The 141,845-nt window shown below is 37.8% G+C and overlaps 13 protein-coding genes, 2 long non-coding RNA genes, 4 other non-coding genes and 2 pseudogenes across 26 annotated transcripts; 9 read left to right on the top strand and 12 right to left on the bottom strand.

Moving 5' to 3' along the window:
- Positions 1-8,536: 8,536 nt before the first annotated feature.
- LOC125584741 lies at positions 8,537-8,643 on the top strand. Its single transcript, XR_007321650.1, has one exon. It is a non-coding gene; the product is annotated as a small nucleolar RNA R71 (small nucleolar RNA).
- Positions 8,644-29,146: 20,503 nt separating this feature from the next.
- LOC106390425 (protein SCO1 homolog 2, mitochondrial-like) lies at positions 29,147-30,923 on the top strand. The gene is made up of 7 exons (XM_013830878.3): positions 29,147-29,393; positions 29,591-29,720; positions 29,822-29,897; positions 29,974-30,198; positions 30,276-30,365; positions 30,435-30,567; positions 30,648-30,923. The coding sequence occupies exons 1-7, from the start codon at positions 29,323-29,325 to the stop codon at positions 30,754-30,756; spliced, it is 834 nt and encodes a 277-aa protein (XP_013686332.2). The 5' UTR covers positions 29,147-29,322; the 3' UTR covers positions 30,757-30,923.
- A 1,560-nt stretch (positions 30,924-32,483) lies between these two features.
- Positions 32,484-42,661, top strand: LOC106393569 (annotated as a pseudogene).
- Positions 42,662-53,942: 11,281 nt separating this feature from the next.
- LOC106390428 (PLAT domain-containing protein 1) lies at positions 53,943-54,738 on the bottom strand. The gene is made up of 2 exons (XM_013830881.3): positions 54,612-54,738; positions 53,943-54,534 (listed from the first exon to the last, which is right to left on the bottom strand). Exons 1-2 carry the CDS (start codon positions 54,669-54,671, stop codon positions 54,058-54,060), a joined length of 537 nt encoding a protein of 178 aa, XP_013686335.1. The 5' UTR covers positions 54,672-54,738; the 3' UTR covers positions 53,943-54,057.
- Positions 54,739-55,590: 852 nt separating this feature from the next.
- LOC125584628 lies at positions 55,591-55,752 on the bottom strand. The gene has a single exon (XR_007321539.1). It is a non-coding gene; the product is annotated as a U1 spliceosomal RNA (small nuclear RNA).
- A 530-nt stretch (positions 55,753-56,282) lies between these two features.
- On the top strand, positions 56,283-56,732 carry LOC106390429 (uncharacterized protein At4g04775-like). The gene is made up of 2 exons (XM_048749833.1): positions 56,283-56,393; positions 56,481-56,732. The coding sequence occupies exons 1-2, from the start codon at positions 56,283-56,285 to the stop codon at positions 56,730-56,732; spliced, it is 363 nt and encodes a 120-aa protein (XP_048605790.1).
- A 366-nt stretch (positions 56,733-57,098) lies between these two features.
- LOC106393567 lies at positions 57,099-59,637 on the bottom strand. The gene is made up of 4 exons (XM_013834255.2): positions 59,441-59,637; positions 58,577-59,342; positions 57,236-58,468; positions 57,099-57,170 (listed from the first exon to the last, which is right to left on the bottom strand). The coding sequence occupies exons 1-4, from the start codon at positions 59,635-59,637 to the stop codon at positions 57,099-57,101; spliced, it is 2,268 nt and encodes a 755-aa protein (XP_013689709.2).
- A 3,046-nt stretch (positions 59,638-62,683) lies between these two features.
- On the top strand, positions 62,684-63,840 carry LOC106390424 (hybrid signal transduction protein dokA-like). Its single transcript, XM_013830876.3, has one exon. It carries the CDS (start codon positions 62,813-62,815, stop codon positions 63,689-63,691), a length of 879 nt encoding a protein of 292 aa, XP_013686330.2. The 5' UTR covers positions 62,684-62,812; the 3' UTR covers positions 63,692-63,840.
- Positions 63,841-65,933: 2,093 nt separating this feature from the next.
- LOC106361363 lies at positions 65,934-70,101 on the bottom strand. Of its 2 annotated transcripts, none has more exons than XM_048750347.1 (12): positions 69,945-70,101; positions 69,705-69,756; positions 68,952-69,632; positions 68,425-68,547; positions 68,174-68,326; positions 67,992-68,069; positions 67,661-67,753; positions 67,466-67,585; positions 67,022-67,099; positions 66,731-66,910; positions 66,539-66,640; positions 65,934-66,469 (listed from the first exon to the last, which is right to left on the bottom strand). In XM_048750347.1, exons 1-12 carry the CDS (start codon positions 69,953-69,955, stop codon positions 66,236-66,238), a joined length of 1,905 nt encoding a protein of 634 aa, XP_048606304.1. In that variant the 5' UTR covers positions 69,956-70,101; the 3' UTR covers positions 65,934-66,235. The 2 variants fall into 2 exon arrangements, with proteins under 2 accessions (XP_048606304.1, XP_048606303.1); XM_048750346.1 differs by having other exon boundaries at positions 68,952-69,638; positions 69,708-69,756; positions 69,945-70,021.
- An 81-nt stretch (positions 70,102-70,182) lies between these two features.
- On the top strand, positions 70,183-73,185 carry LOC106361360 (apoptotic chromatin condensation inducer in the nucleus). Its single transcript, XM_013801096.3, has 6 exons — positions 70,183-70,410; positions 70,559-70,618; positions 70,817-71,919; positions 72,007-72,201; positions 72,287-72,438; positions 72,516-73,185. Exons 3-6 carry the CDS (start codon positions 70,824-70,826, stop codon positions 72,915-72,917), a joined length of 1,845 nt encoding a protein of 614 aa, XP_013656550.2. The 5' UTR covers positions 70,183-70,410; positions 70,559-70,618; positions 70,817-70,823; the 3' UTR covers positions 72,918-73,185.
- On the bottom strand, positions 73,172-73,719 carry LOC106361362. The gene has a single exon (XM_013801097.3). The coding sequence runs from the start codon at positions 73,630-73,632 to the stop codon at positions 73,411-73,413; it is 222 nt and encodes a 73-aa protein (XP_013656551.2). The 5' UTR covers positions 73,633-73,719; the 3' UTR covers positions 73,172-73,410.
- A 2,607-nt stretch (positions 73,720-76,326) lies between these two features.
- Positions 76,327-76,400, bottom strand: TRNAV-CAC. The gene has a single exon. It is a non-coding gene; the product is annotated as a tRNA-Val (tRNA).
- Positions 76,401-90,250: 13,850 nt separating this feature from the next.
- On the bottom strand, positions 90,251-92,679 carry LOC106390423 (alanine--glyoxylate aminotransferase 2 homolog 1, mitochondrial-like). Its single transcript, XM_048750345.1, has 9 exons — positions 92,391-92,679; positions 92,043-92,273; positions 91,763-91,933; positions 91,502-91,646; positions 91,242-91,420; positions 90,933-91,158; positions 90,727-90,840; positions 90,569-90,655; positions 90,251-90,465 (listed from the first exon to the last, which is right to left on the bottom strand). Exons 1-9 carry the CDS (start codon positions 92,622-92,624, stop codon positions 90,422-90,424), a joined length of 1,431 nt encoding a protein of 476 aa, XP_048606302.1. The 5' UTR covers positions 92,625-92,679; the 3' UTR covers positions 90,251-90,421.
- A 14,295-nt stretch (positions 92,680-106,974) lies between these two features.
- LOC106393565 lies at positions 106,975-112,111 on the bottom strand (annotated as a pseudogene).
- Positions 112,112-114,226: 2,115 nt separating this feature from the next.
- On the bottom strand, positions 114,227-117,698 carry LOC125575470 (glutathione hydrolase 1-like). The gene is made up of 7 exons (XM_048750344.1): positions 117,548-117,698; positions 116,930-117,243; positions 115,525-116,046; positions 115,200-115,435; positions 114,863-115,127; positions 114,640-114,777; positions 114,227-114,553 (listed from the first exon to the last, which is right to left on the bottom strand). The coding sequence occupies exons 1-7, from the start codon at positions 117,585-117,587 to the stop codon at positions 114,320-114,322; spliced, it is 1,749 nt and encodes a 582-aa protein (XP_048606301.1). The 5' UTR covers positions 117,588-117,698; the 3' UTR covers positions 114,227-114,319.
- Positions 117,699-121,119: 3,421 nt separating this feature from the next.
- On the bottom strand, positions 121,120-121,191 carry TRNAW-CCA. The gene has a single exon. It is a non-coding gene; the product is annotated as a tRNA-Trp (tRNA).
- A 331-nt stretch (positions 121,192-121,522) lies between these two features.
- On the top strand, positions 121,523-122,471 carry LOC106390426 (protein MIZU-KUSSEI 1-like). The gene has a single exon (XM_013830879.3). The coding sequence runs from the start codon at positions 121,602-121,604 to the stop codon at positions 122,394-122,396; it is 795 nt and encodes a 264-aa protein (XP_013686333.2). The 5' UTR covers positions 121,523-121,601; the 3' UTR covers positions 122,397-122,471.
- An 80-nt stretch (positions 122,472-122,551) lies between these two features.
- On the bottom strand, positions 122,552-123,401 carry LOC111214214. The gene is made up of 2 exons (XR_002663717.2): positions 123,141-123,401; positions 122,552-122,893 (listed from the first exon to the last, which is right to left on the bottom strand). It is a non-coding gene; the product is annotated as an uncharacterized LOC111214214 (long non-coding RNA).
- A 1,064-nt stretch (positions 123,402-124,465) lies between these two features.
- On the bottom strand, positions 124,466-129,284 carry LOC106390433 (coatomer subunit alpha-2-like). 2 transcript variants are annotated; one of them, XM_048750337.1, is made up of 5 exons: positions 129,082-129,284; positions 128,702-128,946; positions 127,908-128,402; positions 124,791-127,781; positions 124,466-124,692 (listed from the first exon to the last, which is right to left on the bottom strand). In XM_048750337.1, exons 2-4 carry the CDS (start codon positions 128,907-128,909, stop codon positions 124,816-124,818), a joined length of 3,669 nt encoding a protein of 1,222 aa, XP_048606294.1. In that variant the 5' UTR covers positions 128,910-128,946; positions 129,082-129,284; the 3' UTR covers positions 124,466-124,692; positions 124,791-124,815. The 2 variants fall into 2 exon arrangements, with proteins under 2 accessions (XP_048606294.1, XP_048606295.1); XM_048750338.1 differs by having other exon boundaries at positions 128,702-128,948; positions 129,089-129,266.
- A 118-nt stretch (positions 129,285-129,402) lies between these two features.
- LOC106390438 (alkane hydroxylase MAH1-like) lies at positions 129,403-133,226 on the top strand. Of its 4 annotated transcripts, none has more exons than XM_048750343.1 (7): positions 129,403-129,561; positions 129,631-129,684; positions 129,970-130,012; positions 130,103-130,271; positions 130,517-130,590; positions 130,867-130,920; positions 130,997-133,226. In XM_048750343.1, the coding sequence occupies exon 7, from the start codon at positions 131,535-131,537 to the stop codon at positions 133,101-133,103; it is 1,569 nt and encodes a 522-aa protein (XP_048606300.1). In that variant the 5' UTR covers positions 129,403-129,561; positions 129,631-129,684; positions 129,970-130,012; positions 130,103-130,271; positions 130,517-130,590; positions 130,867-130,920; positions 130,997-131,534; the 3' UTR covers positions 133,104-133,226. The 4 variants fall into 4 exon arrangements, with proteins under 4 accessions (XP_048606300.1, XP_048606299.1, XP_048606298.1 ...); XM_048750342.1 differs by having other exon boundaries at positions 129,950-130,012; XM_048750341.1 differs by lacking the exon at positions 129,970-130,012.
- A 1,159-nt stretch (positions 133,227-134,385) lies between these two features.
- Positions 134,386-136,115, top strand: LOC106390436. Of its 3 annotated transcripts, none has more exons than XR_001278262.3 (5): positions 134,386-134,740; positions 134,946-135,005; positions 135,089-135,257; positions 135,346-135,791; positions 135,864-136,115. It is a non-coding gene; the product is annotated as an uncharacterized LOC106390436 (long non-coding RNA). The 3 variants fall into 3 exon arrangements; XR_001278263.3 differs by having other exon boundaries at positions 134,417-134,740; positions 134,841-135,005; XR_001278261.3 differs by having other exon boundaries at positions 134,418-134,740; positions 134,896-135,005.
- The last annotated feature ends 5,730 nt before the right edge of the window (positions 136,116-141,845 follow it).

Raw genomic sequence — 141,845 nt, 5'->3', positions numbered from 1 at the left:
CCTTTCCTACTTAACCCTTCACGATGTCTATCACAACTACTGAAGGAAATTCGAAAAGAAAAACCATCTCACCATACAATTTGACGTCTGGTGACAACCCTGGAGCAATAATATCTCAGCCACTTCTCAATGGTCTCAACTATGAAGAATGGGCTATTAATTTTTGAATGGCTTTGAGCAGTCGAAAGAAGTTTGGTTTCCTTGACGGAACCATTCCTAAACCTGCGGCTGGATCTCCTTATCTTGAAGACTGGACCGCCAATAACCATCTACTGGTTGGATGGATCAAACTTACCATTGAACCTAAGATCCGTTCAACAATATCTACCCGTGAGGTTGCGAAAGACTTGTGGGACATCATTCAGAAACGTTTCTCAATCAAAAGTGGAGCTCGACTGCAACAACTTCGAAATCAGCTGGCTACTTGCAAGCAACAAGGAACTAGCGTAGACGATTATTTTGGTCGATTGACCAAACTGTGGGATAGTATTGCAGAGTGCACCAACTCCAAAAGATGCAGCTGTAATAAATGTGAGTGTGATCTTAACACTGCCCGTGAAAAGGAACTCGAAGTCTTGAAGGTTCATGACTTTCTTTCTGGTCTTGATGATGCTGTTCATGGAGTGGTGCGTTCTCAGATATGTGCCATCTCCCCTCTTCCTGATCTCGATACAGTCTATCAAACTATAGTTCAGAACGAAACTATAAGATCAGGCGTGGTTAAAGATGCTGAAGTTATGAGTTTTGCGTCACAGATCTCTGCATCCTCACGCTCTCTTCCTCGTGATGATTCTCGTACCGGAGGATTCTCACAGAATCGTGACGCATCCCGCTTCATTCCTGGAAATCGAGATCCTTCCCGTGTTTGCACAGGTTGCGGACGCTGGTAATAGGTTTTTTGCCTATTGCAAATGTTGTAGTATAGTGGGGTGAATGTCGAACCAGTCCTAGTGATGTGAATCAGTGAGAATACAAGTCATTTCTTAAGCTAAGCAGATTCAATAGTGGTGAGTGTGTGACAAGTAGCAATAGCAAACAGAGCAATACAACAAGGTTTTAATCAATTTAGACAAGTGAATCCATGGGTATTGGGAATTGACTTCAAGTAACTAAGATCCAATCTAGGTGACAAGCTTTCAATCAAAGTAATCTCTTAAGTCTAAACACAATTTTAGACAAGTCCTATGTCTAGGTAAATGTCCATTTGCTTAGAAATCATTAAACATCAAATGTCTTTGGCTTAATTCAATCAAGCAATCTTTAAGTTCAAGTTTAATAACTATCTAGCAATTTTAACATCAAGTGTCCTTGGCTAATCTCACTAGAGCTTAGTTGAGTTGATTCAAACACTTCATCTAATCATGTCTGATGAGAAGTGTTTAGAAATCAGGTTTAGAGTGATCAAGACTAAACAAGCATTAAAAATACTCAACAAGCAAGTTCATACAAGGATCTAATACAATAACACCATAGATCTTCACTAAGTTACTCTAATCTCCCTAACCCATGAATTCTTAAGGAAACTACTCACTAATCTCCATGAAAACACTTAATCTCATAATAGATTGAAGCATATTCAAGTAGATACAACAGAGAATAAAGATAAACAAGGATTAAACAAGCAAATTCAAGAGAATAAGAAGAAAAGAAACTAAAGATTCAAGCTTTCTCTCTCAAGAGTTCTTGTGTTCTCCATAAAAAAGTAGATAGATCCCCCAATTATTGTCTGAAAAGTAGTTATATATATCTAAAACTCGAGCTGGGGTTGACCCATAAAAACAGATATTTTTCTCCGTAGTGACCATAAAAGGTCGCTACCAGAGGTCACTACGCCTGTAGCGACCTGACATGCCCGCTACGGGTGGCCGCTAGGACACTTAGACGATTTTTTTCGCATTCTTGAACTCATAGCGACCTCATTATGCCGCTACGGAAGACCGCTACAGAAAGCGCTTCAACTATAGTGGTCTCTCTAACCCGCTACACACTCCCGCTACGGTACTTAGGCGCCTCAGCTCTATCTTCTGTAGCGACCATCTTTTGCCGCTACGCCTGGCCGCTAGGAATGTCATATTGATATGTGTGTAGTATTTTGATCATAAATCCCTCAATACAGCTCCAAACGACTTGAAACCACCTCCATTGTAAAGCTAACTCAATTTCCAGTGTCTCCATAAATTTTGAGCTTCAGAAGAGATCTTTAAGGCCTTCATCCGTGTTCATCTTTCACTCTTTGGACTCAAAATCCCTCCAATGGTCTTCTAACTCATCCATGGTGCTCTCCAACACCTGATATGTACAAATGCAATGATATGCAACTTAAATTTGCCTAAATGATACTCTAGATGACCAAACCATGCAAGAATAAGAAGTTAAAAACATGTAAATTCACAAGATATCAACTCCCCCACACTAGTCCTTTACTTGTCCTCAAGTAAACTTTCAAGTCCTAAGAAGGAAAAAGTTTGAAAAAGGGAGCTCATAGCCAAAAGACACACATCCTAGCTCTTCTACAACATTCCAAATGATCATAGCAAACAATCATTGGTCATTCTTTTATCAGTCTAGCCTCTCAATGCCTATCAAACTCTTTTTATTTCTTTATACAAAGTGCAATGCTCATCAATCAACAAGTAACTTCAACCAATTCTCACATTCATTCACACACACACACACAAGGTGGATTCTCACAAATGGGCACATGATCTCAATCACTTGGCTTGGTAGATTAATGGTCTTTTATGAATGAAAAGAAAGGTTCAAATACAATCTTTTTAATGGTGGTAATCACTCAAGAACAAGGAGCATGATCATTATGCAAAATTTATCTAAGACTAGGAGCAATTCATGCATACATAGCTCATTCACATCATTCTACTCTTCTTCCTAAGTGATTACAAATTCTACCCATCTTTTATATTTCAAAACCCAAGTATATACACTTCACTCACATTTCTCACCAAGTGAACTCTCTCCCTTTTTTTTTTTTTTTTTTTATTTACATGATCAACCAACTAAGAACTTGACACTCTTTTTCTTTCCCCATTATGATTTTTCATTCATTTTTTTTTTTTACTTTGGGGAATTCTAATTGACACACTTAAGAGTTTTTCTTCTTTTATTTTCTTGGTTCCTATTGGTTTTCTTTTCTTATTGACACTCTTTGATCTTTTTCTCTTCTCTCAAACCCAAGATATAACAACTTAAAAACACACAAACTCACTCACCATCCTAGTTGCTAGTTCAAATGAGGATCTTATGCTAGCAATAGATGAGAACAAACATATGTCGCTCCCAATACTCTCAAGATTTTGCACATGACAGGCTATCAATAAGAGACCTCACTCAACAAATCAATATTGGTTTCAAAGAATGGCAAGGGTTTAAGGGTAGGGGAGTGCCATTCGGGTTAATCAAAGGATAATACATGGAATAAGATAACCCAAATGTGTATGAAATCCATGATCAAGTATGCAAGTGCCCATATGCAAGAGAGATTAAATTCATTATGCCCAAGTTCAGTTTGTAATTGGTTTCAAGAACAATGTCAATATCATATGAGCAACATGTTTGAAAAAGAGTTTTCAAGGCTCAAGAGATGCTTGTAGATATGTTCTTTTCATGGCAATTTCAATCATGGCTCCCTATGCATAATTCAAAACACATAACTCTTTTTAAGATTTTTTTTTTTTTTAGAAATCACAAGAAAATCCAAAATGAAATCATTAAAATCCACACAAATGCAAAGTGCTAGATATGTCAAATGCAAATCATCCAAATAAAAACAAGCAAAATGATCAGTTTTTATAGTACCTCCACCATACTCAAATCACACAGTCTCTTGTGTGACTTTGAATTTGGAGTGGTTTACATGATAGGTAAAATAAAAATTACTAGAGATGTGGAGAGATTTTAAACCGGATTAGAGTACTTACCTTGTGACTGTAGCGACATGAGCATGTCACTATGGATATGTCGCTACGGTCCTTAGCCAAATATTGCATTCTCCTCGTTTGGTCGTAGCAACATGAGGATGTCGCTATGCACGTCGCTAAGGTTGTCCGTAAAGGGTTATAGCGACATGTGTGGGTCGCTATGAGCATGTCTCCACAGCACTTGTGTTTCTTTCCTAGCCTCTTTTGAAACCTTTCCTTTTCCTGAGCACATTCCAAACTGAAATCACACACAATTCACACAAACAAACACACAAACAAGGATAGTTCACACAATTTATTAAAAGCATTCACACATATATACAAAGGATACTCTTGGGATTTCCTCCCAAGTGAGCTTGTTTTAAGTCTCTAGCTTGACTTTGCCTCCTTTAGGTTAGACTGTGGTTGGATCGGAAAGTGGAACTGAAGTTCCCAGGTCTTCCGATTTGGTTCCCAAGTAAAGCTTAGCCCTTTGTCCATTGATGGTGAACTCTCTTCCATCAGAACTCCACAAAACTATTGCTCCATAAGGTTTAACCTCTTTAACTTTGAAAGGACCAGACCACCTTGACTTGAGCTTGCCTGGAAACAACTTCAGTCTGGAGTTGTAGAGAAGAACTTGATCTCCTTCTTTAAAGTCTCTTTTCAGGATATGTTTGTCATGGAGAGCCTTTGTTTTCTCTTTGTAGATCTTTGAACTTTCAAAAGCTTCAAGTCTTATCTCATCAAGTTCGTTCAGCTGGATCAATCTCTTCTCCTTGGCACTCTTGATGTCAAAGTTCAGCAACTTGACTGCCCATAGTGCCTTGTACTCAAGCTCAACTGGTAGATGGCAAGACTTTCCATAGAGAAGGTTGAAAGGTGTAGTTCCCAAAGGTGTCTTGTAAGCTGTCCTATAAGCCCACAATGCATCATCAAGCTTGATGGACCAATCTTTCCTTGTAACCCCCACAATCTTCTCCAGAATGGACTTGATCTCCCTATTGGAAATCTCAACTTGACCACTTGTTTGGGGGTGGTAAGGAGTTGCAACCTTGTGCTTCACACCATTCTTCTTAAGGAGGTTTGCAAACAGTTTGTTGATGAAGTGAGACCCTCCATCACTGATCACAACTCTTGGAATCCCAAACCTTGGAAAGATTATGCTCTTGAACATTTTTAGAACCACCTTTGCTTCATTGGTTGGACTTGCAATTGCTTCAACCCACTTAGAGACATAATCTACAGCCACCAATATGTACTTGTTGCTATAAGATGAAGGAAAAGGCCCCATGAAGTCAATACCCCAGACATCAAACACTTCAACTTCTAGGATGGGGTTTTGAGGCATTTCATTCCTCTTGGTGATGTTTCCTCTTCTTTGACAAGAGTCACACCTTGAGACAAAGTCTTGGGTGTCTTTAAACATGTGAGGCCACCAAAATCCAGCTTGTAGCACCTTTGCAACTGTCTTAAATGTAGCAAAGTGGCCTCCATAGGATGATCCATGACAATGTGTAAGGATGCCATCAATTTCTTCTTCAGCCACTGCCCTTCTATAGAGTTGATCTCTACAAAGTATGTAGAGGTAAGGGTCATCCCAATAATATCTCTTCACATCCTTATAGAATTTCTTCTTGGCATAACCTTCAAGGTTCAATGGCTCTTTTCCACTAGCTAAGTAGTTGACTATATCAGCATACCAAGGACCCTTCTCATCAGCCGCCTTCACCTCTTCAAGTTTCTTTCCTGTCTCACAAACAGCTACCACTGCATGAATAGCCATCATTTGCTCTTCTGGAAGTCTGTCATCAATAGGGATTCCACACTCCACCTTCAACCTGGACAGGTGATCAGCTACTCCATTCTCAACTCCAGGCCTGTCCTTGATCTCAAGATCAAACTCTTGTAGCAGCAGAATCCACCTCAATAGTCTTGGTTTTGCATCTTTCTTGGCTAAGAGGTGTCTCAATGCAGCATGATCAGTGTAGACAGTCACCTTTGACCCAACCAAGTAGCTTCTGAACTTCTCAAATGCAAAGACAATGGCCAATAGCTCCTTCTCAGTTGTAGAGTATTTAGCTTGAGCTTCATCAAGGGTTCTACTTGCATAGTAGATCACATGTGACTTCTTGTCTCTCTTCTGGCCTAGGACTGCTCCTACAGCAAAGTCACTTGCATCACACATGATCTCAAAGGGGAGATCCCAATCTGGCGGTTGAACTATGGGTGCAGTGATGAGTGCATTCTTCAGGTTTTTGAAAGCTTCCATACATTCCCCATCGAAGTGAAATGCAGCTTCTTTGCATAACAGCCTGGTCAATGGTCTAGCTATCTTAGAGAAATCCATGATGAATCTTCTATAGAAACCGGCATGACCCAGAAAGCTCCTTATATCCTTCACTGTTCTTGGTGGAGCTAGACCAACCATGACATCTATCTTGGCTTTGTCCACTTCAATTCCTTTCTGAGAAACTTTGTGTCCAAGAACAATCCCTTCCTTGACCATGAAGTGACACTTCTCCCAATTGAGCACCAGGTTAGTGTCCTCACATCTCTGTAATACCCTTACACCATGTGGAAGAGGTTTAAGCTCCACTTTTGGTGCCTTGAGCTCACTCCAATCAGCTTCATGGTGGTTCTCTTGAATGTCTGCTGAGGCAGCATGTTGAGTCATTTGTGGCAACTCCATGAACTCATCTTTTGCATCCTCCTCAAGGTGAACATCTAGCCTTCTTACTAGCTCATCACTCTCTTTGTTTTCAATCATTTGGGTCTCTCTTTCAATGGTCAGGGCATGTTGAAGAGAGTCCTCAATCGTTAACTCCTCAAGGAAATCATCAGCCAAGGCATCCATCTCATCAATATAGAATATTTCTCCTTGAGTTGTGGGCTTCTTCATCATCTCCTTGATATCAAAATGGAGAATGTGATCTTTTCCAAGGTGGAGATCAATTGTGCCATCTCTCACATTCACCATTGCTCCAGCAGTTGCCAAGAAAGGTCTTCCAAAGATCAAAGGATCTCTAGGCTCTTCATCCATCTCAAGCACTACAAAGTCAGTAGGCACTTCACAATTTCCTATCTTGACAGGAAGATCTTCTAGGATGCCAATGGGGAGCTTGACAGATCGATCAGCTAGCACCAAAGAGATCTTGCACTTTTTATATTGTGTAAACCCAAGCTTCTTGGCAATGGATAGTGGCATGAGGCTGACACTTGCTCCCAAATCACATAGACATTTCTCAAATGTCAAAGGTCCAATGGCGCATGGCAGGGTGAAACTACCAGGGTCTTCTAGTTTCCTTGGGACAGTCAGTCTCTGAATAATGGCACTGCACTCATGAGTAAGAATCACCATCCCTTCCATCTCTTTCTTCTTTTGTTCTACAGCATCTTTCAAGAACTTGTTGTATTGTGGAACCAGCATAAATGCATCAATTATGGGCATTGTGAGCTGAACTTCACTCATTTGCTTGTCAAACAAGGCTTTGTACTTCTCTAGGAGTTGCTTCTTGAATCTTCCAGGAAAGGGAAGCTTCGGCTCATATGGAGGAGGAGTGAACAATTTCTCCTTTGTTGATGTAGCAGCCTCATTTTTGTTCTCAACTTTCTCCTCTCCCATCTTTCTCTTGCCCTTAGCTTCAACTATCTTCTCCAAGATTTCCTCATTAGTCTTCTCATCCACAATCACCACATCATCATCTACATTGATGACCACCTCCCCACCTTGTTTCTCATTATCCTTAATGAGAACTTTAGGAGGTAACTCTCTTCCACTCCTTAGGGTGATTGCCTTCATTGTCTCCTTTGGGTTTTGTTCAGGCTTTCCAGGTAGGGAACCTTGTTGGCGACTTGAGCTGGCTGTCATAGAGACAAACTGGTTCTCCAAGGCTTTGAACTTGTTGTTTAGATCATGGTAATTCCCATCAATCTTGTTGTGGAGATTTTTCAGCTCATACCCTAATTGTTTCTCACTTCTTGTTTGTCCCTCCAATAATTGTTTCAGCATAGCTTCAGTACTACTCTCTTGTGGAGGTTGTGTTGATGATCCAGTTTGGTCTTGTGCAGGTTGACTTGGTTTTGGTGAGAATCCAGGAGGGAAGTTCTGTTTGGGTTGGTAACCACCTTGGTTGTTGTTGTAAAATGGCTTAGGCTGATTGTTGTAGAATGGTCTTGGCTGGTAGTTGTTGAATGGCTTCTGTTGGTTGTTGTAAAAGGGTTTCTGCTGGTAGTTGTTCTGGTATTGATAGTCAGGCTCCTTCTTGTACCATGTACCCTGAGCATTGACATAGTACATATCTTCTTGGCATTCTACTCCATCAACTTCAGCAACCATATGTAACTCCTCTTTCTTGGTCTTTTCTGATAGTAGCATGTCAATCTTGTCTTGAAGTGCTTTCAGCTCTCTCTTTGTGGTCATATCTTCTCCTCCACCACCTCTGTCTCTTCTATCATATTCATCATTGTATACAGAGTCACTCTGTGCCATGTTCTCCAAGAGTTCTAAAGCATCTTCGACAGTCCTCCCCAAGAAGTTTCCATTGCTTGCTGTGTCGAGTTGGCTTTTGAATTTAGGCAAGACTCCTCTGTAGAAAGTGCTTAGCAAGCTCTCATTGTTGAATCCATGGTGGGGACATTGAGACAAGTAGCTTCTGAATCTCTCCCATGCCTCTGAAAATCCTTCAAGTCCTCTTTGTTGAAAACCAGAGATCTGATTTCTAAGGTTGGCAGTCCTTGTAGCAGAGAAGAACTTGTTGAGGAAGACCTTCTTGCATTCATCCCAAGTGGTGATAGTATCACTTGAGATGTTTTTCTCCCAAGTGTGAGCCTTGTCTCCCAAAGAGAAGGGAAACAATCTGAGCTTGAAAGCATCCTCTGAAACTCCATTTGTTTTTGACAAGCCACAGTACTTATCAAATCTGTCAAGGTGATCTAGTGGGTCTTCCAAGGCAAGTCCATGGTACTTGTTGTTTTCAATCATGTTGATGAGGCTGGACTTGATCTCGAAATTATTGTTGGCAACTGGGGGTGCCCTAATGCCCAACCTATTCCCATTTATGTTCGGTTGATCATATGTACCGATGGCTCTAGCTTGGCGTTGTGGTTGTCTAGGTCGAAGGTTGGCAGCTCCTTGACCATTGCCCTCTTCAGCATGAGGTTGTTCTGGAACTGGTTCCATCATAAATCCCAATCTGTGTAGGTGAGCCTGTTGCTCTTCTTCTCTTCTTCTCCTTGCGATCTGCCTTTCAAGTGCTTTAATGTCTTCAACTGGTGGAACTAGGTTTGTTGGGCCTCTGCTCCTCAAGTTCATGCACCTGAGATACAAATTGGCTAGGATAGAGTATCAGTAACTAGATATAATAAAAGTAAGACTTAGTCTCAAGGAAGGGCCAAATCTCAATGTCACAATCAGACTAGGATTGGCAACGGCGCCAATTTGGTAATAGGTTTTTTGCCTATTGCAAATGTTGTAGTATAGTGGGGTGAATGTCGAACCAGTCCTAGTGATGTGAATCAGTGAGAATACAAGTCATTTCTTAAGCTAAGCAGATTCAATAGTGGTGAGTGTGTGACAAGTAGCAATAGCAAACAGAGCAATACAACAAGGTTTTAATCAATTTAGACAAGTGAATCCATGGGTATTGGGAATTGACTTCAAGTAACTAAGATCCAATCTAGGTGACAAGCTTTCAATCAAAGTAATCTCTTAAGTCTAAACACAATTTTAGACAAGTCCTATGTCTAGGTAAATGTCCATTTGCTTAGAAATCATTAAACATCAAATGTCTTTGGCTTAATTCAATCAAGCAATCTTTAAGTTCAAGTTTAATAACTATCTAGCAATTTTAACATCAAGTGTCCTTGGCTAATCTCACTAGAGCTTAGTTGAGTTGATTCAAACACTTCATCTAATCATGTCTGATGAGAAGTGTTTAGAAATCAGGTTTAGAGTGATCAAGACTAAACAAGCATTAAAAATACTCAACAAGCAAGTTCATACAAGGATCTAATACAATAACACCATAGATCTTCACTAAGTTACTCTAATCTCCCTAACCCATGAATTCTTAAGGAAACTACTCACTAATCTCCATGAAAACACTTAATCTCATAATAGATTGAAGCATATTCAAGTAGATACAACAGAGAATAAAGATAAACAAGGATTAAACAAGCAAATTCAAGAGAATAAGAAGAAAAGAAACTAAAGATTCAAGCTTTCTCTCTCAAGAGTTCTTGTGTTCTCCATAAAAAAGTAGATAGATCCCCCAATTATTGTCTGAAAAGTAGTTATATATATCTAAAACTCGAGCTGGGGTTGACCCATAAAAACAGATATTTTTCTCCGTAGTGACCATAAAAGGTCGCTACCAGAGGTCACTACGCCTGTAGCGACCTGACATGCCCGCTACGGGTGGCCGCTAGGACACTTAGACGATTTTTTTCGCATTCTTGAACTCATAGCGACCTCATTATGCCGCTACGGAAGACCGCTACAGAAAGCGCTTCAACTATAGCGGTCTCTCTAACCCGCTACACACTCCCGCTACGGTACTTAGGCGCCTCAGCTCTATCTTCTGTAGCGACCATCTTTTGCCGCTACGCCTGGCCGCTAGGAATGTCATATTGATATGTGTGTAGTATTTTGATCATAAATCCCTCAATACAGCTCCAAACGACTTGAAACCACCTCCATTGTAAAGCTAACTCAATTTCCAGTGTCTCCATAAATTTTTAGCTTCAGAAGAGATCTTTAAGGCCTTCATCCGTGTTCATCTTTCACTCTTTGGACTCAAAATCCCTCCAATGGTCTTCTAACTCATCCATGGTGCTCTCCAACACCTGATATGTACAAATGCAATGATATGCAACCTAAATTTGCCTAAATGATACTCTAGATGACCAAACCATGCAAGAATAAGAAGTTAAAAACATGTAAATTCACAAGATATCAGACGCTCAGGACATGAAGTATCAGGCTGTTTCAAAATCATTGGCTATCCTGAGTGGTGGGAAGACAAACCACGTAAGAATAAAGCTCCGTCTAGACGTGGTCATGGATTCACACCAAAAGCAAACAATGCTCAAATCATTTCTGCAAATTCGGCCTCTACGAGCTCTGCTTTTCCTATTACTGATGTTGATCGACAAGGATTAGCTGGTGTCTCAGATGCTCAGTGGCGTACTATCCAAAAGATGTTTTCCTCTGCCAATATCAGTGATCGTTTGAGTGGTAAGAATGGCAGTGTTATGTGGATTTTAGACACTGGTGCTACTCACCATATGACAGGACAATCTGACTTACTTCAGGACATTCGTCCTATCTCTCCTGTCTTTGTCAAACAGCCTGTCGGTGAACTAGTTCCCTCATCACAGCGGGGAATTTTGTTTCTTACACCTTACTTATGTTTGAAAAATGTTTATCTTGTTCCTGGCTTGCATACTAATTTGATCACTTTTGGTCAGTTGGCCACTGATAATCATATTGTGGGAGAAATCACTGATCGTTTGTTGATAATACAAGACCGCACTACGAGGATGCTGATTGGAGTGGGTGATCGTGAGGGAGAGGGACTGTACCATTTTCACGAGATTGAGACTGTGACATCAAATCAGACTAATGTCGAACCTGCTGTTGATGAAGCTTCCGCTGACACTACTCTCTGGCATCGTCGTTTGGGCCATCCTTCTTCTCGTGTACTTGGGAAAGTTCCTGGCATCAGTGGTTTATCTAGTAGTAGTTTATCGCTTTTACATGACAGTTGTGATATTTGCTTCCGCGCAAAACAAACTAGACAATGTTTTCCAGATTCTTTGATTAATGCAAAAGAAGTTTTTGATTTGATTCATTGCGATTTATGAGGTCCGTATCATACACCAGCGTTCTGTGGATCTCGTTACTTCTTGAAAATTGTTGATGATTGTTCTAGAGCAGTCTGGTTGTATCTTCTTCCCGACAAGACGAATGTTGCTCAACATCTACGGAATTTTCTGTCTATGGTTACACGCCATTTTTCAAAGAAAGTCAAGACGATCCGTAGTGATAACGGTACGGAGTTCATGTGTATGTCTCGGTTCTTTCAAGAGCAAGGAATCATTCATGAAACTTCATGCGTACATACCCCACAACAGAATGGTCGAGTTGAGCGCAAACATCGCCATATCCTTAACGTTGCTCGAGCTTTGCGATTTCAAGGCAACTTACCAATTGAATTATGGGGAGAGTGTGTTCTTAATGCTGCGTATCTGATCAATAGGACACCATCCCATGTGCTTAAAGGGAAAACGCCATTTGAAGTGTTGCATAGCAAACCGCCATCTTTTAAACACTTGCGGGTGTTTGGTTGTCTCGCTTATGCTCATAATCTTGACCACAAAGGCGACAAATTTGAATCAAGGAGTCGACGTTGTGTCTTTGTAGGATATCTGTATGGAAAGAAAGGTTGGCGTTTGTATGATCTTGATAGACAAATATTTTTTACTTCTCGGGATGTTGTTTTCTGCGAAACAATATTCCCACTTTCTCAAAAACAACCAGAGAAACCTATCTTACAGCAGCCTGAGGAACCACCAGTTATAGTCTCCACTGAGGATTCTATTGAAGAATTTTCTGTCCCCTGCTGAGATCGATGGGGTTACTGTGAGTTCTTCAGCAGAATCAGAACCACCTAATTTTGGCGAGTCTGCTACAGTTCCTACAAGTGAAACTCAATCATCAGATACTGCTCCACTGGGGCGTGGACATCGTTCAAAAACTGCCTCTACTCGTCTTTGCGATTATGTCATTAGTACAGTCTCTCTCGAACTTCCCTCCGAATCATCTGCTCCTCAGTCTTCCTTAGGTATGTGTTATCCTTTATCTCATTATATTTCTGATGAAAGTTTTTCAGAAGGATATCGGTGTTATCTCGCTGCAATTACCTCAGCAGTTGAACCTAAATCCTTTAAAGAAGCAATGAAGTTTGAAGAATGGAAACAAGCTATGATAGTTGAGATCAATTCTCTCGAGGATAATCACACATGGGATTTACAGGAACTTCCTCCTAACAAAACTCTTATCGGGAGTCAATGGGTTTTTCGTGTGAAATTCAAAGCTGATGGTACAATAGAGCGATGCAAGGCTCGTGTTGTGGCTCTCGGGAATCATCAAAAGGAAGGTCTTGACTATAAAGACACATTTTCACCTGTTGCTAAGATGATCACGATTCGTCTTATTCTTGACATTGCTGCCAAGAGAAATTATGAAGTTCATCAAATGGACGTTCATAATGCTTTTCTTCATGGGGATCTAGAAGAAGAGCTGTACATGAAACCTCCACCAGGTTTTTCTCGACCAGGTGATAACTGTGTTTGTCATCTTCGAAAATCCATTTACGGGCTTAAACAATCACCGCGGTGTTGGTTCTCGAAACTCGCGGATGCTCTTATAAAATATGGCTTTAAGCAAACAAGATCGGATTATTCCTTGTTTGTCTTTCATCATGGCGGCATCTCTCTCCAAATTTTGGTCTATGTGGATGACCTAATCATATCGGGTAATTCTCCGTCTGCCGTTAAAGTCTTTAAGGAGTATCTCTCTACTTGCTTTCATATGAAGGATCTGGGCATTGCAAAATATTTTCTTGGATTGGAAATTGCTCGTAGCCCTTCTGGGATTTATCTTTGTCAGCGTAAATACGCACTTGATATTGTTACAGAAACTGGTCTGTTAGGATGCAAACCAGCCGGCTCTCCTATTGATCAGAATCACAAATTAGCTCTCACGGAAAGCCCACTTCTTGATGATCCATTGCCGTATAGCCGCTTAGTTGGCAGACTGGTCTACTTGGCTTCAACACGTCCGGATTTGGCTTATTCGATTCATGTCTTATCTCAGTTTATGCAAAAACCTTGTGAAGAACATTGGCATGCTGCGCTGAAGGTGGTGCGATTTTTAAAGGGTACAATTGGTCAATGAATTCTTTTGCGTTCTGATTCTCCTCTACATGTTACTGGATGGTGTGACGCTGATTGGGCAAGCTGTCCACTGTCTCGACGATCTCTTACTGGCTGGTTTGTTCAGTTTGGCGATTCTCCTATTTCCTGGAAAACAAAGAAGCAGAAGACTGTTTCGTGTTCTTCAGCTGAAGCTGAATATCGAGCTATGGCAGAAATATGTAAGGAGTTGCGGTGGATTAAATCCTTACTATACAAAATTGGAATTGATCACACTGCTCCGATGACTCTCCATTGTGACAACAAAGCTGCATTGCATATTAGTTCTAATCCAGTTTTTCATGAGCGTACGAAGCATATCGAGCTCGATTGTCATCGTGTTCGTGATTACATGTTGGATGGTACGGTCAAGGCGTCTTATATTCCTACAAAAGAACAACTAGCTGACATCCTGACAAAGGCGTTGGGTCGAAAGGAGTTTGATTCATTTCATCTCAAGTTGCACTACAAGAAAACAACGGTATTTTGACGGACATTCCGACGGAAAATGAAATCCTCGGAATATCCCGAGGAATTTCCGAGGAAATTCCGAGGAAACACAAAATATGGTTTCCTCGGAATATACCGACGGAATTCCGAGGAAATACTAATCCGTCGGAATATTCTTATCGAATACTGAGGAAAAACGTATTCCTCGGAAAAAACCAATGAATTCCGAGGATAGATTATAGCCGTTAGAGAGCCGTTGGGGGATTTTAAAAATTCCGAGGAAATAACGACGAACTAGCCGTTTCCGTCGGAATTCCGTCGGAATTTCCTCGGTCTGTCGGCAGGATTTCAACTATAAATACAAGCACCCCTCTTCCTCTTCATTCACTTCATATCTTCATCCTCCCTCTTACCCTTACACACGAATTTGATTCATAAAAAACATGTCTTCTTCAAATTATTTTCGTTCTTGGATCGATCGACCTCATTTGGATCCGAACACGAGATTGCTTACGGAAGAATACCAACGAGGTATAACCGAATTCATGGGGTTAGTTCACCGACAACCGGAAGCAAAAACAGGTATGTTAAGATGTCTTTGCTCTAATTGTAAAAATAGAAAGGTTATTAAAGAGTGGGATGTTTGGACTCATCTATATTTGAGTGGGTTTACACGAAGTTACAAAATTTGGTATCATCATGGGGAAACTGATTATGAACATGGTAGTACTAGCGAACCTCAGCCAGCGGTTAGATTAGAAGAACCAATTAGAACAGATGTAGATTATGGTGTAGGTAATGAGCAGATGGTAAATGATCATTTTAGAGGGGAAGATTTACCCAATGCACAAGCTAAGAGATTTTATGATATGTTGGATGCTGGAAAGCAACCATTGTACGAAGGTTGCAGAGATGGTCATTCAGCTTTATCATCTGCTACAAGATTGATGGGCATTAAAATAGATTATAATTTGGCTGAAGACTGTGTGGATGCGATTGCTGATTTTGTAAAAGGTATTCTACCCGAGGATAATGTAGCTCCTGGTTCATACTACGAGGTTCAGAAACTCTTAGCTGGTATTGGTTTATCGTATCAGGTAATAGATGTATGCAGCGACAACAGCATGATTTATTGGAGGGCGGATGAACAGCGGGTTACATGCAAATTTTGTGGAAAGCCTCGTTATAAAGATACGAGTGGAAGAGTTCCAGTGCCATATAAAAGGATGTGGTATTTGCCTTTAACGGAAAGGTTGCAGAGGTTGTATCTGTCTGAACGCACAGCGCAACCAATGAGATGGCATACGGAGCACTCAACAGATGGTGAGATCAGACATCCTTCAGATGCAAAAGCGTGGAAGCATTTCCAATCAAAGTATCCCGACTTTGCGTATGAGAGAAGAAATATCCACCTTGGATTATGTACTGATGGTTTCAGTCCGTTTGGCAAGAGTGGAAGACAGTATTCTCTATGGCCCGTCATTCTTACACCATACAACCTACCCCCAAACTTGTGCTTGCGACGAGAGTTTTTGTTTCTCTCAATTCTCGTTCCCGGACCAGAGCATCCTAAGAGATCACTTGATGTGTTTCTTCAGCCACTAATATATGAGTTACAACAACTATGGGCTCCAGGTGCTGAAACATACGATGTTTCGTGTAAAGAAAACTTTCAAATGCGGGCAGTACTAATGTGGACAATAAGTGATTTTCCAGCATATGGTATGTTGTCTGGATGGACAACGCATGGAAGGCTATCATGTCCATATTGTCAAGATAACACTGATGCTTTCCAACTAAAACACGGAAGGAAAACGTGTTGGTTTGACTGTCACAGGAGATTCCTACCACCTGATCATCCATATCGTAGGAGTAGGAATTTGTTTACGAAGAACAAGAGGGTGTTTGACAGTCCACCTCCGGAAATTTGTGGGAAAGATTTGAAGATACAACTAAGAGATTTTGGTGCAGAAAGGACGCCAGACGTCGGTGGACATGAGCGATTTCCGGTAGATGCTGTTGGAGAACTACATAACTGGCACACAAAAAAGTATTTTCTGGGATCTGCCATACTGGGAGGATCATCTGCTAAGGCATAATTTAGATGTCATGCATATTGAGAAGAACTTTTTTGACAATCTCATGAACACGATCCTTAATGTTCAAGGTCAAACAAAGGATAATTTGAAGTCAAAACTAGATTTAGTCGATATATGTGCTCGTTCAGAACTTCATGTTGATGAGAATGGAAGGGCTCCTTTTCCCATATACCGACTTGATGCAGAGGGAAAAGATGCGTTCTTTGATTGAATTTCAAACGATGTGGAATTTCCAGACGGTTACGCATCAAATTTGCGTAACTGTATCGACCGAAAGGAAGGAAAGTTTACTGGCTTGAAAAGACACGATTGCCATGTAATGATGCAGCGCCTCCTTCCGTTCGCCTTCAAGGAACTATTAGCACGAAATGTTCATGAAGCAATTGCAGGGATAAGTGGTTTCTTCCGCGATTTATGCACGAGATCAGTGACTCTTGAAGGTATTGAAAATTTGAAGACTAACATAGCCGTGATTCAGTGCAACCTTGAGAAGATATTTCCTCCCTCATTTTTTGATGTTATGGAGCATCTTGTTATTCACCTGGCAAGAGAATTGGAACTTGGTGGTCCTGTGCAGTATAGATGGATGTATCTATTTGAGCGGTATATGTTCCATTTGAAGAAGATTGTGAAAATTTTAAGTAGGGTGGAAGGTTCTATAGTCGCACAGATGATCAATCAAGAAACTTCAAACTTTGCCGAGTACTACTTTCCAACAGAAGTTCAGACCAAAAACAGAAGACCTGCTCGGCATGATGATAGAGGCGACCGGGCAACATATCATGTTACGGTTCCAGACATTTTCACAGACGTTGGACGAATTAGCGGAAAACTAAAGGACCGTCGACTTACTGAGCAGGAGCGCAGTCATTTGCAAACATATTTGCTCACCAACTGCGAAGACGTTCTTCAATATGAGAGGTAAATAAATTAGCTTACAAATTTTTATTTTAACAAGTTGAAATTTAAATCTTAATTAATTACATTATTGTCATCATATACATGATTTTCATGGCAGAAAAGCGGTTCGAGTATAGATACGCCACAGAGGACGAACTAGAAGAAATGAAGCAGAGATAATTTACTGAATGGATGTTTACTTATGTGAGTGCTTTAAACAAATTAAAATATATTTTATCACATATTTATTGATATAACATATATATATGTGCTATTAATAGGTGTCTGCTGGTTTGGCCAGAGGTGAAACATTTGACGATTGGATACGTAAGATGGTCGTTGGACCAAACTTTGTTGTGAAGTCATATCCAAGATTTTGTACTCGAGGATATGCATTCACAACTCAGAAGAGGAGACGTTCGAGTACGACTTATGATGCTGGCGCTTGTTCTGCATCAGGAGATGATGTATACTACGGACACATACATGAGATTTTGGAAATCAAGTATTTGGGCATGGTTGGATTGCGCTGTATTGTTTTCTATTGTGATTGGCACGACAACACTCCAGATCGAGGTGTGAGAACAGATGCATTTGGTGTTACATCAGTAAATTCGAGGCGAAAGCTGCAATATTATGATCCTTTCATTCTTGCTTCTCAGGCCGATCTGGTAATTAAATGTTAATTATTCAGAATGATTCATCATCATGTGTATTAATTTATAATTTTACTAATAATTTTCTAAATGTTACAGGTTTGTTATATCAAGTACCCCCGGGTAAGGAACAGAGATGATCCATGGGTTACTGTTACAAGACTCAACCCGAGAGGCCGAGTTCAGGGAAGTTCTGAGCTGGAAGACCCACTACAACCAAACACATCTGACAACTTAAGTGCAGCAGAAGATTTAGCTGGAGTTGGCCTTGTAGTCGATTTAACCGACTTCGGAGAGGAAGTCGTCGTTCCCGTAGAGGATGAACCAGTGATTGGAGAGTTTCACCAAGATCCAGATTCAGATTCATCTGGTGATGACGACTCGGAAGCAGACTACCATTGATTTTTTTTTTTTTTTTTTAATAAATACCGAGGAAATTCCGAGGAAAACTTGATATACTCGATCGATCGATCACATTATTTTTTTTTTTTTAAGAAATACCGAGGAATTTGTTTTTCCTTAGAATTTCCTCGGAATATTCCGAGGCTTTTCCGAGGAAACAAGATTTTTAAATCCAAAACAACGTTTTTCGGTTTGAATAACACTTATATAACCCTTATTAAGTGTCTTAGACTTATTATGTAGTCAAAAATTTGTTTCTTACCCTATAATAAACACTTTTCCGATTGTATGAACGAAATCCCCACAACATAAGAAAAACACTTATACACTTTAATGAACGGTAAAGGGAATACTTACAATTCGTTTTGAAATTTTGTTATTTCATGGTTTATGCTCATCTATACAAAGAATCATCAATGGTATGCATTACAATTATATAAGAAATGAAATACGGCAAAAAAAATTGATGTTTTGAAACCCCAAACACTAGTTCCTCGGTATTTCCTCGGAATATTCCGACGGAATTCCGAGGAAGATAAGGGTTTCCTCGGAATTCCCTCGGAATATTCCGAGGAAATTCCGAAGAAATAGAGGTTTTAAATCGAAAACAACGTTTTTCGGTTTGAATAACACTTATATAACCCTTATTAAGTGTCTTAGACTTATTATGTAGTCAAAAATTTGTTTCTTACCCTATAATAAACACTTTTCCGATTGTATGAACGAAATCCCCACAACATAAGAGAAACACTTATACATTTTAATGAACGGTAAAGGGAATACTTACAAATCGTTTTGAAATTTGTTATTTCATGGTTTATGCTCATCTATACAAAGAATCCTCAATGGTATGCATTACAATTGTATAAGAAATGAAATACGGCAAAAAAAATTGATGTTTTGAAACCCCAAACACTAGTTCCTCGGTATTTGCTCGGAATATTCCGACGGAATTCCGACGGATATTTTACTATCCGTCGGAATTTCCTCGGAATATTTTCATTTAACTGGGCAAATATTTCGCGAAAATTGAAATTAGAATTCCGACGGAATTCCGACGGATAGTATCCGTCGGACCCTAGGTTTTATAACCACGAGCCTCTTCTTCTTCCCCATTTCTCTCTTCTTCCTCTGCGCGACTCCTCCGGCGATTTCCCACTGAAATCCGGCGATCTCCCCCTTCTCTTACACAAATCATGTAAGGACCCTATCCCTCTCTCTTAGGTTCTATTTGTTAGGTTTTTGTGTAGTTTTGATAGATTTTTGTTAGGGTGATTGGTTAGGATTGTGATTTGGTTGTATAATAGGTTTAGAATTGTGATTTGGTTGAATAATTTGTTTTGTTGAATAGATTTAGAATTTTTTAATAATTTTTTTTATTTTTTTTGTATTTTACAAAACGATTTTTTTATATAAATTCTATTTTTTGGATTTTACAAAATGTTTTTTGTATATAAATTCGATTTTTTCTCATTTTTCATTTTAAATGAGACTTGCCAAGGCTTTGGCTTCCCCACGCAAAAGGACTGTAGGTATAACTGGAACTCGCCATGGGGAACCTGGTAAGCAGATGGAGAATAAGGGCCCCTCAATCCCGAAGCTGGTACCTCCTAAACCATAATTTTATGGATCAGAGTATAAGAAAGAGATGGAGAGAGCAGGGGTTGGCTCGTGGTGGTAGTGGTATTGGTTTTTTATTAAGTTCTATGAGTATTATCATAGTCAGTATAAGGGTTATGGGTTTTATTATTATCATGGTTTCTCATATGTTTATGATTGTCAGTTCAGTTTTAAGTTTGAATACCTATTGGAATAAAAGTCGGTTATGTTGGGTCTCGGTTTTATGGTTTCTGGTTTCATGGTATGAAGTATTCTCATTTGCTGGTTTCGTTTATTATCGAGTGTATGGATCACAGGAGAATAAAGGCTTACAATATGAGGTTACTTGTATGGAACTAGGTTTGATTGTCACTAAGACATTATGGCTTCTTCAAGTAGCATCATATGATAATTTGCTGGATTTCATTGGGTTTTGTCTTTGGTACAGGAACAGTACGTTCGTACTATGGATGGGAGTTAGGAAGCGAGTTGGTTATCTGCAGAAAGCGGGTCTGCGGACAATGTTTGGGTCTTCCTTTGGCACAAATTTGTTGGTTTTTGGAATGGTTCATTGGTTTGGATACCGGGATGACGATTTCAGAATCATTTTCTGGATGCGTTTACTCTGTTGGGTCTCATTAAACCCAACACAGAGAGTCCTTACCATGCAGAAAACGGGTTTATGCCGAGAATGTAGATTGAGGTTGATGGTTTTAAATACGGTTATGAGACGTTTGACTTTGTCTTATGAGCTGGGGCTGTGGAACAAGGTACATAAAGTGGGACAGTTATACGTCCAGAGCGGAATATATGGAGTCCATTTGATAGGAAAAACCTTTTCGATGGCTTTCACAATATTAACTTTTGCTTGTGTACTGGAATATATGTATTCGAGCTATAATAGGATTGGGCGCTGGGGTTACAACGGTTCTAATAATGGATATATGGGATTTATAAAAGCTGAAAATTATCTTTTAGTATGGCAAATACATGAATTTGTTCATGACACAGTTTGGAAAATTGGTATGGAATTATTGTATGACAAGGTTCTACATAAGGATAAGGTTTGGGTTGAGAATTTTGGGCCTCATTATTCCCATCAATTTGGCTTTTCGAAGCATATAAAATTCATTTTTTAATGAGAGTACTAAGTTGGAATTGTAAAGGAATGGGTAGCAAATGGACAATAAGTTATTTACGGGAAATAAGACATAAGCATAAACCTGATTTTCTTTTTTTATCAGAAACGAAACAAGAGAAAGAGTTTGTTCAGAATTTTCAGGCCCATTTGGGTTTCGATAATTTGTTCACAGTGGATCCAACCGGAATAAGTGGTGGATTAGCACTTTATTATAACAATGAGTATCAAGTTAAAGTGCTATATTCTAGTAACCGGATGATAGATGTGGAAACAGAGGTCATGGGGAAAACGGCTTATATCACTTTTGTGTATGGAGATCCAAATCAACAAATGAGGGACCATGTATGGGAGCGCTTAACTAGATATGGAATTTCACGATCTGAACCATGGTTCGTTATTGGAGATCTAAATGAGATCACAGGAAACCATGAAAAAGATGGAGGAGCTTTAAGAAATGCGGATTCTTTTATTCCTTTTAATAATATGATCAGAAATAGTGGGTTACTGGAATTTCCGGCGAGGGGTAATAAAATGTCATGGCAAGGGAGAAGAGGAAAAGGGAAAGGGGCAGTGATGGTTCGGTGTCGGCTGGATCGTGCTTTGGCAAATGAAGAATGGCATACTTTATTTCCATGCTCTTATACAGAATATTTAAAAATGGTGGCATCGGATCATCGACCAGTGGTAGCTTATTTAGAAGATAAAATTACTAGAAGAAAAGGGCAATTTCGATTTGATAAGAGATGGGTTGGAAGAGATGGTTTCATGGAATCAATATCAATGGGATGGTCGGATTCTAGGGAAGATAGAACTGAGGGTACAGGGAAGAGTTTTGTGGCAAAAATTAGTAATTGTCGTCATGAAATTGCTAAATGGCGGAAAAACAATCCACCTTATGGAAAAGAAAAAATAAATGAATTACAGCAAGCTCTGGAGGATGTACAGACAGATAACACAAGGACTCAAGAAGATATAATGGAAGTGTCTAGGAAATTACAAGAGGCTTATAGGGATGAAGAAGAGTACTGGCATCAGAAAAGTAGGAATATGTGGCACTCATCTGGAGATCTTAACACAAAATTCTATCATGCTTTGACAAAACAGCGACGGATACGTAACAGGATTGTTGGGTTACATGATGCAGATGGGAATTGGATTACCGAGGAAAATGGGGTAGAAAGGGTGGCTGTTAGTTATTTTGAGGATTTATTTACCTCTTCTTCACCATCGGAGTTTGATGATTTTCTGATGGAAATTCCTTTGACTATCACCCCTCAAATAAATCAACGATTGTTGAGAATAGCTACGAAGGAGGAGGTTAAGGAGGCTCTTTTTATGATGCACCCAGAAAAGGCACCTGGACCGGACGGTATGACAGCATTATTTTTCCAACACTCCTGGCACATTATTAAAGCAGATTTGGTTGAGCTGGTGAACGATTTTTTGGTTTCCGGAGAAATGGATGCTAGATTAAATATTACTAATATATGTATGATTCCAAAAACTGAGAGACCTACAAGGATGACGGAATTGAGACCAATAAGTCTTTGTAATGTGGGATACAAGATTATTTCAAAGGTATTATGCCAGAGATTGAAATTATATCTCCCCAGGCTCATCTCAGAAACTCAATCGGCATTTGTAGCTGGACGGTTGATTTCGGATAATATTCTTATAGCGCAGGAAATGTTTCATGGGCTGCGAACTAATAAAGCATGCAAAGGAAAGTATATGGCAATAAAAACAGATATGAGTAAGGCATATGAAAGAGTGGAATGGGATTTTATTAAGGCTTTACATCGAAAGATGGGTTTTGATTCTCACTGGATCAAGTTAATGATGGAATGTATAACCCCAGTTCAATATCGGGTTCTACTAAATGGACAACCGCGCGGTCTCATTGTTCCACATAGAGGATTACGTCAGGGGGATCCTCTGTCTCCCTACTTATTTATTCTTTGCACAGAGGCTTTGATCGCAAATATACGAAAGGCAGAGGCAGAGAAACAGTTAACGGGAATGAAGGTGGCAAGAGCATGTCCATCAATATCTCATTTGCTTTTTCCGGATGACAGTCTTTTCTTTTGTAAAGCTCAAAAAGAAGAATGTCGAATTTTAATGGAATATGAACATGTATCTGGTCAGCTTATAAATTTCGCTAAGTCATCAATTCAATTTGGACATGAGATTGAGGAAATGACCAGACAGGAATTACGGGATATTCTGGGGATTCCAAATTTAGGCGGAATGGGTTCTTATCTGGGGCTGCCTGAAAACTTGGGGGGATCTAAGATACAAGTTTTCAGCTTTTTACAGGAGAGATTAAATTGTAGAGTTACAGGATGGGCTTTTCGGTTTTTCACAAAAGGAGGAAAAGAGGTGATTATTAAATCAGTGGTCACAGCTCTACCTAATCATGTGATGTCATGTTATCGACTACCTAAGGCAACTGCAAAGAAGTTGACGAGTGCGGTAGCACAATTCTGGTGGAGTCCAGGGGGAAGTACTAGGGGTTTGCATTGGAAATCGTGGGACAAAGTATGTCTTGATAAGGAAAAAGGGGGTTTGGGGTTTAAAGACATCACTGATTTTAATACAGCGATGCTTGGCAAACAGCTTTGGCGTCTCATAGAGAAACCAAACTCGTTATTTGCCAGAGTTTTTAAAGGTCGGTACTACAGGAATGCTTCACCCCTGGAACCGATTCGCTCATATTCTCCATCCTATGGATGGCGGAGTATTGTCTCTGCTAGATCTCTGGTAAGCAAAGGACTAATCAAAAGGGTGGGAACAGGCTCTTCTATATTTGTATGGAATGATCCATGGCTCCCAACCACTCGCCCGAGACCAGCTAATAAAAATCAACATAATTTATATCCGGACCTCACAGTGGAGTCACTCATTAACTCCACTTCGCGTACTTGGAATTCTCAGGCAATTCGGGCATTGGTGGAACCACAGGATGCAAAACTTATAGAAAGTCTACCACTGAGTAGAACTCAGAGGATAGATCGGGATGGATGGCATTTTACCAAAAATGGAAAATATACAGTTAAATCAGGATATCAGGTGGAGAGGATTTACCCAGATAGGGCACGACCACCCTCTATGCTTGGGCCCACGGTTAATGTCTTAAAGGCTTATTGCTGGAAAATAAAATGTCCACCAAAGTTAAAACATTTCCTCTGGCAGCTCGTGTCAGGAAGTATAGCAGTTAGGAAAAATTTACAAGGGAGAGGGATTAAAGGAGATATCTGTTGTGCCAGGTGTGGAGCCGATGAGGAATCGATAAATCATGTTTTTTTTGAATGTCCTCCAGTGCTTCAGGTTTGGGCTCTTTCGAAGATACCGTCGAACCTAGATGTTTTTCCAACAAAGTCGCTTTTCACAAATATAGATCATCTATTTTGGAGAGTTTTACCACAAATGGAGGATCATCAGTTTGCCTGGATTTTATGGTACATTTGGAAAGGACGTAATAACAAAGTGTTTAGTAATTTGGATATTGACCCTATGGATACACTCAAGTTGGCAGAAACAGAATCTAAATTATGGGCGGAGGCCCAGGTTTTAAACGAGCAGAGAACAGAACCACGACCTATGGTTACGTCTTTGCCGAGAATTCCGGGTAGATGGTGTTTTATAGATGGTTCTTGGAAAGATAAGGATATCTTTTCAGGGCAAGGATGGCTTAGTACACTAGTGGGTTTTAATGGTTTATTGGGGGCGAGGAATGTTCGGGCTAGTCTCTCTCCTCTTCATGCGGAGATGGAAGCGCTACTCTGGGCAATGGAATGTATGAGGAACCTACGTTAATTTCAGGTCACATTTGCAACGGATTGTTCTCAATTGGTGAAGATGGTTTCCGAACCAGAAGAATGGCCGGCTTTTGCAGATTATTTAGACGATTACAAGATCCTGAAGGAGAGTTTCACAAGATCAGACATCATCCATGTTCCACGAACGCTAAACACTATGGCGGATAGTCTAGCCCGTAAAGCTAGGATGCAGCTGTCGTATGTTGTTCATATGGATGTAGATCACCCAGTTTGGTTTACAGAATCAATATGAGTCTGTAAAAGTCGATGACAAAAAAAAAAAAAAAATATTCGATTTTTTAGATTTTACAAAACATTTTTAATATCTATAAAACATTTTTTGTGATTAAAAACTATTATTTGGGATTTAAAAAAAAATATATATATATATATATATTATTAAAACTATTTTTTGTAATTATTAAACTATTTTTTATTTATTAAAACTATTTTTTGTTTATTAGAACTATTTTTATATATTTATTAATATTTTTAATATCTATAAAACTTTTTTGTGATTAAAAACTGTTATTTGGGATTTTTTTTTAAAAAAACAAAAAAATATATATATATATATATATTATATAAATTTCTATATTTATTAAACATTTTTAATATTATTAAAACTATTTTTTGTAATTATTAAACTATTTTTTATTTATTAAAACTATTTTTTGTTTATTAGAACTATTTTTATATATTTATTAAAAAATTTTAATATCTATAAAACTTTTTTTGTGATTAAAAACTATTATTTGGGATTTTTTTTTTTTAAATATATATATATATATATATATTTATTATATAAATTTATATATTTATTAAACATTTTTAATATTATTAAAACTATTTTTTGTAATTATTAAACTATTTTTTATTTATTAAAACTATTTTTTATTTATTAGAACTATTTTTATATATTTATTAAACATTTTTAATATCTATAAAACTTTTTTTGTGATTAAAAACTATTATTTGGGATTTTTATTTTAAAAAAAAATATATATATATATATATTATATAAATTTCTATATTTATTAAACATTTTTAATTTTATTAAAACTATTTTTTGTAATTATTAAACTATTTTTTATTTATTAAAACTATTTTTTGTTTATTAGAACTATTTTTATATATTTATTAAACATTTTTAATATCTATAAATCTTTTTTTGTGATTAAAAACTATTATTTGGGATTTTTTTTTTTAAAAAAATTAATTTATATATTTCTATATTTATTATATATTTTTTTTTTAATATACAGGTCTCATTATGATCAGACCCGGCCTCGACAGCGTCGTGGTCGTGGTGGTACGGGGAGCCAGTCTCGGGATTCCAGCCATTTTCAGGATTCCCCTTCGTCCCACAGCTCCTACCATACATCTCCCTCTGCTGCAGCCGCTCCTGCTCCTCTCGCTCCCGCTGCTGCATCCGCTCCTGCTCCTCAGGGTCCTCCGGGAGTGATGAGTGTTGCGGAGTTGGTTCAACAGCCCGGTCGTGACCATCTTCCCTATCTCACTCCGTATCCACATGGACGGGGTCAAACATGGTAATTAAACATTTTTTTTCTTTAAATTTGAATTCATTATTAACCGTTTGTTCTTTTTATTAGGTTCAACCGATCCGGGAACGGGATCAGCGCATGGATCAACCGTATGATGTACTCGGCCCTCGACAGGGGACATCCGACTTTCACTCACTTCCCTACCGACAAGCAGCATCTATGGTTTCGTCAGTTTGCGGTAAGTATTCTAATTTTTTACTTATATTTTTAATCTTTAATATAAATTTTCTACTAATTGTGTTTTTTTTTCAGCAATAGTTCAACTGGAATTCCGATGAGACGCTCTTTATCTATCACCACTTCGTCCATAAAGTTATGGACAACTATGGGAAGCAGATCCACGAGTGGAAGAAGAAATGGGAAATCAATAAGGTTCGATTTAATTTATTAAACAATTTTTTAATTTATTAAACTATTTTTTAATTTATTAAACTATTTTCTTTTTTTTATTATTAAAAGGTCCCAAAGTCGATGAACGACACGGTCTGGAAGGAGTTGTGTGCGCATTGGGATAAGGAAGAGACGAAAGAAACTTCTTCCACCAACTCCACCAACCGCAGGAGCGACCGTAAAGGGAAGGACATCTACAAGCATAACTTGGGTGCTCAATCTATTGCCACTCTGGGAGATCGCATGGTAAGTTCAACCGTTTTTTTTTCAATTATTTGAGTTTCAGAATTTTAATTTATTGTGCATTTCTTCTAATTTCTAATGTTTCTTTAATTTATGTTTTTTTTCAAGGCGGAAGAAAATGATGGCGAGCCGGTTGATGATCTCGCCCTAATGAAGAGGGCATATACCAACAAGAAGACCGGCGAGATTGATGACGGTCTTGTGAGGGACGTGGTCGACCTGGTCCAAACTCAGGTGGTAGACGAAGTGTCTCAGCTTCAAACCGAGGATGACGCTTCGACGGCTTCGACCAACTTGTCCCGGTTTCGAATCAACGAAATCGTTGAATCGGTATGTTCTTTTTTCTAAAGTTCAATTTATTTATTTCTTGATTTTTATTTTATCATCGATTTATATTATTTAAATTTGGCTATTTATATTTCAGTCGGTTCCAAAGAAGAAGGGACGTTTGGTCGGTTTGGGTCGTCGCTCCCGGTCGGCTGCTCCTTCTTCTGCACCACCGCCATATGTTGATCCAGAAGTTCTTACGGCTCAGCTGAAGGACAAGGATGATCGGATATCTGCGTTGGAGACCCAGATGGCAGCTCAACAGGCGGGCTATAAGACACAGAAGAGGCTGAACGAGCAGATGATGGAGATGATGAAGAGGGTATACCCGAACGAGGTGTTCCCGAACATTCAAGACCCGTAGTTTTTTTTTTTTTTTAACCAAAAACTCGGAATGTTTTATTTTTATTTGTAGAACTTTGAATTATCTAATATGTTTTCAGTTTTAATTTTAATTTTATATTTTCGAATTTAAATTTCACAAATTTTAATTTTTTTAAAAAAATTAATTTTTTCGAAATTCCGAGGAAAAGCACCCTCGGAAATTTCCGACGACCTTTTCCTCGGAATAAGTCGTCGGAATTTTAAAAAAAATCTGAGGGAAAGTTCCTCAGAATTTTCCGAGGGGCTACGTTCTTCGGAAATTTCCGAGGGCCACGTTCCTCGGAAATTCCCGATGCAAATTCCGAGGAATATTTTGTCGGAACTTCCGAGGATTGGACCATCGGAAATTTCCTCGGAATATACCGAGGAAGTCCTCCCTCGGTATATTCCGAGGAACTTTCCGACGATCTAGTGGTCCTCGGAGTTTCCTCGGAAATTCAGTTCCTCGGAATTCCGTCGGAAATTTCCGAGGAATAAGGAATTTCCGAGGAGTTATTTCCGAGGACTTTTGTCGTTGGTATGTCGTCGGAATAGCGTTATTCCGACGGCATACCGACGATTTTTTCCCTCAGTATGCCGCTGTTTTCTTGTAGTGTTGGGCATTCGAAACTTGCATGCTCCTGCTCCAACTTGACGGGGGGAATTAAAGAAGTTATCGATATTCATAAAAGTAAAGATACACATATGTATATTTGCCTCATTGTAGATTTCCTTTTGATCTTTTCCTATTGTCCAATGCAATCCGATTGTATATATACAAGCCTAAAGGCTAATGAATAACACAAGTTGATTCCATCGATATTCATCTCTTGTCAGATGATCCAAAGAAAGCTTTTCCTTAGCAGATTTATTGTTTGTGTTATGTTCTGAGAACGAATAAACGGAATGTTGTAGAAAAACCTTACGTTTAGTACCGTTGTGGTATATAAAACTTATTGCAGTGTGGCGCAAAGGCTAAAGAATGAAGAGTAGGGTTAGGTTTGGCTATACTTTGAATAGAAATTGTCGTGATGTGTAACTGATATAGCCAAGTACCATATGCCCTACGTAACATAGGTATGGATCAAAAAGAGATCCAAGTAACTAAATTCTCTCTCTTTATCGACAGACCGATCTGAAGCTGGATTGTGTTGTTTATTAATCCAACGCTCAAACACTATAACCGAGGCCCAATAAGTTTTGTTAACTATAAGGGCCCGTAAAGGATATAGCGTGTCAACCAACCCAAAAAAGTAATTACACTACCCATAAAAAAAGAGGAGATTTTGAGAACACGAAGACGAGCTTGGGCAACAAGAAAAAACATTAGTAAATTAATTTTCTTTTTAGCTTCTGACCAAGAAAAAAGACTCTTCTAACAGAAGGAGAAAGTAGAGATTTTTTTTGTAGTCGAATTCGGAAAAAAAATGGCTCTAAGCTTTGGATTGATTTGAATATTTTTTCGAAGAAAACAAAAATGTTTGCAGCTCGGCGTCTTCTTCTTTCCTGCAAACAAGGTGCGAATCAGGCCGCCAGTTTTCTCCGAGGGTTAGTCATATTCTTCTTTCTTAAACCCTAATTCCTACTCGGTGAGGGCTTGTTCTTGGTTTGTTACTTCATCTCCGAACAATAAAGCTTCGATTTTTATTTAGTTGGGTTTTCTCGAAAAGTTTCGATCTTTAAACATTGTAACGACTTAGAAGCACTGATTCATCTTCAATTTTGACAAAAAAAAAAAATTGTAGAAGAAGAATTCAATCGTCCAATTACAGTCAATCGACAAGACAGGGGACGACCCATGGAAGGACAGATCTTAACCCTTTGCCTGTCGGAACTGCTCAGACTTATTCTCGCTCGCGTGCTCGTTATGCTGCTGTAATAACTCTTTTGAAAAAAAAACACTTCTCTTTGTTGTTAGCTTTCACTTGTTTGTTTTTTTTTTTGGAGTTTTGATTAGATGTTTCCTTTGTATGCAGCCAGCGCTTGCGCTTGGGTTTACTGGATTCTTAGCCTTTCTTCATTACAACGACGAGAGGAGAGCTGTTCCTAAAGGTATGGTATAGAGAGATTCTTCGTTGGCTTGATAGAGTGTTTCTAAGATCTTGTCTCTGCTTCCTACGTTTTGCAGGTCAACCAAGCAGCAGCAATAGTAGCGGTTGTGGCTGTGGTTCTAATACAACAGTTAGAGGTCCTATTATCGGAGGTCCGTTCACGCTTATGAGTACACAGAACAAGATTGTTACTGAGAAAGACTTGCGTAATAAATGGGTGCTGCTCTACTTTGGATACTCGTTTTCCCCTGATGTTGGACCCGAGCAGTTGAAGATGATCTCCAGAGTTGTTGATAAACTAGGTTTGTTGAGTCTTATTCATCGATTTAGTCATAGAATGTGATCTTTTACTAAGCATGTCTTGTTTTGATTGAAACAGAGTCTAATCATGACAAGAAGATTCTGCCTGTCTTTGTCACTCTTGACCCTGTACGAGATACACCTTCTCATCTCCACGCCTACTTGAAAGGTCCGTGCACCAGTCTATTTTATAAACTCTCAGGGGTTACACTGCTGTTGACCTTTTTTTTGTTTGCAGAATTTGATGATAGAATACTTGGATTGACGGGATCTGCAAGTGCGATGAGGCATATGGCGCAAGAGTATCGTGTTTATTTCAAGAAGGTTCAAGAAGATGGAGACGATTATCTCGTTGATACATCTCACAACATGTAAGTATTTAGGATACCAAATCAAATTCTTGTTTGTTCATAAGAAGAAAAAGAGAGCTAAATGTTCATTGGGTGTGTAGGTACTTGTTGAATCCGAAGATGGAGGTTGTAAGATGCTTTGGGGTTGAGTATAATCCAGATGACCTCTCACAAGAGGTTCTTAAAGAAGTTACTTCCGCTTCACAATGACCAAACACTAAAGAGAGATGTTCACAGAATGAAACTACTAAGTTCCTTTTTTTCCCTCCATTGGTCAAATTTCATTTAGACGATTTTGCTAGTTCTTTGGTCATGCAACAACTATGGTTATGGCGAGATGATCTGATAGTTGCAATTGATTCATCTTCCTCCTTTTAGAGTGGGATCAAGCATCTTTCTTTGGGAAAAGTGCATATTTCAACCTGAACTTTATCCATCGTGCTTATTCCTACCCGAATTTTATAATAGTGCATATTTCATACCGATCTACATAAAAACTCAAAAAATACTACATGAACTTTAAGCGTTGTGCATTTTCCTTTAGGAACTTTACAGTAGTGCATATTTCATACCGAACTAAACAAAAATTCAAAAATACTACATGAACTCTCAAAATCGTGCTTATATATATATTGACAATCAAAGCTGTTAGTCATCCGTTAATTTATCAAAATGACGTCATTTTGGATTTTTTTTGTAAAATTAATTGTGACTGTGACTGAATCATTGGGAAAATTGCTTATTTCAAACTGAACTTTACCCGTCGTGCTTATTTCCTCCTGAACTTTGAAGTGGTGGGTATTCCATACCAAATTACATAAAACTCTAAAATACTACATAAACTTTAAGTGTTGTGCCTTTTCCTTTCTGAAATTTATAGTAGTGCATATTTCATACTGAATTAAACAAAAAATTCAAAAACACTACATAAATTCTCAAAATTGTGCTAATATATATATTAATCGTCAAATGTGTTATTCAACCATTAATCTATCAAACGACGTCGTTTTTGATAAATTCTGTAAAATGTAAAATTTAAAAATACTATATAAACTCTCAAAATCGTGTTTATATATATATTGACGTCAAAAAATAATAGTCATCCGTTAATTTATCAAATGATATCATTTTGGATAAATTCTGTAAAATTAAAAATTAATTTTTGGAAGGTTCAAATTCTCATACTGGTGGACAAGTAAGATCAGATTAATTACTAGACCAAAGTAAATTTCTTGTATAAATTTGTAAACAATAACTGATATTTAAGTTTTATTTTAATCAAATAAATATTATCAAAGTTTTATTGTTTCAGTTTTATAAAAAAATATATAATCATTTATTTTTTAATTTAACTTTAAAAATTATTATTTTATAAATTTTGACCAATTATTATTAATTTAAATATTTACTTTATAGTATTACTAAGAATTGAACTATATTGCAAAATTTTAGAATTTTGTGTTGGTTTGCCTTTAGATCAGAGGCAAAAAAAATTGTTTTTGATAAATTCTGTAAAATTTAAAATTTAAAAATACTACATAAACTTTCAAAATCGTTTATATATAGATTGACAATCAAAGATGTTAGTCATCCGTTAATTTATCAAAATGACGTCATTTTGGATAAATTTTGTAAAATTAAAAATTAATACGTAAACACGATTTTGAGAGTTTGTGTAATATTTTTAAGGCATTTAAAAATGTAGTATTTTTAAATTAAAAATTTGCAGAATTTATTCAAAAAACGTCGTTTGATAAATTATTGGTTGAATAACACTTTTGATGGTCAATATATATGTAAGCACGATTTTGAGAGTTCATGTAGTATTTTCGAATTTTTGTTTAGTTCAATATGAATTCTGCACTACTGTAAAGTTCGTGAAGAAAAAAACACAACGTTTAAAGTTCATGTAGTATTTTTTGAGTTTATGGGGTCAGATGGTCCCTTTTCTTGTTTTGGTTTTCTGAAAATATTTTGCAATAAAACTTTAAATTTTCCAAGAGAGCCAGCCCAATATTGTTTTTACAACATAAGCCCATTGAGAACCACAGAAAGAAAGATGGGAAAAGTGCTTCTTGGCGATTTTAGCTACAATTTTTTTCATCAGAAAATCAAGACCCCTTCGAAAACAAAACAATGGCTTCTTCGTCTTCTGCATCTCTTTTGGCTCCACTGTCTTCTTGTTCACGCAGTTGGAAACACCATGTCTTCCCAAGCTTCTACGGGGCAGATGTCCGCACAAACTTTCTGTTATGTACGAGGCTATAAGGCTACCTATTATCCATCACTACAAGAGGAGGTCCAAGGTCGGAACAGTAGAGAAGGAGAATGAGACAAGAAAGGATCTAGAAGGATAAGAATACAAGGAAGGAGGAGAGGACGTAGTAACCGTATTGTCTGCGCACATGGGTTGTCTGTGACGTGGCTATTTGCTTTATGCTTTCTATAAGAGTAGTAATGAATAAGAGAAATGTATCGAGTGTGATCATCGATCTTTTGTGAGAGGAGAGAGAGTACTCCTGTGTAAAAACTCTAAAACCTTTGTATTAGCTTGTTCTCCAAGGAATAACTTTACAATTTCTTTACGAGTGCAAACTTTTAAAATCTAGTCGTATCAAATTTGGTATCAGAGCAAGACGAACCTGCGGCTTGGCGATGGCACCAAAGAAGAACGATGACAAGGCGATCGAGCTGGCCCAACGTGACGATGAGAGATTTGTCGCGATGGAGGGGGAGCTATCGACGATGAAAGAACAAATGGGTGAGTTGATGAAGATTATGGCTAGTGGGTTTGAGAAACTCGCGCTGAGGAAGGTAGATCCGACAGGGGAGAAGGATCGGCGTGTAGGAGGGCCGATAACCCCTGATCTGATCTCCAACCCAGCCGATGCTCTCAAACCAACAGCGTATCAGGGAGAAGGATCAGGGAAGTCGATTATGGAGGAACCAAGGAGCGTTTCCGGTGGAAGGTTCGTAGCGGAGTCGGGTCAGGAGACAAGCTCCGCAGCGACACTATACCGCCGGAAGACTGCTATGGAAGAACGAGAAGATTCACTCGCACGGAAGATAGAGATTCCTCTGTTTGACGGTGACGGAGTGGAGAGTTGGGTGCTCCGGGTGGAGCAGTACTTTGAGATGTTTGATTTCACGGAGGAAGAGAAGCTACGTGCGGTTAGGATGTGTTATACCGGCGAGGCTCTACCGTGGTACCGTTGGGAGAGGAACCGAAACCCGTTTCTCAGTTGGGAGCAGATGAAGATCCGGGTGCTGGAACAGTTCTCACCGGCTCAAGACACGAGTGCAGGGGAGCGGGTGCTGTGCCTACGACAGAAGGACACCGTGCGCAACTACCGCCGCGATTTCATCGCACTCGCGTCTAACGCGCCGGAGATACCAGATCCGATACTCGAGATGGAATTTCTGAACGGGCTGCGACCAAAAATCAAGGCCGGGGTGAAGTTGATGAGTCCGAGGGGGTTGCAGAGGGTGATAGATGTAGCGAAGCTGGTCGAAGATTGGTCGGAAGGGGGAGATACGACGGAGGAAACATCGGAGGAAAAAGACAAAACGAGCCGTAGCGTTAATGGACGTCCTCAGGCTCAAAATAATAAACCGGCCCAACAGAGTGGGAACGGGTCGAGCCCAAACAAGAATAAAGCTGGTTCCGGGTCTACGACGTCGCAGAACAACACGACCACCAAACCTAACCATAACCGTCTCAAACCTCCGTTTCGCCGTTTGACACCGGCGGAGGTGGCAAAATGGAAGGCGGAGGGACTGTTCTACAGATGTGACAAGAAGTACGTCTATCCACACCGTTGTTCTCAGGCGGAGTTGCTGGTTATAATGGTGCTAGAAGACGGAACGGAGGTGGCCATATCGAGCTTAGCGGTGGAGATGGATGAAATGGGAGGAATGGCTGAGATCGAGGTGGCAGAGATATCTATTAGCTCCATCGTTGGCATATCAACTTCCTGAACCATCAAGCTAAAGGGAACATTGATGGGAAAGGAAGTGATAGTCTTGATTGATAGTGGGGCGACACACAATTTTGTGTCTCGAGAGTTGATGAAGCAACTAAATTTGGGTACCGACGACACGCAAGGCTACAGCGTGTTGACGGCAGGAGGAGTCACATTTAAGGGAGCGGGGTTGTGCAAGGAGATGGAGGTGGAGTTACAAGGTTGTACTGTGGTTTGCAACTTCTTACCCTTAGAGTTGGGAAGCGCTGATGTAATCTTGGGTATGCAATGGCTTAAGACCCTCGGTAATATGAAGGTTAATTGGAAGTTGCAGATACTAAGGTTCAAGATAGGAGACGACAAGGATGAACTACAAGGGGATCCAGGCCTTTGTTGCTCTGCGGCTTCTCTCAAGTCGATTTGGAAGACGGTGCAGCAAGGGGGAGAAGCAATGTTGATCGAGTACAATGGGTTGCAGCTGGAGGAGGAAAAGGGTGGAGGGTCAATTCCTCAGCCGTTGCAGAACATTCTGAAGGAGTACGAGGAGGTGTTCGCAGAGCCACAGGGTCTGCCTCCTTCGAGAGGGAAGGAACACGCGATCGTCCTAAAGACGGATGCCAGCCCAGTGAGTGTTCGACCCTTTCGTTACCCAGAAGCGCAACAGGAGGAGATCGAGAAGCAGGTGGCATTGATGTTGTCGGCAGGAATTATCAGGGATAGTAGCAGCCCTTTCTCGAGTCCGGTACTGCTAATCAAGAAGAAGGACGGGAGTTGGAGGTTTTGTGTGGACTACCGCGCCTTGAATAAAGTGACCATCGCGGATAGCTACCTTATACCTATGATTGACTAGTTGCTGGATGAACTACAAGGGGCGAAGGTGTTTTCAAAGCTTGATCTGAAGTCAGAGTATCATCAGATTCTGGTGAAAGCAGAGGATGTACAGAAGACAGTGTTTCGAACCCACGACGGCCACTACGAATTCCTTGTTATGCCGTTTGGGTTATCCAACGCGCCAGCTACATTCCAGTCTTTGATGAACGATATTTTTCGAAGCTACCTGAGGAAGTTTGTATTGGTCTTCTTTGATGACATACTCGTGTACAGTCAGACACAAAGCGAGCACGAAGAACATTTACGCTTAGTGTTGGAGGTGTTAAAAGAACAGGGCTTGTACGCAAATCGCAAGAAATGTGAGTTTGGAAGCTCTCGCATAGAGTATCTTGGTCATGTGATAAGCGCAGAAGGAGTGGCAGCTGATGAAGGGAAGGTACGCGCTATGCTAGACTGGATGGAACCAAAAGCAGTTAAGGAGCTGAGGGGATTCTTGGGTTGACAGGGTATTACAGAAAATTTGTTCAAGGGTACGGTGATATTGCGAGGCCTCTCACGTCCCTACTAAAGAAGGATCAGTTCAAATGGTCCGGTGAAGCAGCGTTAGCCTTTCAGAAACTGAAGCAGGCAATGGCGACGGTGCCGGTACTGGCATTGCCTGATTTCAACGAGCAATTCGTGATAGAGTGGGACGCGTCTGGAGTAGGATTGGGCGCTGTGTTGATGCAGCGACAGCGACCGATCGCATACTTCAGCCAGGCTTTGACGGAGCGACAGCAAATGAAGTCTGTATATGAAAGAGAGCTCATGGCGATAGTCTTTGCCATACAAAAGTGGCGTCACTACTTATTGGGGAGGAAGTTTGTTGTAAGAACGGACCAGAAAAGTCTCAAGTTCTTGCTGGAACAGAGGGAGATTAACATGGAATATCAGCGGTGGTTGACTAAGATACTCGGGTTTGATTTCGATATACACTACAAGCCGGGGCTAGAGAATAAAGCAGCTAACGCCCTGTCTCGGAAGAGTCCAGTTACTGAGCTGTTTGCAGTATCAGTTCCGGTTTCAATTCAGTTGGAGGAGGTGGGATCAGAAGTGGAGCGAGACAGTGAGTTATCGAAGTTGATCCAAGAGTTAACTCAGGACCCTAGCTCACACCCTGACTATACTCTGGTGCAAGGGAGGTTACTGAGGCAAGGGAAGCTGGTGCTGCCAAAGACATCCAAGTTGATTGAGTTGATACTAAAAGAATATCATGACAGCAAATATGGAGGACATGGGGGGGGGGGGGGGGGGGGGGTACTAAAGACACAGAAGCGCATTGGAGGTTTGTTTTACTGGGCAGGAAAGATGACAGACATCAGGAAGTACGTGGCGTCGTGTCAAATCTGTCAGCGTCACAAGTATTCAACACTCGCGCCAGGGGGGCTGCTACAACCCTTACCAGTTCCTACTAACGTATGGGAGGACATCTCACTTGACTTCATCGAAGGGTTACCGAAATCAGAGGGAGTTAATGTCATACTGGTGGTGATCGATCGACTCACCAAGTATGCATATTTCATCGGCCTTAGACATCCGTTTACAGCCATTGACGTTGCAAGGTCTTTTGTTCAGGAGGTGATCAGGTTACACGGCTACCCTAAGACTATTGTGTCGGACCGAGACCGTATCTTCACGGGGCAGTTTTGGAAGGAGTTATTCAGGTTGTCGGGAACTATTCTGTGTTTCTCAACAGCCTACCATCCGCAGACGGATTGGCAGACGGAAGTGACGAACCGAGGTCTTGAGACCTATTTGAGGTGCTTTGCAGGAGAGAAACCACGGACATGGGCAAGGTACTTACAGTGGGCTGAGTTCAGTTACAATACGTCGTACCATTCTACCATCCAGATGTCTCCTTTTACCGCGTTGTATGGGCGTGAACCACCAACTCTTCTCCACTACGAGAACGGTTCCACCAACAATGCTGACCTGGAGTCTCGTCTGCAAGAGAGGGACGACAATTTGGCTCTGTTGAGACAGCAGTTACTAAAGGTACAACAGATCATGAAGGCACGAGCAGATGAGCATCGCAGGGAAGTAGAATTTGCGGTTGGTGATAAGGTGTTCTTGAAGTTACGTCCCTACAGACAGAAGTCATTGGCCAGGAAGATGAATGAGAAGTTGGCCGCTAGGTTCTACGGTCCGTATGAGGTTGCTGCGTGTGTGGGTAAGGTGGCATATCGCTTGAACTTACCGCCAGAGGCTCACATCCACCCAACATTCCATGTTTCTCAACTTAAGAAAGCAGTGGGAGGATCTTTGGAAGCAGCCACCATTCCGCCTCAACTAACAGAAGAAGGAGTGTTAGAGGTCAAACCGGAAGTAGTTTTAGCACACAGGAGCAACGCACAGACTGGGCATGAGGAAGTCTTGGTTAAATGGAATGGGTTACCTGCTGCAGATTGTACGTGGGAGTGGAAGAGCGTCATGGAGAAGCAGTTTCCTGAGCTTGACCTTGAGGACAAGGTCAGTTTCCATGGAGGGAGTAATGTTATCTACGAGGCTATAAGGCCACCTATTATCCATCACTACAAGAGGAGGCCCAAGGTCGGAACAGTAGAGAAGGAAAATGAGACAAGAAAGGATCTAAAAGGATAAGAATACAAGGAAGGAGGAGAGGACGTAGTAACTGTATTGTCTGCGCACATGGGTTGTCTGTGACGTGGCTATTTGCTTTATGCTTTCTATAAGAGTAGTAATGAATAAGAGAAATGTATCGAGTGTGATCATCGATTTTTTGTGAGAGGAGAGAGAGTACTCCTGTGTAAAAACTCTAAAACCTTTGTATTAGCTTGTTCTCCAAGGAATAACTCTACAGTTTCTTTACGAGTGCAAACTTTTACAATCTAGTCGTATCACTTTCTCAGCCACATCGTCAAGGAGCTCAAGAGCAAAGCAATCGACCTATTCATTGACGATGATATGGAGAGGAGCAAGCTGATCGGTCCTGAGCTCGTAGAAGCTATTAGAGGATCTAGGATTGCTATTGTCTTGCTCTCGAGGAACTACGCTTCTTTGACATGGTGCTTGAACGAGCTGGTGGAGATCATCAAGTGCAAAGAAGGGTTTGGTCAAACAGTGATGCCCCTTTTCTATGATGTGGATCCAACTGATGTAAAGAAGTAGAGATGATTTTGGGAAGGTCTTCCGAAAAACATGTAAAGGTAAAGCAAGTGAAGACATTCAAAGATGGAAATGTGCTTTGACGGAAGTGGCTCAAATCACAGGTTACCATTCAACAAACTGGTTAGTCGTCCTCTTCTTCCCCCACATGTTCTTAATCTTTCTTACACATGAACAGCATATACATATGTTATACGTAGCTTTTAAACAACAGCCACCCTGGATCAAAATATTGAATAAGTGTTGGTTTCTTTTTTTAATACAGTATTTGAATAATATGTGCAATTTTTTCATGGCTATAACAGAACTATTCATCATCCCCTTTGTTCAGGAAGAGTGAAGCAGAGATGATTGAAGATATTGCCACTGATGTTTCGAACAAGTTGAACCTTTCAGCACCATCCAATGATTTCGTCAGCTTAGTTGGGATGGAATCTAAGATGAAAGAAATGAGACGACTGTTACAGCTAGATTCAGATGAAGTGAGAAAAATAGGGATTTGGGGTTCGCCTGGGATTGGTAAAACCACTATTGCTAGATCTTTATTTAACCGACACTCTCAAGATTTTCAACTAAGTGTCTTTATGCAATACCAGCTTCTTCCGATGACTACAGTGTGAAGTTGTATTTACAGAGGCAGCTTATGTCTCAACTAACCAACGAGACAGGTATCAGTATTTCACATTTGGGAGTTGTCAAAGATAGGTTGAAAGACAAGAAAGTTCTTGTGGTCCTTGATGATGTGGATCATTTAATACAATTGGAAGCTATGGCAAAAGAAACTTATTGGTTTGGTCCTGGGAGTCGGATTATAATCACAACACAAGATCAAAGGGTTTAAAAGCAAGTGGAATCAACCATATATACAAGGTGAATTTACCATCAAATGATGAAGCTCTTTAAATGTTCTGCATGTATGCTTTTGACCAGAAATACCCAAAGGATGGTTTCAAGGAGCTTGCTTGTGAAGTTAGGCGGCGTCTTGTAGGTGAACTTCCATTGGGGCTAAAAGTTATGGGCTCATATTTCCGGGGAATGTCCGAGCAAGATTGGACAGAGGCACTACCAAGGTTAAGGTTCCACCTCGACCGAGATGGAGAAATTGCGAGCATTTTAAAGTTTAGTTATGATGCCTTGAATGATGAAGATAAAATATTATTTCTTTATATAGCCTGCTTTTTCATTGGTGAACGATTTAATATGGTTGAAAGATGTCTAGAAAAATGTTTTGAGGATGTGAGACAAGGGCTTCGCGTCTTATATGAAAAATCTCTCATATCTGCGGATTCAATATGGATAAAGATGCCTAAGTTGCTCGTCCGACTTGGAAGACAAATTGTGCGAAAAGAATCGGTTAGTGAACCTGGAAAACACCAGTTTTTGAATGATGCAAACGATATTGGTGAAGTACTTAGTGATGATAAAGCAGTAAGTTTTGAGATTGGTATTATAATCGCAGTGCTGTCTAAAATATGAGATTAGTTAATCCTCTATTGACGTTGTATTGGGTTGTTTTACAGGGTAGTAGTAGTGTCATAGGAATAGATGTTGAGTGGAATAAGGACATAACGTGGACAAGTGAAAGAGCTTTTGAAAGATTGTCTAATCTTCAATTCATAAGAATCCTTGGCAGAGGCGTTAATCCACTAAGTATGAACAACATATCCCAAAAACTTAAAGTACTAATTTGGCCGATGTTTCCTTCAAGATTCAATCCAGAGTTCCTAGTCGTAGTCTTGAGAAATTGTGGGAAGAAAATAAAGTAAGTAGTATTTTAGTTTTGAAAATAACTTCCCAAGTTAGGCTATCTAACCAATTTTCTTATGTGTTTAAATACTAATTGTGTCAATTTGCCGTTCTCCCTTTATTTTGTCAATTACAGCCGCTCCCAAATCTCAAGGAGATGGATTTGAGTGACTCGGGAAATTTGAAAGAGCTTCCTGATCTCTCAACCGCCACTAATCTATATTATTACTTGGATCTCAGTAGCTCAAGACTGCTGAAGCTCCCTTTTTCTATCGGGAACGCAATTAATCTCGAAGAACTATATCTCAATCATTGTTCGAGTCTGGTGAAGCTCCCTTCTTCTGTGAGAAACCTTAGTAGTTTGTCAACATTGGGATTAAAGAGTTGCTCAAAGTTAGAGGTTTTTCTGGCCAACATCAACTTGGAATCTCTAGATGAACTCGATCTCTCAGATTGCTCTTCGTTGAAAAGTTATCATGAGAGTTCCACAAACATTCAAGAGCTTGCTTGATCCATGCATCGGGAGAATATCGCGTCTACATCGACTTGTAATAAATAGAATGGAGAAGCTGGTATCACTCCCACAGCTTCCGTATTCGCTATTGTATTTAGATGCAGAATATTGCGAGTCCCTGGAGAGACTAGATTTATCCTTTCGCAATCCGGATATTCGTCTCAACTTCAGAAACTGCTTCAAACTAAATGAAGAAGCCAGAGATCTCATCATCCACACGCCGACTAATCAATATGCGGTCTTTCCCGCTGACGAAGTACCTATGTGCTTCACTTACCGGTCTTCTGGGAGTTCCTTAACCTTGAAGTTGAATCAAATGCCTCTTGGCAAATCAACCAAATTTAAGGCTTGCATCATATTTGCTAGTAAGCATGAAAATATCTTTATATATGGGGGATCTGTCTGGAGGTAATGCTCTAAATGCTTGTTATAAACCTGTAAAAGGAATTTCGCCGGGGCATCTGTACACATTCGAGGTTGAGGTTGAAACAGAGGATGTCACTTCCACCGAGCTTGTCTTTGAGTTCGAATACGAATTGGAGTCGTACAATTCCAGAAGATGGAAGATAGTTATAAAAGAATGCGGGATACTCCCACTCCTGGAACCTTCCGACAAAGAGATCTGAGGCAGACCTTGAAACCCCAAGTAAGACAGAGAAGCATCTGAAGAATGACATCCCAAAATCACCAGTGCTTGTTCGTGAAGATGATGGTGTAATGAGACAACTTTCTTTTGTGATTTTGTTTCATATTTCATTCCCTGATAATATTTTGCTTCATACGTCCTGCAATGACAGACGGAAAGTATCACATGAGGAAAAAACTGCAACCATTCTGAAACTAGAAACACAGAGAAGTTGAAGCAAATTCGTTTTAGCATATTTTTTTTGGGCTTTCAACTTCATTATCATCATTAAGTTGTATTCTCTCCCTTTATGAGAAACCGTTGCAGTTAGTGAACATGCCATGAAGCAAGCCTAACTTCACTGCAGTTGACTTTTACAACGTGTTTCTTTGTCAAAAACTCAAAAACATTTTCTTTGACCATTTCTTTTGCTCTAATCAGCCTAGAAGTCCTGCTTTCAATCGCAGAGGAGCTGTTGGGTGAAGCAAACGGTCTGTCTCACATCTGGTTGTGACAACTTAGCCTCCATCGCAAGGTATAGATAATTCAATCGTTCAATTACAGTCCATCGACAAGACAGAGCAGCCATGGAAGGACAGATCTTATCCCTCGGTTGCCTGTCGGAACTGCTCAACATGCACGGAACCTTTTTCGAATACCAAATCATAATCTTGTTTTTCATAAGAAAAAAATAGAGCTAAAATGTTCATATGTGTTGGGTGTATAGATACTTGTTGAATTGGGGTTGAGTATAATCCTGAGATGGCCTCTCTCTCACAAAGAGGTTCTTAAAGAAGTTACGTCCCTTTCACAATGACCAAACACTAAAGACAGATGTTCACAGAGAGAAACTACCAAGTTCCTTTTTCCCTCCATTGGTTCACTAAAGACAGATGTTCACAGAGAGAAACTACTAAGTTCCTTTTTCCCTCCATTGGTCAAATTTCATTAGACGATTTTGCTAGTACTTTGGTCACGCAAGTATGCAAGTATGGTTCTGGCGGAGATGATATGATCCTTGCGATTGATTCATCTTCCTCCTTTCAGAGTGGGCTCAAGAAAATGGGCTTCTTTACTTTCTATGGTTCTTTATGAGCTTTATGCTGTAAAAACAATATTTGGCTCTCTTGCTGCATTTATAAGTATATTGCAAAATATTTTCAGAAAAGAAAAACGTGAAAAGGGACCATTTGACACCATATATAGATATTAAATTTATTTTGGTCAGCAAATGTAAGAGACAGTTTAGTAATTTATGAAACATAGACGTGGCATCATTTCCCCAATGTATTACTTGTCCAATCAAACTTGTTCTCCGCTTGTTAGTATATGTTATCGTGTTCATGTCTTAGTCCTAAAGATTACATAAATATATGGGAAATAAATATATGGGAAATTAGAGTGCATAACTATAGGAAAAATTGAAACTAAGATTCTAACCATAGCATATGTTAGGCTACGAAATAGGGAACATATTTATGTACAAAACCAAAAAACCAGAAACTGCGCGTGAGAAAGCGTTGAACTCATCTGTTTTAGCGGTTTTACTCACCGAGGAAACTAAACAGTTTCCATTCTCCTTCTAACCCTACAAAAGCGACAACCATAACGTTTTAGAGAGCGGCAACATTTGAGAGAATTGCGGTTCGATTTTGGGTTGGGAAGTCGGCTCTTACGCTGCGACGGTGGCCGATTTCGGTCGGTGAATCGTCGGATTGAATCGAGGTTAGTCTGATTTTTGCGCTTCGCACTACCGTAATTTCTTTTTCCAAAATTTTCCTCTGCTGTTTTGAAATTGTTAAACACCGTGTCACGCAATTGCAGATCTGGGCGACAGAGGTGCGGGACAGAAGCGTTGGAAGGTAATAGTGAAACCGTTTCACCCATCTAATTTACATTTCTGTCATGTTGTCATGCTCAAGTATCACTGTTGTTTGTATCTTCCTTTGAAAAGAGGCTTATGTTTCTGTATCGAAAATGCGACCGTGTTTAAGTGAAAATTAGTCTTTGGTTACCTAGTCCATTCGATAAAAGTAAGCAGTATAGTCGGTTGATATTCGTTGTATATTTGTCTCCTCGCCTTGTTCCGCCTTGTGTCTACACCTGCATTATGTAAGAGTCCTTTCTGATGTGAAACTGAAGTAGACCCTCCTGAATGTTGTTCTGCATGTGTGTACTTTGTATTGTAAAGAAGCGACTACATTGAGTTACGTAAACATCACTAGATTATGATATGTACATGACTGACTATTATTAGTTTTATGTAGTATAGTCTAAGCTAAGCAAAGAACACTTTCAATCTTGCTGGTGTTCTCATTTTAATAGGTCATTCGATAAACATAAGTAGTATAGGCTCATGGTACGCAGTATTTATTTGGGTCTTCTCCTTGTTCCAATTGGTGTCTGCAAATGCATCTGATAAGTCCCTTTTGATGTGAAATAGAAGTAGACCCTTGTGAATGTATATGTACCTTTTAATGGATGTGTCATTGCTAAAACCGTTTGTAGTCCTGATGCCTTTGCTAATACGCCACAATGGAGGTAACACATTGAATGAAGCAGCTACGGAATCACCTTTGCATATAACCCGGCTTGACCTACCTATATGTTGTGAGCCAACCGGTACGTATACTTCATTTTATTTACCGAAACAGTATAGAATCCGGAAATGACGCACTAACTCAGTTTAACTGTCTTACTTCCGTTCCCACGACCCGGCAGGATTATCATGTGTTGCAACCTATATCCTCTTGGAACTGCATGCAACAGACAACATCTCGCAGGTCTCCAATCTCACCGAAAAGCGGCTTTCAATTGCAGCACAGACGTATGCAATTGAAGCTTTCGCATGTTTCAATCTGGAACACTTGAAGGAATTCCCAAGGGAGTAAGAAGTTGTAATCCACTTTATATGCAATGTCGTATTTAGAATTTTAGTTGTTTGTGGACCTATCTATTGTCAATTTATACCGTTGTTTATGTATTTTTAAAACATAAAATCTCGATTATCGTTGTTTCTTTTTACCCACCCTGTGTTTCGGTTTAGTAATACTTTTTCAGATTCTCATGTACCATAATGTTTTGGTTGTGTGGCAGTTCATTTTTTAGCCACATCAATTGTCAGGCTATTTGAAAATGAATTATAGTATAGTTTGCCTTGTAATAATTGTAATGCCTTTTGCTTCTATTTACGTTACTAAACTACAACACCGATAGTATGAAACGACCACACCTACTTACAATTGGAAATTTTCAATTTCAATCTATTATATTTTTGGTCGTCCTCAGAACATCTGGCCTCTTTATTTGTATCATAACTTAATGAAATGTACATATACGGCAGCCGGTGCGTATGGTAAGCCGTGTGACAAAATACTCGGACAAAACTTTTACTTTACATAATATAGTTTACGTCTTTATCAGCCCAATTTAGACTTCGACCCCCTTCCCCACCTACACTATGTCGTTTTTCACCGCATTTACCCCTTCTATTACTCGTTGAGTTGTTGCTAACGGTTATCTTACTTGGAGTCTTAGTGTTTTAGTTTTGCGTTCATGTCTGACTATACTATTGTAATTGTAGTATGTTATTGCTCTCGCTTTGAATACCAGCTCGAAGTTTTTTAGTCAAAACACTGACAGAAATTTTCCCTGGTTTGAATTATTTATATGTGGTTATGGTATTGAAATGACTTCCTATAATAATAGAGTTGGTTACCTTATAACCCACATTTTGAGTTGTTTAACATCTACAGACACATTGAGCTTTTGTGACACTTTACTTGGACAACTATCATTTTTCTTACCTTTATGCCCTCAAGCCCAGTTAGTTGTGTTTTGTATGGTTAGGTTACTTTAACTCAGTTCAATTGTAGACATTAAAGAGTTTTGGTATATGGATAGGTGTGTCTTAATCTGGGCCACAAGTTTAAAAGTGTCTAAAGGGATCTAATGGATGTGAGTAGCGTACGATGTTTTTGCTTTAATAACGATAAAGATGGCGACTTGCATTTATCACCAGCTCGTTCCTTCCTTTTGTCTTCGGCTCTAGCGACGTCAGAGATTTGCGAAGGCGTTTTTTGGTGAGATTCAAGGAAATTTTTGAGTTATTATGAGTTAAGCTGAATGTGTAAGCTCATGATGTTCATCTTGTCTTGTTGCAGGTTCTAATCATGGAGGAACAATGTATGGTGATTTGCGGCGAGTGGGATTGTGGTGGAGGAGCGAGCTGGGATTTCGTTATTGACAAGAGGCAGATGGCGAGGCTTGTGCCGCTGTACGAGGGAATCAGTTTGGTTGAGCTGGAAGGAAACGTGCTAAAGGAATTCAGGGTTCAAGAGGGTGATTTCAAAGTGTCGCTCAGTTATTAGTCACCAACGAGCTACGAGCTAGCGACAGGGATTAAAACACTGCCTGTTTTGCTGACTAGTGATGGTGGTATACGTTATTTCCTGGAGCATATGATGGTGAGGGGAGCAATGAACCTGTTTGCTAAGTTCGAGAAGGTTGAAAAGCAGGAAGGGAGTGAGCACATAGATGATTCTGGTATGGGTTTCGTGACTCCTGCAAGGGTAATAAGGAAAGAATCTTTCGTCGGTAGTGGGGTGTCCAAAGAAGCATGTGCTTCAACAGGCGTTTCAAAATTAGATGTTGTTAACCTTGAAGATGAAGAGCTTGTCCGGGCGGTTGAGAAGGTGGAGGAGACAATAAAATCTCAAAGCAGGCAGAAGAGAGAATCTGAACAAGGAAGCAGAAGTCAAAGCCTTGGGGGAACTGTGGATGGTAGTGGAGATGTGGATGAGAGGGACATCAGACCCCGTGGTTATGACAAAGAATTTTGGAGTCCACTGCTAAAAGGGGACTTTGGAGGTTCCAATGCGGTCGATGTAGTCTACAATGCAGATGAAATTGTTGCTGGTTTGACAAAGAAGGATGGGCTTCGAACTTACATGTGCACAATAAACAATGCATTCGATCACATGGTTGAAGTTGGCTGAACAAGCAGTAGAAAATATCCCAAAGGAGAGAACTTTCAAGACAGCAACCTGTGGTTTGGGAATGGTGCGGAAGCCACTGGAGTGGGCTCTGGTAGCAAACCGTGTCAGAGCAAGCTTGAAGAGATTGATGATGAAGAGTTTGACATTCCTCCAATGTTTGATGATACAAGCTATGATGCTGATGAGATACATGACATGGATGTGGATGAAGATGATGGAATAATATATGTTGGGAAAGTATTTGGCAACAAAGAGGATTGTCAGATAGCGTAAGCTATTTATGCTATTAAACATCAGTTCCATTTCAAACAGACAAGAACGAAGGTGAACTCGTTTGTTGTGGAATGTCCAGATGAACATTGTGATTGGCGTGTGACAACACATGAGGTGAGGGGCTGTGGGTATTATGAAATTCGGAAGGCTCAACTTGATCATCTGTGTCCTTATGAGTCAAGGATGGGATACAAAAGCAAAGCCACCTCCTGTGTGATTGCTGCTGTGTACAGGTCCAAGTTTGGTGAACCGGGGAAAGGTCCAGTGCCTCGCGAGTTGCAGAAGCTTGTTTTGGAGGATCTTTGCATTACTGCATCTTACATGAAGTGCTACAGAACTAAAGAGAAAGTTGTTATTGGTATTAGAGGTTCAGATGAGGATGCTTATAGTAAACTCCCTGAGTACTTATACATGTTGAAGCTAGCAAATCCCGGGACTGTTGCTGACATTGAGACAGAGGCAGATGATGATGGTGATGAGCGTTTTTTGTATTTGTTCCTAGCCTTTGGTGCTTCTATAGCTGGATTTAAGAAGCTGAGGCATGTGCTTGTGATTGATGGAACGCATTTAGGAGGTAAATATAAAGGGGTGTTGCTGACAACTAGTGGGCAGGATGCTAATTTCCAGATCTTCCCGCTGGCTTTTGGAGTTGTGGATGCAGAGAACGATAAAGCGTGGACATGGTTTCTGCAAAAAGTTGAACGCATCTTAGCTGACTCCCCGCAGCTGGCTATTGTATCTGATCGTGCTTCAAGTATTGCGACAGCTGTGGCACGAGTTTATCCTATGGCTCACCATGGGGCGTGCATCGTGCATCTGGCCCGTAATGTGAACTCTCGCTATTCAAGCAAAGGACTAGCAAAACTGGTAACTGAGCAGCAATGGCACATAGACCTCGGGAGTACAAAGAGCTATACAGCCAGATCAGAGCTACGAGTAGTGCCTGCGGAGTTTATTTGGGGAATATAGGAGTTTCACATTGGTCAAGGGCAGAATTCAGGGGTAACCGCTATAATATTATGACAAGCAACATAGCAGAGTAGTTGAACAAAGCTTTGTTAGAAGGAAGAAACGGTACTATAACAGAGCTAATTATGTTCATTCAACGGATGATGACACGATGGTTTTGTGCAAGGAGGAAAAAAGCAGAGAAGCATCAAGATCTTCTAAGCATAGAGATGGACAAAGAGATGACGAATAATATGACCACGGTCAAGGGGAGCAAAATTCACTCTGTCTCGAGTTGGTGCACTTCTATTGTGGGGAAGTTTGGAGCAAATGATCAAGTTATGCTCGATGAGAAGAAATGTTTGTGCAAATATTTTGAGAATATTAAAATTTCGTGCGGACATGCTATGATTGCAGCAGATAGAATAGGACTGCCGCATACAACTTTGGTTGGTCACTGTTACAGGACAACAACATGGAGAGATACATATGTTGGCATGATATACCCTGAAGGTAATCCTCGAGACGTGGACATTCCAGAGGATGTGAGAGAGTGTTCTTTGCTACCCCCTTTGCTAAAGAGACCAGCAGGACGCCACAGGAAAAACAAGATTCCTTCTACTGGAGAATTCTCGGTAAGTGTTATAGTGTGGTTTAGATAAAGAGAAGAATTGTTGTTTATTGTAGGAGTAGATTGCGATTGATTAAATACGTTATTGTGGCAGGTACCTAAGAAGAAGAAACTAGTTCTAAACAAGTGTGGAAGGTGCAGGTGTGAAGGACATAACAGGACCAATTGCACTAACCCCATATAGGTGGGAGTTAAAAGTGTGAAAAGAGGTTCTTGATTTAAGAGAATCCTAATTTTGGTTTGGTGAAGGGAAACATTAGTGGTGAAGGTGCTTGATTTTAGGTTTTTCTTTTGTGTAATGACCTTAAAACAATATGAGGTTGGCTTTTGGTTTCAGTTTCATATGTTGGTATGAGAACTGATTTATTGTGCCAAGTGTGGCAGTCGATTATATGTTGTGTCTAAACAAAATAAGTTTTAGCTGGTTGATGCAATGTGACATTTGACAAAAATGGGGGAATTGTGGTCATGCAAACTATTATCTTTTTGTAAAGGAGATTAGAATCTCATAACAATGACAGAGCGTTGTGTTGAATTGCTGCGTGAACTGGGTTAAGTGTCGGTGTGTTTTCTATTTTCTACCATAAACCGAGTTGTGGCTGGAGTTCCTGTGGATGCATGTTTGTGGTCAGCTTAGTTTAGTGGATGACATAGTCTTGCTAAGCAAAGATTAAATGAGCATAATAGTGGCTGAACATACATAACATCAAGAACTAACATACATAACATTATGTTGGAATTCAAGTACAAATAGGAGAGGAGAAAACCAGAAGGTGGTTGATTAAAGGTTCCTAACGATTGGAACTAAATCAACTAGAGTATAGAATGTGGTTATGTCTATTATTTTTATTAACTAAATCAACTAGATTAAAGGTTCATAACGATTGTACACAACGATATTATTTCTATTATTTCTAAAACTGAAAACTTGCGAGTAAATAAGTTGTGGATGTGGTTATTGGTTCATGTTCTGTTCCACTTGCATTGTGGATGTTGATGCTAGGTAAGACAAATCTTCCTCAGATGTTTTGCATAGTTGATATGGATGGTAAACGACTGGTAAGAGAAAGCAATGAAATATGTATTAGGAATAGAAGTCTCCTACTAGATAAGCCTTAGAGTACTGAATACATATTAAGACCTTCTCTAGGAAGGAGGTCAAATGAAGTCTCAGACGACAGATAGTAGAATATTACAAAAGTAGCTTAAAATCACCATTGAAGGAGGAGAAGCCACTAGCACCGAGAGTAACTTAGTTGATTAACAGCAGAAAATATAGCAGAGAAATGTAAAACATAGAGTAGCTGTGAGAAACTAGCAATCTAGTTGAGTGGTGGGTGGTAGGCAGGAAGGACAATTATCTTGTAGACATCCAGGATGTATTGCTTGCGGAGGTCGTCAACGTTTTCATCGGTTAAAGAAGACATGTTAGGCTCAGGGTCGCCGTGTGTGTGAATCTCCAAAAACTTTACACTAACTGGCCCGCAATCACCAGAACGCTGGTTGATGTAGAGATCTGGTATTCGGTTTCAAGCAAAAGGAAATAGATGGCGAAACTGCGTTAGTTGTGGATCAGCAAACCGGTTGATGAGGTATGGCAGAGACGTTGTAACTGGTTCGTTAAATTTCGCCACCTTTCTATCCGAATACAAAGTTGGGTTGGAGTCTAATATTTCAACAAGTCCTACATCGAGATTAATAGCAAAGCCAGCCCAGTGACGATCAGCCCAAATCATGGGTGTGTACAGAGTCGTAGCATCCTCCATCCATTTCTTCCCCGGAGTAGTGATAAACTCTGAGATGCGCTTATCCCAATGAAATGTGTCTTTAATCCTAGCGGCTTTGGACTTTCTCCATTTTTTTCTGAATAATAGACGTCAGATGCGGAGTAGAAAAGAGGAGGTTCTCTCCCTCGAGAAGTTGGACGTGCCTCTCAGCTAGCATGTACAACAATATCTCAATATGCTGAAAAATGAGACAAAACCGAGGATTGAGTATCAAGCAAATGGGATAATTACAAGATTAAAATCAAAGAAATAATTACAAGATAAATAAAGTGTGTATAGGAGTGCACATACGTAGGTGGTGGTCCAGTATGTTGGTACAAATAATTCTAATAAGAATTTGTTGGAGAAGTCGAACTTTGAGGGGGTAATGTGGAAGTTGTGGAAAATACAAGATTAAAATCAAAGAAATAGTGGAAAAAGGTATAAGAATTGTAAAGGTAGATGATTTTTTACACATTCTTCGCTGAGGAAATCGTGTCATGGAAAAACTCTCATATCTGTGAGGGAAGGGGAGATATCAATCTCTACGATGGCACCAAAGGGCAGTGTAAGAGTTCATTGGCTAAGTGCATCTCCGCATCAGAAGGATTGTGCGTTAGAGCTTCTCTTGCAGGGGAAGAGTCACTTAGTTCCATCACTTCAGATTCGTTTTGACCTCCCTGTTAAATACAACAGCCATTCAGTTGTTGAAGTCTTCCACAAGAGCGTTGTGGTGTGGAATGCGGCTTGATGAGGCGGTAGCTGAAAAAACATTGACGGAAGCAGCGTGTTGAGCCAAACCTGATCCACTGTCGGTACTCTTGGTTGGAGATGGGTTAGGTGTTAAATGGGGACGTGTGATAGGAGATAAAGGAGGTTGAGGGGTAAAAGGAAGTTCCAGACCATCATCAGCGGGTGTTTGGTCATAGATAGGCTCAAAGATTTCAAGACCCTGGTAGAGTAAGTGGTGGGAAAGAGGGCTGTTGGAGTGATCACTCGCATCATAAATTACTCCCCTTCGTGCCAGTGAAGTCATTGGGGTAGCTACGGGGCATTCCGGCGTGGTGTGGACCGGTGAGGTATGGACAACTGAAACGTGGAGGAGTGGGGACTGATTTTCAGATTGGTGGACCGGGGAGATGTGGATGGGGTATTTACGTTCAGGTGACGGCGAAGTCTGGACGGGTGAGCTGTGGTCAGGTGATTTATGGATGGGAGCTGTGGTCAGGTGATTTTTGGATGGGTGAGCTGTGGTCAGGTGATTTCTATGTAAGGGGTTCGCTGTCTTGTATGTTGTCTACAGTTGAGCGATGATGTTGAGCAGCGTACTGGCTGAGTATTGGTAACTGGCACGGGGTATTATCTTCGTGATGGAGAGGACTTGACATCTGAGACATGGACATTTTGCGACAATGTTAATGGCGTAACATTTTGCGACAATGTTAATTGAGATAGAGGTGGCAATATGGTTACCGTGTTGTTGCATGGAAAATCGGTGGGCTAAAGAGCTGAATGAGTGACTTTTCTGACGGCGTCTCTTTTTGAACTTCTTCATACGAGGTAGCAGAGAGGTGATAGACGAGCGTTTGGTGTGAGGACGTTGTTTAAGTTTTTCAATCATCTCAAGCAACCTCTTTTGCTCAGCTTGAACATCTGTAACTTGGCTAGAAAGCTCGGTGATAATCTCCAAAAGTTGCTCGTGGGACTTGCTTGACGTAGACCCATTATGGACAAAGTAGTTGCTGATCCGTCTCTGCTTCTGGGCTGTTGATGTTTTCCTGGTACTCCGGTTTGGCTGTAGAGGCTTGTTCTTTCCAGTGTGTTTCGATTTGAGGGCTTTCTTGTGGACTGGTTTCTCTTCGACAGTTGAAGGAGGGATGAGAGGCAAAGAAGTATTTCCCCCTGGCCACATCCACTTTTTGAAAGGTCGTTTGTCAGCTATGAGTTCCTCCATGTAAGCTAATCTTTCATCGTTGACAATGTCTGGCCACACTCCCCATCCAGGATCTGTTTGTATCTCGATTGGTATGATTGGTGTCACGGAAAGATGAAAATACCAAACATGACACTTTTGTTGTTACTAAATGAGAGGGAGAGACAGAACAACAAAAAGAGTAATCTTGGGGACTCACATTTTCCTCAGCTTTAATTGTTAGTACGTCGTTGATGTTGATCGAGGGGTAGTCCGGCAGATGGTCTTCTTCGAGTTCCATGATTGTGAGAGAGCTGCGGGGAGCTGGGATTATTGACAAAAGCTTCGGAATAGCACGAAACACGACCAACTGTAGGACAAGTGGGAACCCCTTTAGGTGTAGCGTTTCTTGCTTAAGACCCCGAACAAGGGAGCTAGGATCTTCTCCTTGTTGAGGTTTCATGCTAGCAAGTGTCTTGCAAAAAGACTCTCTGCCCCAAGGGAATTGGAAAAAAGTTTCCAGATTATCAACCATTTGAACATATTTGAGGTGGGTCGGGGAGTTTGTTAGTGAGCGATAAGAACTCCATCTACAATCAAGATTAACGCCAAACGTACCTTCCTCCACTCATCCATATTCGTTTCTGTCTCGAGCAAGTGTCGTATATCAGCACAAGTTGTGAGTTCATGTTTACCAATAAGCTTGTTCAAGATCTGATCTTTCAATGCTTGATTCCGCTTGTTTTTAGGTGGGAGATGGCCAACAGGAAAGGCACCGCAAGGCAGACCAGTGATGGTGCCAAATTCTTGAAGGCCGAATCGTAAAGGTTGACCTGATAAAGCGGTCCAGAGGGTGTGTGGATCATCAACTATCAGCTGTCGAGAGAGTAAAGAGTGAATCAGTTTGCAAGAGACAGGACATTGACGTGCCGGCATGTCAAACAACTTCCCAAAACAAGAATCTCTAATCGTCTGGAACTCAGAAGTGCTGCGGAGAACATCATGGACGAATGCGAGCATATCTGGTTTGGAGTAAATGTTAAAGCGACGAATGGGGAATCTATCGGTCGCAAACAGCCTCTGAGGAAAACGGTTGTCGGGTTCATTGACGGGTTCATTGTCTCCTTACAATGATAACTAAAGTAAAGTAAAAATATAAGAAGAAAGGAAAGAGAACAGATCTAGGATTTCGAAAATCGTCAAAAAAAAAATGTTTAATCAACGATGTCATTGAATAAAGTCTTATACAAGAAGAGAAATCGGAAATCGAAAGGTTTTAGGGATAGATCTATGAAATCTGGAGAAGATTTAAGAGGACAACTAACCTTGCATGTCGGAGAGCCGATGCACACGGAGGTGATACGACGGAGGCAAACCCAGAAGTCTCGAATATCGGTGGACGCTAAGAGTCGGAGATCTAGGGTTCCGTGGAGATCGGTGGCTAGAAGAGAAAGATGAGAACTGAAAGGGTGAGTCTGAGATCTAAGGTAAAATTTACACGTGTGAGACAGGTTGTGAGCGTGACTCCTTCTGTGGACTCCTTCTGTGGAGTTGAAACACGAAACTGTAGTCTGGTTAGTTTTAAAGGTTTTTGTGTCTTTACTCATATCTAATGGATGATTAAAATCAAATGTCTCCCCATCAGTAATTGATAATTGAAAAAGTGTTTTAAATAGTAAAATTCTTCTATACTATCTATAGGTTTGGTACAATGGAGAATTACACACATAGTTTTTACTTCTTCATTTTTCTTCACGCGTACGGACTAGACAAGAATCGTTTCAGAAATTTTGGCCGAAACCGGTATCTCATGTGGACTCATACTGTAGCATGATTATTTTTTACCTTTTTTCCCTCTTTATGAATATCTGCCAAATATCAGCGTTAAAAAAAAAAATATCCGCCGAATTCACCCTAAATATATTGCATTGATTGGTTCGACGTAAGACCGAGACAAATCAAATAGTGTTATGGCTCAATTAACGAGTTAATTGTAAATCTTTCACTAATTACGGCTTAAACGTTGTTAAGTAATAAAAAGTTTTATTTATCGAATCATATAATCAAAGGCCACATTACACTCATAAGACGATGATAAACATACAATACAAAAGACCTTATGAATTACACACTCATCTCACTCAGATGACCCAAGAAAGCTGTTTCCGGATCTCCGACCCGACCCGACTAACGCTATCCCTTAGCGACACGGGACAATTGTTCCTCACCGCGGTGAGCTCATAAGGAGACGTATCGGTGGCGAGCCACTGCTCGATCTCGAAGTTCTGCGTGGAGCACTGAGCGTGAACTCCAGCTGTCGAAACCTCGACGTAATTGACGTACCAGCCATGGTGATCGCCGGAGCCGTCGGAGGTAAGGTTTAGAGAGCAGATCGGACTAGGCAAACACGGTGCTCTTCCGCTGAAAATGTCGAGGTTGCCTCTCTCGAAGTAGTTGTAGTCAGGGCCCATTAGCCCACCCCAAGCCTCTAGGTTCTTGATCCCGATGTAGTCACCGTACTTGTCGTAGATTCTAGCGCTGATGATCGAGTCGGTTCCGGCTTTCCAGATTGATCCGGTTCGGAGGTAGAACGTGTAGACGCAGTCCGGTTCATCGTCCTGTGGGAATTATCAGAGAGAAATTAGAAAAGAATAAAAATATGAAAGCCTGTAAAAATAGGGATCGAGGAAGTTACGGCGAATGCGACGGCGGAGACGGTGGCGATGAGGAGGAGTAAAGGGAGGAGACGAGTCATCGGTTTTTGACCTTTTGTTGTTTGTGTTTTTCTTGTCGGAAGAGGATGTTATTAATAGATGCGAATATTGAGGAAAGGTTATTATTGGGAATTAACATTTGGAGCTACAATCTGCTGTTTTTCGGTGTAGCGTGTAGTGTCGACGTGGCGGATTGTGTACCGCTATGATGTGATAATTCATAATTTGATATGGATGATTTGAGAAGCTTCTTTCGAACACGGCGTTAAGTCGGCGAGTCGGTAGATATGGATTTAATAGATGACGTAACTACCCCTTATACATCTATCTTGCCTGCGTGTATGGACCAGGTACAAAATAAGAATTATATATTTATTTATGACTATAGAAATTTTGATAATTCATCCTTCCAATTTTTTATTTCTATGTTAATAAGAATTTAACGTTTCTAGATATACTTGGTTTTATTTGCCATGTCATATACGAATCATATTTGTTTTTTCTTTCTTTATCTATGAGTCTGATTATATTCATCCTCCAATTTTTATTTGTATATTAATAATTATTTATATTTTCTAAATATACTTGGTTAATTTTCTGTCAGATTTTGATTAACTTATGGCCAGACATAATATATACCCAACAAAGCCTTTTAATTATTACCATACACTTTTATAAACAAACAATTTGTCCAATATGTTGTTAAGCCTGTGGACTAACAAATATCAAATATATTTTTGTAGTATTGGGCTTTAGTTAGGTGGAGTCTTGAGCCTAAGGCCTCAAGTGAAATTTTAAGCTTTTCCATATTAAGTAGCTAATTCAAACCCAGCAAATAAATCCTGATCAAACCCATATTTTAAGTTTAGAAGGAAATAAGGGTTGGCTGCCTAAAACCCCCTGCAGACTTGCACACCCTATTTATTTCTTCTTTTTTTTTTTTTTTTTTTTTTTCTTTTTGTGGGGGCTGCGCGAACGCAAACCCCCTGCCACAAATAATGACGTAGGCTCTTCCACTTGGGAAGACCTTAGGCTAAGCACCCTTCCGGTATGTGCAATAGAAGTCACTAGCCTAGGCCACTCGTCTTCTTGATCACGAGTCGACCCCGTCCAGGTAAGTCACCCTATTTATTTCCCCCCAAACTTCTTGACTCTGGACCAATCCACCCAGAAATACAAATGCTCTTCATATTTTCCCCCAAACTTTTTTAACCCCCCTCCCTAATCAATTTCAAAATCGAAATTAGAGATAACTTAATTGCGTTTGTAAATTGCGATTGCCCAATTAAAAGGAAAACCCGACCCGACACTAAAAATAAAACCCGGCAGAAGTTAATTACAAAATGAAATCGAATTGGGGCTAAATTTAAATTAGGGTTCGACTTTATTGTTTTAACACAAAGAACAAACTACGAAGAACACACAGATGACGACGGGAACAAGGAGAGACACCACGACGACAGGAACAGAGAGACACGACGACGACGGGAACAGAGAAAGACAACGACGACGACGAGAACATAGAGACACGACGACGATGACGAGGAACAGAGAGAGAGAGAGAGAGAGACAACAACGAGGAACACAGAGACAGAGAGACGAATCCATCGATGATGAGCAACTCAGCTTCATCTTCTTCGTGACAGAGAGCAATGGGAGGCGTACCAACACAATGTTGGTGTGGTAAGAATGTGGCCACCTTTGTCTCAAAGACCGAAAAGAACCCATATAGGAGGTTTTACAGGTGTGAGATTGCATTTCAGGTATGAGATTGTATCTTGCATCGCCATTGTATCTTGTAATTTTACTACTTTCAAAGAGAGAATCATGTTGTTTGTGTTTGATAATAGAGAAAGACGGAGAGACATCTTTTCAGATGGGTCGATGAAGCAGTGATAGATGAGATAGGGAAGGTGGATGCAAAACATGATGAACTTGTGAATGATGTTAAGGATCTGCGAGAGAGTATGATGGAGCGCTTTAAGTTTCAAGAAACAAGACTTGAGAAGGTGGAAGAAGAAGCTATGAGAGTTAAGATGAATGAAGAGATGATTGAAAGCTATGATAGGATATGGTTCTTTGGAAAGGGATCTAATAACTGAGATGATCATGTTCATTATGTCATGAATTTCTCATATGTTTTTAGAGATCTGTAAGACTCTTATCTTAAGTGTAAGGCTGATCCCTTCACACTGATCATGTTTTCAGTGTCAAGATTATGTTCTTATGTGTTTCAGTAACTGAGATTATCATGTTCTTTATGCTTGGTTATGCTTGAGTTTAAAACATGAATCTTACTTGTTTATGCTCAAAAATTATCAAACAGACATAATCTAAAAAACACAAACGAAATAAAACATGTTTTAAAGAACCACAAAAGACATGAAAATAGAGTTTTAGAGTTTGAAAGAACAACAAAAGGCACAAAAGACATGAAAATAGAGTTTTAAGCGACAATAAAAAAACCACTAGTCTTGAGCTAGAGTAGATTGAGTAGGCTGTGTAAGTCTGATCTCTTCATGGACATGAGAAGAAGTGCCCTGCCACAAAACCAAACATGAGGATAAATACATTAACAATTTTCGAAATTTGATTAATATTATACCTCTTCCACGGTTTGGTGTGTCTTTTTCATCTTCTTCTTTGGATGGACTTTACAACCGTTGGCATTATGGCCTGCCTCACCACATGAACCACAATGGACTGTCCGACCACCCCTTCCAAGCTTCTCCACTTCCCTCTTCTTCTTCTTCTTCTTCTTTGGTGATTCAAATTTGCCTTTTATTCTAGGAAACTTCTTTTGCTTCTTCTTCTTCTTTCTCCCAGGTTGATCAGGCTCAGGAGGAGCAACTATCAATCCTAAACCGGACTTCATCCATACTCGTGGTCCTCTAACAGGTTCTAGATTGGTGTTGTAAATATATTGCCACATATGCGTAGAGAAGAAGCCTGAGACATATTCATCAACATTCATACCTTTATCGATCATTGCTCCATAAGCATGTTCACACGGAACTCCACTTATTTGCCATTTTCCGCATGAACATGTATGCCTTACTGTGTTGACATTATATGAATTGGCATCTACAGTGACCTCAAAGACTCCACGGGTTGCAGGTGTCGTCACACACTCATCTGCGATTTTCTTCTCCTCTGCAAGCAGACCAGCTACATACTCTGAACAAACCCCCTCATGCCTCATCGATATTTTGTGTCTTTTAGCGATGCGTACCATTGCTTGCCTCCTTATCATCTCAAGCATCGGGACCAATGCTTTGGCTCTTGCTTTTGTGATGGTGGAGTTAAAGGACTCTGTTGCGTTGTTGTCAACGTCTTCACAACAGCTTCCAAGCTTGTAAGCATATCGAGACCAAGTTTCCGGCAGCTCCTTCATAACATCATTGTACAAGTCCAAATTGTATGCTTCTAACTTTTTGATATTGTAGTCAAATTCTGACTTCGTATAGCTCCGAGCAATATCCCATATCCTCGGTTTCAGCAAGTCTTTCTTGGCATGATTCTTCTTCACATTCTCCACAATGTGTTTCACACATTTTCTATGCTCAGCTTTCGTTAACTCTGACTCCATGGCACTTTTTAGTCCCTTTGATCTATCTGAAATGATGACAAACCCATTCCCATCTTGTAGAACTAAGTCATGTTTTAGTTTCTTGATAAACCATAGCCAACTATCAGTTGTCTCGGATTGAACAACAGCCCAAGCAATCGGGTAGATTTGATTGTTGGCATCATGTCCAACAGCAGTTAGCAACGCCCCTTTCACAGCTCTCTTCAAGAAAGTACCATCAACACCGATAATTGGCCTACAATATCCTCTCTAAGTGTCCCGAAGAATCCCAAAGCAGACATAAAAACCATTGAACACATCTTCCCCTGCTTTGTTTTTGTACGTGTCTACAATGGCTGTGGAACCCTGATTTGTCACCATGATCTCCTGTGCGTATCCTCGAAGATGAGCAAACTGCTCTTCATACTCTTTCTCAAGCCATTTTAGAGCTAAAAGTCTCCCTCGTTGGCACTGGTTCCGTGTACTGACTATTTTCCACTTCTCTTTTATAATCTGTTGAATCTCCTCGGGCATCAAATCCGCTTTCTGTCTCAGCTTATCCAAAAATAGTCTTGCAATCACCGGACTTTTCAACAGCTTGCATTTTCCATCCGGAGTGCAACTATGAAACTTGTACTTCGTTTTCAGCAACCATTTCTGACTTTCAGTATCATATGAGCAATAAATTCGCCATTTACACTTCTTACCGATGCCACACACAAATGAAACTTTTGTCTTATCCCACCTGTCTTGCTTAATGTTTCTTCTCTTGCTCAAAGCATATTCCAAAACAACTTCTTTAAACTCATACAAGGTGTAGTAGCTACTCCCCAAAGCTAATCTATCATGACTTCTTCTTCTTTTCATTCTCTTCTCACGCACATCGATCTCATCCTCAGAAGAGTCATCTGAACTCTCTGGTATCTGGTTTCTTTCAGTTGGCTCCTCATCCTCAAATTCAGCGACTGATTCTTCGATTTCAAATTCATATCGACCAAGAGTATCCTCATCTTCATCCATCTTATCTTTTTCCCCAGATTTTTTCTTTTCCTCGTACTCATACTCAATTTCATAACCTTCTTCGAAGTCCTTTTTCTCTGTTTCAACCATGGTTTCAGCACTTTCAATTTCGCCTCTTTCATCTCTGTCAAATTAAAACAACTCAAACTCAAGCCAAGACATAAACAAATAAGAAATTTAAGTTTAACAAGCTTAAAATCCAGACTTTCGATTTCTCCATACCTAACAACAACAGATCCTTCAACATTCTTCACACTGTCGAACGGTTCTTCAATGCTTCTCAGGTCGTGACTTTGTGTATGGGTTTCGTCCATGGTACCATCTTCATCGTTCCTCATTGTCCCTCTCTCCCCAGCATTATCTTCTCTCTCCTTTGCATTCTCTTCTGTCGATTTTGTCTCTCTCTCTTTCTCTGTCATGTTCTTCGTTTGTGTCATGAAACAGAGACAGGAAACCTAATTTCAATTTGATCTCCAATTTTTTTTTTAAGTTAACTCGGGTCGGGTTTTATTTTTAGTGTCGGGTCGGGTTTTCCTTTTAACTGGGCAATCGCAATTTACAAAACGAAATTAAGTTATCTCTAATTTCGATTTTGAAATTGATTAGGGAGGGGGATTAAAAAAGTTTGGGGGGAGATATAAAGAGCATTTGTATTTTTGGGTGGATTGGTCCAGAGTCGAGAAGTTTGGGGGGAATAGATAGGGTGTGCAAGTCTGCAGGGGGTTTTAGGCAGCCAACCCAGAAAATAATTACTTGTGATTCATGAGTAATACCAGATTCAAAAATCAGGTAGTCTTAAAATCTACTGGTAGAAAGGTTATGATAGATCAGATTGCTACAATATTTTACAAAAACAAATGAAAGAGCTTAATATCCGTTTTTAAAAATTAGGGTACATCATCAGTACATGGATATGGAGACTGCACATTAAAACATGAAGGTTTATGCTACCATATCCCGCTTACAGATTTCCATTTTATCGGATACGCAAAATAAGATTTCAATAGTTCTACCAGTTATGTTATTAATATAAATAATTGGTCATATTCTATGTATGATCTCAGTTGAATTTTCTGTCTATATGTAAACTATTCATCTCCGTGATTTTTGTTTAAATGTGTCCTGCGACAATCCAAATTCAATTAACCAATCACTTTCATCTCACCCCACCCTCACACGTGTTTGATAAATATTCCTTCAATCTATTTAGTACTATACCTAATATCTTCTCAATGTACTATACGAAAGCTAAGTTTTCACTATAGTTTAGTAATTATTTACATGTTAATTCAAAAGATGTCGACAACAATTCAAAGAGATCGTCGAACATTAAACCCAATGGATCACCGATAGACTTTTAGATGCCTATATAACCGAAGTTGCATGTACTTGTTTCCTGGGCACTACATAATGCGATGTCTAGAACCTGTTTGTTTAGGTTAAAAATACTACATACTTTTGTCACCATGTAAAAGACCTACACAAATTACAGTGTGTTTCAAAATCAGTATATGTGATTTTTTTTTTGACCAAAAAAAAAAAGTATCTGTGATTTTTTTTGTATAACATGACATTGTTAGACATGATCCTATTTATGTTATGACTAAAATAAATATCATATGATGATCTCTCAAGGTGTAAACTGTAAACTCAAGGTTTGGAGCTTGGATGGGTTACACAGTTGCAACAGTGTGTGACGTGGTACTATGAAGTTAGTTGTGGAGCAATGACGTGTCGGATGCTCATTGGTCCGAGATATTATCTTTGTGGAAAGCAAATAAGATTTGGGTTTATCACAATATTTGGGATCAGAAAAAACGTATAAAACTAGATTATCTTGGGTAGAGCTAGGTTGAACGTTTTTATTGAGAAAAGCTTGAGCAAGAGGCGAGTTCTTGTCAAGCTAACTTAGGCGAGTAACTTGTGAAGTTTGACTCGACCTTTGTGTGTTTTAAGAGTTTAGAAACTGGTCCGTCTCTAGTCGTGTGTGACTGAGTGTAAATCGAATTAAACAGATCTAGGAAGATTGTTTAAAGGGTTTCTAATATACAAGAATAAAGTTCATGAATTCTTGTTCCCCATTCTGGTTGTCTCTGAACTTTCATAAACTATATTGGCTCAGAAAATATTTAGCTAAATGGTTTAATTAATTATCGTCATCATTACGCTGATCTCAGTTGATAATTGATTTTTACTGTAGATATTTTCTTTTTGCCATATAATGATTATAAGTTTGATAGTTTAAATCTTATGTATAATTTCTCGATCATTTATGTATAAATAAAGTAGATCTCGACAACATTTTAAATGAGTGTGGGTAACCAAACAAACTTAAGCCGTATGGGTAAAGTGAAAATAGGGTTATGGCATTTTGGTTAATGGCCCCATATATATACGTATTTCATTTAAGAACTAAAATTTGATATGTCGATTATTGTTATCCGACCAAACTTTACATTGATCGAGATACACTCAAACTATTGTTTATATAGTATCAATCTATAGACTATAGTATATTATTGCTTGCAAAGTAATCAGGTGGAAACAAATGAATGGCAATGATTATTTACATGATTATGCACATCTTTTGAATTTATGATTTTGTAAATATTACTCAGTGAAAAGGAGAAAAGAATCCAAATAAATATTATCTTAGTTATCTGATGACATGACATCTAATTATTATGATACATAACTGACCCAATTCGGACATCATGTCATCATGTTTCATGTAGTATAGTCTAATAGATTAACCAGATGTCTAGATAATTGAATATGCCTTCAGTTGTTTCCCTAGTCTTAAGACATGTATATATTACAGAGAAATCGAAAAAGATCACAACAACCTAAACACATACTGAAACCAGCAGCCTGGTTGGGAAGGAGGGGTTAAGAGTAACCACATCAATACCAAAACAAATCATCCACGAGACAGAGATGAAAGGAGACTTTGCTTAAAGACCAAAGATGCATCAAAGCCTTACCATGTTATTTTTAGCTATATAATAATATTTATAAACAGTTATCTTTTCATACTAATATTGTACATATATAAAAATTAACGAGAGCTGAATTTTGTTATCTTTTATATTCTTAAAATTTTATTAGATATGTTATACTTTTTTGGCACTCATGAATAACGAAGAAAGGTAAACAATTCTTAGGAAGATACGAAAGCAAAGTTAAATATCATCATATGATGTATTGACATATATCCTCCTAAAGTGGTTGAAAAACAAAACATCTCATTATACAAACCAAATATCTACCATCAAACCGAATTTGACTAAAGTGAATAAATTTAAATATAAGCCAAACCTTAGATACATGTACATAATATATAGAGTAGACAATAGTGGATGGTGGTAGTGGAACCACTTAATGCGATTTCACCTTCCCTGTTTTTCTCCCTTTCACACAAAAATCAAAATATAATAATTAAAAAAATCATGTCACACCAAATATCTTATTTACCGTAATACCATATCTCATAAACTCCTTATTCAAGTATCTATTCTCATCTAAACCACTTCTAAAGTTTTCTCTCATCAAAAACATACCCCAAAAGTTTTGTTTTCTTTGTTTGGTCAGAAGATGGAGTCCGGTAATAGTAGTAGCATGCAATCTTCAAGCGGCGGTGGAAGAGGAGGCGAAGAAGAGTATGATTCACGCGCCGTCGATCAATCCATCTCAGCCTTCGACCACCACGCGCCATCTCTACCTCCGCAGCAACAAAGCCACCTTAACCTCCTCCACTTCGACCACAACAACGACAACAACTCTCTAATACTACCAAACTACTTCAACAACAACACGTTCTTACCCGTAAACCAACAACCCGACCCGACATCTCAACCCGACCTCCGTGCCTTCTCCGCCACATCATCATTCCCTCCTCCTAACAACATAGGAGTAACCAAGAAAGCCAAGAAAAGATCACGAGCATCAAGAAGAGCACCAACGACGGTTCTAATGACGGAAACTTCGAACTTCCGGGCGATGGTTCAAGAGTTCACCGGAATCCCATCTCCGCCACTATTTAACAACTCCGTCGTGAACACCACGCGCCTCAACACTTTCCTCGGCCTGTCTTCTTCTTCATCACCAAACTCTTACAACAACAATCTCTTGTTACGACCTTTCGCTCAACAACTCCTCCCAACAACGTCTCCTCTCCTATCCGGATCACAGATTCATCAGCAATATCAAAACCCTAACAACGGTTTCGAGAATATTAATCTACAGTCTCTTCTTCAAGCTCAGATTTCAAACATTACTTCAAACCCTAGAAGCAATAATAACGATCAGTTTGGTCAAGCTATGTTGCAGAGTGCATCTACTATTCCTATGACGACAACGGCAGTGGCTAACGGGAACATAACAACCGGTGAAAATGGAGGTTACGGTGGTTCCGATCATGATCATAATAATGACAGTACGTGGTTATGTTCATCTTCAGACCAAAGAACATAATAGTATGTGTATATATATAGTCCGAAATCAAAGTTAGTCTGTTAACATGATTATTCAACAAATTAAATATAGCACATATATGATGTTAAAGTTACTCGTTCATGATTTCTATTTTTCGTATTAATTACACTTTTAGAATTAGTTTTTCGTTTGTTTGCTTGTGGGTAGGATATATTCTTTAACAAATCAACATATATGCCTTTATCTTAGTTTTTACCAAAAGTATATATTGGTGATTATTTTTTTATCGTTGGATCTAATTTAAATCAATTTTTCTTTGTATATTCTTATAATATATAGCACCTTAATCATGTAAATGTGGTTTTGAATCCGTGCAAATATTTCTCTTGTTAATCATGGAGTAAATGGTGGCGAAAATTGTGGAATCTTCGACTGCCGCAGGATTCTGGAATGTAGTGCTGGGACCATAGTATATAATTATAATATTATAAATGTATAATTATAATTATATAGTATAAATTTTATATCGTGGTGATGATTTGAAATTTGATAATTTACTGTTCTCCCATGTGCTTAGTCTTTCTTGGTGTCTGCTCTAGCATCATTTACATTAAAGAGTCAAGTTCCCATTATGATATTTAACTCTGTTCTATATTTGCTTTTATTGACTTTTTTTACCACACCATTAGATTTGAAATTTGAAAAATTCCAAGAGAAGCATAATGCAAAAGGGAATATATGTAGATATCAAATGTCAAAAAATTTAAAAGTGATTTCCACGAAGTTCTTACTTAGTGGCCTCTTTCTTCCATCTCTCTAATTAAACTTTTTTTTTTTGCTAAATGTCTCTCTAATTAAACTTCTTCTCACTAAACTATTCGTCAGATTATTCATTATTCAGCTTATTAATTGTCAACTCTCTAGTCTATAGCAACACTTCAGAAATGTCAGTTTGTTTGTTAGGATTTTTCAACAATATCATAGCTACCGTATATCGTAGATAATAGTATTTCTTTCTTACTGATGGTAATACAATATACAACACTATTTATACACTGAAATTAAAGGCGATATTGATGTAAATTGAACTTAACGTCTAATTGAATATTTTTTAGTATATCCTATATATATAACTTTACAAAAAATCTTCTTTCATCACCAAGAGACTTGATGGTGGTAAAAAAAAACCCCATGAGATTTGATGAGAATATATTTTGCTTGTTCATGTACATAAAAGTTCAAATGATTTTGATTGTTCTGTCCACGGACCAGTTGCACTAATTTACATATAGACTGACCACACTATGCTTATATGCCTATCTAAAAGGAATATATGATGATGATTATCATTATTATGGTGGTGGTTATGGTGGGTCATGCTACGTAGCTATTGTTGCACTGATGGATTTTCTGCACTCATATAGACGGATCATGCCAATACTCGGTGTCACATAGTTCAGTGGTGTAAGCCACTGGTATGGCCATTATGTTACGATCCATATGATTCGATTCATGTTGTCTATATTCTGTGGGCCATTTGACCCCAATAGTTTAAAGTTGGTGAAGGGAAGTGAAAACATAAACATCAAATGGGATGGAAATCTAATTTGACCTCGTTACAAATCTACATCGATCACAAACAAAGCATAAACCTAAGATTAATATATATCTATAGTTGGTTTTGAATTGAAAATTAGTACAACTAAGTGAAAGATTTGATAATTACACAGTTTAAACTCTTATATCTATATGTTGTTACAGCACATTTTATCAAAGATGTACATACATTTATCCTTATACGTCCGATGATATGAAAAATGTTTAATACAGATGGTGCAGAGTTTTGGCAATGTTACATCTTGAATAAAAATATATGTTGCTTAATTCTTAGATTGCAGATGAGGCAGTTCATAATATTTTTAGCTTTTGATGTATCATCCTTTCAATGGTGCGTTTGGTCTAAAAACAATCATGTCAAAGGATATGACCAAACACCCAGCAATACAGAATGATATCGAAATTTAATTGGTTTAGTGGTCTAATCACTCAATAATTGTGATTATAGATGATGTTCATAATTGAAGTTTTGTTTATGGGTTTAATCACACCCTTCCTCACCATCATTCTTCTGTCTCAGTTCATCTTCCACGCAATGCGAGATGAAACTGACACATGAGCTTCTCGTGTGGTTGTTATTCGCTACGATTCTCTCTCTGTCTGCCAATGGTATAAAAAAAGAAAACTAAACTTGTTTCCACATCACCTCTATCTACAATGAAGGTAACAAAAACTTGAAATCATAATTCATGAGATTCTCTTATTTTGATTCACACTTCCTGAAACCAACTCTCTCTCGAGAAACTGTGATTTTAAACACCAAACCGGTGATTGAATCCCAAAAGAAACACTGTCTGATTAATCTTGCAGAGATAAACACAAGAAGAGAGTATTGTAACAACCATTGATTCTTCCTCTGACCAAAAAAGGGTTGGTACTACTTCCCGCAAAATCAAGGAAACCGAGGACTCTCGAGTATCGAATTAAAAAAGTTACCTTTTAATGGAAGATCTGAGAGGGGAATGATCAAGTGAGGCTGGCACAAGTTGCATAAGATCGGAGAATTGTAACAGCTTGTTCTGTAATTGCTCTGTTTCTTGCAAGTCTCACCCATTCACTGACTACTTCCTCCGCTTTACTTCCTTTAACGCCTTCTTCAAGTGCAGCTGCTGCCTCTGCTAGTTTTTCCTCGGCCAAGTAATTATCAACTTTTTTAATAACAGATTCAATGCCTCCATTAGCTTGGTCCACTTCCTTGAACTGTACGAAAGAAATTCAAGTAAGCAATAAAATTTCAGAGTTTGTTCCGGAAGTAGCATTACAGCATACCTTGAGCCAAGATGCTATATGTGCTAGTGAATGTGCTAAGATTCCTCCGCCACCAGGTGGAATGAGACTGAAGTGTCTAAGTGTTCCTTTCAAAGTATCAAACTGAAAATAATAAAGAGAAGTGAGTAATAAATAAGTTGAACTGCCTTATATATAACATCGGTTGTGATCTGTGAATAATAATAAGTGCACCTTCTGGTTTAGCTGCAGCGTTGTATCGGTTCCTTTGGATTTTGCTTCTTCTGGAAGAGATGATAAAACCAAGTCCAAGACTGAGTCCTCGTGAGTGCCTTCAAGGTAACTCTGAAGCATACTTATTTCTTTATGGATTGGTAGTCCTTTCGAGAGTGAATCTTCCAAAGCAAGTGCACCCTACAACAACCAGAATTTACTTGTTAGTCATATATCAATTTACAAGATGCTATAGAAAAGCATAGTTACATGACATTAACATGAAGCCACGATAAAACATTCGTTTCTTACCAATGCAAGCTTATGAACTGAATGACTTTTGCGAGCCTCTTCAGATCGCGCATAGAATGCCATATGCAATGCCTTTATCTACAAAAATTAGAAGAGAAGAAAAGAACATTCAGGAATTCTACTTAGTTAAAAAGAGATAGGTAACACAAATTCATATAATGTGGGCTACAGTTCATTAGAACAGAGATTTTGCGTTCAACATCTTCACTAAATGCCCATCGCAGCATATGTATGCATTTCTCAGCCTTGATGGAATTCTTGGATAACGTATTTCAAGAACAATTCCTTCACTTTCTTTGACTTGATGAAATGTTTTCAACGTGCATCTGATTTCCTAAACTTCTTCCTAATTATGATTTCGAAACAGTATGTGCATATTCTATACTATGAGGTTGGAATCATTAGATACTAGGAAATGAAATACATTGTTGCGTCTTTACTTACGTTAAGATCTGCCTCTGCCATTTTCTCAATCTGTGCTGCCTTTTCTTTAACAATTGCCGCAGTCAACTCAGCTTTTGCCATTTCTTCGGCTTTACTCAAAGCCAACTGAGCTTCACTTTCCTGCAGTGAATAAAAATTATCAGTTATGACTTTCCAAATCGACAGACTATTCTCAGCTTCCTGAAATGACCAAACCTTTTGTTCAATTTCTGTTTTGAGCTTGTCTTCCATTCTCTCTTGGATTGACTTGATAGCAGCGGCTGCTTTTGTTTTCTCTCTTTTTAGCTCCTGGATAAGTAACAGTGGCACGTAAATTGAAGTTGTGAGTTTTCTTTCTACCCAGGAACATGGGAAACCGAGATTAGATGGTTATTTACAAGAATCTAGTGAAAAATCGCATCAGATGCCATGTTTATACGAGAAGCAAATGTAAAACTTAACAACTTCATGTTAGTCTGATGCAGCAGTGCGAATGGGCATATGTCCTTGAAGTGAGTTAACCAAGCAGAGGTAAAGAGAGAAGCACCTTATCCAATATTGCCGCCTCCTCTATACGCATTAATTCACGTGCCCTAAGATCTCTCAACTCATTTTCGTACTTCTCCTGAGGACAGTCATACCAATTTTCAGTAAATAAAATCTCACAGATAACGCAAGGGCGGTACAGAAATTAAATCATAGTATGAGATATTTTCTCTTTCAAGCAACCTTCAAGGTTCGTAATTTTTCAGCAAAAACTTGGGCTTCCAAATGCGACTGTCTTTCTTCAGCTGCATGAATGGCATCCAGAAAATCAAGTACCAACTTTCCATCCTGAGTCATGTAGCCATCTTTAAGCCCCTCAGTTGAGTTAGGAAGAGCCTAAATCACGAAACAACGCGGTTAAGAATATTTTCACACAGATTATCAATCAATACAAAGCCCTGCAGGAGTAGAGAGAGGAAAGTCAAGTTTGAAACCTCAGTTTCATTAGTTAGTTGCTCCCCAGCTGGTGAGGATCCATTGCTTTCAGTACCATTGCCGTCTAGATTGTATTCCTTAAGGAGAGAACCTGGCGTTTTCACTTCCCGCTCAATGCCATCCTGTAAGAGAAGGATTGATTAGAGATTAACATCAAACCTTCTTTGTTTATGCAGGAAAAAAATATCAACTAGGAAAAACGCAACTTCCGCAAGAGGAGTCTTATTCTTCAATTAGGTACGTAATGTTAGACTTTTACGGACAAATCATGTCTGTACTACAAGATTTGCTCGAACCTTTCATAGATTGTAAGAGATAAGTGATAATTGCGAGTCTAATAAAAATTCTATCGAGATAGATAGTTAGCCGGTCTTTCAAGAGGCTGAATATTCTCCTTATTGGATTCTAAGGGACAAAAAAATGTATGAAATGCATGAAAAAAAAGGGAGCTCTGAGGCATTCATCTGCTGCATTTTAACCTATAATATATTTCTCTTTCAATTTCAACAAAAGGAAAATTTAGTACCTCAGATGCCTTTTCAGTGGCAGGATCCTTTGGTGCAGCAGATTCCACTTCACTTTCACTAAGAACCGAACCAGGCTGGGGACTAATGACAGTACTGTCCTCAGGTTTTGGTACAGCTTCCATCCTCACATTTTCTGCCTCTGAAATAATTTCTGGGGACGCATCAGACTTAGTTTTCGAGTCATCCGAAGAAAGAGGGAAGCTTTTCTCTGCTTTAACAACAACATTTTCTGGAGGTGTAGAAACATATGTGTAACGGTCAGGTGTTGGATCAGACTCGGGTTGCACTTCTATATCACTCTGCACCTCAGGTTGCGTTTCACCTTTACCATCCACTGATGAGCCAATCCCAGCAGAATCTTCAACACCGGGAGATACACTCGAATGATGAGACTCCTCAACTTTTACAGTGACAGCATCAGACTTAACAAGCTCACTTAGTTTCTGCTTTTCATTTCCAATGTACTGATCCAAATAGCCAGTCTGATACGCTACCAGAAAAGCACCAGCGATGGCAGCGCCTCCAATAACCACTTTCGAAGAACCGCCTTTGGAGCCATCTGGTTTCCCCACAGAAGGAGGAGGAGGAGGCACTTTTGAGGCATCTGGTTTCCCTACAGGTTTAGCTCCAGGGACACCGTTTTTACCAGAAGTAGAGGAGGCCTTTCTCAAATGAAATCTCTGAGGCAAGCCAACAAACACAATCAGAAAACAAACGTATACTAAAAACAAGAATCACCAGTACATACTCACCTGAGATCCCAGATTCCTCGGGAACCTCTTTATCGACAGCTCGAGAACAGACCTAATCAAATGATCAATCACACATTAAGATTCACAATGAATCAAATCACAATAACCCTCAATTTTCGAGAGATCCTAAACCTACGCGGATTTGATTTTGCTACAACAAGAGAATCGGTACAGCACTGAGGTATCTCCATCGGAAAACTCAAATCGATTATACGATTTTATAGGGTTGAGGAAACATACTTCCGCAGCATTCTGGCGTTTGCTCCTCGTCAAGAACCCAAACGGAGACGACTTGGAGAGCTTTCCGGTGAGTAAATTATTCTCTCCTTTTGGCATTAAAACCGACGCCGTATGAAGCGATACGAAGCGCGTTTTAGCGTTAAAACGACAACGTTTAGGTGATAGCGTTAATACGACGCCGTATGAAGCACTTGACCATCAAGGGTAATATCGAGATTTGCGTTGGAAATTAATGGTATTTATTTCCCCCTGTTATCAAAAAACAGCCGACGAACAAGAACCCTAGAAATCGATCCTTCGCCTCCTCCTCTTCCGAATTTCCCAAATTTTGATTCCTTATCCAGAAAGTAAAGACGGGATAGAAGATTCCCAATGTACGCTTTATCTGTTCGTCTCGTTTAGAATCACTCACACTCCTCTCTCTCTCTCTCTCTCCGTTTCGTATCGTCTAGATTTCGTTTCTCAGGTTTGTCTTCTTTCTCTGGTTTTGATTGAAAAAAAGTTGAATTCTTTTCGCCTGATTTGAGCTGGAAGAGTGAAAATTTGTAATCTTCCCTGGTGGGTTTTGATCATTGGCTTCTCTAATCGTCCTTCTCCTTCTTTTACAATTTTAGGGTTCTGCACAGTTCCAAGCGTTCGTTCACGCACATCAACAAGTCTCAGGCCAATTCAATGTAAGTCATATCAAAAAGTTTATCTCTTTCCTATCGGGTTTGTTGAAAAATTGTAGATTTTTTGTTTCGTTGCATTGCTATTCATCTGGTTTGTTTTTGCTGGTTAATTTGGATTAAGAGAGGAGCTTTCATTCCCCTACTTTAGATATCTATAGCTTCTTGGATTTTATATTGATTTTTTTTTGTCTTGTCTTATAGACTGAAGATGTCGTCATCACCTTTTCCAATCTTGGACAACCGCCCAATTGACAAGTGGAAGGTTACTGAGTTGAAGGAAGAGCTTAAGAGACGGAGACTCACTACACAAGGCTTGAAGGTCGATTTGGTTAGGCGTCTTGATGACGCCCTTCGTGCTGAGCAACAAGAGTCTCAAAGCCTCAATACTGCTGCTACTGTGGCAGCGAATCAACAGGCTGAGATTACTAATGCAACTGGAGGCAACGTTACACCAGATCAGATGCAAACCACTCCTGTTGCTCTAGTTGGAGCGGCATTCAGCACTGACACCACTCCATCTGCAGCTGAGACAACTCCAGAACCAGCTGTGGTTAAGACAACAACTGAAGCATCGGCTGCGATTGAGACAACGCCACCTCCGGTGGTTTCTAAACCAGAGGTTGACGCTGGTGACCTTGATGATGTTAGAGAAGTAGCTGGTCTTGATAGTTCAGTGGTTGATGATGCGAAGCTACAAGAGCCTGAGGTTGCAGATGTGGAAGATGGAGTGGGATCTGGTGTGACTGCAACTGATGCACTAGTTGCTGATGAGGCGTCTAATAAGGCCCAACCTACAGATTCGGAGCTTGAAAAAGCTGCTACGGACAACCAGGTATCTGTTGTTACAGGGTATGAGGTAAAATCTGATTGTATTTCTACTGATTCTGTGCCAACTAATGAAAAAATGGATAACGAAATTGCTGCTGATGATGTCAAATTAGAACAAAATGTTAGTAAGTCCCAAGAGCCATCAACAGTCATTGGTGAATCGCATCCAATGGATGTCGAGAAGGTTTCTGTTGGAGGTGGAGTTGTCAGCGATGCTGCTAATGCAGCAGATATGACCAAAGGAAATAATAATAATATCGATGCAGGCGACTCAGAGAAGTTGAATTTAGATAGAAGTTCTGGTGATGAATCTATGGAGGATGAGCCTGAGTCCAAGCAAACCGAATCAGTTACATCTCATGAAGTGGTGGATAAGTCTGAGAAAAACGATATTGTGGATGCTGGGAAAGTGGAAACCCCTGAAAACAAAAGCCATCCACTTGTGGCATCTGACAAGAGAAAGCTTCCTGGTAACGGTACGGCTTCTCATTTCTCATTGTTCCATCTTTTGTGTGTTATGGCTTAGATATGATGGAATCTTTTTGCTTTTTACCTCATTGTAGATCAAGAAGCTGTTGGAAACAATGAGCCTGTGAAAAGGCAACGCAGATGGAACTCTGGGAGTGTTAAAGTTCCTGAAGCACAGGCCACTAATAGCGTGGCACCACCCACTACAACACCGAGGTCAACTGGTCTGAAGAGTGACTTCTCCCGCTCTGACTCTTCGGTTAGTGAGGATGGACCCAAGGAACGCGTAGGTATGTAAACCATCACCCCTCCATATGTATGTTTCCATCTCTTGCTCGTTGTTTTATAATACATGTGCTCAATATTTGTTGGCAGTTCCTCCATCATCGAAGGAGCCTACGGATTCACTCAGGATTGATCGTTTCCTTAGGCCGTTCACACTGAAAGCTGTTCAAGAGCTTCTGGGCAAAACTGGAAACGTCACTAGTTTCTGGATGGACAGCATTAAGACCCACTGCTATGTATCTGTAAGACCGCTTCTTCAATCTTTTCGTTTTACGAAAATAATGTCTTGTAACTGATTGTTGTCGTGGTGTGAATGCAGTATTCTTCAGTTGAAGAAGCGGCAGCAACAAGAGATGCAGTGTATAACCTCCAGTGGCCTACCAACGGAGGCCGCCTTCTGACAGCTGAATTTGTTGGATCAGAAGAAGTGAAGGCGAAACTGGAACCTCCTCCTCCTCCTCAGGCTAAGCCTCAGCCACAGGCTCAGGCTCCTTCTCGCCCACCAGCAACTACTTTGCCACCACCACCGCCTTTGGCAAAAGCACCTCCAGTCATTGAACGTCTTCCTCCTCCACCTCCTCTAGTTGCTGAGGAACAAGAGGCTCCCATAGTCACTCTGGATGATCTTTTCAAGAAGACAAAAGCTATCCCCAGGATATATTACTTGCCCTTGTCAGATGACCAGGTTGCAGCTAAACTTGCGGCTAATAACAAGAAGTGATCTTGGTTGCTTCTTGTGGTGATTTCATGTCATTGTTTTCGTAGCAGGCTTCTTAGGGAATTTAGCTCAGTGCGGACAAAAGTTGAGGACTTGGTTTGGCTATTATCTAGTGTTAGAACGCAGGAGAAGACTTTATGTTTTTTTACTAGACTTTTGCTTGGAACTTATTGTGCTGGACCCTCTTTGCTCTCCATCTCCTTTTTTTTTTCTTTTCTTCTATGGAGCTTTGAACTATTGTTGGTTCAATAAATAAGTACTGAAAAGCCAATACTATTAATCGTCAAGTAAAATTACAGATCCATTAACATATACATCTTGCATACAACAACCTCTTAACACTCAGACAAGGGGACACCAAGTAACTCACATATATATAAACACCAAGATATGTTTTAGACCCATCCCAATATACACATATACACACATATATAAACATGTTACATACAAAGACAAGTTACATGGAGATATGTCTGAATCAGTCCTCTTCCTTACTTTAGATTTTACTCTTGTGATTTGGTCTCTCTACGTGTTCACTGTAAGATGAGCGGGAAGGGTAGATTTTGTTAGACTTCCTTCCTGTGTCCAAAGAGATTTCACCGACAGCGAGACTTTGGGCTTTATCTGCTCTCTCCTTTTCTCTCTTTATCATCTTCTTCTCCTTGAGCTGCTTCTGCATAAGATATAATGGTGCGTAACTTGCTCCTATGGATGACATTTTCTCTTTTAGTGTTTATTAACGAAATGAATAATTGTAAGAATGCTATGTAGTTTGAGAGTTTTCAAGTGAATGCTGAGTTTCGTTGAAGAGTGCCTATTTATAGAAGGTTTATAAGACTTCGTTACCCCTTATTTTATATATAGTTAGTTTTCATTAAAACTAATTAACTAGAAGGAATTGTCATCTAATATGTGGCTTTCGCTTTAAGGGCGGCTCTTATCTTAGTGACATAAGTTAAAAGTTATGGTCCATTATATTCATCTTCGCCATATATAAATATCACTAATTTTTGCATTCTTCCCTAAGTAATCTGAAATAATTAATCGAGCAAAACTATATAAATTAGTATATTGTTCAGATTAGTGAGTTTCCATCTTATAACCGATTAATAAGTTATAAATATTTCTACATTACATCCAAAGTTATTATCGTTGTGAAATTTTATAATCAGGTAACCATATGCTTCCAAGATATGCTGATCTCCAAATATAATAATATATCAGTTTTAGGAAAATACTATCAACATATGAGTGGCGTAGCTTTTACTTTGTGGGCGGCTCGTAGATTATTAGATGAATGGCATTAGACACAGCCCATAGGTCGATCAATAAAACTGTGGACTGATGATTATTTTATCAACAAATTGACGAAGCGATGGAATAGTTTAACTGAAATAGCGGTTTCAGAAATTAATATGATTGGTGAGAAACTAGTTTCTGTATAAATGCTTGCACAACGTATCTGATGTGGTTCAATTTACTCATGTATACTTGCTTTATGTATTAGGTACGTAGCAATAAATTTGATTATAACATCAACTTCTGCAACGTGCAAATAAAAACATTATCTTTCTCTCCCCTGGGAACGTAAATTATTTCTACATTCAATAATAACAAGGTGTGAGTTAAAAGACGTAGAATGATAACAATTAATGCATAACTAATACTCCATCCGTTTCATCATAATTGTCGTTTTAGATTTGAGCACACAAATTAAAAAAATAATTAATTTTATATATTTACTAGATAAAAACATCGTTACCAATACACCTAATCACATATCAATCAATAAAAAAATATATTGAAATACAGAATCATTAAATTTTGCATTGAAATTATAAAACGATACTTATTTTGAAACGAAAATTTTATTCTACAACAATAAGTAAATTAAAACGGAGGGATACCCTCGAATCAGATACCATGCATAGATTTTTATAAACAAAAAAAATAACGTTACGGTTACATATTTTAGAAAAATATACATCGTATTATGTGGCAGCTTCGTAATTGACTACATATATCATGTCTTATAATCGGATGTAGTATATATATAAAATTATGTGAATATAAATTAGATCATGTGCACGTATAGGTGTATACCCTATAAATTAAATCAAATTTTTTTTTTTTGACGAAACTTTTTTGTTGTTGTTGCAAATGTAACATGGTTATCACATTAATATGGATCTTTTTAAAAAAGATAATATCGTTCGTATATATCGTTTGTATGTTAAAGCAGAAACATAAAACGTGCATGTCTACATCTAATTTGATGTAAATGTGTACGCATGTTATGTGTTCGTGATATCCTTTACAAAGCACATGTGTTTAGAAATTGTTCGAACAGTATATAACATCTTTTTCTCTTATCTTTTAAACAAGTCAAATTTCACATAAAGGAATAATAACTGGAGTTCGACTAGTTGGCCACTAATCTCCAGTCTCCACCTATATTTTGACTACTTAGATTATCTACTCATCAATCAAATATGATTTTGACTTATTAGATTGTTTATAATTATTGAAGTACCGGTACCTCGTTAACTTCTATATTTACGGAAAATACGTAGAAACCTTGACACCAAAGGTACTTAATAGTAACACAATAACACTTGACCATGGAAAAATTTATTGATAAGTATTCTCCAATAGTATATAGATTCACATATATACACACAACCACATGTATATAGGGGACCTAGGAACATCATGGTGAATTGGTGATAGTGATGAATTGATGATAATATATTAAAGTCCATGCTAGTGCTAAATGCTAATAAGGGAATGCTAATTATAATTATCTTTATGGTAATTAAATATAATTAGCACCAAACGCTTAGAATAAGCACCAAGCTATTGTAATGGAAAACTAAAGTTGAGATGCTTTAAGGAAGGGGGGCACATGCACCTATATTCACCAACATAACTTTTGGGATTTCATAATTATTTCTACATTTGGCTGTAATTGACCGACTCATTCAATTTATTTAAATTAAGGCTAATCAATTAGTTTTAATTAAAGACTTAGAAATGGTGGACCGACTTTAGTTATTGGTTCATGTGGGTTTTCAAATTTATGTATATTTGCTAATGGCCAATACTTGCCAGCCCACTCCCGAAATACATCACTATCATAATTCACTCATTAATATGTATCACCAAGAACTTATATATGCGTTAATCCATAATAAATTTGAAGATTAACTAGTTTGGAGCCAATAACAAGTGATTAAGGGACAACTTGTCTCATACCTCTCTCTAAAGGCCAATGCATAAAACTAATCTCTTCTTTTTTCTATTATTCTTGACATCTCAATCAATATTCTTTAATCTAACGTTCATTGTGGATAATGGAACCAGCAAGAGTAGAATCCTATAAGGGTAACTTAAAAATAAAAATGAAAAATTATGTCTGAGCCCGGGTTCGAACCGGGGACCTCTAGTGTGTGAGACTAGCGTGATAACCGACTACACCACCCAGACTTCGATGCTAATCATTTGTCCACAAGAAAAGTTAATATCAAACAAAATAGTGTCTTTTAAAGTGTTGTATAACATAACTGGCCAACGTATATTCATTGATCCGCTTTCTGCATACGTGACAAGGCGCGGAACGTAATTTGTTAACAAACAAGAAACTGATAGTAATCAAAAGTAGAAAAAGGAAGATGATCTCTTCGTTGCTCTATTTCGTTTTCATTTACTCAACGTATAACATAAAGCTGACAAACTCTTGTTTTCTTTGGCCTTCAGACAAAAGCTCCAGTTTTAATTTACAAGGACGATAAATATAATATTAATAGTAAGATGGGCTTTTTTACAAGGACGATAAATATAATATTAATAATAAGATGGGATTTTTGCAAGATTGACTCAAAACTGAAATTCAAACCTAAAACTAATCCATGTTTTTCTTGGAATTTTCTTTTGTCCTATTCACCCCACAAGTTCATGATATTCACGAAAATGCCATCACATTTTTTTTATTTTTTTTTCCGAAAATGACATTTTTACTCTCTCACCCTCATCATCTTCAAGTAATTACAAGATTGCCATTATCATCAATACCCCAACCACCATGAACAACCAATTTGAAGCTCTTAATGCACCTAAAATCGATTTACACTCTCTCTTTCTCACTTGTTATGAACTAAAAACAACATCTCTTTCACTTTGCCTCCATATTCATCCAAAAAACTCAAGCTTTTGATTCAAATTTTTTTATGGTTTATAGAGCCATTCAAGCATACTATTCTTGGTGGGTTACTTTCGTTTGAGATTGTGGGTGGTTGGAGAAGACTCTGTGTGCTAAGGAAGTCATCTCACTAGTTTAAGGTATGAAACTGAAATTTTTTCCAGATCTGTTTGTGTAGAAGACTTACCCGTAAGTAGTCTGGCTGTAGAAAACTTGCGGGTAGGTCTTCTGGTCAAACGGATGACTTACTTTTAAGTCGTCATCTTTGTTTGTTAAAAAAAATCTAGAGAATACCCTAGACGACTTACTGATAAGTCGTCTAGGATAAATGAGTTAGTTTTGCATTTGACCGAATTGTGTCAGATATTTGACTTTTCCTGGACGATTTACCAGTAAGTCTTCTCCGGGAAAACAAAAATTTCAATATTTTATTAAATCTGGACGACTTATCTGTAAGTCGTCTCAGATTACTTTTGCAATTGGAAAATAAAACATAAATATTTAACTTTTCTCAGGCGACTTACGCGGAAGTCGTCAAGTAAGATGACTTACTTGAAAGTCGTCCAGGATAAGCAAAGTCGTCCAGATTTAATTCCTAGATTATGGTCAAACCTTGCTTATCTCGGACGACTTTCTTGTACGTCGTCTTCCTGGACGACTTTCAAGTAAGTCGTCTAGGTAAAGTTAAATATATAAGTTTCTTTTTCGAATTGCAAACTAACCTGAGAAGACTTACAAATAAGTCGTCTAGCTTTAATAAAATATTGAAATTTTTGTTTTCCCTGAGACGAGGAAAAGTCAAATATCTGATACAATTCGGTCAAATGCAAAACTAACCCATTTATCCTAGACGACTTACTGGTAAGTCGTCTAGGTTTTTTTTTTAACAAACAAAGCTGGACGACTTACAAGTAAGTCGTCCTATTTAAAATTCAATTGCAAAAATGACCTGTTTGGACGACTTACTGGTAAGTCTTCCAGATGACTTGCTGGTATGTCGTCTGCGTCAATGTTTAGTAAACTTTCATTTTCTCTATGTTTACTAATGTGTTTTATTTTAAATTTTTGTAGATGATGCGTCAGTTACATGCAGTGTATGGAGAATGGTTGTTGAATGATTGCCGTTGGGATTTTGTGGTTGATAATGTCAAAGGAGCGAGAATCATTTTTTTGGGGGAAGGTTCGACACATGCTGAACTTCTTGCAATGACTCAAGAAGATTATAACCTATACATGAGCACATAATCTGTGGAGATAACCTACTCATTACCAGCAGAAATGATGCATACTCCAGACACCCCTCATATTCATGTTACAAGTGATAGACAAGTTCGAAACTTGCTCGAGATAACCAAAACGCATGGAGTAAGGCTTTGTGTATCAAGCCGTAGCAAGGTGGAAACGGTTTCAGAGTTCAGGGAAGATGATGAAGCTGATGAATGTTTTGAAGATGATGATGATGATTTGGTTGAAGATGAAAATCATGACGGGGAGGAGGACGATGGGGAGGAGGATGCTGGTATCTCTATTGTTGCTGAAGCGGACGAGAATGGTGAGGATTACAGTGTTTATGGAAAGGTTGAAGATGAGGATGAGGAAGATGATGATATGTGTTTTGAAGATATCTAAAAGATTGAAGGAGGAAGATCGAATGGTAACAGTATCTATGTCAACCAGAGTTTTGTTAGCAAGGATGCACTGCTTTCAGAGCTGCGGTTGACAGCAGTGAGGTTTAAGTTCTCCTTCAGAATATACAAGTCAACGAAATCTCTCCTTGTGACAACATGTCCGGTTAGTGGTTGTCAATGGAAGGTCAGAGCGAGTGTGAAACATGGGACAAACACGTTTTGGGTAACAAAGTATGTGGAAAAACATACATGCTCAGCGGGAGACCGACTCGCTCAGCGGAGACACTGTACTCCGAAGTATGTTGGTAGGCTTTTCACTGATCGTGTTGGAATCATTGATGGGTTGAATCCGCAGCATATCACTGATGCAATGAAGAACATGTTTGGCATGACGCTTGATTACACCACTTCATACAGAGCACTTTTATATGTACAAACATTGGTGAGAGGATCAGCAGAAGATGGGTATTCGCGTCTGCCATCATATCTCGAGCAAATCTCCTTAGCAAATCCCGATTCTATCACGGCTATAGAACTTGATTCTATCAATAGATTTAAGTATCTATTTCTCTCTTTTGGAGCTTCTATCAAAGGTTTTAAGTATCAGAGAAGGGTCATTGTGGTGGATGGGACTCACCTAAGTGGGAAATATGGAGGTGTTATGTTAGTTGCAGCCGCACAAGATGGGAATTTTCAGATATTTCCATTGGCTTTTGGGATCGTAGATGCTGAAGATGAACCTTCTTGGGAATGGTTTTTCACAAAATTGGCTAGTTGTGTATCTGATGAGCAGCCTCTGGTGATAGTCTCTGGCCGGCATGCAGCCATTAAAAGTGCGTGTGATAAGGTGTTTCCTTGGGCAACCTGAGCAATATGTTATTATCACCTTCAAGATAACATTGTCAAAAAGTATAAAGGGAAACATCTCTTGTACTTGGTGAAAGGTGCTGCTTATGCTCATACGGTTTCAGATTTTGACCGGTACATGGCTGAGATACGGAGTGCAAACCCGGACCTTGCAACGTATTTGGAGAATGCCGACGTCAGCCTATGGTCAGGGGTTTATTGTCAGGGGGACATGTACAACATAAAGACAAGCAACATCGCTGAATCTAATAATTCCGCTCTGAAGCGAGCTAGAGGATTTTCGGTTCAGTTCCTGTTGGAGTTCATAAGGGAGAAGCTAGGAAAGTGGTTTTGGAAAAGGAGAGAAGATGCTTTGAGTCTCCCAACTCAACATAGTCGAGGTGTTGAATACTTGCTTGTTGTTCGATCGGAGATAGCGGATACGATGACGGTACAACCAATTGATGGATGGCGATTCTTTGTGAAAGGTGGGAAAATGGACTGTGTGGTTGATTTGGAACATGGAAAGTGTGATTGTGGTGTCTATACAGTGGAGAAAATACCTTGCTCTCATGCTATAGCTGCTGGAACATCTGTTGGTTTGCATATCTCCACACTTGTATGTCCAATGTACTCAAAGGATTTTCTGTTTGCAGGATACTCAGAGAATATATATCCTTGTGTTGGACAACAAGTTGAGGAACACACATGCTTTCCTCTGGAAGTAAAACGTGGTCCGGGAAGACATAAGAAATCAAGATGGAAATCTTGGTTGGAGCTATCCAGGATGAGAGGACGCAAACCCCGGAAGCAACACAGGGCTTATAGATGCTCAAAATGCAAGGAAACTGGCCATACGAAACCACAATGTAAGTCGTCTAGTGATTAGTCTTCCAGAAGACTTTCTATTAAGTCGTCCAGAAGGTAGTCCAGTTAGTCGTCCAGGCTTTTTTCTTCCAGAAGACCTTCAAGTTAGTCGTCCAGTGATTAGTCTTCCAGAAGACCTTCAATTAAGTCGTCCAGAAGGTCGTCCAGTTAGTCGTCCAGGGTTTTTTCTTCCAGAAGACCTTCAAGTTAGTCGTCCAGTGTTTAGTCTTCCAGAAGACCTTCAATTAAGTCGTCCAGAAGGTCGTCCAGTTAGTCGTCCAGGGTTTTTTCTTCCAGAAGACCTTCAAGTTAGTCGTCCAGTGTTTAGTCTTCCAGAAGATTTAGTCTTCCAGAAGACCTTCAATTAAGTCGTCCAGAAGGTCGTCCAGAAGGTCGTCCAGTTAGTCGTCCATAGTTTTTTCTTCCAGAAGACCTTCAAGTTAGTCGTCCAGTGTTCAGTCTATGTACTAAAAATTTGTGTTATGAACTTATATGTGTCAACTTCTTTGTCAAATTGCACTACCATACACTATAAACAAAGCACACATGTTCTGACATACAAGAAACAAAGCAAATGCGACTTTTCAATTCTTATTCTTAAGACTTTGTCTAGTCAATCTCTTGTTGGGAGAGGATTTGTTACTAACCCCGGGTTCGAGCGTTGGTTTAGGTGGAGAGGTAGTGTTTTGAGATGATGTCCCTTTCCGTTTTGTGGTGATACCAACCTTCTTCTCTACAGCTTCCACCCTTTCCGACAGATACTTGATCTCCTTAAGGCACGTCCCAAACCCTTCCCTCATGGCATCAGCTATGTCTTTGAACATGGTTTTAATATTCTCTTTGGTCAACCCACCAACAGTCATAGTCACCTCTTCACTAGCCTCTGCAGCTGCCTCTTCACTAGCTTCAGCAGGTGCCTCTTTACGAGCTTTCTTCCGAGGTCTTGGACTGTCTTCCTTCACTACCTTTTTCTTTGCTTGACTCACAACCGCCGACTTTGTATTGACCCAAGTACCGGTGACTTCCCAACAATCCATGGTCCACTTCCACGGTTTCTTCACAAACATGAGTTTAATTATGTTCTCCGCGAGCGGGTTCTCAACATCAAACTCCCATTTTGGAAACATTTCACCAGTGTCCTTTTGAACAAAGTTGATCATCCTAGTCTGTAGTAAATAGAAGATATGAACTTAGATATTTGACGGATTAAGAAAGATGGAAAGAAAAGACTTCACAGACGACTTATAATTAAGTCGTCTGGAAAGTCTTCCAGCTGGACGACTTAGTAGACGACTTATAATTAAGTCGTCTGTAAAGTCTTCCAGCTGGAAGACTTAGTAGAAGACTTATATTTAAGTAGTCTGGATAGTCTTCCCAGACGACTTAATTATAAGACTTCTACTAAGTCATCCAGCTGGAAGACTTTCCAGACGACTTAATTATAAGTCTTCTACTAAGTCGTCTAATTGGAAGACTTATCAGATGACTTAATTATAAGTTTTCTGCGAAGTCGTCCAGATTGAAGTAAATACTTGACTGAGGATAGCCTCTTTAAACTGTTTGCGTCCTTTGCGACCCTTGTAAGCCAGTATCGGGGGAAACGGATTGTTTGGGAGAGGATTACCAAAAGTAGTACCCAATTCCGGAAGAGTTGTGTACACCCAGACCTGGAGAGCTTGCGCAAACCCATTAATAGTGTAACAACCCGAAATATCTCTGCCCTTCACAGAGTCCATCAGCACCTTAAACGCGACTCTCCCCATGGATAATTCTCAAACCGTTCTAGCTCCATCACTAGCCTTGCCAAACTAACCCGTGTAGGGGTTGAATACTTTCTGATGCGCCTCGGATCATAGACCCGGGCCAGGATGATACGACCATGGCTGAGCCAGATGATTCTTCAACAAAGGACAAACCAGGATGGATTAATGGTGAGGATACTGATCTAAAACCAGCTGATGAGACTGAGGACGAGCTGGAACCAGCTGAAGAGAGTATGCTTGAGCTGAAACCAGCTGAAGTGATAGTAGATGAGCTGGATGAGCTGAGTGAGCTAAGTGATACTAGCTTGGAGCTGAATGAGCTAAGTGACACTGAAGATGGAGCTGGTTTAGTTGCTGGGCGAAATGAGCCTTTTTCAGCCCAAAGAAAAATTCATAACAAATTCAATTTGGGTCGGTTTTACACCAAATTCGACCAGACCTTTCCTCAGTCCATTTCAAGCCCATTCTCAACAAGAATGCCAAGAGGGAGTCAGCAAGGAAGTCTTGGTCGTGCATGGAAAAAAGAATTCAACAAAAATCATTAATTTCGGTCTTTAGTCAAAGTCTTCATTTCTAGTTTCTATGTCTTGTTTTTAGCACATTCTTCTTTGGATTTCTACAACTTGTAATCCTATATATAGGGCCTAAGAACCACGAAATAAGATAAGCTTTTTCCCCTTTTATTTGAGTTTATCTCTTTGTTCTTTGTAGAACACTTCTTTGTTTCTTCGTGAGGTTATCTCCGAGTAAACAACCTCTAATTCGTTGGACCTGTGCGTCATATCAGGCAACGTTTAGAAATCCTTCTTTTGGTGGACTTGTGAGTCATATCAAGCACCAACTGAAGTCTGGTAGTATCATTGGGCCATCCGCAACCCATTGTGTCACCATTCAATCCATCAGTTCTCCCTTTTGGCGAGTTCATATCCCTTAAGTTCGATTGAGTGATCCTTCCCTAATTTAGGGCGTATCACTTTCTCCCTTCAATGTATCCAGTGAAGATGGCAAGGTACGCGAGCCGCTTGCGATCATCCCGAGACCACCCTTCGCATCTCTCAAGTGCTGCTACTATCTCCTGAGTAGATGGCCCAACTTCGACATGAACTCCCAGCATCTCCCAAAAAGAAGTCAACTCCTTTATAACAACAGAGTGAGGTCTCTCAAGGTCGTTGATGTTTAAAAAAGTAGTTTTTAATAAATAAAAAATAGTTTAATAATTACAAAAAATAGTTTTAATAAATAAAAAATAGTTTAATAATTACAAAAAATAGTTTTTAATAAATAAAAAATAGTTTAATAATTACAAAAAATAGTTTTAATAATATTTAAAATGTTTAGTAATTACAAAAAATAGTTTTAATAAATAAAAAATAGTTTAATAATTACAAAAAACCGTTTTAATAATATTAAAAATGTTTAATAATTACAAAAAATAGTTTTAATAAATAAAAAATAGTTTAATAATTATAAAAAATAGTTTTAATAAATAAAAATAGATTTTATATACAAAAAACGTTTTAATATTATATATACATAATTATCAATTAGATTTTTATAACCACAAAATTAATAAAAACTAAAAAAAAATTCCAAATCAAGTGAAACCATAATCAAACTCGATTTTACACAATCCTACCATTCACCCTAACAAAAATCTATAAATATCATTCCATAATCATCAAATCTACTTAAAAACCTAACAAATCTAGGGTTTGTGGGATAGGGTTCATACATGTTGTGTGACTGGAATTGAGGAAGGATCGCGAGAGAGAATCGCGAGAGGGAGAGAGCGGTCGGCGAGAGAGAGAGAGCGGGAGAGAGAGAGCGGTCGGCGAGAGAGAGTTCGCGAGAGAGAGGAAGAGACAAATGGGGAAGAAGATCTGGTTCGACCTAATAAAATGAGGCGTCCGATGGAAAATGTCCATCGGAATTTCCTCAGACTAATTAAATATTTCCGTCGGAATTTCCTCGGAAATCATTAATTCAATTTTCGCGAAATATTTGGCGGCTTGGTTTACCCGGTGAAAAACCCTTATCTTCCTCGGAATTCCGTCGGAATATTCCGAGGAAATTCCGAGGAAAAAGGGTTTGTGGTTTCAAAACATCGATTTTTTTTTTGCCGTATTTCATTTCTTATACAATTGTAATGCATACCATTGAGGATTCTTTGTATAGATGATCATAAACCATGAAATAACAAAATTTCAAAAATAATTGTAGGTATTCCTTTTACCGTTTATTAAAGTGTGTAAGTGTTTCTCTTATGTTGTGTGGTTTTCGTTCATGCAATCGTAAAAGTGTTTGTTATTGGGTAAAACACCAAAGTTTGACTTCATAATCTGGTTAAGACACTTAATGAATGTTATATACGTGTTATTCAATCCGCAAAACGTTGTTTTCGGTTAAAAACCCCTAGTTCCTCGAAATTTCCTCGGAATATTCCGAGGAAATTCCGAGGAAACCCTTATCTTCCTCAGAATTCCGTCGGAATATTCCGAGGAAATTCCGAGGAAAAAGGGTTTGTGGTTTCAAAACATCGATTTTTTTTTGCCGTATTTCATTTCTTATACAATTGTAATGCATACCATTGAGGATTCTTCGTATAGATGATCATAAACCATGAAATAACAAAATTTCAAAAATAATTGTAAGTATTCCTTTTACCGTTTATTAAAGTGTATAAGTGTTTCTCTTATGTTGTGTGGTTTTCGTTCATGCAATCGTAAAAGTGTTTGTTATTGGGTAAAACACCAAAGTTTGACTTCATAATCTGGTTAAGACACTTATTGAAGGTTATATACGTGGTATTCAATCCGCAAAACGTTGTTTTTGGTTAAAAAACCCTAGTTCCTCGGAATTTCCTCAGAATATTCCGAGGGAATTCCGAGGAAACCCTTATCTTCCTCGGAATTCCGTCGGAATATTCCGAGGAAATTCCGAGGAAAAAGGGTTTGTGGTTTCAAAACATCGATTTTTTTTGCCGTATTTCATTTCTTATACAATTGTAATGCATACCATTGAGGATTCTTTGTATAGATGATCATAAACCATGAAATAACAAAATTTCAAAAATAATTGCAAGTATTCCTGTTACCGTTTATTAAAGTGTATAAGTGTTTCTCTTATGTTGTGTGGTTTTCGTTCATGCAATCGTAAAAGTGTTTGTTATTGGGTAAAACACCAAAGTTTGACTTCATAATCTGGTTAAGACACTTTATGAAGGTTATATACGTGTTATTCAATCCGCAAAACGTTGTTTTCGGTTAAAAACCCCTAGTTCCTCGGAAAAATTCCGAGGAAAACCTATCTTCCTTCGGAATTTCCTCGGTATTTCTATTAAAAAAAAAAAAAGTCGATGCTAGTCTGTTTCCGAGTCATCATCACCAGATGAATCTGAATCTGGATCTTGGAGAAACTCTCCAATCACTGGTTCATCCTCTACGTGAACGACGGCTTCCTCTCCGAAGTCAGTTAAATCGACTACAAGGCCAACTCCAGCTAAATCTTCTGCTGCACTTAAGTTACCGGATGTGCTTGGTTGTAGTGGGTCTTCCAGCTCAGAACTTCCCTGAACTCGGCCTCTCGGGTTGAGTCTTGTAACAGTAACCCATGGATCATCTCTGTTCCTTACTCGGGGGTACTTGATATAACAAACCTGTAACATTAAAAAAATTATTAGTAAAATTATAAATTAATACAAATGATGATGAATCATTCTGAATAATTAACATTTAATTACCTGATCGGCCTGAGAAGCAAGAATGAAAGGATCATACTATTGCAGCTTTCGCCTCGAATTTACTGATGTAACACCAAATGCATCGGTTCTCACACCTCGATCTAGAGTGTTGTCGTGCCAATCACAATAGAAAACAATACAGCGCAATCCAACCATGCCCAGATACTTGATTTCCAAAATCTCATGTATGTGTCCGTAGTATACATCATCTCCTGATACAGAACAAACGCCAGCATCATAAGTCGTACTCGAACGTCTCCTCTTCTGAGTTGTGAATGCATATCCTCGAGTACAAAATCTCGGATATGACTTCACAACAAAGTTTGGTCCAACGACCATCTCGCGTATCCAGTCGTCAAATGTTTCACCTCTGGCCAAACCAGCAGACACCTATTAATAGCACATATATATGTTATATCAATAAATGTGAATTAGTATAAATATGTGATAAATGATATTTTAATTTGTTTAAAGCATTCACATAAGTAAACATCCATCCAGCAAATTCTCTCTGCTTCATTTCTTCTAGTTCGTCCTCTATGGCGTATCTATATTCGAACCGCTTTTCTACCATGAAAATCATGTACATATGATGACAATAATGTAATTAATTAAGATTTAAATTTTAACTTGTTAAAATAAAAATTTGTAAGCTAATTTATTTACCTCTCATATTGAAGAACATCTTCGCAGTTGGTGAGCAAATATGTTTGCAAATGACTGCGCTCCTGCTCAGTAAGTCGACGGTCCTTTGGTTTTCCGCTAAGTCGTCCAACGTCTGTGAAAATGTCTGGAACCGTAACATGATATGTTGCCCGTTCGCCTCTATCATCATGCCGAGCAGGTCTTCTGTTTTTGGTCTGAACTTCTGCTGGAAAGTAGTACTCGGCAAAGTTTGAAAATACTTCATTGATCATCTGTGCAACTATAGAACCTTCCACCCTACTTAAATTTTTCACCATCTTCTTCAAATGGAACATATACCGCTCATACAGATACATCCATCTATACTGCACAGGACCACCAAGTTCCAATTCTCTTGTCAGGTGAATAACAAGATGCTCCATAACATCAAAAAATGAGGGAGGAAATATCTTCTCAAGGTTGCACTGAATCACGGCTATGTTAGTCTTCAAATTTTCAATACCTTCAAGAGTCACTGATCTCGTGCATAAATCGCGGAAGAAACCATTTATCCCTGCAATTGCTTCATGAACATTTCGTGGTAATAGTTCCTTGAAGGCAAACGGAAGGAGGCGCTGCATCACTATATGGCAATCGTGGCTTTTCAAGCCAGTAAACTTTCCTTCCTTTCTGTCGATACAGTTACGCAAATTAGATGCGTAACCGTCTGGAAATTTCACATCCTTAGAAATCCAATCAAAGAACGCATCTTTTCCCTCTGCATCAAGTCGGTATATGGGAAAAGGAGCCCTACCATTCTCATCAACATGAAGTTCTGAACGAGCACATATATCGACTAAATCCAGTCTTGACTTCAAATTATCCTTTGTTTTACCTTGAACATTAAGGATCTTGTTCATGAGATTGTCAAAAAAGTTCTTCTCAATATGCATGACATCTAAATTATGCCTTAGCAGATGATCCTCACAGTATGGCAGATCCCAGAAAATACTTTTTTTGTGCCAGTTATGTAGGTCTCTAACAGCATCTACCGAAAAACGCTCATGTCCACCGACGTCTGGTGTCCTTTCTGCACCAAAATCTCTTAGTTGTGTCTTCAAATCTTTCCCACAAATTTCCGGAGGTGGATTGTCAAACACCCTCTTGTTCTTCGTAAACAAATTCTTACTCCTACGATATGGATGATCAGGTGGTAGGAATCTCCTGTGACAGTCAAACCCACACGTTTTCCTTCCGTGTTTTAGTTGGAAAGCATCAGTGTTATCTTGACAATATGGACATGATAGCCTTCCATGCGTTGTCCATCCAGATAACATACCATATGCTGGAAAATCACTTATTGTCCACATTAGTACTGCCCGCATTTGAAAGTTTTCTTTACACGAAACATCGTATGTTTCAGCACCTTGAGCCCATAGTTGTTGCAACTCATATATTAGTGGCTGAAGAAACATATCAAGTGATCTCTTAGGATGCTCTGGTCCGGGAACGAGAATCGAGAGAAACAAAAACTCTCGTCGCAAGCACAAGTTTGGGGGTAGGTTGTATGGTGTAAGAATGACTGGCCATAGAGAATACTGTCTTCCACTCTTGCCAAACGGGCTGAAACCATCAGTACATAATCCAAGGTAGACATTTCTTCTCTCATACGCAAAGTCGGGATACTTTGATTGGAAGTGCTTCCACGCTTTTGCATCTGAAGGATGTCTGATCTCACCATCTGTTGAGTGCTCTGCATGCCATCTCATTGGTTGCGCTGTGCGTTCAGACATATACAACCTCTGCAACCTTTCCGTCAAAGGCAAATACCACATCCTTTTATATGGTACTGGAACTCTTCCACTCGTATCTTTATAACGAGGCTTCCCACAAAATTTGCATGTAACCCGCTGTTCATCCGCCCTCCAATAAATCATGTAGTTGTCGCTGCATACATCTATTACCTGATACGATAAACCAAGACCAGCTACGAGTTTTTGAACCTCGTAGTATGAACCAGGAGCTACATTATCCTCGGGTAGAATACCTTTTACAAAATCAGCAATCGCATCCACACAGTCTTCAGCCAAATTATAATCTGTTTTAATGCCCATCAATCTTGTAGCAGATGATAAAGCTGAATGACCATCTCTACAACCTTCGTACAATGGTTGCTTTCCAGCATCCAACATATCATAAAATCTCCTTGCTTCTGCATTGGGTAAATCTTCCCTTCTAAAATGATCATTTACCATCTGCTCAGTACCTACACCATAATCTACATCCGTTCTAATTGGTTCTTCTAATCTAACCGCTGGCTGAGGTTCGCTAGTACTACCATGTTCATAATCAGTTTCCCCATGATGATACCAAATTTTGTAACTTCGTGTAAACCCACTCAAATATAGATGAGTCCAAACATCTCACTCTTTAATAACCTTTCTATTTTTACAATTAGAGCAAGGACATCTTAACATACCTGTTTTTGCTTCCGGTTGTCGGTGAACTAACCCCATGAATTCGTTTATACCTCGTTGGTATTTTTTCGTAAGCAATCTCGTGTTCGGATCCAAATGAGGTCGATCGATCCAAGAACGAAAATAATTTGAAGAAGACATGTTTTTTATGAATCAAATTCGTGTGTAAAGAGAGTAAGAGGGAGGATGAAGATATGGAGTGAATGAAGAGCAAGAGGGGTGCTTGTATTTATAGTTGAAATCCTGCCGACAGACCGAGGAAATTCCGACGGAATTCCGACGCCAACGGCTAGTTCGTCGGAATTTCCTCGGAATTTTTAAAATACCCCAACGGCTCTCTAACGGCTATAATATATCCTCGGAATTCATCGGTTTTTCCGAGGAATACATTTTTCCTCGGTATTCCATAAAAATATTCCGACGGATTGATATTTCCTCGGAATTCTGTCGGTATATTCCGAGGAAATTCCGAGGAACCCAAATTTTGTGTTTCCTCGGAATATCCTCGGAAATTACTCGGGATATTGCGAAGATTTCATTTTCTGTTGGAATGGCCGTCAGAATACCGCTGTTTTCTTGTAGTGGATGGAGACGTGAGTGCATGCACTGCAGAAAGCATCAAGACTCAAACCGTCCACATCCGTTGATATGTTCGGTTTAAGGAGATCCGCTAGGTTTTCGAACGCTTCGGTTATTACCGACAAAGGTGTGTTGAGTCTGGCTGGTGTCTTGTTGGACACGGCATCCTCGAATGTGTCGCCTTCTTCCTCTTCTTCCTCCATTACCTTCTTTCTCTCCGCCTCTTCCTTTCTATATAGCTTCGCCACGATTGCTGAACTTTAGAAAACTCTTTTGGTAATGATCGTGATGGTTCACTTACGAGGAAATGAAAGACCTAGTGTCTGCGGTTATGTTTTTGAGACGTGATGTTTTGCAAGGTGAGAAACATTTTTTTATAATGGAAAAACTTTACTATATAAAGAAGAATGGCTAAAAATGCTTGCAATCAATCTATTTTGGTGATAAAAATATGATATATTTTAGCAAAAAACAAAAAAAGATATATTGTCTTTGTCACCTACGTAAAAATTTTACAAGTAACATTTAAATGTTAGATTTGTCAAACATAACTTATTAACATTAACGTTTGCAGTAGTTAATTTTTGTAAAAAAAATTCTATAAGAACTCGGGACTATATGTGTATAAATAACACTCATGATCATAAGATAATTCATACAAACTCAAGAAATTATATTTATTTATTCGCAAATCAAAGGAAGATGGAGTTGGATTGCTTCATTAAAAGGATGGAAAAGAACATTAAAACAGATCACACGATCCTTTAAAACTCTCGTTTGATTTCTTCACAACCTGGAGATGGAATAGTCCAATGCATCAACCAAGAAATCTGTGGATACAAAAAACAATTAATTACATTGTACATCTAGCTAGTTTGAAACCGAAAACAAAAACAAATTGTCATTAGAGCGAATATGTATATATGAATTTACCTGCATCGTCTTTGGTGAAACACATTGGTGGCTTTATCCTGAAAACATTTCCATGAAGCCCTCCTTTTCCAACGAGTATGCCAAGTTCTTCATAGAGAGTAAGAGAGAGTAAGATTCTTGTACTCAATTTGATGCATTGGCTTTAAATGTTTGTTTACCTCTAAGTTGCTCAAACAAGACAGCTGTTTCAGCCTTGGCTGGTGCCTTGTCCTGCCGGTCAGTCACAAGCTCGATCCCAACCATTAATCCTCTTCCTCTCACATCTCCAATGACTTGAACCAAACAGAAACGGTTAAGTTCAAAAAAAAAAAAACAGAGTAATAATCTGATTAAAGAAAAGCTCAAATATTGTTTGTTTGCTTACTATCATGTTTTTTCTGAAGACCTTTCAAACGTTGAATAAGGTGTGAACCAACTTCAGCACAGTGTGTTTGTCGTCTCTCCTTGTCAATAACGTTTAGAACTGCAAGTCCACCAGCTGAACACACCGGATTCCCACCAAAAGTGTTGAACTGAATTTTTGTAGCTAAAACGCTGGCGATCTCTGGAGTAGTCACCACAGCTCCTAACGGCAATCCATTTCCAATTCCCTGTGGAAAAAATCGATACCAACAGTCAATGTAGAAGATGATTAAAGAAGAAAACAAATGGTAAAAAACTTATTCTGACAAACCTTAGCCATTGTGACTATGTCAGGAACAACATCTTGAGTCTGAAAACCCCAATAGTGACTTCCTGTCCTACCAAAACCTGTTTGGACTTCATCAGCGATGCATACACCACCAGCTTTGCGTACAATGTCATAAACCGACTTTAGGTAACCAGGAGCTAATTCTACAGCTCCTCCAACCCCTGAAAGTTTTTAAATGATTATGACATGACTCAAAAGAAAAATAGTTCTAAACTTAATGGTTCTTTTAGACAAATAAAAAACCTGGATGGTCTCTGCAATAAATCCAGCCACTTTGCCAGAAGTGCCATAGTCAATATGGTCTTGGACATCTTTAGCATACATAGAACCATCAGAACCAAATACTCCACGGTATGGATCTGGATTCACTACATGATGTATCTCCCCCTGCATAATAACAAAGTTGGCTAACAAAAGTTACAAACACATGATCAGATAGAATTATATTGCATAGATTTTTACTCTCATAGGTGAAGTTAGAGACACTATATGGTCAAACAAACCTGTGGTAAAGGGTACTTCCATGTGTTGAGAGCTGTGAGTCCAATAGTATTAGAACTTCCACCATGATAAGCATTTCTCAAAGAAATCATCTCAAGGCTACCAGTGTAAAGCCTAGCCATCATCATTGCTAACTCATTAGCTTCTGAGCCAGAATTCACAAAGTACACAACCTGCATCCAAAAATAATGAAGCTTACTGGTTTTTTTTTGTTCAAAAAAAAAATGAAGCTTTCTGATTATCATCAACAAAAAGCAATAAACATAAACCTCACTATATTACCTTTAGGTTTCCAGGCATCTTGGCAGCTAACGCTTCAGCGAAATCGCCAATGGCGTGATGTAGGTATATGGTTGTTGCGTGCTGAAGAAGCTTGCTTTGTTCATTAATAGCGTTGAGTATGTCGGGATGGCAGTGACCGCATGAGACAGTGACTATTCCAGCAAAGGCGTCGAGATATCGCCTACCGGTTTCATCAAACAAGTACTGCATCTTCCCTTCCACGATATTAAGCTGCAAGCAATACAAATAGATCAAGAAGAACCCTAAAGATTGATCATAAGAATGCAAAAAAAAAAATATTAATTCTTTCAATACAACTATTCGATTTGTGCAGTCAAAATCACGTACAGGCTTTTGGTAGAAATGGAAACGAGAAGGTCCGAGAAACTTCTTCCGTCTCTGGAAGACTTCATCTGCGGAAGGACCATTATACGGCCGCGCCTGGTAATCAAACGGTGGAAGCTGCGGCGGAGAAGAGGTGGAGTAATCAGAGCGGAGGAAGGTGATCGCAGGGGAATGGATCCGGGAGGAAGTTGAAGCTCGATCTACGACTCTCTTGAGCAGTTGCCTCTGTAAAGCCATTGTTCTGTTCTGTACGGAGCAGTTAGAGAAAGATTAGGACCAATCACGGTCTTTATAAGCCTGCTAAGTAAAGATTAGTACATGGTATCAAATATTTTGAGTAATAATGACGTGGCAATATGATTCTAAGATTCCATGTGAATTAGATTTGCTGATAGATGTACTGACACAGTCGCACATCACCGTCGATTAATTATCCTCAGCAGATTAAAATAATGACGTGTCAGTGACTAGAGGCGGAGTATCCAAGATCCTCTAAATCAATTATTAATTTTCAATTTTACGATGATAATACCGAGCAAAATATGCTTTCATTAAGATTTTTTTGTTTGAATTAATTAACCAAAGGAATGTGAATGGATACAAACGATGACATAAATCTTATAATCGTCATGCGTTATTGAAGAAATAAAACCAAGGGAAATTGCATCGTAGTCATCATGCTACGGGTCAGGTGTCATATGCGTCCAAACCAAATATGCCATGCATTATTATTTGCACGGTTAGAATTAAGGATATATTATAATGTTTCGATGAGATATGTTTTGGAAGCTAATTTACAATAGGTAAAGAAAGGATATACGTACTCAAAAATTATGATCTGAATTTCTACTATATATAAATGACATAAACACTCATTTTTCCGCAATATGCAAAATATAATTTTTTTTTTATCAAACAACTTTCATGGAAACTTAAAAGAGTTCAACTCCATCAATGAAGGATACAATATGGCTACAGGGAGCCATGAACAAACAAATCACAAAGCTTAAACAACAAGTACTCAAATAAAAGTTTAAAGATAGATGTAATATCACGAGTTCAACCACCGTTGTCTCCGAAAGAGGGCAGTCAATCAAGAAGACTTCTTCAAATTGACGTTCCTGTTCGAAACAATAAAGGGGAGGAATGAAAACCTCCATGGCCAAAGAGGTCAGACAGTTGACACCATCAAAACGAGAGACGATAAACATCTTCGCTTCTGCTTCAAACAGAACCATCTTCAAAACAATGCTCCCTATAACAATTTCACTAATAACAAGTGATAGATGTGGGAGAACGAAACACTCCTTAAAGGAGAAACGAGGGCAATTACTGCCCAAACAAACCATATTTTCTGGAAGGATACATAACTTAAGAACTTTCATTCCAAGCTGCCACAAGAGGAGAGAATACCTTATCATTGCAAAAGCCATTAGAGCAAAGGTGGAAGGAAGCCTGCATACTGCAGTAAAAGGACAACATCTGCATACCGCAGTAAATGGACAACTGCATACTGCAGTAAAGGACCACACATAGACCACAAAGGTACCAACAATAAAGGCCACAATAGCATAACTAAATGTGACCGAAACAGTCGGGACTAACAGAGAAAAGCTCGAATCCAACAAACCTAGTTCATATGAAATCATCAAACCTAGCTTTGGATCTGAGAACTTATGGGGAAAGGTAACTGTGGCCCATAAATCATACAACCAAAGGAACCCCGTGAATAGAGTATCAGGCGGAGGGTCAGGAGGAACAGGTGGATCTGGAGCATTTGACGAGAGATCAATCTTCAAAGTCGAATCTGGTGGATCTGAGGGAGGGCGTGTAACGGAAGCTGGACCTGCTACGAGCGGCGCCATGGACGGAGAGGAAGGGAAGAAGAAGAAGCTTCTCGTTGATATGCGTGAGGCGAAACCAACGATAGCGAAAGGGTGGTGAAACCCTAATCGCATTTGCTATCTCCCTTTTTTAGAGAGCGATTTTAGATGAGTAGTTGCAAAATATAATCTTAGGTTTGGAAGCGTGACTTTGATTTTTTCACAACATATGTAATTGTTTTTATGTTCATGAATGTTAGTATGTGACCGTCTTAGGCTAAAGTTTTTGTGTTATCTTTAATAACAAAAAACATCTTACAATACTAAAAGGGCAATATGCTCAACATATAGAGTGTCCACGTATGCAATTAAATTCAGTCCAATCAGCAGTTGACACATCTGCTACACTTACACGTAATACTTGAGCTTTTCAAACGTTAACAAACCTCTTCACAGCCCATTTTAATTATACTAAAGTTAGTACTATGGCCCATTACAAAACTCATATTCTCTAATCTAAAAAATCTTCTCTCAGACGCAATCCATTCACCTTTCTCATTCTTACGGAGACATCTTTTATCTTTATCTTCCGGTCCGATTACCATGTCTAACGTCTTCACTCCCTAACTATGTCTCATGAAGGCTCATTCATTTCTGTAATGATGATAAGGCAACCACCTTATCGATTTCCCCAGCCTCTCACCCTATATATTATTACTCCTTTATCGTACTTCTGAATTCCAGTTACAATCATCTAAATAGTGACCTTTGTCCTTCCTCTTGCTCACTCACACCTGAGAATACATGGCAGCCAATACAGAGAAATCAACCGGCCAAGCCTCACACTGCTCTATTCTTCAGTGACGTTGCTTCTGGCTTGGGAGAGGCAGAGCTGAGCTGCACGTTCATTCCCATAACACAGCCAAAGGAGTCTGTTCATCGATTAACATGTACGACATCAAATCCTAATCATTATTCCCACATCTTAGCAGATTCGATTCCACTGCTAAATTCTCCTAACTACAGGTACTTTCATACATGGCTGCTTTCATTTAACTACATGTACTTTTTACACTCTACTATCGCATCTAAGTGACTCAGATAATGATGGTTAGCTAATTAGCGAGCGTTTAAAGATAGTTTCCCGTCACTAATTTCTCCTGTGTCAGATGGACTATTGCTTGTGCTAGCCAAAAACTATTATGTTAACTAAGATCAATTCCGAGAACTCATGAAGCAATTATCTTGGACTTGAAACCCCAACAAGTACGTCTTTTGTTTGTATTTTGATTGATATTCTCCTTGATTGATGATGAACTAGCCCTCTTCAGGTGACATTGGAGATTTTCATTTGCCAAAAAAGTAAGATTTATCTTCTGTATTCTACTGCATTAAGTGGAACTGAGACACGCTCACAAGCCAACATATGAAACGTTCTGTGAGAGATTGAATACACACCCATGAGGGTTGAGACTTTTTTTCATCCTCTGTGCTGATCTTCTTTTGATACTCACGTAATGCTTCTCATCCTCCTGTTATGTGACTAAAACTCAAATAGTTGAAGATTAGTTGGTTAAAATATTCATGTTGAATCTTCCACTGGTGGTTGTAAGAAATAAAATCTGTCTATGGGAACTTTAGATTCAAATCTTAAGGAGAAGGTCGGAATGTGGATTAGGAAATGTTTAGCTAATGAACGTGTTGTGTGGAAATGTCCATGTATGACAATGGCGACATGGAAACTTTTGTCCTCCTTTGTGATGCCAGTACCGAGGTTATGGGCAGGCAAGCTCAAAACTTAATGGACTACTACTTGGAGGTATCGTCTTTGCTTCTTACTCAACTCTCAGACATTTATACTCACGTTCAGTTTACTTTATACCCCAGGCCAATAGAGACATGTCCACTCAACATAAGATATGATAGAAATCTGATTTATATCATCCAATTTCTGCTATAAATAAAACTATCTTTAGTTCCCGCTCATATTACGTTGGTGTTGCTGACATGGTAATCTTTCGTTAAAATATTCTTACATTTGACAGGAGAAGAAAGCTTTGAAGAAGGGATCTTCAGAGGCTGTGTAGAACATCTCGAGGGTATTTTCATTTCCTAGAGACTTATCTTGTGAAGTTGTGATCAAAATACCTTAGCATGATCGATTCTCTTTTTTTTTTTTTCAAAACCTATATACTGTCTGTGTTTTTTAGATGGGAAAAATAAAGAATCGTATCAGTCCATCTGAAATGACCATGAATATCGAGGAAGAGGCTAAGGCGATGGGATACCCAAATACATTCCGCAAATACAGTACAAATAGTAAGATATAAGCTGCTTACTGGATCCACTGCAAACTGGAAAATGCGAAGCGTTCTTAGATATGCGGATCCAACCAATTAGAATCTAAATATGCAGTGATATGTTTTTTACATGGATAAGACTTGGATTATAAGTTTTCTCTAAAGAAATTGATTATCACAATTTAGCATACGATAATTATATACAGTGAATGGAGATTAGGTTAGCAAACGTACCAGGTGATACAGTGGCCAACGAAGTACAAGATTCGTATTGTCTTTAGAAGTCGACCTAAGGAGATTGTTGAAAGACCCATCTTGAGGAGAGTAAGTCACTGAAGGAAGATCCTCAGACCCTTCACCGTGTTTGAAGCTGGTACTTTATAATCATGTTATGAAATCTCTTGATTTTCAATGTAAATAATGCGTTTCGTCCATTTGTGATATAGGAAATAGTGCATCTAAAACAAAACAGTGCACAACAACAAATATTTTGTATAACACGTTTACACAGTCTGAGAGCAAACGAGACTGCTTACGCTGAAATTCTTTATCGACATGTGAATTGTCGAATGAAGGAACATGCAGAGCAGTTGTAATGAAGAGGCAAAACAAGAGATATGGAAGAAGACAGTGTTAATCATTCCAAATGACGAATAGATAATTTTTCCAAAATTTTTAAGTCCATTTCTGATTAAAAAAAACTACAAAATCTATATAAAAAGAGAACCTACACACCTTTTAAAAAAAAGAAATTAATTGCCTTTAATTATAAAGTAACAAGGGAAATATCCTATTACAAACTTATTTTTTGATGAAATTTTAAATTTATTGATCATCGCTAAAAGAATATATGAAAATATGTACAACTATGAGTAGTTCATACAACTACCTCTGAAAAATAATTTGAAAACTCTAATTTGCAGTGTCATGAGCTGCAAACTACCTGATCATTAAACCTTGCAGTCGCGGGTTGAGAGTGTACTTTGTAGATGAGATGCGGTTCCTAACTGTTTTATCAATCAACTTTGCAAGCTGCTCAACTGTCTTATGGCTAGTACTGTGCTTCCTCTCGTTGCGTTCACGCCAGATGAAGTAAATGGTGACTTGCAGGACCAGTCGGAGGAGTATGAAAGTCAAGCGGTCATATGATCTAGACAGCATTGTAGACAGAGTGATGTCCCAGTCTGGATCCGGATCAGTCCCAAACAAATTCCCTACCATCTTTAGCCAAAGAGTGAAAGTATAAGGACACGCAAAGAAAATGTGGTCTCTAGTCTCGTCTAGTTCACCATAGTAGCGGCAATGTTGCGGTTGACCCCACCGTCGAGAACGATGACCAGTGGCGAGCCTATCCTTGACCGCAAGCCAAGTGATGAAAGCAAAGCGAGGAACACCTTGAGGGAACCAAACAATTTTGCTCCAAAGTACAGTCTCCTTGTGCACCCCGATTTGATCCCAAGTTTCAGAAGAATTAAACTTAGTGCCATAATCATTAGCACCACGCTTCCATAAAACTTCATCCCTTCAATCCGTTAGCGTTAACTGAAACGTTCGTATCTCTGTTACCAAGCTTTGGATATGTCTGTCACGACATCTGCGGAATCTCCATTGACCCTCTCTAAAGACATCACAAATCTTCATATCTCTACTGATGCCCAGATTTTGTGTACCAAGTTCCCCAGCAATCTCAATAAGTCTTCCTTTAGGAAACCACGGATCAGTCCAGAACCTTGCAGTGGCGCCATCCTTAACATCCATCAGAAGGAAGTTTTTTTTGCCAGAGATCGAAACTTCAGCAACTTGCGCCACGCCCATGAACCCAAACCCGTGTCTTTTGAATCCCATAAGGTCTCACCTCGCAAGAGATACCTCTTCACCCAAATGACCCAAAGCGAATCAGACTGGACAAATAAGCGCCATATAAGCTTTAGAGTGAACACCGTACTGACCTCCTGAATGCGGCGAATACCTAGACCTCCCTCAGCATAAGGACAACACACATCTTCCCAAGAAATTTTTGCCTTTGACGTTATATTTGGCGAACCACTCCAGAGGAATGCAGAGCACATGCTCTCAATCTCGTCGATACAGCTCTGCGGAAGATAGAAAGCAGCACACCAGAAATTTGTGATGCTTGCTATGACTGACTTGATAAGAGTCAACCTTCCCGCATATGAGAGGGCCTTGCTCATCCATGATAAAAGCCGGTTCCTGATCGTCGTTATCAGAGGCTCATAATCGCTTCTAGTCATGACTTTAGTAGTGAGAGGGAGTCCAAGATACTTGATAGGCAGCGCAGAGATAGATAAACCCGAGCCTGCTACTGCATCCTCAAGAACGAGCTTCCCTCTTCCTGCTGCAAAGACCGTGGATTTGGCTACATTAATTCTCAAACCCGACATTACAGCAAACTCCTCGAACACTTGGAGAGTACCAAGAAGTGAATCTGGTGTTCCATCATTGAAGACAACTATATCATCTGCAAAACTCAAATGTGACAGATTAACTTCTTGGCACTGAGGATGAAACCCAATATGGCCTGCCGAGACTGCTTTGTTGATGAGTTTGGACAGAACGTTACTGACGATGACGTAGAGATAAGGAGAGAGGGAGAACCCTTGTCGTATGCCTCTGCTGCTCGTAAAAAAACCCTCTAGCTCTCTATTGACATAAATTGAAAAGGTTGCAGTTTCTATACATTTCATTATCCAGGTTACAAAGATATCTGGATAGTTCATCGCACGAAGAGTACTCTCGATGAAAGACCATCTTACTGTATCAAAAGCTTTGGAGATGTCCAGTTTAATAGCAGATCTGGAGGAGACCGATGGCTTATGGTAGTCTTTAACAAGCTCCGTAGCTAAGAGGACGTTTGCTAGGAGTAATCTGCCCTCCACAAAAGCACATTGGTTCAGTTCTATAGCTTCCGGGAAAGTGGCTTTGAGTCTTCTAGCAAGGATCTTGTTGATAACCTTATAGATGACGTTGCAGCAAGAAATAGGTCTGAAGTCGGTCATCTTCTCAGCATCAGTAGTTTTCGGAATCAGCGACAGCAGGGTGGCGTTGACACTATGAGGCATGAAGCCGAAGAGCAAAAAATACTGGATAGCTATGATGAGATCCTTTCCAATCACTGGCCAAGCTGCTTTATAGAACTTCATTGGGTACCCATCAGGTCCCGGCGCTTTGTTTGCAGGCATGGAAAACAACACCTCTTTAATTTCTGAGGCCTCCACCGGTTTAGTAAGGATGACTCTATCTTCATTTGAACAACGATAGTCAACAAGATCACTAATATAGTCAGGAGAGACATCTGAAGTGAGTGGAGGAGAGCCGTTGAGGAAGTTCTCAAAGTGAGCAGCAGCCTCTAGTTTGATGTCAGACGGAGAGGTGAGAATTATGCCATCTTCGGTGACTATACGCCTGATAGTGTTCCTCACATTATGACTTTGGGTGACTTTATGGAAAAACCGTGAGTTCCTGTCTCCAAAACCCAACCACTGCACCCTAGACTTCTGATAATAAAATTGCTCCTCAATACCCGATATGTGATGCCAGTGCTCCCAAGCATCAGACGCGGCTTCAAAAGTGGAGGTTTGGGGGTTCTGCATAGCTTTAGTTTGTTTCGCACACAAGCCCTCATAAGCATGTTTCACATGACTGGGTAAATCACCACACATATTACGGTTTAAACCACACATCTCCGATTTTAGAGCTTTCAATTTATCCTGGAATCTCTGAAGAGCAGTGCGAGAATGGAACAGGGGCACAGTCTCATGCCCAACCCTATCAACAACTTCAAGAAAGCGGGGATGCGAGGCTGTGTGGTTGAATAATTTAAAAGGCTTCACGTTCCCTTGCGGCACCTCGCGGAGCTGTATGTTCATACGTAAGTGATCAGACACGCCACCTGATTCAAAAGTAACAAAGGAGTTCGGAAGGGCACTGATCCAACAGCTGTTGATCATAACACGGTCCAACTTCTTACTAATAGGATTCTCATCTTGACAATTTGTCCAAGTAAAAGAAGGGCCAACTTGAGCTAAATCCATCATATCGAAATTGCGCACTACATTTTGGAACTCTCTGATTGAGCTCCTATCCGCAGCAGTTTCCATGAGGCGAGAATGCTCCGTAGAGGATAAAGCGACATTAAAATCACCCTGGATGATCCAAGGGTTAGTATCTCCTGCCACTGATACAACAATAACCTCCATCTCATTCCAAAGCTCCCTTCTCTCCATCCTTCAGTTTGATGCGTAGATGAAGGAACATAGAAAAGTGTCACCAGATGCTTTGTATCTCACCCAAACTGTAATCATTTGCATACTCGTAGAGACCAGTATAACTTCCACTTCATTGGACCAACAAACCCAAATCCTTCCGAGCCTATGATTGGAGTAGTTGTTTACACAACACCAGCCCGGGAAAGTAGTATCAAATATCTTTTTAAAATTTTCCTCTGGCACTCTAGTTTCCAGGAAGCACCCAAAAGACAATTTTGCAGCATTGACCCAATAATTAACTACCTTTTGTTTACGTGGCTTATTGAACCCACGCATGTTCCAAGCGAAGATTGACGACATCAGTGCTTCCTAGAGGAAGCTTTCCTTGCTTGACTATTAGCCTTTTGCTGTTGAGTCACAGCCTGAACCAAATCCCTCGAGTTAGCTATCCCTCGCTTAGCACCTCTGCCTTTATTTCGCTGAGAGCCTCCCTGTCGCTGAACTGTCACTGATGTTTTCTCATTTGTGACCACAACCACTGGTAAGCTTCCCACGTTCAGACTAGCAGAATCAGCTACCTCCGCTTCTTCATCCTCCTCATCTTCTTCTATCTCTCCTTCACAGATATCCTGAAGAGCTTGAAAACCATTAGGAGAGATGCAATCATTGCTGGTGTTCTGTAATTTACGAGGAGATGCTGGAGGGCTACTCTGACCCGGAACTAGAGACCAAGAGTTACTTTCTGGAGCCAAACTATAGTTTGAAACCGTCTGATCTACCTCCGCCTTGGAGCTACCTTCACCAGAGAGACTAGCATTTCTAGTCATAAGACTCCAGATCTTCCATAAGTTTTGTAACAATCTCAGAAGGGAATTTCTCCGTAGTGTCCTTTGTCGAAAAACCCTCCAGTACAACAGAGTCATTCGCCACCACTACAGCCTGCTCAATCACCACATTTGCCTGCTTTGCCGCCTCTACGTTGGCCTTTGGAGCTGAGCAATCCTTCTCAACATGTCCCCATTTAGAGCAAGAGAGACAGCGAGGAGGTAGCCAGGGGTAGGTAATGGGAACAACAACATCAGAGCCATCTCTCCCTTTGAAGTTGATCTTGGTAGGCAGTGGTTTAGTTAGGTCAACCTCCACCAGCACACGAGCAACATCCAAGCGAACACAATGTTCCATATTAGGGTGAAGTTTAATGAACTTCCCAGAAGTTCTAGACAAAAAGCTCAAGCCTTTCTTGGAGTAGAGATAACCGGGTACATTCATCAAGTCAACCCACAATGGCATTGCAGAGAGATCTGGAGGGGAACGAGCCGTTTCAGGAGTCCATTCACCCAACATTAGCGGAACATCAGAGATGTGCCAGAACTTTCGCTTTAAGATCCTGTTACGGATCCCTGCATCCTCAATCCTGAATAGTACCGTTGTTTTTCCTATGAACTGAACATCAATCTTGGTCTTCTTCAGAGGAGAAGCCCAAATCCTGTTAACTGTCGCGTGAATCGATCCAATGTGGGGAGCATCATTCATGAAATACCCTACAATGAAACTAGTCCACAATGGCTCAGCCTCTTCCATTAACGACATTGGAACTTCCACTTCCGCAACACCGTCTTTCACCACAAACTCAGGATACTCCTCCGATCTTGAGGATCCATCGACTAGAACGTCAGAGTACGAAACTTTCGGACTTGTTCCTTCCACTTCAAGCGCTTTCTGATCAGGAGAGTTCTCGTTTTCTTCCGGGGCACTGTCTCCACCTGCGCCTCCTGCGCTATTCTGTCGAACACCCAGATCCGGTGCCTCCTGCGCAGTACGATCTTGGTCGGATGGGTTTGGGGAATCGTCGCCGCCGTCGTCTGTCATTAGCCAAAGAAATCTTTTCAATTTTCGAAAGTTTAGGTCGAAGATTGGAACATTGGGAACGTGCCCTATTACAAACTTACACACATTGCAAGCATATATCTATGCTCATACATATGATCAATATAGCCTTCTATCTTAAGTCAAGTATCGTATAATTTAATTTTGTTATACACTAATTTAGATTATGAAGAGTCTGGATTTTTAGTTTTTTTTTTCTACAATGGAACTTTTTATTGTTTATATTTGCTAAACTTTCATATTAACAAAGAAAGATCGGAGGAAATAGAAATGCTTCATGTTTTATTTTCATAAGTAACACATCTGTTAGTAAGATATTGTGTATATATTAATAGTATTTTATATAAGAAAACAAATACAAATTTAATATTATTTTGAAAATATAAATAATTATATGAAATTATATCATTATAATTTTAAATATTCAGATTGAATTAGTCAATTTATATAAACATAAAAGTGTTGCTTTCAAAAATTTGAAATAAAAGCATAGTTTCAAATAAAATTTCATATAAAACTATTTTCTTAAAAATTCTAAAATTAAAAATACATAAACCGCGCATGGCGCGGTGAAAAACTCTAATATACCTAATAACTATTAAAATGAGCATTATCTTAGAACAAAAATATGTTAATTAATTAACGTTTAAGCATGACCCCACCAACGCATGACCCTAAAATACCTAATAAGCACTATCTTAGAACAAAAATATGTTAATTAATTAACGTTAATTAACATATTTTTGTTTAGAGCATCATTATCCAGAGTTTCTTAAGAAACCGTTTCTTAACTTTTTAGTTAAAAACAGTTTTTTATATTCCCCTAATAATCTCGTTCTAAAAAATCCTGGATAACGATGCTCTTAGTAAAATAGAATTGAAACATGGAAGTGAAGAGTCAGACGTGTACGTGACTATCGCTTGCAAACGTAACACAATAAAGTCATGCTGATAGAGCTGTCGTTGAAAACAACCAAAGCATTTGATTTGTAAAAGCTATATATTAATTACTCTCATTCCTAACTCTTTGATTTGTCTTTAATTGGTCATCGATACGTACTGCTACCGAACTCATCATATTTATTTGGCTAATCACCAATACAAACAAAAGTTCATATATCTCTTTTATACACCAGTCCATAGATGTTAGGTCAGATACGGTAGATCCAAACTTATACCACAAAGTTTGATTTGATTGGGTTTGTGAGATCTGATCTGGTTATATGAAATGAAATAAATTTTTATAGTTTTCGTATTTTTTTCTCTTTAAGCCATATGGTTTATGGTTATATGACTTATATTATTGTTAGCTTGTTTATGCCAATATAGCGATAATTACAACAATTTCATATAGCGGGATGATAATTTGAAAATAATGTAAGCCAGACTTTTATCCGCGTTTTGCAAGCGCTGAATATTTTATGATGACAAATTCTACATCTTAAAAAATATTTTATTAATTTTTAAGAATTTTTGTATTTAAAATATTTTTGCATTTAAATTAGTGTTTTTAAATTTGATCCGAACCCACGGTCAAACCGATTAATCCGGTGGTTCGATAATTCAATTTAGGTTTTTAAAAATATCCATATTTAAAAAACCACGAAAACCCGAAACTAAATCGATTGAACCGATAGATGGCCAATATGTAATATAATTTGATTTAAATTGTTATAGTTTCATAATTTGTCATCTTTTAATCCAAAAGATTATATGTATTTTCGTTTTTTTTATAAATTATTTGATTTTTTCCGTTATTTAATTTATCTAAATAATTTGAGAGAAAATTGTTAGAAATTATAAAAAAAGATGAAATATTAGTTAAACATAAATATTAACATCTAATTAATACACTAAATACATATTAGGGACTATGTATTTGAAACCAATTATTAAATAACAGAGTAAAGGGTCTCAAACTATTAGTATTTGTATTTCTGAAAACGATGTCTTCGTATAAAGCTCAGAAGGATTGGACATCAGATTGGCTGTTGTTCCTGCGATGAAAGTGATTTAGTCAATGTATTTTTTTTTTTAAATCGGACCAGAGATAGCAGAAGAACGTATCCAAATTGATACTAACCCTATGTGTCTCCGCGGCCCTGTATATACGCTGGTTGCTGTCACTGTGAGTCATGAGGTGTTCTAAGTCAGTAGTAAACGAAATCAGAATGATATTTAGTGAATTTATGACTGATATCTAACTCTGAAACTCCGCATGAAGCATTAGCAGATGCTGTATATCCTAACTTCCTCCAGAACTATCGAAGCAAGTAGTACTTAAAAGAGAGAGTTGTCTTGACACCTACAAATAATACTGTGCATGAGGTGAACGCCTATCTCCTCTCCGAAGTCCCATCAAATGCTAAAGTGTATTTAAGCTCTGATTTCATTGAGTTAGAAGCTACATCAGATGATGACAAAACACTAAAGATAATGAATCTTGAAATCTCAGTTAAAAATATAACTCACTAATCAGTGTCATGTTGCTCATATATCATATAAAACTGGTACCCGAAGCAAAAGCCTTGGGTAACCAAATAAAAAACTGTTAAAAATAAATTAATTCGTAAATTACATTTAAAATATTTAGTTTATTATATCTATAATGAAAGTTAGACTACCTTGACTACTTTGTTACCCATTACGTCTTTTCTTTTGTTTTTGAATGAATTGAGACTTTTAGTTTCTCGTATAGATTTTCTTTTAAACATATTGATTCAAAACTAACCAATCTCACTGTGCTAAACTTTAAACAAACCATTTAATCTATAATATAATTTTGTCATATAAACATATAGTATACATGCAAACTTTGTATTATACGTATATATTAAATAGCACAACAAATTTCTTCCTGCGTACTTTTTGTTTTGTTAAAGTACGTTTTATTCCTTTTGTGTTTTTAATAACTCGTTAGATTTCGGTATGCCACATACCTTAGCGAATAGTGAGTTTCCTACAAACTAAAATAAAATGAATTGGTTTACAAAATATTTGGTATTAGTATAGATTATATTATTACATTTCATTATTTAGATGTGATAAAATCATAATGAAAACATTTATAAATTTATAGATCTTATGTTTTACTGCTATATAAAAATTTATAACGGTTATAAAATATATTATGTGTTATACTACTAATTCATTTTAAAAGTTAATATTATTCTCTTAGCAAAGATTACTATTTGTGTATGTTAGTTAGATACTTTCTTTTGAGCCACTGAGACAATATTCACTGAGATGATATTTGTTCACCAATCCATCGACATACAAAACCTATGAAAGATGACACGTAGTTTGTTTCATAAAATACTCGATTTAATATTTTCTTATAAAATATTATTAGATTTATAAAATATTTTTTATAAAGTGGTTTTATTGTATGATAGATTTATTCCAGTTACCAAAAAAGAATAGGAGAAGATAGATTTATTCATCAAATCGTTCTTCTTCCTTAATTTGTTTTTATTTTTTTCTTCGCTTTCTTTTCGACTCCTGCAATTTTCTTTTTTCAATTTCTTCAAATCTTTTCTTAACTTCTTCAGATCTTTTTTTTTGAAAAAATTCAGATTTTTCTTTATGCTTTGACGTTTACTTTAATTTCTTTTAATATATTTTTTATTTTCTTTCATTGATCATACATCTTTTGCTTTTAAATCCAATAGTTGCATTAACTTCTGGGATCCTTGACCTTTTTTTTCCCAACACACTCATTTTCTTGTCTTCGCCTTTTTTCTATCCTTGACTTATTTTTTCCTTTTCATTTGCATGTTTCAGATCTGACTTCTTGGAGAAGAACGTGGAGAACCATTTACACATCACCACCGACGCTGTTTACATTTACCATATTTGCAACTGAGCACTGTCATTTGTTCCGGCCACCACCGTTGTCATTTCTTCCACCATCGCCATTATTGTCATATCTTTTTCTACCGACATAAGTATTCTACATTTAGATTTATTATAATTTCTGTTTATTTTCGTCTATAATATTTTAATGATTTAAAATCGTTTTATATTTTCTATTTTATTATTTTGTTAAGATTAGAATTTGGTCCAATTTAACAAAGTAGTCCAATATGTATAAGTCTCGAATATACATTTGGAGTTAATTCTTAGTGGACTGGACTTTATAAACTAAAATAGTGACAACAGAAAAACGAAAACCCAGACAGAACACAAACAAAAATAAATGAAACGCATCATTTTTGTGAAAGGGGACAGGTGTCGCTTTTATGATGCACGACTTTCCACGTGGCATCACAGGAGAGTCACCAACATCTTTATATATATATAGATAGATACCTCCCATATTACAATGGGGGCACGGTGATCACACCAATCACAGCACAAACCCCACCAACGCATGACCCTAAAATTAGTGATTTACTTCCCATATAATTGTTTTAGAAATATACCTGGATCAATATTATCGCAAATAAAATAAAAAATTTAATATTTTATTATCACGATTAAAAGTTAATTACATCTTAATATCCTGACGGGAACCCTCCTTTTCTTGGATCACTAACTGCTACAAGCCTATTCGTTCCGTTTGAATTTCCACCGGATTCTACAACTATTAACTGAGATATTGCTCCATCAGCGATCGGCGTTAGGACATGACCTTTATTCTCCAAAACGTCTCTTGTCTCTTTAGGAAGCTCGAAATGATCATTGTAAACCGTCCTCCAATCCTCATACAATTTGGTTTCAGCTGCAAAATGACATCACAAAAAAAATTAGCTATAAACAAAAGAACAAGAAAGTTTCAAATTTGGGTAAAAAATGACGCAAAAACCTGGTGGAAGATTCTTGGAGCCATGACGGAAGAGAGAGGATCCATGTTGAGGAAAAAAATGATTCAAGAAAACTTGTGTTGCTCTAGAATGATATAATCCTCCGCTCGCACGGAAACCAAAGCAGGGAAAACATTGTCCTTTAGAACCCTAATTCAGAGTTTCGTGTAGCACAAGTAAAATGTTTTTTTTTTCTAACGAGTACAATGGTGGGAGACATTGAGGACAAAGGTCGTTTCCCGGGACGGATGAAGTTAGCCGGTGCTGGAGGAGGCACATCTGGTTGGGGTTTCATGGGGATCGAGAAGTCGTCCATTTGGTTGTTCAGAACGATTCATGTGCTAGGAGACAGCTTTATTGCCCCAAAGTAACCATTTATTGTAGTAGTCATTGCTACAACATTCCTCTCCTTATCTATTATTGAGAAATGGCTCGTCCTGTGATCATGAATCTCATTCCATCTACAAAATAAGAGAAGAAAAATCATAAGATCTGTTCGAATAAGATGGATTTTAATAGGTAGAAAAACTTACTTGCCACCATAATATTTAGGATCAAAGGTTTTGTCATCGTTAATCTTTTTCTTCAGTTCTTGTGCAAACTTTGGAGACAACATATCGGAAACAACCTTAATAACATCGACGAAATCTGGATCCCCGAGGTTCATTCTGACCGCGAATGCATGTTTTAGAGCCTCAACTAGTCGATGAACACCTAACGGTCCCGCAACACCCTTTGGAATTCCATATTGAGAAAGAATATTCAAAATCTGCAACACAAGAAAACTCCCAACAAATAAATAAATGTAGGGTTTGAAGAAATATAAATTTTTAGCCAAAAGAATAAAAAACAGACTTACAAGCACCATTGAAGGGCCACCAGAGGAAGGAGGAGGCATACCGAGTAATCGGTATCCAAGAATATCGTTAGATAATGGTTTTTTAACTTTAACTTTGTAATTATGCAAATCTTTCAAAGTTACTATCCCTCCCAACTTTTGTATATCATTCACCAAGTTAACCCCAACCGTGCCATTGTAAAACACTTTTGGACCATGTTCAGCGATTTGCTTAAGTGTGAAAGCCAATTTTGGGTTACAAACAATCGTCCCTGGTTTCTTGAGCTCACCATTTGAAGCAAATAGCTCAGAGAGACCACCTTTGTCTGCTAAGATATCATCTCTGGTAGCGTTCATCTGCATATAAAGATACTTAGAAATCATGTATCCTTCAGCTGCAAGTTTCTCTGCGGGGTACACTAATTGCTTCCATGGTAGCTTTCCGAATTGTTTCCAAGCAGTGAATAGACCTGCGACTTCCCCGGGGACAGCTACTGATAGGGGTCCTTTCTTCTTTAGTTCAAGATTACCGCCATACATATCCTACATTAAGAACGTTACGGAAAAGGCTACTTAAGCTCAAAGGAAAGAAATGTTAGGAAATGTTATTATATCTATGGTCCATATGTCAGGGAAACACTATTAAAAATCTAATGATAGGGTTCTAAACTTCTGAACGCTTACATAACACAGAAGAAAAGTTAGCACTGCTATTAAAGTTCATGATTATATTAAAAGCATGTGCATACTATTTTTTGCAGTCATAAACATTTACCAATTTTTTTTAAGAATAAAATAATTTGAGAACTGTATATGTCTATAACCTTTATAAAATTTGGAGACCAATACAAATGTTTTAATTCAATGTGCCCAGATCGACTTTGATACTATGAAAAGCACCATTTAAACTCAAGATCCTCTATATATCAAGTGACTTTTGTTTATGAGTCAATCATAAAAGAGTTTAAGAAAATGGTTATAATTTGATTGGTTGAGGGATATTCAATTTTTAATTATTTTAATTAGATCTAAAATAATAGGTAAATGTAAATGATAGAAAGTGTAATAATGTTTACCAAACAGTCTAAATGACATTACAAATAATAATTTATAGTAACTAAGTTTCAAAAATATAGAAAGTGTAATACTGTTTGATTAATTTTTTAATATTTATATACTACATAAAATAATTAGTAAAACACAATTTATAGAAATCGATATAATGATTTCATCTTCTTATATAAAATATTATATTCATATATAAAGAATTATAATAATTATTAATGTATTATAATGTCCATATATGTCTTATAAGTCATTTATAAAAAAAAACTGAAGCATTTATAAAATTATCTATCATGGCTTACAAAATTATTTTATCTTAATTTTAAATTATTTATATGAGTTTATAAAATATTTATAAAAAAAATTCTCCTATATATAAAACTAGAAGTCACTTAAGTGAATTTTGCTTACATGTCGATCATTTGTGAAATCTTAAGAAATTTTTTATAATTTTCTTGGTCGATAACTTTTAATTTTATTTATTTTAGTTTAGATTTTAAAAAAAATTCTAGATCCAATTAATATCACTTGCCATATAATCTAAATTATATTAAAAATAATGATTTATGATAACTAATTGTTGAAATTATATAAAGAATATTTATGTTTGATCAATTCTTTTTTGTATTTATAAACTACATAATATAATGAATGGAACTTATTAATTATATCTAAAATAAAAGGCAAATCTAAAACTAATTACTATCACTTGCCAAATAAGCTAAATGATATTACAAATAATAATTAATGGTAGATAATTTTTAAAAATATAGAAAGTGTAATAATGTTTGATCAATTATTTTTATAATTATAAAATAATGAATGTAAAACAATTTATTGAAATTGATATAATGATTTCATATTCATATAAAAATATAGTCGTATCTATACTAATTACTAATCTATTATAATGTGCATATATGCTTTATAAATAATTAAACTTTGAAGATTGGAATGATTATATTAAACGGAACATGTGAGAACTTTGATTTAAAAAATGTTTTGCTTTTAAGTCAAATAATATAGTAAATAAGGTAATGTTATGATTGAAAACATTCTAAGATGGATTTTTGGTTCGCTGATTGTATGTTTTGTATTACTATTTAGAGAGAGAAATAAATATTTGGCAAAAATATGTAAAAAAATTAAGAAAACATTAGCAAAAATTTAATAAAAGAACGAAATGATAACGAGAAAAATAGGCATGGACGTTCGGGTACCCGTTGGCATTTGGGTCGGGTTTTTCGGGTTTTTCAGGTTTTCTGATTTTCGGGTTTACGCTTCTAGGTCCCATACTAAAATTTTATTAGTACGGGTCGGGTTCAGATAATAACACTTCTGGTTCGGTTCAAAATTGTATTGCATCATAAAACCCATAAAGTAATCATATATCGTACAGATTCAGGTTATATTGGTTCGGTTCAGATATAACCAAAGTAAAAAACAATTTTTTTGAAGTAAAACATAAAGAAAAACATCTAAATTAAATAAAAATTAATCTATCATATATAAAATTGATAAAATAACAAGAAAATGTTGAATCAAACATGAAAACAAACATCATTTGTAAACAATATGTATTGCCTTATACATAGTAGACTTTTTATTTCAATGAGCAAATTATAAAATACTTCTTTATAACTAATTGTGTACTTAAAGCATTTATTAGAATTTTAATATTTATTATTATATATAATATTACCACAAATATTGAATTTAATAATTAGAATACTTATATATATTTCAAAATATTTATATTTACTATTAATTTCGGATTTTTCGGGTTACCCGTTCGGGTTCGGTTAATAACACTTCGAGTTCGGATATTTTTTGTACCACCCTACAAAACCCGTTCTGGTTCGGTTAATAACACTAACGGGTCGGATTTTTTGGTTCGGGTTCGGTTCAGATTTCGGGTTCCGGATTTTATGCCCAGGCCTAGAGAAAAATAAGAATAGGCCAAAAAGATACATAATATATGTTGGAGAAGTTAATGTGATAATTACGTATATAATTCAACAATCCTTTGTTATTACTAAATATTTATCAATTATTTTTACATCAAATTTATAAAAACTTTACGATTGATTTTAAAACTAATTGAAGTTAAAAATTATATTTTTAATGTTTTTTATTATTCAAAATTTATGATATTATATACATATTATATATTTTCTTACAATATTTTTATCCGCGAATTCGCGGACAAACACCTAGTATATGTTTATTGAAGAATGCTAAGACCATTATCCCCAAATAATATGTATGTTATACACCAACAACAGCTAAGAAAAACCTATTATATAGGTTTACGTTTAGGGAAAACACTTATTTTAAAACGCATATTATGACAAGAGGAAAAAGAACGCATTAAATAAAACGTAGTTACCTCAGTAGCTCGTAAAGGAGCGACCTCTCTAAAATCATAAGCAATTTCTTTACCACTAGCCATCTTAACCACTGCAAAAGATCCACCGCCTAGACCGCTAGACCCTGGATTCACAACCCCCAAACAGAGAGCAACAGCCACATATATATGCATCAATCGCGTTCCCTCCTTGATGAAGAACATTGATTCCAATTTTTGAACACTGTCCATGGTCTGTCGCAACCGCAGCGTTAGATGCAACAATACTGTGCTGTCTTTTCTTAGCCGCCGAGTTTTGGAGAAACGCGAATAGAAGAAGAACAATTGTTACTGTTCGAGCTACGGTGGATGAAGAATCAAACCAAATATTAATCACAGATGATAAAAAAAAACCTATAAACGACAAGAGATTTGTTTAGTTTAGCAAAACTTTTGAATAAGTGTCGAGACTTATATAACTTATTGGACGTTGAATTTTAGTTCTTCTGAGTTCATACTTATGAATATGAGTTAAATATTGAAGCTTGTTAGTAACAATCAGTCACTTTTCACGCTAGAAAACCAAATGACTCGACAAAGAAACTAACTATATATTGAATAATCATTGACGATTTTTGTATAGAATTAGAGAAAAAATAACTTACAATTCATTTGTTTGTCACTTGCTAAATATTGAATAATCACATGAAATTTGTTCAAACGAACATAAATAGGACTCTGTGGTTTTGAGCAATCTTGGACGGTAGATAAATTTAGAATCTATAAAACCCCTTTTAAAAGTTGCATGTCCTTTACGTAGTCTTTTAAGTAGTTCCCTTCTTTTGTCAATGTTTTAAATGTTCTTTAGACTGCATCGATTACGTATTAATCTACCTATATTTAAGAAATGAAAATCCCTTAAACTATATTTGCGAAGTGATTCTGCCACATGTCCTTTCTACAATCAATTTCACAAAACAAATATGACATGACTACTGAAATTGATGATATGTTTTATAGCTTAATATATATGACATGGACAATTGTATTTAATGTTAATTTATATTTTTGGTAAACTTTATAAAATATGGTAATAACTCATATATTACATTTAATGTCAATTTATATTTTTGGAATTTTTTTTTAGAATATGGGAATAACTCATAAATCATCACTAAAATAAATATATTCAAATATGGCATTATAAATTTTTAAATATAATTTAATTATATATTTATAAATTATACAATTTTATTACTAAAATTTTTAAAAATGTATTAAATTTTGTAAGAAAATTATAAAAAATTAATCGTAAATCATTATTTTGTTATATATCTACAAATTTTATAAATATTGTTTAATTTTAATTTTTGGTAATTATGCAACTTTTACAAATTTATTTAATATATTTAATTAAAATAAATAGATAGAAAAATATATCTAAGATTATAATTTCAAATATATACATGCATATTTTTAAATATAATTTTTATGTTTAATTAAATTAAATTTATATTAAAATATTGATACGAAAAAAGAAAATTTACAATATTAATAAAATTTTATTTTAAAATATAATTTATATTTATCTGTTAATAAATTTTTTTACTGCACATGGTGCAAGAAAACACCTAGTATTCATAATGATACATCACCACTTTCCTCAAATAACACATCAAGTTATTAGAAATTTGTGAGTCTATGATCATAATTATTACCATTTTGATCGATATCTGATTTTACAAATATTAAATTCATAAAGTAAAAACTAATAAGCCGGATTATCTATCTATTTATATAAAGAACAATTTGTTCTCTTCTCGTTCTGCCATTTAAAAAAGTTCTTTACACTACATTGATCTCAGTATTTAATAATGTTTCTTTTTCCACTTTTCTATTAGATCAATCTATTTACTGATTGTCAATTAGCATCGAGTTAAAAAAAATCCATGAAACTTAATATCATAGTCAATAACCGATCTTATAGTGAGATTCGGCGTCACATTGAACAAAAAAAAATAGAATCTATAATTCCCGTAACGTTTCTCTTTGAGAAATTTTGCCAACAATACACCACTTTCAAGAGCATATATATGGATTTAAACATACCAGGCAACTAATTAATTCTAATATTCTCCATATTACGATTGGTCAAATAAGAGTGATGCCATCATGCCAATTAGTCAATTACTATATATGTTTGATTAAGAAAATATAAAAATAAAAGGCTACCTATCATAAACAAGTTCGTTACAATACGCAGTGGAAAAAATCAAATCCGATATCAACATTCTGAGGGGAACCCTCCTTTTCTTGGCATTTTGATTAAATAAATCCGATACATATTAAATGAGTTTATCTTCTTAAAGCAATTTGATTTAATTAAATTAATAAAGTTTTTTTTTTTAAATTAATAAAGTTATAATAAATTGCTAGTTTTATTCAGTGTAGAAACCTAGTTTTGAAACCCAAACGATGAGGTTGCTCTGTACTCTTCTGCTGTTAAGAAAGTATACTCTTCTATGTTAAATTATGATCTTATCGCAAATAAAATAAAAAGTTTTAATATTTTTATTTATCATGATTAAAATTTAATAGTCATAGTTCGATGCCATAAATTATGAAGCCCTATATATATATCTTAATATCCTGAGGGGAACCCTCCTTTTCTTGGATCACTAACTGCTACAAGCCTACTCGTTCCGTTTGAATTTCCACCGGATTCTACAACTATTAACTGAGAAATTGCTCCATCAGCAATCGGCGTTAGAACATGACCTTTCTTCTCCAAAACGTCTCTTGTCTCTTTAGTAAGCTCGAAGTGATCATCGTAAACCGTCCTCCAATCCTCATACGAAATTCTATTTGGTATCAGCTGCAAAATGACATCACAAAAAAAAAATTAGCTATAAACAAAAGAACAAGAAAGTTTCTAATTTGGGTAAAAAAAGAAGCACAAACCTGGTGAAAGATTCTTGGAGCCATGACAGAAGAGAGAGGATCCATGTTGAGGAAAAAATGATTCAAGAAAACTTGTGTTGCTCCAGGGATGATATACAATCCTCCACTCGCACCAACTGCAGCTTTCACTTTACCATCCTACAGAAACCAAAGCAGAAAACACTGTCATTTAGAATCCTAATTCCGACTTTCGTGAGCAAAAGTAACATGTATTTTAACCAACCTTGAGTACAATGGTGGGAGACATTGAAGACAAAGGTCGTTTCCCGGGACGGATGAAGTTAGCCGGCGCTGGAGGCGGCACATCTGGTTGGGGCTTCATGGGGATCGAGAAGTCGTCCATTTGGTTGTTCAGAACGATTCCGGTGCTAGGAGACAGCTTTGTTGCCCCAAAGTAACCGTTTATTGTAGTAGTCATTGCTACAACATTCCTCTCCTTATCTATTATTGAGAAATGGCTCGTCCCGTGATCATGAATCCCATTCCATCTACAAAATAAGAGAAGAAACATCATAAGATCTATTCGAATAAGTTGGATTTTAATAGATAGAAAAACTTACTTGCCACCATAATATTTAGGATCAAAGGTTTTGTCATCGTTAATCTTTTTCTTCAGTTCTTGTGCAAACTTTGGAGACAACATATCCGAAACAACCTTAGTAACATCGACGAAATCTGGATCCCCGAGGTTCATTCTGACCGCGAATGCATGTTTAAGAGCCTCAACTAGTCGATGAACACCTAACGGTCCCGCAACACCCTTTGGAATTCCATATTGAGAAAGAATATTCAAAATCTGCAACACAAGAAAACTCCCAACAAATAAATAAATGTAGGGTTTGATGAAATATAAATTTTTAGCCAAAAGAAAAAAAACAGACTTACAAGCACCATTGAAGAGCCACCGGAGGAAGGAGGAGGCATACCGAGTAATCGGTATCCAAGAATATCGTTAGATAATGGTTTTTTAACTTTAACTTTGTAATTATGCAAATCTTTCAAAGTTACTATCCCTCCCAACTTTTGTATATCATTCACCAGGTTAACCCCAACCGTGCCATTGTAAAACACTTTTGGACCATGTTCAGCGATTTGCTTAAGTGTGAAAGCCAATTTTGGGTTACGAACAATCGTCCCTGGTTTCTTGAGCTCACCATTTGAAGCAAATAGCTCAGAGAGACCACCTTTGTCTGCTAAAATATCATCTCTGGTCGCGTTCATCTGCATATAAAGATACTTAGAAATCATGTATCCTTCAGCTGCCAGTTTCTCTGCGGGGTACACTAACTGCTTCCATGGTAGCTTTCCGAGTTGTTTCCAAGCAGTGAATAGACCTGCGACTTCCCCGGGGACAGCTACTGATAGGGGTCCTTTCTTCTTTAGTTCAAGATTACCGCCATACATATCCTACATTAAGAATGTTAAGGAAAATGCTACTTTAGCTCAAAGGAAAAGGCTACATATAATAATGAATATAAAACAATTTTTAGAAATCGATATAATGATTTCATATTCATATAAAAATATAATTGTATCTATAATAATTACTAATCTCTTAAATGTCCATACATGATTTATAAATAATTAGGCTTTGAAGATTGGAAGGATTATATTTAACGGAACATGTGAGAACTTTGATTTAAAAATTGTTTTACATTTAAGTCAAATAATATAGTGAATAAGGTAATGTTATGATTGAAAAGAATTCTAAGATGAATTTTTGGTTCGCTGATTGTATGTTTTGTATTATTATTTAGAGAGAAAAATAAATATTTGGAAAAATATGTAAAAAATTAAGAAAACAATAGTAAAAATTTACTAAAAAGAATGAAATGATAGCGAGAAAAATAAGAAAAGGCCGGAAAAGATACATAATATATGTTGAAAAAGTTAATGTGATAATTACATATATAATTCCACAAACATTTGTTATTACTAAATATTCATCAATTATTTTTACATCAAATTTATAGAAACTTTACGATTGATTTTCAAACTAATAGAAGTTGAAAATTGTATTTTTTAATGTTTTTAATTATTATTCAAAATTTATGACATTATATACATAATATATATTTTCTTACAATATTTATATGTTCGAATTTGCGGGCAAACACCTAGTAGATATTTTTGAAGAATGCTAAGACCATTATCCCCAAATAATATGTATGTTATACACCAAGAGCTAAGAAAAACTATATTATATGTTTCAAAAACGTTTAAGGATAACACTTATTTTAAAACACATATGACAAGAGGAAAAAGAACGCATTAAATAAAACGTAGTTACCTCAGTAGCTCGTAAAGGAGCGACCTCTCTAAAATCATAAGCAGTTTCTTTACCACTAGCCATCTTAACCACTGCAAAAGATCCACCGCCTAGACCGCTAGACCCTGGATTCACAACCCCCAAACAGAGAGCAACGGCCACAGATGCATCCATCGCGTTCCCTCCTTGACGAAGAACATTCATTCCGATTTTTGAACACTGTCCATGGTCTGTCGCAACCGCAGCGTTAGACGCAACAATACTGTGCTGTCTTTTCTTAGCCGCCGCGTTTTGGAGAAACGCGAATAGAAGAAGAACGATCGTTACTGTTCGAGCTACGGTTGATGAAGAATCAAACCAAATATTAATCACATTAAAAAAAAAAAAAAAAACGTTTGAACGACAAGAGTTTCGTTTAACAAAACTTTTGAAGAAGTGTAGAGACTTATATAACTTATTGGACGTTGAATTTTTAGTTCTTCTGAGTTCATACTTATGAATATGAGTTAAATATTGAAGCTTGTTAGTAGCAATCAGACACTTGTCACGCTAGAAAACCAAATGACTCTAAAGAAACTAACTATATATTGAATAATCGTTGACGATTTTTGTATAGAATTAGAGAGAAAAATAACTTACAATTCATTTGTATTTCACTTGCTAAATATTGAATAAACATGAGATTTGTTCAAACGAACATAAATAGGACGCTGTGGTTTTGAGCTATCTTGGACGGTAGATAAATTTAGAATCTATAAAACCCCTTTTAAAAGTTTCATGTCCTTTATGTAGTCTTTTAAGTAGTTCCCTTCTTTTGTCAATGTTATAAATATTCTTTAGACTACATCGGTTAAGTGTTAATCTACCTATATTTAAGAAATGAAGATATTCATTAATGATACATCACAACTTTCCTCAAATAACACATCAAGTTATTAGAAATTTGTGAGTCCGTGATCATAATTATTAACATATTGATCGATATCTGATTTTACAAATAATAAATTCATAAAGTAAAAATAATTAGTCGGATTATGATTAATAAAAGAAATAATTTACCGTTTCCAAAAGGTGCAAGTCTTTTTAAAGGGTCATTTAAAAAGTTCTTTAGACTACATTGATCTTAGTATTTAATAATGTTTCTTTTTCCACTTTTCTATTAGATCAATCTATTTATTGATTGTCAATTAGCATCGAGTTTAAAAAGAATCCATGAAACTTAATATTATATATAGTCAATGACCGATGTGCACAAAAAAAAAGAAGTCAATGACCGATCTTATAGTTATAGTGAGATTCGGCGTCACAATGAACAAATAACTAGAATCTATAATTCCCGTAACGTTTCTCTTTGAGTTAAAATGTGGTTGTAAATTTTGCCAACAATACAGCACTTTCAAGACCATATATATGGATTTAAACATACCAGGCAAGTAATTAATTATAATATTCTCCATATTACGATTGGTCAAACAAGAGTGATGCCAATTAGTCAGTCAATTACTATGTTTGATTAAGAAAATATATAAAAAAAGGTTACCCTCCTTTTTTGGCATTTTGATTAAATAAATCCGATACATATTGAATGAGTTTATATTTTTAAAGCACTTTGATTTAATTAAACTAATAAGTTCTAATAAATTGCTAGTTTTATTTAGCGTAGAAGTAGAAAATAGAAACTGAGCCGGCCCTAGGCCAAAGTCCATAAAGTTAGGGATTTGGGCGCCACAAATGATAAATATTTTTGGGACGCCAAAATGCTAAAAGTTCTCTCGTAGATTTCTCCCTTTTAGCATTCAACTCACAGGTTTGATACGTACCATTTCTTCTTTTTATTATAGTAATAGCATTTTCCTTTTCTGAAGATAACTACTAAAGATTTTTTCATTCAAAGATATGAAATGTTTGGTCATTGACTATAATATTAAGTTAAGTTTTAAACTTAATTATATCTTTTATTTTTTAAGCCAATTTATCTTCTCTGCATTTTTTTCTGTTTTGCTAGAATAGCTTTGTAACTAATAAAAATATCATAAGAGACAAATTTAACTTAAAATATCAGTTGTTCATGTTTTACTTTTCCATTGTGATTGAATTTAAAATATCTCAATGGGAATCTCAAATAAGTCTTTTTCTCTTTTTTTTTTTAGTAAGTGTTTGTAATTTTGTAAGAAACTTTTGATTTTTTTAAAAAAAACTTAAACTATCACAGGGTTTTATTATCATGTGAAAACAATAAAATTTGTGAAGTTGATGTTAGTATATTTTATTATATGTTTTCTTTATCTATAAATTATATTTTTTTTCTTTTTTGAATTTGTAAAAAATGCTGCTAAAATAATATTAAAAATTAACCAAGTAAGGAAAACAGACTTGAAAGCTTTTATTCAAAAAAAAGGAAAAAACAGACAATATGAATTAAAATAATGTTTAAATGTTTTTTTTAAATATCTTTAGTTTTAACAATATTTGGTATTATTAATCATATACATAAAAGTATAGTAGATGTAGTTATAATAAAAGGGCAACATTTTTTGGAACCGCTTTAGGCTCCCGACAAGTCCGGACCGGCACTGAGTAGAAACCTAGCTTTTTTTTACGACAGTGTAGAAACCTAGTTTTGAAACCCAAACGATGAGGTTGCTCTAAGTATACTCTTCTGCAGTTAAAAAGCATACTCTTCTATGTTAAACTATGGTCTCATTAGTAGGGTTCTTGCCTTCCTCGTCTGGTTAGTTGGAGTGTTTTTTTTTTTCAAGAGAAATCCAGAGAGAAAGACAGTTTATGGTTTTGGGACTTGTCATTTACTTTGTTAACTAGGTGTTTTGCCCGCACATGCGGGCGTAATCATCTTACGAATATATATTATGTTATGTTTTATTAATCCAAAAATCGGCATTATAAAACTCTAATTGGTGAACATGTTAAAGGAAAAAAATTATGGTGAATTTTTTGTTTCTTAAAATTTATATCAGTTATGTTGAAATTTTAGTCAAATTATTGAAAGGTGGATCCCCTTTTTTTCTTTTAAATTCCCCATGGAAGAATGAATTTATAAGAAAAAAAAATCCCTATGCTATTTTGATAAGGAACAAATTGAACAAAAATTTATATTTTTTTTTTTATTTTTTCAATTCCTCAAATGAAATTTTATTTTTTATTTTGTTCATTTTTTTCATTCTTCTAGTGGTCAAGCTATAGTGTTTCACGAATTAAACTGGTTTAAAGTAAAAGCAAAAAAATTTGTTTTGAACTCAGTTACAAGTTAAGTTATTATTTGTGATTTTAAATAGTTAAATCAAACATCAAATTATTTATATATGTCAAAAAAACGTTCATCAAACTATGTACTTATCATTGTGTTAAAAGTTCTAAAACACTCATATATTAGAAATAGTTTAGAAAATATCTTTATATAAATATTTTTGTTTGACTAATATTTAATTATAAACTTTTTTATATCTTAGTTTTTTAACTTTATAATAAAAAATATTATAGATAGCAACACAATATATATAAGAATTCTCTTAATTTTTAAATATTTTTTCACAATTTTATTATATTAGTTTATAACTAATTATTTAATATATATAACATATAAATTTAATATTATTAAAATAAAATGCGTGTTTTATTATATATAAAAATCATTACGGGTTTTGTGAAAATTAATAAATACTCAGTTAAAAACTAATAATAAATCAATGACCTATATAAAAGCTTAAAACCTAATAAAATATGACAAATAAGAAAAAAAAAATTTTAATATAACATATAGATTAAATATTATTAAATCAAAATTCGTTTTTAATTATATATTCATTACAGATATTTTTTAAATTAATAAATTAGTGATTCAGCTAAAAATTATTAATAAATCAATGACTAAGCTAAAACCTAATAAAAACATGACAAATAAGCAAAATTGACTAAAATCATGGAAAACATGACAAATAAACAAAATCAAAATAATTATATATCTAATTACATATTTTATAGTTATATTATTTAAATTAAAATAATAAATTATGGACTCAACTAAAAACTATTAATAAATTAACGACTCAGCTTAAACCTAATTAAAACATGACAAATAAGCAAAATTACCTAAAATCATGAAAATCATGACAAATAAGCTAAATCACTTCATAAATAATAGTATAGATAAAAATAGAGGAAAAAAATAATAAGGCTCTAACTTTCGGGAGTTTTGAACCCGACGTGAATCGAACATGCAACCTTCTGATCTGGAGTCAGACGCGCTACCATTGCGCCACGGATCCTGTTGAAAATAAGTATCATAAGATAATATTACCCATTACTCACTATTTTTAAACCTATAACCAAGCTTAGAATGTGAAAATTTGACAAACAGAAGTTTATCAAAAAAGTTTTCTGTTTTGCTAATATATATATATCTTCATTTTCACCTTGAGATCACCATACAAATCCCCATGACCTTTTCTTAAAAAGGAAGAAAAGAAAAAACATATTTAGAAAAGAAAAAACAAAATTCATGGATAAGGATTTGATAGGAGAAAAAATAACCAATTCAAAAAGAGGAGGAAGAGAAGTAATATATAAACAAAAATCGGACTTAACATTGACGTTGGTTGATTAGTCGTTAGTCGTCGGTCGTCGAAGGAAGAAGAAGTCTATTCTACTTCTTTCTTCACCGTTCGATCGTCCTCTAATGAAAGAATCACCAAAGCCAATGGCTACAAGCTCTTCCTCCTCCTCCTCCTTCTCCTCAATTCCTCCTTCGTCTCCATCATCTTCTCCAGCCACCACAACCACGCCGCCACGTCAGAACAATCTCCTCGAGCCACCATCTTCAAAAAAGAAGAAAAACAAATCAAACGTGTTCCGAGTCCTACGCACCGTGTTTCGCTCTTTCCCTATCTTCACAACATCATCCATAGCATGCAAAATCCCGGTTATCAACCCCGGTTTAGGCGTAGCAGACCCTCATCACAACACGTCAAGAGTCACCGGCACGTTGTTCGGATACCGTAAAGGCCGAGTGAGTCTCTCCATACAAGAAACCCCTAAATGTTTACCTTCTTTAGTCGTAGAGCTCGCCATGCAAACCACAACGTTTCAAAAAGAACTTAGCATGGGGATGGTTAGAATCGCTCTCGAGACAGAGAAACAACCTAACAATAATAACAACAAAACAGAAAAGAACACAAATATTTTGGATGAACCGTTGTGGACAATGTATTGTAAAGGAGACAAAACCGGTTACGGCGTGAGACGTGAAGCGAACGATGAAGACTTAAGCGTGATGGAACTGTTACGTCCGGTGTCTATGGGAGCCGGAGTTTTGCCCGGAAACTCGGAGTCGGAAGGACCTGACGGTGAAATGGCGTATATGAGAGCTTACTTTGAGAGAGTTGTTGGGTCTAAAGATTCAGAGACTTTTTATATGTTGAGTCCTGAAGGAAATAATGGACCCGAGCTTAGTTTTTTCTTTGTAAGAGTTTGATTTAATTTGTTAATTTAACGTGCATGTAAAGGCCGGAGACGGTGGTTGACGTTATATATAGTATTATTTTAGTATGATTAATATTATTCCTCTCCTTCTTTTATATAATTACTCTGGTCATATATTTTTACTTAGAAAAGGATGGAGACCACTCGTTTGTTTTACTAAATCTTGATATTGTTTATACAAAAGAAAATAAATTTCGTTGCACATGTTTTCTTATAGCAAAGGCATAAATTCTGACCACAATGTTAACAACTTAAACGTCATACTTTTGTACTGCGTATGTAAACAAAGCGTAAATCTGATATATTTTCGTTTAGCCAAAATAGATTCTGTGGAACAACACATCCAACTTTCAGTTGTCCAAGAAAGCTACATGTTGGCGCCTGGCGGACTTGGGCTATCTTTTTGACGTGCTGGCCTTGAATTACTGCTTCCTACGTCGATCTTGATATTTCCAATCATCTTTTGATCCCAAACCATTTCTCCATATTCTTCCCATAGTACACAAACAAATAAGTGAATTTGGATGTATGAGTGTTTGGTTCAAAATTGTTGAGATATCAAATTCATATTAGATATACGAGAGGATAGCGCACTTAATATACGATCTTAATTTATTCTTTACAAGGAACATACACCCTTTCGAAAAATGAAATTCATGAACCTAGAAGGCGTATATCTTACATGAAAATTTAAGAAATTTTGGGTTGAGAGTGAAGGTCATGACTAGAAACTTACTTGTCATGGATGATTGGTAAGGTATCCGAGCGAAAGCTGTGGTTGATGATCCAGTGAACAATAGAATAATCAAAGTAACTAAGCAAACCAAGCGGTGATACATTATTTTTTTATTTAGTTATTTGAAACTTTGTGGATTTTACAAGTGAACTTTGTAAAATGATATGTGTATATTTTTTTGCTGAATGATGAGTTTTATAGAGTTGCTTCGCTGACTTTCTTTCTTCTTTGACGAAGAAAAATTCGTCCCCTAACTTTTGTTTTCTTATATCATGGCTGGAATTGATGATAGATTTGGTTGGATTAGCTAGAAATATAAATCATACTGCAACTGGCTGAATGCATGATGTAATTTTCTGTTATTTTTGAAGAATAGTCCAAGTTTTCGGCTAAGATGGTCAAACGAGAAATATGTGACCAAAGCTTCCCTTGTTACAAGCCTAAACCACTAGACCAATTACGATTCTGTTGACATGTATGAATACTAATAGTTAATATTGTTATACCTCTAAATCATCTTCTCCCAAACTAAATCCCTAATTAGTTTCTATTAAGTTTTAAGAAACGGATATATGATGAATCTGGCGGTGATGGGTTGGTTTTAGACCAAAGACTGGACTAGGACCAAAGCTTGTAGGATTCATGGGAACATCCCATGATATCATCAATAGCATTGGAGTTCGATTCTACAAGTTTTGAATTCGAAAACCAAACCAGAATTTGTTTGCTTGTGACAAATTCAGCTTCTAAAGGTTTATAACTTGGTAGGAATTGGAAACTACAAATCGTGAATTTGAACCTAATAATCTTCTCCCATCCTAAATCCCTAATTCGATTCTGCTAGGTTTTAAGAAATAAACATTTTGGGGTTTATTAGACTCATAAATGAATTAGGTTGGAAGAAGATGATTTAGAGTTATAATAATATTAACTATTAGTATTCATACATGTCAACGGAATTAAGTGGTCTAATGGTTTAGGTTTGTAGCAAGAGAAGCTTTGGTCTCGTGTTTGATTTCCTTGAACACCAATTTTTTTAAAATTCTAAAACGACGTCGTATGAGTTTAACAGAGAGTAGAGACGGAGATTAACCCGTTAACTCAATCTGTTAACCATTTTAACGACGTATTAAAATTGGCTTCGTTAAACTTAGCCGAGGCTTTATATTGCTAGTAGTGATAAATTGATGCTTTAAATGGTCCACCAAATTATTAGAAAATTCGTGATTTAATGACAATTTTCCCTCCCGTTCTATATCTTTGCATGATGTTTAAAATGACTGGAATAACAATTACGAACCATGTCAAAATTAACAACAAAAAAATGAGAAACAAACCAAAAATATTACATAACTCAACAAAAATCGTCTATATTTTATAATCATAGTAATCGAGTTCTTTAATCCGATAAAACTAACTGAAATGTTCAGAAATGGAAAAATAAAACCAAACAAAACCAAATATAGAGCAAGACGCTAAAGTTCTCTCATGCGTTGTCAACTTGTCACTAAGATAAAGAAACAACTTGAAAGACTCGAAACAGCAACAGAACCTGCAACGAAAAGTTCACAAACCAGACATTTTTAGTACACAATCACAAAACCAAAAGATCAACACACTTATTCCTTTGAAAGAGCAGCTACTACTTACCTCACGTTTGAAGAAGATGAATTGATCAGCGGACCTGAGAGGGAGAGCATACCAAACCAGATGCGTCTGCGCCAATGACTGCAAGATCACAGACCCCGCATATGTTTCCTTCCTGGCTTGGAACAAACCTGGCCGTGCAGTATGGACACGAAACGTCTTTCTGACCTCTGTAGATTGGGACATAGGTTGATCCGCATATCACAAACGGGTTTCTGAAGTCGTAGTTGAGCTCTGTAGCATCAGTCATATTGCGTTCAGCTGCTTGAACAATTTGTCTAGCCGTCTTGGCCTGGCTCTCCATTGGGTTCGTTTCCAACAATCTTTTGGCGAAGTTATAGGCAGTGGCGAGGTTCCTCGCCTTGTAGCAGACTCCCATTGCACTAAACAGGGCGAGTCTTAAGTGAGGTAGTTGAAGGTTGCAGTGAGTGAAGTAAGCAGCGAGCTCTTGCTGCCTCACTGGATCATCTCTGGTCTCTCTTCTCTTAAGCTCCATTTTAAGACCGAGGACATATTCTTTGACGATGGTGACGAGCTCCTTAACCTCATCGACTTCACTTCTTGACTCGACCACCACTAGAGGGATGGTGTGGAGGATAGAGAGGAAGAGACGGAGAGCCTCAGTCAATTTCCCACTTGTTGTGGCTTTGTAGCCAGCTTTGAGCTTCTCTTCTTGCTGGGAGAAATCATAAACAAGAGCTGGTGGGCCACGGACGTTGGGACTGGAAGACTCGCTCCATCCGCGCTCAATGGCAAGTGGGACCACAGGAGATGAAGTAAAAGCACGCAGATAGCTGTGGCTTCCGTTGAACAAATCAATAAACATCGATTTCAAAGGCGCGAAGTTCTTAATGCCAAGCTGTCTGTGGAGCAGACGCATCGCAGCGTCGAAGCTTCCCGCTGCGGCTTGCTCAGCAGCAAGGGAAGATTTCTGGCTCCAAATATGACTTACAGGCATACCTTGAGTAGGTGCCACGAAGACGGATGAACGTGCGTTAGCAGAGGCCTTAGGAGTGTCGAGCTCTGGTGGGAGCTCCAAGTCGTCAATTCCCAACCATCCACCTTCTTCATCATTGTCTTCCTCTTCTCCTCCTCTTTCTGCTTCCTCCAAAATGGCTTTGATGTCTGTGTCCTCCATTCCATCAACATCGACCATGTCAAGTCCCTCACCCCAATCGCCACCAATATCTTCTTCTTCATCATCAACAGCCCCTCCTCTGGCTGCACTCTCAAGTCCGCCTTCAAATATTCCCTTCATCACTCTTAGAAGAGGCCAATCACCACCACACATGACGGGAGATGGTGGCATCAGAAGCGATGGAGTTTTTCCTTCAGGCAATGAGGGCACGTTATCTCCAAGCTCAGTCGCCAGTCGCTCAGCGATGTCATTTAATCCATGAACCGAAGCAGTGATATAAGCGAGAGGCAAATGACCAGCATTCTCAAGTATCTTGACACGCTCTTTTACATCTCCTAAGTAGAGAGCATTATGAAACTGACCCATTACGTTGTTCTTCACTTCTGCAATCTTCATCAGCTTTGAAAGCTTGTCCAACTTACCAGTAATGAGATAAAGAAACGACAACCTCTCAAAATTCTTCGTCTGCTGGTACGCAAATTCAACAATCCCAGCATTACCTTGGCGAAGAGCCTCCACCCCAAGTTTGTACCACTGCTCTTTCTCATTAATCTCTGTAGCGGACGCAACAGCGACGCTGATGTTGCCGCTTTCAAGAGCCAGGTTGAATCGGACCCTTTCGTCCTCAACAAAATGGAGGGCAACTTCAGGGAATCCTTTCTGCTGCAGGTAAGCAATCATAGCCTGTCCACATAGCTGAGAGTTCTTTATCATGCCCATGACATGGTCGTACTTCTTCCTCAGCAGTGCAAGCTTGAAAATGTATTCAGTTGCATTGATGGTGATTGCCCTGTTTTTCCCATCCCTGTCCAAGCAAAAGATTGTATTTCCAGAAACCTTGGTGATATAGATAGGGACATCCAGGGTTCGGATGATTCCACTATCTCCATTAGGAAGGCAGTACTTGATATGGTTCAAAGTTGTGTAAATGAAGACACCATTTTCATCCCAAGCTCCACTTTTCACACGTATTGTCTCATGAAGCGTGCACTGGAGGACAAGTTTTTTGCTCGCGATAATGATAGTATGTTTGCTGAGCAAAGCAACACTCTCCATATCATTAGACCAAACAACGTACCTAACAAACGGTGTCTGAAGTTCACCAAGGACCAGCCTTTGCTGAAGGTCAAATATAACCACTTTATCCTCAGATCTACAAAGCAAATTTCCAGTCCCAGCATAAAAGATAGCATCTGTGGGAATAGGCAGAGCACTCTTTTTAACCACCTCATTCTTGAGATTCTTGACTAGCACCTGGCTGGTGCTTTTCTCAAGAACAGCAAACCGGTTACGGGCAATGAATACCGCAGAACCACCTGTGCCCCTCTTTGCATCTTGCACAACGTCACTCCTGCCAACACTTTCTTTGGGTATGATGTACAACTCGTAAGAGCCACCATCCAGATCTGAGCAGATCAAAACTGCATTTTCCGTCGGACTGTAAGATAGAGTTCTGGGACTTTGATTCAAGCTTGGTGTACCAGGACGCCGTATGGGGATAACTTGGGATTCTTTCTGAGTTGAACATTCGTAGTACCTCAAAAATCTATCTTTGACATAGAACAAAGAATCACCACTCACAGCAAATGCAGGACGTTCTCTCTCAAGTTTGAACACGATCATACCATTGTCATGCCCCGCTGCCAGTAAATTAATCTCAGGGTGAACTGCAAGAATCCAGAATCGATCATGCTCACGGCGAAAAGTTTGGATTCCAGTTCGCTTGGTAGCATCCCAGACACGAATGCTCTTATCCTCAGAGTTGGATACAATAATGTCCTGTTTTGCATGGAACATAACAGATGAAACATTATTCATGTGGCCTCGCAGTGTATCCACCTCCCATGCTTTAGTTTCTGCAACAAAATCGAAAGGAACAGATGAGTTACATCAGCTACACTATTATAAAATTGCAACTTAGTGTACAAACGATGGTTTATAAAGTTTTTTTTTTGAAAAAAGACGGCCTTCCGGAAAAATACCATTCATACGCCAGAGCTTTACTTGGCGGTCATCTGCACCAGAGACGATGAGAGGAAGGGTGGGATGAAAAGAAGCCCAATTTACTCCTCTATCATGACCTTCGAGGACGTACTTAACTATAGCGTCAACACCACCAAAAAGATCAGAGTTCATCTGAGTAAACCGCATGAGGTCATCGGCAGGAGACACAGACTTCTTCTTAAGAGAACCAATATCCCAGACACGGACAGTCTGATCCAAAGATGCTGACACGACAAGGTCTTCCTTAGGATGGAAAGAAGCACACATAACATAGTGATTATGACCGGTCAACACAGAGATACAAGTCCGTGACTGCCAGTTCCATATGCGGATAGTCTGATCGTCACTAGCACTCACAATCCACGGGTTCTCGTGGTGAAACTGGACAGTGCGGATGTAGTCGAGATGGCCGAGGAGAGTGAAAAGGCACCTGTGCGTTTTGTGGTTCCAAACTTTAATCTTGTAATCGTCTCCTGCAAAAACACAATCTTGTCAATGAGTAACGTTGTATAATGAAATAATCGTAATGAAGAAAATTGCATTTACAGGTAATATGGGATCTTATTTCAGCTGACTAGGTCCAACTATCCAAAAGAGCATATGTTATACAACAAATTCAACTTAGTATAAGCATTTATCAAATACAGCTTAGACTACATTGGTTGAGGCAAATCAGCGAAATCATCCTCTTCAAAGACACCAAGCTAGATCTAGAAATCGAGAACAGACTGATCATGGTTCATAGATTACGATTTCTCAACAAAGCATATACCTCCGGAGACGAAGAGAGGCTGAGAATTGTGAAAATGGACACCACGGACAGGACCTTCGTGCTCGTCGAATCGATCGATCAAAGTGCCCATACGATAATCCCAGAGCTGGATCACGCCACTGTGCAAACTGGCGAGGATCCATGGGCGTTTGGGGTGGAAGGTGAGGCCCTTGACTCTGTTACTCTTCGTCTCGAACTTCGTCAACATGATATTTTTTTTTCCAGATCACGAAACGGAAACAGCTCTACACAAACCAGATCACAGAGAACGAAAGGAGAAACGAGTCATTTTCATAAAATTGAAATCGCAAACGGATCTGGAACGCACCAGATAGCGAGATCCCAAAATATGAAGAGGAGGAGGAGAAATAGAGATTCACCTCAGATCGGATCGGATCAGATCAGGTCAAGGAGAGCTTCACGGTGAGGAGCAGTAGCATTACCAGAGAGGCGTGGATGGCGAGAGGAAGAGAAACACACAAGGATGCAAATCGAGGGAGAAGGAGAAGAAAGTGATCCAGTTTTTCGTCGAGTAGATCTCGCTTCTTAATTGGAAGGAATTTAATTTTAATTTATTTATGCTTTTTTTTTATTCCAAGAAAATAAAATTTAAATGGGCCTAACATCATTAAAATAAATTGGACTCGTTGGATCAGGCCCAGCTCTAGTTACTTCGGACATAATGTGTCTCTTGTTGTCGTAATCAGGTGGCGAAACGTATCCCTCTGCTTTCTTTCTCCTCCGTCGTCGATCTCGGAATCTCTGATTCCGGTATTCTCCGTGAGCTGTCTGTCTCTCTCTCTGCTTTAAGTGCAACCATGTCGACTATTATGCAGAAGATCAAAGAAATTGAAGTTAAGGTAATCAATCTTCTGATTCTTCACTTGCGCTCTTCAAATATTTAACTGTTTTGTTTGAATCTGTTGCAGATGGCTAGAACACAGAAGAACAAAGCCACGACGCATCATCTGGGTTTGTTAAAGGTTAATTTTTTCTCCTCAAGGCTACTTCATGTTTACTTTTTTTTTTTTTGTAGTTTAAAGTGAGGTTTGAATGGTTGAGGTGTTTATACCGATCAAATGTAAATTGGGCATATCTGTTTTGAGAGTAGTATGTTTGATAGCCCAGCCACATTGTCACTTGTAGTCAAAATCGTTAGGTCGCAAAAGGGTTGGTTTTGATATGTAGACTCTCTTTTGAAGTTCCTTGGATCAAAAAAGGTTGTTTTGATACTAAAAAAAAATGCAGATCATCTCATGGACCTTCAGAGTATTAGCTGGGCGCTAAAAGCTTTAATGGATATGTTTACTAGTCAGACATGAAACATCGTTACATACTCTATATGCTAATTTGTTACTTTCCCCCGCATCAGCAGCTTATCTCTGAATTACATTTTGGCAGGCCAAACTTGCTAAGCTCTACGAAGGGACCTTCTTGCACCACCTACCTTGCCAAAGGTGGTGGTGGTGGAGAAGGTTTTGATGTGACCAAAAGTGTGAGATTCTAGAGTTGGACTTGTTGGGTTGGAAAATCCACGCTCGTGAACAAGCTGACAGGAAGATTTTCCGAGGTTTGTGATTATTGATAAAGATTCCCGCATTTCTTTTTTTTTTTAAATGTGGCTTTCAATGTTAGAGCTCTTGCATTGCATGTATTTAAACGTTTCAAACTTACTATCTGAGTCATCTGCTTTCTAGTCGCTTTCACCCATTTCTTGTACTCTTGTCTTGGATAAATCAACATATTATCTTGGAATTAGAACTGTGTGTTTTGGCTGATGTTATAGTTTTTCATGGTGCATACTATTTTCTTTAGGTTGCTTCTTATGAGTTCACAACAATTGACCTGCATTCCCGGAGTTATTACATACCGTGGAGCTAAAATCCCAGGTACATCTATTGCCTCTTTTGTTAATCTGTTCTTTCTGTAGAGAGATTATATGCTTGCATCTTCTTATTGTTCTCAAGTTGTCCCTCTCCTTAGTCTTGAATGTTCTTGAAGGACAATGCAATACTTGGCCTTATATAAATGCCATGTCTTACCCTTTAATTTTTTATGTCTAGAAGTAGAGTATACTTCAATCTTTTAATAACTTGATAATAACTTCAACATTGGATGTTGATGCTACTCTTTTTTAATGTCATCTCTTAAATGGGCTTTTGCAGTTTATTAAATCTTCCTGGTATTATTAAGGACGGAAAAAGGGTAGAGGAAGACAAGTAAGTCGGAACTTTCACAGTTTGACATAACAGTTAACCCTCTCTTTGGTTGTGTTTGACACTTCACTATTTCCAGGTTACAAGGACTTGCAACTGTATCTTAATAGTTCTTGATACCAGTTTTAAAACTGATTTGGAAGCTATCGTCCTCAACTTCTTCTTTGTGGGCCAGGCCAGGTGGATTAACTATGTATCTGATGAAAAAAAACTTATGAAATGTCGACTCTCGAGACCAAACAGCAACGCTTTCGAAAGTGGCAAAACAACGTCTTTTTGGTTTTAATATTTGGACACCATATGGAAGGCTGATTGATAATTACGGGATTATTATCAATGATTAGTAGCCACATGGTTATTTAAATACAGCCACGCCGTCTCCCTACTTATCTTCAATAGGTATAATAATTCAGGTTGCACTGTCAAATCTCAAACATGTGATGCGATCCTTGTGAAGTGGAGAATTCATGTTCTCTAAATGAAATCGAATATTAATTTTTTCTTTAATTTAAAAAAAAAATAACTTGGTGAAACAGTACTAGAGTTGACCAGGTGTATATAAAATCCAGTTCCTTCTTCTCCATCCACTACCCACTATCAAGCTTGTTCCCTAATTAATGGCTTCTATCAGCTTATTCGAAGCATCACTATCTCTTTTTTGCTTTCTCATCATCTTCTGTTACTTTCTCAACAAAAAACGTTTTGGTTACCTTGTCAACAAAAGATCCCCTTGGAACTGGCCTGTTCTTGGGATGCTTCCAGCTTTGGTCTTGTGGTCACGTCGGATCGACGTTCTCATCCGCGTCTTAGAGAAGAGCAACTTAACGTTTTTATTCAAGGGTCCGTGGTTCGCTAGAATGGATGCGTTAATCACCGTTGATCCAGCTAATATACATCATATATTGAGCTCAAATTTCTCCAACTACATCAAGGGACCGGAGTTCAAAGAGATTGTAGATGTCTTTGGAGACCCGCTTTTCACTGCCGACGGAGATCTATGGAAGAACATAAAAATGTCTTCTCAGGTCATCCTCAGTCGTCAAGGTTTTCAAAACTTGTCAATGAGTGTCACAACAAGTAAAATCAAGGACGTGCTTCTTCCTATTTTCAGTCGTTTTTCAAAGGAAGGGACGGTCGTGGACTTGCAGGACGTGTTCCGGAGATTCATGTTCGATATATCCCTAGTTTTAGTATCCGGTTCTGATCCTCAGTCTCTCTCCATTGAAATGCCAGAGGTTGAGCTCGCAGAAGCCTTCGAGGATGCTGGGGAAGCCATTGTGTCTAGGCTTATCATACCAAGATTCTTGTGGAAGTTGCAAAACCGGTTGGGACTGGGAAAGGAGAAGAAGCTGATAGAAGCGGGCGCGACATTTGATAGAGTGTGCGCAAAATACATAGCTGCAAAGAGAGAAGAGATAAGATCACAAGGGATTCATCATCATGATCATGATGGAGAAAGTGAAGATTTTTTAACATATTACATAAAGCTCGATACAAGCAAATACGAGCTCTTGGATCCAAGCGATGATAAGTTTCTTAGAGACACCATTTTGGCTATCATTATGGCAATAAGGGATACCTCTTCCAGTGCTCTCACTTGGTTTTTTTGGCTCCTCTCAAAAAACCCTCACGTGGAAGCCAAGATTCGCCAAGAGATCATCACAAACCTACCAAAAACTGCAACTAGTCAAGAGAGGCCATGGTCCGCTACCGATCGCAGAGAGTTTTTGAACAAGTTGGTTTATCTACATGGGGCCTTGTATGAAACGATGAGGCTCTATCCACCACTTCCCTTCCAGCGCAAGACTTCTATAGAATCAGATGTACTTCCAAGTGGGCACATAGTCGATGCTAATTCTAACGTTATCTTCCTTGTCTATGCGTTAGGGAGGATGAGATCCGTATGGGGAGAAGACGCGTTGGAATTCAAGCCAGAGAGATGGGTTTCAGAGACTGGTGAGTTGAGACACGAGCCTTCTTCCAAGTTCCTTGTGTTTAACACCGGTCCGAGAACTTGTTCCGGTAAGCATTTAGCTATGACTTCAATGAAGACCATAGTTGTGGAGATATTACAACACTATGACATTAAGCTCGTCAAAGGACATAAGATTAAGCCAAAGGCTCATCTTAATCTGCTCATGAAACATGGGCTTAGAGTCACACTTACTAAGAGATGTTCAGCTTGAAATGTCAATTTTTTTAGTTTCTCCAATAATAATCTACTAGGTAATAACCCGCGCCTTGCGCGGAATGTGATTATTAGTTTCGTTTTTTCTAATAAAGAGACATTAATCTGTTTAATCTTGATATCGGTTCGGTTTTAGGTTGTTTTTTTGGTTTTAATCTCCTAAAATATAACTATCATTTTAAATCAATATTTATTCGGTTTGTTTGGATAAAATGTTTGATGTTTTTGGGTTTTTTCTTGTGATAATCAAAAATTACTATTATTTGTTTGTTTTCATGTTATGAATCTTAGATAGTCGTGATGTCGAACCAATGATTTGATATTATAGTTTCTAAACGGATAATAGTTCAAAAAAAAAATTATTAAAACAAATCATTTTACTACAATTTGGTCGATAGTGAAAGAAGCATTAAGAAAACGAATATTTTAACTTCAAAAAAAAATTAGATATTTCAATTATGGTAAATACTTACTTATAAAGTGTTCGCATCAATGTGCACATGTATGTGTATGTAAAAGTATATAAAGATGGTTGATAAATATATAAAGATACTGTTAACTGATATTAAATGACAATTTTTTTCAAAATAATACATGAAAAATAAAATTCTTAAAATGAAATTATTTAAAAACAAAATATTGTAAAATTTATATATAACTTATATATAATTCTTTAAATATATATATATATATATATATCGGATCAAATTGGATATCCGTTCCTATAAATATTGATATTTGTGATTTGCTTTTTTTTTTAACAGATGTTGCATTTTAGTATTTGATTTGCTTCTTAGAGTAACGGATATCCGGATTTTTCGGTTCAAATCAAAACGGATAACAAATCGAATCAATATTTATGAATAATTTGTCTAACTCTATTCGTAAACAGTAAAAATAACGTAAAGAAGAACCATGCATGTGAGTTTTATATTAAAAAAACGTAAAGTACATAGTGTGAACATATTTATGTAGAGTTTGGCTGAGAAGCTCTCTACATGTGACATGTGTCCATTTTAGTGTGAACGCATTTATTACAATGATTCCATACGTGACATGTGTCCTGTTTAGTGTGAATGCATTTATTACAATGCTTCTCCTTTAATATATAAGAGATCCGATATAAGTGTTAACGAACGCTGGAGTGTTATCTATCTATCTATATTATTATAAAGTTGTTCTCTCTCCTGAGAGAGACACGTCAGATTCCAGGTCACAAAGTCTACTTCTGTCCAGGCGACACGTGTCCTCTGTAAACAAAACTCAGCGTTTCAGTAAGGGGCTATCTTAAACTCTGCGTTTTATAGACATCGAGACCAGCCGCAAATTTTTTTAGGGTTTGGTGTTTCTTCCACAATGAATCGAAGTCTTTTTCTTCTTCGATCGCTGTAAGGCGGTGTCTATATTCCTCTAAAATGGCTAATTCATCAATCCTTTTTCAGAATAGAAGTCAGTCATATGTTTTTCAACCGTGGAGGTGAGATTGACAGAAACGTCAAACGCGGTGGAAAGACTTTCTGTCACCGGCTGATCCGGAAATCAAGTGATTGAATCACGAGCTGGGAGAGATAGGTTTGGGTTTGATCTTGGACTCAACGAAGGATGATGAACCAGATCCATATACTCGCGGATATGGTTAGTCTCAGACCTGATATTCTTCTTTTTAAAGATCACTTTTGCCTGAATTTTATTCATTTTATGTCCTTAACTTCTCCATCTTTAATGTACTCTTCAGTCTCTTCGTTATGTAGCTAAGCGCTGATCTTCTCTTTTCATCTTTTTGCTTTCAGGAAGTGAATAGATCCTAAAGGTATTGTTTTTGTTGGTGTTGTTATTACAGTTGCTTTGTCGCTGACAAAGAAGAAAAGAAGGTAGGAGCAGAAGGAGAGTATTGTTAATGGTAGCAGAGAGACTGTCGAAAACTCTGTCCCTGTTTCTCTTTTGAAAACATGAAATGGTAACTGGGTGGTTTTTTTTTTGAAGGTAAGAAGAGTCTATACATAAGGCTAGGTTGCCGTTGTGATTGGCCCAATATAAAACCGCCGGGATGGGGTCCGTCGTCTGACACCGGAGCTCATCCAAGCTTCTCATCAAGTATTCTTAAACAATGCTCTTTTGCTGGAGAGATTTTCTAAGCAAACTATCGATTTTTGTGAGTCTCTGCCTTGAGAACATGATCATCTTGCCGGAAAATCTTTAACTCAGTTCTCAAGGCCCTTTGTTTTGTGTTTTTATTTTAGGGATTCTTGCAGAAGGGGAGGATTATGTAGCCGAAGCAGAGAGTTCTGTTTTAGAAAGCTTGAGCAGCCATGTCCGTACTGTTGTCTCAACTTTGGGAGGTAAACATGGAGCTGTGGGGAGAGCCGATAAGTGGAGACATCTTTACTCTGGATTTACTGTATGGGTATCACAAACTGAAGCCACAGGCCAATTCTCTCTGCATGTGACCTTTATCAACAAACACAGAATGATCATTTGCTTACACATCAAAGATTGTTTCTGAATTTAGATGACGAATCAGCTAAAGAAGAAGCGAGGTGAAACAGGCAAGAGAGGGAGATTGGTTATTCAAACGCAGACGTGGTGGTGAAGCTCCAAGCTTGGGACCCAACGTATTCCAAGAGCGTGTCTCAGGCGTCGTTAAGTGCACTCAAGCAACTGATCATCTTAGACAAGGGACTTCCAGGTAATAAAACGAAGAAACCCAATTTTTGATGATCTGATAAACAAAATGGTAATTGGTTGTTTGTTTTTGAAGGTAAGAAGAGTCCGTACATAAGGCTAGGTTGCCGTGGCGATTGGCCCAATATAAAACCGTGGGGATGGGATCCGTCGTCTGACACCGGAGCTCATCCAAGCTTCTCATACGTATTCTTAAAACAATGCTCTTTTGTTCTCTCTTCTATAAAACCCAGCAACAAGCGTTGTAAAGAGTTATCACTTTCATGTCATTGATAATTTCTGTACAAGACGTATATTTGATGATTTAAGTTTTGACTCTTTGAGTAAAGTCAGGTCTGATGTATAACAAAGAACGGAAGCTGTAGATCAATAAAAAAAATTCAAATTGAGAAAATATCAGGAAAATGGAGATTAGTTCCACAAAGAGTACACTAAACGGAAACAAGTTCCTTTTGTCTTAATCTTATTATAAAGTCAGACAGCAGAAAGAAGTCGACACATTTTTTCTATCCCATCTTTAACAGCCACCTGTGACTGGTTCCATTTTCATAGCAATGTGTGGCAAGCGTTGAGGAGCTGTAATGGTGGTTTTCAGAAGATGATCATCTCCGACAATCATCCTCAGCTTCTTCGAGAATCCCTCTCGAGATATCTTCATCTCCTGCCAAGATCACACATATTGGGTAGAAAAACAGTGACATATGGGTAAAAATAAAAGCAAGTACTCGAATAGTTTTACTACTACATACCCTAAGTTGTTGGTAATAAGCGGTGATCAAGTCCATGTATTTCTGAGCAATTTTGCTTGAAATTTCCTTGAAGAGCAGAGGGTAAGGCATCAAAGTAGATACACTGCAATCTTATAAATTTATCTACGCTTACTCCGATTAGTAAAAATTCTCGGTACATAACCTACCTTGGTGAATGTGTTGGCTATTATTCCATGCAGCCGTTGACTCAGACGTTGTCGGCTAGCTTGGAAGCACCCACTGGTATAAGGAGAAGCTGATTAAAGAATAAAACTGATCAAGTGATATGATGCACCCACTGATATAAGGAGAAGCTGATTAAAGAATAAAACTGATCAAGTGATATGATTTTTTTAGAGAAAGTATTTGATGAAAGTTGATGTCCTTTCTTCAGTTTCGTACTAATAAAAAAGATTAAATGCTGACATTTCAGTTTTTTTTTTTGTCATTAACCAGTAAATGTTAGAGTTCAATATGGTATAGCAAGTTTAGAGAAATTTTAAAACATTATGGTCAAAATATAGACGACAACACACTCAAGGGAAATAAGTAATGGCATATATATGTGTAGTATGTTCTCCACTATTTTTACCTTTTATTAACTTAAATGGATTTAGTAATCTCATATGATTGTGAATGTCAGGAACTTGCTTGAAGAAATTATGTTTACTAATATATATATATCTGCCGGGACAGAATAGCCTAGTGGTAACACTAGAGTGAACTGGATCCCAAGGCACCCGGGTTCGACTCCTCCGGGATTCCAGAGAGCAACCCAGTGACAAAAAAAAAAAAAAAAAAAAAAAAAAAAAATATATATATATATCTTACTCTCATCACTTCAATTGGTTTTGATCTTCATCAATGAAAATATGTTTTCGCTAAAACTCTTTTTTGAAGAAAACAGTTTTTTTTAACACGAAGAAAACAACTTTAACTAAAAAAATTATGTATAAACATAAATGAGTCCCAACAATTGTAAATATCTATCAAATACGTAAATCTATATAAACACTGAGATAGATTGCTTCCGACCAACATTCCACGGTGAAACAAATGATTTTACCTTTTCAAATAACAACTGCAACATACTCGTACAGGAAACAGTTTCCAAAAACAAAGATCAACACAACCCCAAAAACTTAGAGAAAAATTTTTTTCGCTAAAAACAAACTTAGAAAACCTTTTAAAACAAAGTTTACAAAACGTTTTAAAACAAAGTTTACAAAACCTTTTAAAACTAAATTTAACATTAATTTTTAATTTTTTTTACTACTAAGATCAAATCTACTAAGACATTTAACCATCATTTTCTCTCATTAGTATTTAATTTTCAATTCAAACAAATTTTTAATATCGTTTTCACTCAGCAGATGATAATATAGTGAAAATACATAATCTCTGCAAAATAGTTTGATATTTTTTCCCTAACAATTACATAATATAGTTTGCCAATGATTTGAAAAGAGAAAGTGCAAAATTGTTTCCTAAAATTTAAAGTCTTTTAAACATTATTTACTAAATCAAGTATAAGAACTCAAAGAATTTAAGAGCATACCAAAATGTTACGATTATATCGTGCTTTTATGAGGTGAGAAAGTAAATTATCTTATTTTTTAATGACATTCAGTTTAATTTTTCATATACAAGTGAAGTTTATCGTGTTTATATATAAGTAGAGAGTAACACCTGAAGCAACTTTACATGTTTTCGTTTAAGAGAATACTTTTAGAAAGAAACTGATTGGTTTGAGATATATGATTTCAAATTATTCACATATGTAAAAAATAATTGTGTACATTATTTGTGTTACATGAGTTTTAATGTTATTTTTATAGTAGAAAATTTATTACACAATTCGAATATTTATAGGGTAAAACATATTAGCGGATTTATGTTCATAAAATTAACTCTTCTTTGACAATAATTCTTCTATGTCATTTTCTTCGACATATATATAGTAATGTGCACATTTATATAATAATAAATGATGATTATTATATATTATAAAACTAAACATTTGAAACTAAAATAAATATTAAAAATATAATGCTATATATCGAAAAATAGTGAAGGTTGCTGTCGTTATAATTCAAAACAGAAATATTTATTATTATGATCTCATAATTTTTTTATTATTTGTTTGCTTATAATACTTTTTTATCTATATTAATTTTTAGATATTTCATAAGTTAATATAAACTAACTTTTATAATAACTTCTCGCCCGTAGGGCGGGCCAAACCTAGTTTCTTATATAAGAAAGTATGCATTGCGCCTTAAGAAAAATAAGTTTACTGTCAATCTCTCAGAGCCACACACTAATTTTGTTTTCTAGTAAAATCAATAGTTATATGGGAGAAAGGTTAGTTTTGGTTTCTCAGCTTTATCATTTTTTACTCATGTGTATTATTTGTATCCAGACAAGTCTTCCCATTTTTGGCCATGGTTAATGGGATAATCTTACCTTTTATTCTCCTTTTTTTATGCATGCAACTTCAGTAATCTTGAAGTCCAAAACTGAAGTAGTCTATCAATTTGATTGAATTTATATCTGTTAAAATGGCCTGGAGGGCTGAGACATGAGCCATCTTACAAGTTCTTGGCGTTTAACTCCGGTCCAAGAACGTGTTATGGTAAGCATTTAGCTATGACTAAAATGAAGACCGTAGTCGCAAACATAGAGAGGTTTTGAGAGAGAGAAATAAGAGAACCAAACGATGAAACGAAGGCACCTCTTCTTTCTCCTCTTATTTGCCTACAAGTGTCTAATAAGAACCGTGCTTTGCTTCCCTCAATTAAGAACCGTCGGTTAATATGTGTTTTTGATTTTTTTTTAAAATCAAAATTAAGTTAATAAATCCACTAAGAGCCTGCGATAATTATGCTCTAAGATAGAGCCAAAGCCTCGTCTGTCTGCACATGAAACATGGGCTTAGAGTCACGCTTACTAAGAGATGTTCAACTTAAAATATTTAAGTTATATTGTTGCTCCAGTAATAATCTATTGGATATAGTATAACAAGTAAGACCACCCACAATGGGGTGTTGAAAATCAGTTTCAACACTTGAAACCTTTCTAATGAGCATGTCGATAAATTGAGTTAATCTAGGTGGCATCAATACCCTTTGCAAAGTTTCAACTGTTAAAACTTTTTTTTTTGCTTAGCACTGCCACGTGTCGTTTTCTGATTGGCTGTGTAGATTTTTTTATCCTCACCTAGTAATTCAAATGCATTTATTATTTAATAAAACATTTTTTAAAAATATCAAAATTATATCAAAATTCAAGATTTTTTTAATCTATAAATAGAGACTACTTTCACTACAAGAAAACAGCGGTATTCTGACGGACATTCCGACAGAAAATGAAATCCTCGGAATAACCCGAGGAATTTCCGAGGATATTCCGAGGAAACACAAAATTTGGTTTCCTCGGAATTTCCTCGGAATATACCGACAGAATTCCGAGGAAATATCAATCCGTCGGAATATTCTTATGGAATACCGAGGAAAAATGTATTCCTCGGAAAAAACCGATGAATTCCGAGGATATATTATAGCCGTTAGAGAGCCATTGGGGGATTTTTAAAATTCCGAGGAAATTCCGACGAACTAGCCATTGGCGTCGAAATTCCGTCGGAATTTCCTCGGTCTGTCGGCAGGATTTCAACTATAAATACAAGCACCCCTCTTCCTCTTCTTTCACTCCATATCTTCATCCTCTCGCTTACTCTCTTTACACACGAATTTGATTCATAAAAAACATGTCTTCTTCAAATTATTTTCGTTTTTGGATCGATCGACCTCATTTGGATCCGAACACGAGATTGCTTACGGAAGAATACCAACGAGGTATAACCGAATTCATGAGGTTAGTTCACCGACAACCGGAAGCAAAAACAGGTAAGTTAAGATGTCCTTGCTCTAATTGTAAAAATAGAAAGGTTTTTAAAGAGTGGGATGTTTGGACTCATCTATATTTGAGTGAGTTTACACGAAGTTACAAAATTTGGTATCATCATGGGGAAACTGATTATGAACATGGTAGTATTAGTGAACCTCAGCCAGCGGTTAGATTAGAAGAACCAATTAGAACGGATGTAGATTATGGTGTAGGTACTGAGCAGATGGTAAATGATCATTTTAGAGGGGAAGATTTACCCAATGCAGAAGCTAGGAGATTTTATGATATGTTGGATGCTGGAAAGCAACCATTGTACGATGGTTGCAGAGATGGTCATTCAGCTTTATCATCTGCTACAAGATTGATGGGCATTAAAACAGATTATAATTTGGCTGAAGACTGTGTGGATGCGATTGCTGATTTTGTAAAAGGTATTCTACCCGAGGATAATGTAGCTCCTGGTTCATACTACGAGGTTCAGAAACTCGTAGCTGGTCTTGGTTTATCGTATCAGGTAATAGATGTATGCAGCGACAACTGCATGATTTATTGGAGGGCGGATGAACAACGGGTTACATGCAAATTTTGTGGGAAGCCTCGTTATAAAGATACGAGTGGAAGAGTTCCAGTGCCATATAAAAGGATGTGGTATTTGCCTTTGACGGAAAGGTTGCAGAGGTTGTATCTGTCTGAACGCACAGCGCAACCAATGAGATGGCATGCGGAGCACTCAACAGATGGTGAGATCAGACATTCTTCAGATGCAAAAGCGTGGAAGCATTTCCAATCAAAGTATCACGACTTTGCGTATGAGAGAAGAAATGTCTACCTTGGATTATGTACTGATGGTTTCAGCCCGTTTGGCAAGAGTGGAAGACAATATTCTCTATGGCCAGTCATTCTTACACCATACAACCTACCCGCAAACTTGTGCTTGCGACGAGAGTTTTTGTTTCTCTCGATTCTCGTTCCCGGATCAGAGCATCCTAAGAGATCACTTGATGTGTTTCTTCAGCCACTAATATATGAGTTGCAACAACTATGGGCTCAAGGTGCTGAAACATACGATGTTTCGTGTAAAGAAAACTTTCAAATGCGGGTAGTACTAATGTGGACAATAAGTGATTTTCCAGCATATGGTATGTTATCTGGATGGACAATGCATGGAAAGCTATAATTTCCATATTGTCAAGATAACACTGATGCTTTCCAACTAAAACACGGAAGGAAAACGTGTTGGTTTGACTGTCACAGGAGATTCCTACCACCTGATCATCCATATCGTAGGAGTAGGAATTTGTTTACGAAGAACAAGAGGGTGTTTGACAGTCCACCTCCGGAAATTTGTGGGAAAGATTTGAAGACACAACTAAGAGATTTTGGTGCAGAAAGGACGCCAGACG

This window comes from Brassica napus, chromosome C3 (assembly GCF_020379485.1).
Source record: "Brassica napus cultivar Da-Ae chromosome C3, Da-Ae, whole genome shotgun sequence".
Taxonomy (NCBI): domain Eukaryota; kingdom Viridiplantae; phylum Streptophyta; class Magnoliopsida; order Brassicales; family Brassicaceae; genus Brassica; species Brassica napus.
This window is presented reverse-complemented; position numbering and strand designations above follow the sequence as displayed.

Coding starts and splice junctions, on each gene's coding strand:
- LOC106390424 (XM_013830876.3), top strand. CDS start 62,813: ATGGAGTCCGGTAATAGTAGTAGCATGCAATCTTCAAGCGGCGGTGGA.
- LOC106390426 (XM_013830879.3), top strand. CDS start 121,602: ATGAAAGAATCACCAAAGCCAATGGCTACAAGCTCTTCCTCCTCCTCC.
- LOC106361360 (XM_013801096.3), top strand. CDS start 70,824: ATGTCGTCATCACCTTTTCCAATCTTGGACAACCGCCCAATTGACAAG. Junction 72,202..72,286: donor TGGACCCAAGGAACGCGTAG/GTATGTAAACCA, acceptor ATTTGTTGGCAG/TTCCTCCATCATCGAAGGAG. Junction 72,439..72,515: donor AGACCCACTGCTATGTATCT/GTAAGACCGCTT, acceptor GTGTGAATGCAG/TATTCTTCAGTTGAAGAAGC.
- LOC125575470 (XM_048750344.1), bottom strand. CDS start 117,587: ATGTTTATTCAATATTTAGCAAGTGAAATACAAATGAATT. Junction 116,047..116,929: donor CTCCTTTACGAGCTACTGAG/GTAACTACGTTT, acceptor TTCTTAATGTAG/GATATGTATGGCGGTAATCT. Junction 114,554..114,639: donor CTCCAAGAATCTTTCACCAG/GTTTGTGCTTCT, acceptor GTCATTTTGCAG/CTGATACCAAATAGAATTTC.
- LOC106390423 (XM_048750345.1), bottom strand. CDS start 92,624: ATGGCTTTACAGAGGCAACTGCTCAAGAGAGTCGTAGATCGAGCTTCA. Junction 91,421..91,501: donor TATTGCAGAGACCATCCAGG/TTTTTTATTTGT, acceptor AAAAACTTTCAG/GGGTTGGAGGAGCTGTAGAA. Junction 90,466..90,568: donor TTTCACCAAAGACGATGCAG/GTAAATTCATAT, acceptor TTGTATCCACAG/ATTTCTTGGTTGATGCATTG.
- LOC106390425 (XM_013830878.3), top strand. CDS start 29,323: ATGTTTGCAGCTCGGCGTCTTCTTCTTTCCTGCAAACAAGGTGCGAAT. Junction 29,721..29,821: donor CGCGTGCTCGTTATGCTGCT/GTAATAACTCTT, acceptor CTTTGTATGCAG/CCAGCGCTTGCGCTTGGGTT. Junction 29,898..29,973: donor GAGGAGAGCTGTTCCTAAAG/GTATGGTATAGA, acceptor TACGTTTTGCAG/GTCAACCAAGCAGCAGCAAT.
- LOC106390428 (XM_013830881.3), bottom strand. CDS start 54,671: ATGACTCGTCTCCTCCCTTTACTCCTCCTCATCGCCACCGTCTCCGCC. Junction 54,535..54,611: donor TCTCCGCCGTCGCATTCGCC/GTAACTTCCTCG, acceptor TAATTCCCACAG/GACGATGAACCGGACTGCGT.
- LOC106393567 (XM_013834255.2), bottom strand. CDS start 59,637: ATGACAGAGAAAGAGAGAGAGACAAAATCGACAGAAGAGAATGCAAAG. Junction 59,343..59,440: donor GAAGGATCTGTTGTTGTTAG/GTATGGAGAAAT, acceptor TTAATTTGACAG/AGATGAAAGAGGCGAAATTG. Junction 57,171..57,235: donor CACACCAAACCGTGGAAGAG/GTATAATATTAA, acceptor GTTTTGTGGCAG/GGCACTTCTTCTCATGTCCA.
- LOC106361362 (XM_013801097.3), bottom strand. CDS start 73,632: ATGTCATCCATAGGAGCAAGTTACGCACCATTATATCTTATGCAGAAG.
- LOC106361363 (XM_048750346.1), bottom strand. Junction 68,070..68,173: donor AAAAATTACGAACCTTGAAG/GTTGCTTGAAAG, acceptor GACTGTCCTCAG/GAGAAGTACGAAAATGAGTT. Junction 66,470..66,538: donor ATATAGCATCTTGGCTCAAG/GTATGCTGTAAT, acceptor TCTTTCGTACAG/TTCAAGGAAGTGGACCAAGC.
- LOC106390429 (XM_048749833.1), top strand. CDS start 56,283: ATGGGAGGCGTACCAACACAATGTTGGTGTGGTAAGAATGTGGCCACC. Junction 56,394..56,480: donor GGTGTGAGATTGCATTTCAG/GTATGAGATTGT, acceptor GTTTGATAATAG/AGAAAGACGGAGAGACATCT.
- LOC106390433 (XM_048750337.1), bottom strand. CDS start 128,909: ATGTTGACGAAGTTCGAGACGAAGAGTAACAGAGTCAAGGGCCTCACC. Junction 128,403..128,701: donor GCCTCTCTTCGTCTCCGGAG/GTATATGCTTTG, acceptor GTGTTTTTGCAG/GAGACGATTACAAGATTAAA. Junction 127,782..127,907: donor AAAGCTCTGGCGTATGAATG/GTATTTTTCCGG, acceptor ATTTTGTTGCAG/AAACTAAAGCATGGGAGGTG.
- LOC106390438 (XM_048750341.1), top strand. CDS start 131,535: ATGGCTTCTATCAGCTTATTCGAAGCATCACTATCTCTTTTTTGCTTT.